We start from the raw sequence: 136,134 nt of genomic DNA on the forward strand, positions 1-136,134 counted from the left end.
TACTTTTGATTTTTAAAGATTTTTTTTTTAATTTATTTATTAGAGAGAGAGAGAGTGAGAGAGAGAGCGCAAGAGGGGGAAGGGTTAGAGGGAGAAGCAGGCTTCCCGCGGAGCAGGGAGCCCGATGCGGGGCTCGATCCCAGGACCGTGGGACCATGACCTGAGCCGAAGGCAGACGCTTAACCACTGAGCCACCCAGGCGCCCCACGATTTTTAAATATATCTCAATTTTTTTTTGAGATATTTACCTCCTTGACTGAGGTGTTTGGGTTTTTTGGGGTTTTTTTTGCCCTTTTGTGAACTTTGTGTCCAACGTGAGTGCCTCGCTCTCTTGACCCAGGTTCCAGCTCTACAGAAAAGGACTGAGCAGGTGAGCTCAGTGGGTCCACAATGTTGGGCCTCTGATGCTGAAGTCAGTCATTACTCCTAGATCTAACCTTCAGTGGGTGGAGAGGGAGGGGACCTTTGTCCTTACGTTTAAAAATCGAATAATCGGGGGTGCCTGTGTGGCTCAGTAGGTCAAAATTGACAAAAATTGGGTGCCTGGGTGGCTCAGTTGGTTAAGCAACTGCCTTCGGCTCAGGTCATGATCCTGGGGTCCTGGGATCCAGTCCCCAGGATCCTACTCAGCAGGGAATCTGCTTCTTCCTCTGCCTGCAGCTTCCCCCTTGCTTGTGCTCTCTCGCTCTCTCCCCTCTGTCAGATAAATAACTAAATAAAATCTTAAAAATTAAAAAAAATAAAAATTGAGGAATCAGTTAGGCACAATTGTCAATTTTTGTCAATTTTTGTTTTATTTTTTTAATTTTTAATTTTATTTATTATTTAATTTTAATTAATTAATTTATTTGACAGAGAGAGGCACAGCGCCCCTATAAGCTTAACCAACTGAGCCACCCAGGCACCCAATTTTTGTCAATTTTGGTAACATCTGTATAGGGATAGAATTCACATATGATACAATTCACCCATTTAATGTGTACAGTTCAGGGGTGCCTGGGTAGCTCAGTCGTTAAGCGTCTGCCTTTGGCTCAGGTCAAAGGGTCCCAGGGTCCTGGGATTGAGCCCCGCATCAGGCTCTCTGCTCCGCGGAAAGCCTACTTCTCCCTCTCCCATTCCCCCTGCTTGTGTTCCCTCTCTCGCTGTGTCTCTCTCTGTCAAATAAATAAATAAAATCTTAAAAAAAAAAAGTGTACAGCTCAATGGTTTTTATTTAATTTTTTAAGATTTTTAACATTTATTTGACAGAGAAAGAAAGAGCACAGCAGGGGGAGCAGCAGGTAGAGGGAGAAGTAGGCTCCTCGATAAGCAGGGAGCCCGATGCAGGGCTTGATCCCAGGACCCTGAGATCATGACCTGAGCTGAAGGCAGACGCCTCACTGACTGAGCCACCCAGGCATCCCTATTTTAGAACATTTTAATCATCCCAAGAAGAAACCCCATAGGCATTAGCAGTCACTCCCCCGACAAGCCCCTGGCACCCACTAATTCACCTGCGTCCATGGATTTGCTTATTCTGAACATTTCATGTGAGTGGGTCATGCAGGATTCGTCCCTTTGTGTCTGCTTTCCTTCACTGAGGGTGATGTTTTCAAGATTCCCCCACATGCTGGCGCTTCACCCCTGCTTACAGCTGAATAATATTCCAATGTGATGGGCCACGTTAGTTTTCTGCCCGTCAAGCCGCGAACGTTTGGTTTGTTTCCACTTCTCGACAATGTAAGTAACACTGCTTGGAACATGCGTGCGCAGGCTTGTATGTGGACATATGCTTTCATTTGCTGCACGAAATGGTAACTCAGCGTTTAACCTCCGGAGCAGTTGCCCTCCTGTTTTCCAGGGCGGCTGCCCATGGCGTGCTCCCACCGGCCTGGGCGTGAGGGTCCTAACTGTTCCATACGCGCACGCACATTCCTGTCTGTTTGAAGACAGCTGTTGGACCAGGTGAGAAGGACCGTCTCACTGTGGTTTGGGCTTGCATTTCCCCGATGACTCAGGACGTTGAGACGACGATAATTATGGAACACCTACTATGCGCCAGGCCCTTTCCTGGGAAAACACACTTGATCTTGGCCCCAGCAGCGCTCCTGAGCCCTGGAAGGAGGCCGATGACGGCCAAGGGAAACAGAATAAGGGCGAGATCGTGCTCACGGAGTGAGGGCTCTGCGGAGAGTTGGAACCAGTGCGGTCTTCACAGGGACTGAAGCGGTTGGGGAAGGCATCTTCACAAGGTGACACTTTCCCTGAGCCCCCCAACACTGAAATGTCCCCTGTGGGGAGAGCATTCTGTGCGGACAGGGCAGCCTGTGCAGAGGTCCTGAGGCAGCCTCTGGCGCTGCATGTTCCAAACAGGCACGAGATCCTGCAGGTTGAAGTTTGGTGAACACAGGGGCTCATGGAGTTGAAGCTGAGAGAGCCAGAGAGTGTTGCCACTTTGCAAAACCATTTAGCAGTTTCTTTTCTTCTTCCTTCCTTCCTTCCTTCCTTCCTTCCTTCCTTCCTTCCTTCTTTCCTTCTTTCTTTCTTTCAGATTTCTTTGAGAGAGAGAAAGCTCATGCAAGCAGGGGTAAGGGCAGAGGGAGAAGCAAGAGAGAATCCTAAGCAGACTCCCTGCTGAGCGCAGAGCCTGACATGGGGCTCTATCCCAGGACCCCAAGACCATGGCCTGAGCTGAAACCAAGATTTGGTCACTCAACAGATGGAGCCACCCACATGCCCCTGGCAGCTTCCGTTAAAGCTAAACCCATGTATATTCTATGACCATCCCAATCAACTCCTGAATAGATAGGCACCTGTTACGGACTGAATAGTGCCCCCCAAACTTAAACCCTAAACCCCTAACTGCCAAGAGCTCAGAATGTGGCTATATTTAAACACAGGGTCTTTAAAGGCTTAAGTTCAAATGAGGTCACAAGGGTGTCCCTGATCCAGTGAGACCGGTGTCCTCATAAGAAGAAGAGATCAGGACGCAGTCAGAGGGACGACCCTGTGTGGGAAGACAGCGTGGACACACCGAGGAGAGCCCTCCCAGGAGGAACCGGCTGACACCCTGATCTCGGACCTCCCGCCTCTAGGAGAGAATAAATGTCTGTTGTTTACGGCTCCCCGCCCCCTGTCCATGTCACCGTGTAACGGCAGTCCCAGCAAACTGATACGGTGCCCAATAAAATGAGTGCATATGTCCAGTAAAAGACTTGCATGGATGTTTGTACTTTACTCACAATAGCCCCCAAATGGAAACAACCCAAGGGTCCATCTGCAAGGGAATGGGCCAAGTATTCATGCTATGTTTGCACCACGGAATACTATGCAGAGGTGAGACGGTGCGTGCACCTGCTACACACAGCCCCCAGCGGGGTCTCACTGCGTGGTGTGGAGCCGAGGAGCACATTGTACGACTCCATCGATGGAAGGTACAAAATCCGGTGAAGCAAATTCATGGTGATGGAAGTCAACCTGTGGTACCCTCGGGGGGGGCGGGCAGGGTCAGGGCAGGAAGGACCCTCCGGGGCCAGGGCGGGGAGTGGAGGACATGGGGAACAGTGCTCGGGCACCTCTATGTACGCACAGACATATGGACGTGTGGATATATAAGCAAGTTTTTATTTATTTTTATTTTTTATTTTTATTTTTTTAAAATATTTTTTATTTATTTATTTGACAGAGAGAGACACAGCAAGAGAGGGAACACAAGCAGGGGGAGGGGGAGAGGGAGAAGCTGGCTCTCCGCAGAACAGGGAGCCCGATGCGGGACTCGATCCCGGGACTCCAGGATCAGGACCTGAGCCGAAGGCAGTCGCCCAACCAACTGAGCCACCCAGGCGCCCTAAAAGGGTTTTATTTTTGAAGAGAACCCTATCCCTACTCCCTGGCCCCACACACGCACAGCCTTCCCCGTGATCAAATCTGTCACCGGCTGTTTGTCACGAGGACAAACCGACACTGACATGCCTTTATCACTGGAAGTCCACAGTTGACATTAGGGCTCAGTCTTGGTGTTGTCCATTCTATGGCTTTGGCCAAATGTGTGCAGACACATACCCACCATCACAGTGTCATAGAGTTATTTGCTGCCCTGAAATTCCTCTGTGCTCCACCTGTTCACCCTCCCCGCTCCAACCCTGGCAACCACCACAGATGTTCATCTGTCTCCTTAGCTTCCCCTGTATGTGTACACCTTATCGAGCTGTGCAATTAAAATTTACACACACTACAGGGCGCCTGGGTGGCTCAGTTGGTTAAGCGACTGCCTTCGGCTCAGGTCATGATCCTGGAGTCCCAGGATCGAGTCCCGCATCGGGCTCCCTGCTCAGCAGGGAGTCTGCTTCTCCCTCTGACCCTCCTCCCTCTCATGCTCTCTGTCTCTCATTCTCTCTTTCGCAAATAAATAAAAATCTTTAAAAAAAAAAATTTACGCACACTACAGTAGGTTATATTTTCACTTTTTAAATATTATTTCTGGGTGCGTTTGCGAGGACGTTTCTGGATGAGATTATGATGGGAACTGGTTAGCCCGAGTGAAGCGGGGGCACCTCATCTCATGAGGTGTAGGAGTCATCTCACCCATCGTGGGCCTGAACTTTAAAGAACGGGAAGGAAGGGAGAATTTGTGCCTTCTGCCTGAGCCCTCGAGCTGGGCCCTCGGACTGGGACTCCAGCTTGCAGATGGCGGATTATGGGACTTCTCAGCCTCCGTAAGTGCAAGGGCCAATTCCTCCTTAGAAATCTGTCTGTATATCCGTTCTCATATTCTTAGATATCCTATGGTTCTGTTTCTCTGGGGAACCCTGACTAACACAAGCTCCCAGGTGCTCCTCCTGGCACCCTCTTTTCTGCTTCGAAGCCCCACTCCTGCGGTGGGACAGGAGGGGCAGGAGAGCAGGTGGGGGCAGGTTGGCTAGGGGTGAGGGGTCTGCCTGAGTAGAAAGGAGAGGGCTGGGTCCCCAGGAAGGGCTTCCTGGGTGAAAGTCCCGAGCCTCCTGCCGCTGGCCCCCTCCAGTGCAGCCCTCCCTGCCCGCCCCACCCCCAGTCTGCTGGGCCAGTGGTGCTATTTTAAGATGCCCCCCACTTCCTTCCTCACCCTGTCAGGAGCCCACTTCCTGACTGGGTCTCACTCTCTCCTCTTAGGGTGGGGTAAAGACAGACTTGCAAGTTGGGGTGTTTCTCCACCAACCCCAGGGTCCCAGACGCTGAACTTGGGTTTCCCGGTCCATTCTGCAAACCAGGAGGGGCCATATAATTTGTAGATCCCCTTGTTCAAAAATTATTAGGAATTTCAAGACAACAGCCACAGAGCAATAACCCATGGGAGGGGCTCTTCGGAGCTTGAGGCTCTGGGTGACTGCACAGGTCTCAGCCCCTCGAAGTTAGTGCTGCCCTGAGCCCTGGGGCTGTCCCCATACCTCATGGTTTCATAAACTTGTATTTATCTATTTTATTGTAGTAAAATACACGTAACATAAAATTTACTGTTTAGTCATTTCTTTTTTTTTTTTTTTTGAAGATTTTATTTATTTATTTGACAGAGACACAGCCAGAGAGGGAACACAAGCAGGGGGAATGGGAGAGGGAGAAGCAGGCTTCCCGCTGAGCAGGGAGCCCAATGCAGGGCTCGATCCCAGGACCCTGGATCATGACCTGAGCCGAAGGCAGACGCTTAACGACTGAGCCACCCAGGCGCCCCTGTTTAGTTATTTCTAAGTGCACAGCTCAGCGGCATAAAGCACGCTCACACCGTCCTGCGACCACCCCCACCCTCCGTCTCCAGAACGTTCCATCTCCCCACACAGAGACTCTGTCCCCGTGAAGCACGGACTCCCCACCCCCTGCCCCAGCCCTGGCTCCCACCCTCTCCTCTGTCTGTGTGGACGGGACTCCTCTGGGGACCTCCTGGGAGTGGGGTCCTGCGGGATGTGTCCTTCCGGGTCTGGCTCCTCTCGCTGAGCACAGTGTCCTTGGGGTCCCTCCAGGTCGTGGCAGGGGTCAGGGTCGTTCCTTTTGTAGCAGGTGTAGGTGCACCTGTTCGAGTCCCTCTCGCTCTCGGGCAGACACCAAGAAGCAGAAACATTAATTTCTAACAGTCAGTCTTCTTTAAGCTATTTGGTTTTATGTCGGCCTCTGCCTGATCATAACAGTGAAGCACTGAAGCCAAGCAAGCCCCAAATAAACTCAGAAGACACATCCAAGGGTGAAGAACAGAAAACAGTCACCAGCAAACTCATCTCACTGTGCCACTGCCCATCCTCACTGTGGGGTGTTTTTCTCACAGGGGGGCCTATGGGTGCTTCGTTCCCCGGACGCAGCAGTAGACCATCTCATTAGAATCCTCTGCTTCCAGGAATCGTCCCTGCGGGTCCCTGCCCTTGAGTGTGCGATGTCCCATATGCCAGTTTGGTTCTGGCCACAGCCAGAAATAACATATGTGTCCATCAAGAGGGCATGGAGTATATAAGCGGGGGGCCGGCTTGGGGGTTGCAGGAGAGGATTGCAGCTGGACCCGGGCAGAAGTGACCACCTGCACAGTGTTTGTTAAAAGCTACTATGTGTGTTTAGAGTTTTTAAAAGGCGGGGAAATCTCTTGCATCTGCTCTCAGGTGCACACAGGTGCGTGGGTTTCTCAGCATAGAAACAGGAGCAGCTGGGAATAGTGGCTGCCTTGGGTTGGGATCATCCTCTTCCTGGGGAACGGGACTGGGAGCAGGACAGTTTATGCACTTTCAGACCCTTTGAATTTTGAACCACGAAAGTATATTTCCTATGAAAACATAAAAGTAAAATATTAAAAACAAACAAACAGGGGCGCCTGGCCGGCTCGGTCGGGAGAGCATGCTACTCTTGATCTTGGGGTCATGAGTTTGAGCCCCACGTTGGGTATAGAGATTACTTAAAAAAAAAAAAAAGTCTTAAAAAAAAACCAAACAAGCAAACAAACTAAAACCAAACCCAAAGGCCTTTGTCCTGGTCTCTGTACCACAGGGCTGCAGTTTTGTTTGTTTGTTTTTTGCCGAGTCGACCAGTCTCTATTCGGTTTCCTGTTGCTGCACTCTGAGGATGTTTTTCCGTTTTTCACAATTAGAGACAACACAGGGACAGACAGCTACGGACAGAACCTCATTCCATATTGCTTGCTTAGATCCTTAGAAGGAGAATTATTTTCCCACCCCTCCCTCCCTCCTTTCTCTCCTTCCATCAACATTTATTGAGCCCCTACTGAATGTTAAGCCCTGACCTAGAAACACTGGAAACACAACAGGGAATGAGACAGATGCAGGTGCCTTTCCTCTTGGAGCTCACAGGCTAGGCTGATGCTTCTAGAACTTTCTGGATGATGGACACATTTTCCATCTGTATCATCTAGGAGCTACCAGCCCCCATGTGACTCTTGAACACTTGAAATGGTCCCTTGAGACTGGAGACCTGAATTCTAAATTTTACTTTTAATCAATTCATTTGAATTTAAGTAGCCATGTGCAGCTTCCAGAGTGGACAGCATGTGGCTAGAATTCACAGCTCCAGGGTGGGAGCATTTTTAAGACCCTAGATTCCTGTGGCCTATTATCTTCCACATAGGCTGAGTGTCTCAGGTCAGGAGAGAGGGAGAAGCACAGGGCCAGGACTGCCTGAGGCCACGAAGCTGCCATCCACCGTCACAAAGGCTGTCCTATGGTTTGGGGAATCATCCTCATGCCATGTGTCAGGCATCCATCCATTTGTCAGGCATCATGGGGGACAGTTGGGGACATGGTGGATGAAAGCCTGGGCCACTGCCCCAAGGAGTTCATGGAATATGGGGAAGACAGATGATAAACAAGGAAACAACCCAATATGATGATTGGAGATGGAAGTCCTATGATGGCAATAAAGAGGGTGATGGCACAGGGGTGCCTGTGGTGGGGACTCTGGCTGGGGGTGGTCCAGAGGCAGGGGCTCTCTGAAGAGGTGATGTTTGAGCAGGGGCCTGAAGATGAGGAGGTACTGGCCCTGGGGCTATCTGGGGACAGGGCACTGCAGGCAGGAGGCGTGGCTGGTGCAAAGGCTCTGAGGTAGGAACAAGCTTGGGAAGGCCAGCATGGCTGCGGCGGAGGGAGCAAGGGGAGAAGGGTAGGAAAAGTGGGCTAACGGCTGGACCATCCAGGACCTTTGGGAAGGGAGGAAAAGGCAAGTGACTGTCCTGAAACATGGGGAGCCTTACAGCAGCGCTTTTATCTTCGCAGAGTTTTTTTCTGGTCAGTGGAGGGAGCTCGGTAAGGCTGGGCCAACTGCATGTGGATGGGGATCGAGCCTCATCCCCACCTCCAGGGCCTACCCCTCTTTCTCTGATACCTGCTTGTGTTGTCCTAAGGGGTAAAGTGGTGTAGCCCAGACGGAGAGGGGCTGGAGAGGAAGGAGGGCCAGGGAAGGAGGCTGTGGACAGGCCTCTTCCTGTTCAAAGAAGTCATGAGGAAATCAAGGAAATTGGCAGGAGTCTGGCATGGTTGTGACCTTTGGAGCTCAGAAGCACTTCAGCTGACACTGGGAGCCTTGAGGGAGGCAGGTGGGTAGGGGGGCAGAGTCCCCCTGGACAGCCTCCTGGCACGCAGCTCGGGGAGGTGGCCAGAGGAAACCTCAGGAAACCACCCCTGGGCAGTCTCCACTCCTGAACCCAGGTCCTCTCCAGGCCTCTGTCAGGAGGACTGGGGCCCTGGGGGAGGGCTGGCTGGGAGGCTTATCTCTGTAAACAAAACTGAAGATTAGAGTCCCTCGGGGAGGAGTGCGGGCTGGGGCTGCAGGCAAGGGGTGGAAAAGGCGCGCAGGCTGGGGGAAATTCGAGGCAGGGTGGGGGCCTGGTCTGCTCTGTCCCTGTCACCTCTTCCGCAGGCCTGTCCTGACCACTGTCTCAACAGAGGTTCATCAACGAACTCCTGCCACACTCCCTTTCTGCGGCCAGCCCTCATCCTTATCTGTCTCTTGTTCCTTCCTCGTGTAATATTCTGCTCCCTCCTTTCAGTGTGAGCGGAGCCTGGACTAGGGTGAGGAGTGTGAGGCACTCCCCAAAGGCACAAAATTTAAGGGACACCAAAAGCTCAGCTGCAAAGATTCATAGGATTTTATTTTATTTTAATTAATTTATTTGACAGAGAGAGACACAGCAAGAGAGGGAACACAAGCAGGGGGAGTGGGAGAGGGAGAAGCAGGCTTCCTGCTGAGCAGGGAGCCCGATGCGGGGCTCGATCCCAGGACCCTGGGATCATGACCCGAGCCGAAGGCAGACGCTCAACGACTGAGCCACCCAGGCGCCCCGATTCATAGTATTTTAATGCGATATTTAAAAAGCCGAAATTAATGCAAAATAATCCATGATGAACAAAATATCAAGATTTTGGGAAAGGTAGGATCCGACCGTGCACTTGCATGACCTTGCCTCCCTCTCCTCACCCGTTCCAACAAAATTTCCTTTCTTTTTTGATAGTGCATTAACATTTTTATCCCGATGACTGAGTTTTATGGCGCCTCTGTAAATTTTGCTTCCAAAGCGAGTGCCTCACTCGCCTCCCGCTAGCTCTGGCCCTGGAACGAGTGAAAGAACGAATGAATGGCTGTATCTCTGCGCAAAACCAGGGCTGCAATCCGGAGCCCGGCCCGCGCGCCCCGCCACGCCCGCCCACAGTAGCAGGCCTCGCCCACCCCAGGCGTGTCCCGCCCACCCGGGCCATGCCCCGCCCCACCAGCGAGTCAGCTCCTCCCTTAAGCCCGGCTCCGCCAACCACAACCCGGACACGCCCACCCCGCGCGTGACCCCGCCCCCCGATCCCCGGACGCACGGAGCGCCGGCGCCAGTCCGCAGCCCCTGGGCCCCCGCGCGCGTCTCTCGTCACTTCCGGGGCGGTGGCGGGATCGAGGCTCATTTCCGCCCGTGGGGGTGCGGCGGCGGCGGCGGCGGCGGCGGCGGCGGCGCAGGAGGCCGGGCCGGGGCGCCGAGGGACCAACGGACGCACGGGCGGGCGGCCGGGAGCCATGGAGCGCGGCCCCGGGGTAGGGGGGCGCGGGCCGCGGCGGTGAGTGCCGAGCAGGGGCGAGCGCGGCGGCGCGGGGCGACCTCAGTGGCGCCCGCGGCCGTTTGGGGAGCTGGGCCTGCCCGCGAGGCCGGGACAGCCAGGTGGGACGCCCCCGAGACCCCTCACTCCTGGGGAGGCCGCGGTCGCGGGCCAGCGTTCCGACCCCGGCGGAGCCCTGTCCCCGGTCCTTTGAGTTCTCCGACGAAGGGTGGGCGCCCACCCTCCGGGTGACGCGCTCCCCCCACCCCGGGCGAGCGCCGTCCGAGTCGTGGACTGCCCACGCCCCCAGCCGCCGACCACCCCCCGCCCGGCCCGACACCCGGGCCCGCCGCAGCATCCCATGGCGGAGCCCTGCTTCCCAAACGTCTCCCGGACGCCTCTGCCTCTTGGCAGGCATCTCCCGGCCGCCTGGGACACCTGGGTGGGCTCCCCGGTCTCCGCTCCCGTTGGATCTCCAGGTTGCAGCCCGGGAACACACCGCAGCCCCTAACCCGTGGTGCCTGTCCTCGGCCCAGGGCTCCTCCAGGACGAGTCCAGACTCTGCAGCAGGGCTCACGGGCGCGGCCTGGCCCAACCCTGGCGCCCTCTGGGACCCCTCTGGTCACCTCTTCCTCCCCTTGTCCACTCAAGTGGAGACCTGCAGTTCCTGGGACTCGCCGTCGCTTCGGGTTTTGCTCTGCCCTGTTCCCTGTGACCCGGCCACTTTGCACCTTCTTCCAGGCAGCTTTCCCACCCCGACTGGCTGGGTGAGGTGCCGTGGCCATCGTTCCTATTTAGGTCATCCTAGATATTGCAGTTGCTTGGTTCCTTGTTGGTCCTCAGAACACCAGCAGCCCTCACTGGGCCTGGTGGGGGGGGGGGGCCGGTGGCAGAGTGCCCAGTGCGCACTTGTGGACGGAACTGCTGGGGCACTGGGTGCCAGGGGTTTGTGTCCACTGAGTGAAGCAGTGGGTGTGCACTGCCCGGTCGGAGGCCCCGCTCTCAGGGCTCACTCACTGACGCTCATAAATGGCACGAGGGAGGTCCAGGTATGTGTGGCCCAAGAAAAGACTGCCCTCCTTCCCTGTCCAGCCTGGCAGACTCTGTAGCTTCCCCCATTTGTCTTTACCTCTTGTCATTTGCTCATTCGTTTTGCCAGTGTTTACTGAGCAAGAGCAGAGAGCTGTCCTGCCCTCATGGAGTTTCTCTTTGATTGTCCTGGGGGGTGGGGAGTGGGGGTTGGGGGGGTTGGTTAAACATGTAAATACAAGCTGTGGTGAGTGCTGTGGAGACAGACCTGGAACTATGAGAGCATGGGGCGTCTTGACCTGGTTTGGAAGGCCTCTCCAAGGGCGCTGGAGGGGAGATCCAGAGGGTGGACAGGATAAGGGGCAAGGGCCATATAGTGAGATTGGGGGAGGGGGTCCCTGGCAGGGCAACGGCATGGACTTTGGCTTGTCTGGGGAGATCGACGGGAGTGGGGTACACGGTGAGTGAGGCTGCAGAGGTTGGCCCTTGAGAGGCTGTGGCGGGGGTTCAATTTCTAGCCTGAAAATAGCGGGAGGCCAGGGGCATCCAGAAGAAAGATGGTGTGCTTGGGTTTGTGCTGGGAGAGGAGTGTGGCTGCCGGGCAGAGTGGTGTGGGGTGGGCAGCAAGCAACCAGGCAGTGCAGTGGCCCAGGTGAAAGGTGGCCAGCATGTGGACCAGGTGTTGGTTGGAGGAAGACCTATCAGACCCCAGTGGAGGGAGGAGTCAAGGATGACATCCGTGTTTCTGGCTTGGGCAGTGGGGCTTGTCCACCTGGGTGTGCCCCTTCATTTCTCAGTTGCCGGGGGGCTCCTACCTGCCCACCTGGCTCTCAGCTAGGCCTTCCTCTTGAAACCGATATTCACCGGATGTGCAAACGCCAGCCCCTCTCTGCCTCCCCAGCACCAGTGGGGAGGTGTGGATCTGGATCTCTGAGAATATGTCGAAGGGGAGGGCATCCTGTGCTCTGTAGAGTGTCCATCGGCATCCCTGGCTTCCACCCATTCAGTGCCGGGAGCATCCTTCCCCGTTCGTCACAACCCAAAATGTTCCCCCGTGTTGGCCAGTGTCCTGGGGGGCAAACCTCCTGCATCTGAGAATGAGAATAATAGTTAATACTTGCGCGTGCAGTGCGCATCCCGCCGGGGAGTTCTGCAAGTTCAGGGACACCGTGGCTTTCACAGCTCCTGCCCCCTCCCCGCTGTGTGCCCCAAATCTGGGCAGAGGCAGGCTGTGGCTCTCTCCAGCACTTGGTGGCAGATCACAGGTCCGCAGGGGGCAGGTGTGTCCCTGGCCCAGTGGTCTGCGAATGCCCTGGCCCTAAAACTGCACGTGCTGGGGTGCTCTGCTGCTACGAGCGAGCTGTGAAGGTCCCCCTCGTCCCGGTCTGTAAGGAAGGGCCTACTGCGTGGTTAGGTCTTTCTCAAACCTTTGGATTCCTTTCAGTGTTGGCAGCGCCGTGTGGCATTGAGTTGCTTTAGTGATTTAGCTGCAGTCTGTGTGACGTGTACTGTATGTGTCTCTGAGTCGTGTTCCGCCACCCTGCCCCGTCCACCGCCTAGTTCTCTCATTTACTCCCCCTGGGAGGTGAGAGGTGTCTCCACTGGGAAGTGAGGAGACAGGCCCAGGAAGGGAGTGAGCCTTGCCCGAGGCCACAGAGCCCTAAGTTGGTAGAGCTGAAGCAGGAACTCCTTCAGGCTCCAGGGCCCCCTCCCCCCAGCCTGGCCCCAGCACAGGGGAGAGCCATTGTCCCAGCTCAGCCTCTAGATGTATCCTGCTTTTGTTACCAGAGCCTTTGTTTGTTGTATGTCCCCTGCCTCTGGACAGTGCAGTCCTGCCCCGCAAGGCCTGGCCCCCTGGAGCATGCTCCCAGGTCTCTCCGGGCAGCAGTCTGTCCTTCCCTTGGCTGCTTTGTGTCACTTGGGGGTGGCCAATGACTCCTTGGATAGCACGGAGATGGGCTGGGGGGAGAGTCTGGGCCAGCTGTGTGGACAGAGGCGTAGGGAGGGTAACAGGGTATATGTGAGCCCAGAGCAGGGGCTGTGTGGGGGGACAGCTGGGGTGAGCCAGGGTTCTGATCGCCCAGCACAGCCTGCAGGCCAAGGCTGGGCTGACAGGTGGAGGCTTACATGGCAAGAGTCGGTGACTGCACTCTGAGGAAGGGTATAGCACATGCTGGTCTGGTCAGCTTTGGGTCCCACAAGGTCCCTTGGGAGGTACCTGAACCCTGCGGATGACGAGCTGGGCCCACAGGTCCATGGGATGGGGGGTGGAGCAGTTTGGGCAGAAGAGGGTGGACTGGGCTGTGCGGAAGGCCAAGAAGCTTGGTATGGATGAGATTGGGTCACCTGCCTCCTAGCGGAACCCCGAGGGAACCCCACCTCTCTCTTTTCCCCTGCAGGGCTGCCCTCTGCACGACATGGAGACGCAAGTCTGCGAGGCTCCCGAGGGCTCGGCTTGGACCACGATGGGGCTGGGCCGCGGCCTCCTAAGGGGGCTCTTGTCTGGGGCGGTGGCTGGGGGTTGCCCTCCCCCCTGCCCGCGTCTCAGAGCACCCCCACCCCTCCCCTGCCACGCGAGGCCCACCCTGGGGCCCGGTGCCCGCCATGAACGGCCTGTCAGTGAGCGAGCTCTGCTGCCTTTTCTGCTGCCCGCCCTGCCCCGGCCGCATCGCTGCCAAGCTCGCCTTCCTGCCGCCAGAGCCTACCTACTCGCTGGTGCCCGAGCCCGAGCCAGGGCCTGGCGGAGCCGGGGCCGCCCCTTCGGGGACTCTGCGGGCCTCTGCCGGCACCCCTGGGCGCTGGAAGCTCCACCTGATGGAGCGTGCGGATTTCCAGTATGGCCAGCGCGAGCTGGACACCATTGAGGTCTTCCTGACCAAGAGCAGCCGGGGCAACCGCATCTCCTGCATGTACGTGCGCTGTGTGCCCAGCGCCAGGTGAGTCTTCTGGATGGAACCGGGATGGGGCCCAGACACCACGTGGAGGGGTGGAAGGACCGAGTAAGGGAGACCTGGGAGGCTCCTGGTGCAGGATGGCTCCGTCCTTGGGCCTCTTGTTTCCTGCCAGAGGTCTCCCCGGAGGGCCAGCACCCAGGTGGGAGTGCAGGTGCCCTGGGGACTCACCTTGCCAAAGGGGTGGCAGATCACACCCACCAAGAGCAGGCCTCGTTCCACCCAAGGCCACGTGGGACTGCCCTGGGCCCTAAATGCCGGGTGTCCTTCTGGCTGCAGTCCCGTCCTGCAGATAAGTGCCCCGAGGCGCGGGGAGGCGGTTCTGAGGGGCCATGTCACACCTGCTTGATGAGGGGCTGCCTGCTTCAGGGTCTCGGTGCTCACCTGCCCAGGGAAGGGCGCCTGGGTGCTTGGTGCTCAGTGAGGCCTTGGCGTTCACTTTGGGGCCAGGGCACCCGAGGCCTGGCAGGTGGCTCAGGCCAAGTCTGACTCCTCCTTACCAGGGTGTCCTTGGGGCCTGAAGTTCAGCTCTTCCCTGAGTACCGCAGTGGGAAAGAGGTGGGGCCTTCCAGGTGTTTCTGCCTTTAGAACAGGTGGGGTTTTTACTCCAGGTCTGAGTTCAAAGGGCAAGTGTTTACCTTTTAGCCAGGCTGGGGCCCAGGGGTGCTGGAGGAAGAAGATTGTAGGAGTCCATTGGCCAGGATCCAGCCTGTCGGTGTGGCCTGGGGCAGGTCTTGATCTGCCAGCAGCCTTGCAGGGCAGAAATGAGTGCTGGGGTCATGTTCTTTGGGAGTGGGAAGAGGTGCTGTGAGCAGGGGGCTTTATTCATTTGTGGGGGCAAGGGTGGGTGCCACTGCCTCCTTCTCCGGAAGGTTCCAAGCTGCGGGCATATGTGCGTGCCATCCTTGGGCTGTCAGAGTCCCTCTAAAAGGAGCGATTCCAGAGGAGAGACAGCCGCTGCCCAGGGGGAATACCCGTGGCGGTCACTGTGCTTGCTCAGCCCGCACTGTGAGTCCACCCTGTTTCGAGACTGTGACCGATGGTCCCAGCGGTCCCCTTTCCCAGAGGGGACGTCGGAGGCTCTGCTGGCTGTCCCCTGCCCAAGACCACACAGCCAGGAGGAGCTGGGCTCTTGGTGGCAGAGGCGGCCTGTCTCCCTCAGGACTCTGGTCCGTGGTGGTTGTGGGGCCCTCTGACCTGTCCTCCCCCACCCCCACCCCGCCGTAGGTACACGGTTCTCTTCTCCCACGGCAACGCAGTGGACCTGGGCCAGATGAGCAGCTTCTACGTCGGCCTGGGCTCGCGCATCAACTGCAACATCTTCTCCTACGACTACTCGGGCTACGGCGCCAGCTCGGGCAAGCCCTCCGAGAAGAACCTGTATGCCGACATCGACGCTGCCTGGCAGGCGCTGCGCACCCGGTGAGCCCCCGGCCTGATGTTGGGGTGCGGGTGACTGCCCCGGGCTCAGGCCAGTCTCCCCGGGTCCTGGCCGGTGGCCTGCAGGGGAGGGAGCCCTCCGCGGCCACACTGGGTGGCCCCTCGGTGTGACAGGCAGGCTTGGTGTGCCGGGACGGGGGGTGGGCACTCTTCTGCTCCCGGGAACCCCTTGCCTGGCAGGGGTGTGGATGGGCTGGGGCTGTCCCTGGGGCAGTGGAAGCTCCGCCTGTACTGGGTGGATGGAGGACGCAGGCCTAGGAGCTGGCTGTGTGAGAAGACGGAGATCCTGCAGCGAGGGAGCATTTGATTAGCAGGGTAGAGTGGGGCTGCTTTGTTCTCAGGGCTGGCCTATGAGGCATGAGCGTCCATGGACTGTGGTCTCCTCTTGGGGGTGGGGCTCCTCTGGGCCTGGAAGGTTCTGGAAGGTTCTGGAGGGTTCTATCAGGCAGCTCGGTGTCTAGCACAGCCCTGGGGGCCGGTGGGAGGCTAACAAGCAGAGGCTAGGTCCTCCCTGGGTGTGGGCCCCCAGCACATACCTGTGTGCTTGACTCAGGGCCACCGAGATCTGGGCCACGCCTCCCTTCCTGGACCCCCACAATGCTGCTCATCCAGCTCCTGGGCAGCCCCCTTCCCACCCTACCGCTTGCTCACTGAAGCACATTTGCTTGGTGTCTGAGAATCCAAAGAATCCTCTGGAAGGAGGCCACCCTGACTGACTCTGACCCTCCTAGAGGTGGTGCCCTGCTTCCTGCCTTCTCGGGGCTGCCCCATCTCAGCCCTACGTGGCCGACCCGCCCCACCCGTTCCTATAGGGACCAAAGTCAGCTTGCCCTGGGGAGGTGGGGACCCTGGTTGCCGAAGTGATGCATCAGGCAGTCCGGGCTGCAGGCCCCAGGAGTGGGGTCCCCTGGCACCACCCTGGCACTGGGGACCCATCCTGGGCGGTGCGGTGCAGGTACGTGCTGCCCTTGGCTTTCTCAGCCCTTCCTGCTGTCCCTGCTGGCTGGGGGGTGGCTGGCAGATCACACCCTGCTCTGGGGTGAGGGCTCTGAGCTCTGTCCATTCCACCATCTGTCCTGCTCCCAGCACTGTCTTCCAGAGACCCGATCCCTCAGGGAAAGAGTCAGTGGGAGGGCAGGAGGCTTGGACCCAAGTGGTGACCAGGGGCTGGGGAGGTCTGGGGAAGAATTGTTGCTCCATCTGGCACCTGTCCTGTTTTTCCAGTTGGAGATGTCCAAGGGTTAGGGCTGGACTGGTGCTTGGCGCAGTGGTGGCCGCTGGCTGAGGAGTGGCGGCCAGGGTGGTAGGCGTGAGGCCAGGCAGCTGTGACCTGGAGTGCTGCCAGGACAGAGACAGGTGTGGATGGCCCCTGGGTAGACAGGGAGGTGGAGTCTTGCTGCCTGGGTAGGTTGCACAGATGAGATGCAGAGGGGTATCCCCTTGGTATATCAGGATCCAGGCTTGTGGGAGGAGAATCATGGAGGCCTTTCACCCGGGGAGGGTGGCTAGTGGGTCCCCATGCAGATGGGAATGGGCACTTGGAGGCTGTGGAACTGGCTTGGGGCTGGGTCAGCTGTGCTAGGGGTAGGGTGTGGTGCTAGAGGAGTCGTGGGGGGGGCGGGTGGCAGGGTGGGGGGAAGGGCTGGGGCCTGGACGTGGGAGGTGGTGCCCACCTCCACGCAGGAGCCGCCATTCCCACTCACCTGTGTTGTGCTAAGCACCTCACTGGGCATGCTAGACACCGAGGGGCTGCAAACTGGCTGATAAAATCAGGGGACACAGCTACCATGATTTCTCATGGCCGAGAGGATGGGTGATGCCGGGAGGAAGACAGGTTCCCTGCCTGTGCTCCCAGGACTGGGTGTGTCCCTGGCCAAGTGTGTGGGGGGGATAGGGGCTTGGTCGGGGGGGAGCAGGAGAGGCCTCAGGACTGCCCTGCCCCCCAGAAGCCCAAGCATGGCCTTGGGGCCCTCACCAGGGGCACTCCATACCTGTGATCCAAGTTGATACTGTTGCTGAAACAGGGTTAGGGCCAGGCCCCTGCACATCTGCCCAGGCCCTGCCTCCTCACTGAGCAGACCTGTTCATTGTTGGGGGACCGGGGTGGTGAGTAGGGGGGACTCTCCATTGCCTGGAGGCTGCGCAGGGAGAGTGGGGCCTGCCCCAGGAGGGCAGGGGTAGCAGGGGTGTGTGCTGCTTGCCACGGCTGCGGCTGACCCTGCCCCACCGCCAGGTACGGCATCAGCCCGGACAGCATCATCCTGTACGGGCAGAGCATCGGCACGGTGCCCACCGTGGACCTGGCCTCGCGCTACGAGTGCGCTGCCGTGGTGCTGCACTCCCCGCTCACCTCGGGCATGCGCGTTGCCTTCCCTGACACCAAGAAGACCTACTGCTTCGATGCGTTCCCCAAGTGAGAGAGGGACGGATGGGGGTGGCCGTGGCGGGAGGCCGGGGGTGGGCTTCTGCGGGGCGCTGCGCTGCTCCCAGCCTTGACGTGCCCTGCCCTACAGCATCGAGAAGGTGTCCAAGATCACGTCACCGGTGCTCATCATCCACGGCACGGAGGACGAGGTGATCGACTTCTCCCACGGGCTGGCGCTCTATGAGCGCTGCCCCAAGGCCGTGGAGCCGCTGTGGGTGGAGGGCGCCGGGCACAACGACATCGAGCTGTACAGCCAGTACTTGGAGCGCCTGCGCCGCTTCATCTCCCAGGAGCTGCCCAGCCAGCGCGCCTAGCCTGGCCCCGAGCGTGCGGGGACTTCAGCAATAAGGCGGTGCCTGGCCCTTGCCCCCGCCTCGGGCCGGGGGCTGCATGTGAACCCCCCACCCCGGCACCCCAGTGCTCCAAGGCAGCTGGAGGGTAGGGGGCCGGGCCGGGGCCGTGGACGATGTACAGGCTCAGAGCTACGCTCTCCTTTCCTTTTGGAAGCAAAAAGAAGGAAAAACGTGAAAACAAATTAAAGATTTAAAATTTTAGGGTTCCTCTCCCTTTGGTGGTTCATGCATGCTCTCTCAGGGCCCAGTGAGTTGGACAAGGGGGCGGGGCTTCGCCCCCAAACTCCCAGGACGTTTTGGCACGAATGCAGGGGTCAGGTCGCTGTCCCTGCGGAAGAGAGGGTGGGTTTGGGTCCCATCCGGAGTCCCACCCCTTGAGGCTACTGGTTGGGTGGTGATGGAGGGGTAGGCAGCGTTTGAACCCAGGACCCTTGCCGGCTTGGTCCCATGTGCCTCCTGGGAGGGCGGTGTGCTCCGTCTGCTCTGGGGCCGGGGCCCCTTCCGCTCCCATGTGGTAGATAAGGACGCAAGGTCTGGGCGGTGCAGTGCGGTCGCTGGGCTGCCTTAGCTGTCCTGCCTGTCCTCACCCCCGTCCCTTGCACAGAGAGCCAAGGGAGCCCGCCCTGGCCCTGGCCCTGACCGGTCCAAAGGCCCAGCAGGGTCTCCCCAGGAAAGGGGGCTGGGACTGGGTACAGGGAGCACTCCCGCCTTGGGGCCATCGGAGCGTGTCCTCCCGGGGTGCCATTGAAGGCAAGGCTGAGCCAGGGTCTCCCTGGACCTCACCACCAGCCCCTGGAGTGTCCTCTGTGCCCCCCCCAGAGCGAGAAGGGCCTCGGAGACGAGTGGCCTGTCGTCCGTGGCGACTTAGCCCGTGTTGCTGCAGCAGGCGGTGGGGAGGCCAAGACCCAGAGCTACTTCCACCGCCTGGTCCGGGGCTTCCTGGGTCCCGCGGCCCCTTTAAGAGAGGGCGGTGCTTCGTTCTGGGGGCGGGGACGACACGGAGGGGGCGCGGTCTGGGCGGAAGCGGAAGTGGCGGGTTCCGCGCGCGAAGGCGGCCGCGGCGGCCGCGGCGGCGGCGGCGGCGGCCGACCGGACCCGGGAGGAGGCGGTAAGTGGCCGCAGCTCGGGCCGCGGCAGCCCGCCCGGCGCCCGCGTCTTCCTTGCGCGCCTCGACCTCCCCGCCCGCAGGGCCCGGGCCCAGCGCAGACGTCGGTGTCGGCGTGGACAGCGAGCGGGGCTTCGCTCCGCGGGGCTTTCCGTTGCTCGCGGCTGAACTCCGGACCGGTGCGCAGGGACTTGGAATGCTCGCGAGGCACCTAACCGCCGCCGTCGCGGTGACGGGGGTGGGGGCCCGCCCGCCGCACCGCGCGAGGACGCCCCTCCCTCGAGGCTTGCTGTCCGGACTAAGCCCGCCCCTGGGCCTGGGGGTCCCGGCCGGTCCTTCTCTAACCCAGGGAAGTGCCCTGGTCTGGGGATGGGCAGTGGAGCCTGCTGCTGGTGCCTCGTCCCCCCGAGCCCCACGTGCCCCTCTTGCTGGGAGTCAGGGGCCTTTTTGATACTAAGGGACGCGAAGAAGCAAAACTGAGTACACGCGAGATGTGTACTCAGTAGAGTAGAGAAAGTCTACGGGCCTAGCTCTCGTCTGCCCTCCCCACCACAGGGCCTTTGCACAGGCTGGTCGTGGTGGCTGACAGGCCCTTCCTACATCCTGGCCTTGTGCAGATGACCCCAGCATGGCTACTGTTTCTCAACGGGTCTGTTGCTACAGTGTTTCTTCCCCAAAGCACACCCCACCCTCCCCCTGCTGCCCTTGTCACAGGGCATGTTCTTTTGACCCCGTCAGGGCCAGAGCTCCACAAATGCAGTAAGTTGAAAACAACTTGTTTAGAATTGGAACAAAAATGTTTTCAGATACACAGAGTAAAAAATTTGGAGTCCGGAAGGGTGTTGGGGGAAGACTTGGCATCCTTCCCACCCCTGACCTCCAAGGCCTGGCTCCCCTCTCCTGGGGCAGTTTCTCCTGTGTCAACAAAGAAAATCTATGCATATACATCTGATGTGTTTACACAAAACTTCGCTCCCTTTACCTGGGATCCTTTCAGTCAACATAGCTTGGAGAGTGCTCTCCGCATTCTGACATAGAGATCTGGGTCATTCATTTTAATTGCTGCGCCATATTGTATTAGTACCATATTTATTGTTTCCTGTTGGTAGAAATTTAGGTTCTTTCTAGTCTTTTTGTAACAAGCAATACTAGATTGATTATCCTTGTACAAATGTCTTTGTATCCAAGTAGGACTATTTCTGTAGGCTAAATTCTTTAGTGCAGGAGTGATGATAGGTCAAAGGGCTTTTCATAGGTCTCTAAATGTGTGCCTGATCTCTTTAACAGGTCATACCAAATTGCCTCCCACCAAGGAAGGAAGGAGAGGCCTAGTGTCCTCCACCCCTGATGCCTGATTTTGCAGATCTGGTAGGGGTAAAATAGTATTTCATTGTAGCTTACTTGTGTTTCCTAGAAGTGAAATGAAACATATCAATAGTTTTGTCAGATTTATTTTTATGTTGATTATTTTTACCACTCATATAATCATTTCAAAATGGGAAAGTCTGTATTTATTATAAACATGTACATATTTAAAAGCCATTTGTATTTCATATTCTTTCTTTTAAATTATTTTTTTAAATTTTTTATTTATTTTTGAGAGGGAGAGAATGACAGAGAGAGAGAATGAGAGGGGGGAGGGTCAGAGGGAGAAGCAGACTCCCCGCCGAGCAGGGAGCCTGATGTGGGACTCGATCCCCGGACTCCAGGATCATGACCTTAGCCTAAGGCAGTCACTTAACCAACTGAGCCACCCAGGCGCCCCTGTATTTCATATTCTTCAACCATTTTCCATTGGGTTGTTGGTGTTATTGTTTGCTAGGAGCACTTTATGTATTAAGGAAATTAGCCCATTTCCTGTTAAAATCGTTTTTCCCCCAATCTATAATTTGTTTTTGACCTAGGACTGTGTTTTTTTTCCCTTCGATTTCTAAAAAATTCATTATTATTTCTGCTAAGCATTTAAAATCATTATTAGTCATTATTAGTTTTTTTCATTTATGGCTTCTGCATTTTGTGTCATGCTCAGAAATATTTTCTTTACTCCAAGATTATAAAGCATTTGATGTGTTTTTCTGGAAATGTAATGGTTTCTTTTTTACATATATATTTAAACTTTTGGTCTAATTTTGGAAAGTGCTTCTGGGAAGGAGTGTGGTGAGAACCCAAACTGCTTTTCCAAATAGGTTACCCCGACTCCATTTCCCGCGGAAGCCACTCTTGCCCCTACTGACTGGGCTGTCTTTATCACACGCTGGGCTCTTGAGTGTGTGGGTCTGTTTTCAGACTCTGCATTGTCCCAGCTCACTCGGACTCCATTGTCTTCTTTGCTGAATGTGCCAAGACCCCGTCTCCCCTCGTTAAAGTCGGGAAAATTGTCCCCCTAGAATCCACAGCTGAGGACCCGAACATATTGCGTGTCATAGTAGTTCTGCATGACACGCTATGACAGGAAGGATTCTGAAAGCTTCACTGTGTGTCCCCCTCCCCTTCCCTTGGATAGTCACAGCGCCAGGGGTCACCTGTGTTGAGACTGAGTGCTGGTTGTTCAGTAGCGCCTGCCCATTGCACGTAAGGGATAAACTGAGGCAGGCCGTTGTTCACCGTGGGCTCCTCAGGCCGGCCTGACCCGCGGGCTCTGTGCCTGGGGGATCACCTCTTTCTGGGTGGAGTGCCCCTGAAGGGCTCACCGTCAGCCTCTGGGGTGGGGGTCAGACCATGCACAGCAGTGATGGGGGGAAGCCAGTGGTACATTCCAGGATGCGCCCCCCCCTTCCTTTCTGCTTGGTATGGCCCATGGGCCAGGCTGCCTGGGAGAAGGGCCAACTTTCGGTTCTCCATTTTGTGGATTTTCCACAACACATGTGTTCGCACCCGGCAGCAGCATTCTCCTGCTGCTCAGCAGACCCCCGAGCATGTGCACCCTGGGCAGGGCGCCCCCCGGCTCCCCGTGACACCTGACCTGGCACAGCTTAGGCCCCCGGGTCCCATGGTCCGGGCGTGCCCGGTACCCAGAGAGCCCCCGGGACACAGCCGGGCACGGGCGCCTCTCTGGGGGTCAGGCCTGGGACCTGGTGTGGATGCTGCTCACCCCGGGGCCGTGAATCCCAGACTGGACTTCACGTGGGGTCCCCAGCACCCGAGGGCCAGGCCGTCCACCCTCCTCTCCTTCCCTCTGGGGACCCTGCTTCCCCGCATCGTCCCCAATAGACTGAGCTGGTGGGACCCACTCTGCTGCCTCTGTCCATCTCTGCCTGAACTGCAGGGCCCCCGAGATTCCCGAGGAGGCCGGGGGTTCTGTTCCCTCCACCACAGTGGCTGTGGCTATGAGAGGAGCTTTGCCCGGCAGGGCCCAGATGTGAGATGGGGCCTCTGGCGGGTGCCGCCCCTGAGGACCCCGAGCACCCTGACCTAAGGTGTGGGCGCTCCCACAGGGCAGGTTCACGGTCGGGGTGCGGGGCCGGCCTGGGAGCTGTGGAACTGCATTGGAGGGAGTGCCAACCCAGCATCAGGGTCCCCTTCCATTTCAGAGCTCCTGTCTCAAGCCCAGTCAGTCTTTATGACAACCCTGGGTCACCAGGTTGCTGTCCCCACTGTCTCCACTTACAAGGGAAATGGCTCAGGCCAATTTGCTCCCAGAGAAGTCCTGGGACCCCCGTGGGGCTTATGCCCTGGGCTCCCATGGTGCTCAGATAGCCTCTGGACATGGGTGCGCCCCTGCCGGACAGTGAGCTCCGTGGTGCTGGACCCCAGCGCCTGGCACCAGGCCACCCACAGACCAGAGCCACCTGTGTGTCCGGAGCTGGTGCTGGTGAGACCTGGGGCGTCAGGGCCTGGCTGCTGTCACTCGGCTCTGGGGCCGAGCCAGGGTTCTCCCTGTGGAGACCACAGAGCCCAGTGGAGCACCTCTTGACCCTGTGTGAGAGAAGGGTCTGGAAGAAGTTCCTCTCCCTCAGCAGGTCGAGTGGAGACCAGGGGACCGGGGGCCTGCCGGAGGCTCTGTGGCCTGGTCCTCCCACGGCCACGGCCTCCTAACTCAGTAAGGCCCGGTGGGGTTCCTTCTTTTTTCCCATTAGAAACAACGCAACAGTATACAGACATGCTAGATTCCCTAGGGGTATTTTTGGGGTTCCTTTTTAGGAGTGGAATTGGTGGGTCAAAGGCACCACATTTACAGTTTGACAAGCAAGGGAGGGTAAAACTCCATGGTGCCTCCAAAATGAGCTGCTAATATCTTAATGCAGCTCTCATTATAAACAGGACTCCTGTGTTCACTCTCCATGTCTATTTTAAACATTTATATTTATTTTATTTTTAAGTAGGCTCCACACTGGGTGTGGAACCCAACACTGAGCTTGACCTCATGACCCTGAGATCCAGTCCTGAGCTGAGATCAAGAGTCAGATGCTTAGGGGCGCCTGGGTGGCTCAGTCGGTTAAGCGACTGCCTTCGGCTCAGGTCATGATCCTGGAGTCCCGGGATCGAGTCCCGCATCGGGCTCCCTGCTGGGCAGGGAGTCTGCTTCTCCCTCTGACCCTCCTCCCTCTCATGTTGCTTTCTCTCTCTCATTCTCTCTTTCTCAAATAAATAAATAAAATCTTTAAAAAAAAAAAAGAGTCAGATGCTTAGGCGCCCTTCTTCGTATTTGTTTTAAAATTTTCATCTTGAGGGCGCCTGGCTGGCTCAATTGGTGGAGAGTGTGATTCTTGATCTCGGGGTTGTGAGTTTGAGCCCCCGTTGGGCATAGAGAGGACTTAAAAAATATTAAAATTTTCATCTTGGAGTACTTTGGCAGCATGGAGTCCCATGTACCCTTCACCCGGTGCCCCTCGTGGATAGCTCGTCAGAAGCAAGAAATTCACTTGTGCACATTTGCATTAACTGCACTCCAGACCTTAGTCCAGTCTCCCGGGCTCCTCCACTAAGGTCCTTCTCTGTCCCAGCACTTGTGTAACCATGTTGTCTCACTCTCTCAAAATCTAGGACACTTCTTCGGTTGTTCCTTGTGTTTCATGACCTTGACAATTTGGGGGACTGCTCAGGTATTCTGTAAGATGGGCTGAGGTCAGACAAGGGTTATGGGTTTTGGGGAAGAACACAGAGTTGAGAGAAAGTAGAGAGTTGAGTCTTCCTGTCATCTCCCATCAAGGGTCCCTGACGCTACCCAGACATCACCCTGAAGTTGACCTTGATCTTGACCAACGGCTAAGGCGGGGTCTGCCAGGCCTCCCCACACTCAGGTCATTGCCCTCCCCTTCCCTGCTCTGTTCTTTGGAAGTGAGTCCCTGAGTCCAGCCTACACTTGGGGGGGAGGGGTTTATTTAGAAAATAATTTTTCAGGGCGCCTGGGTGGCTCAGTTGGTTAAGTGACTGCCTTCGGCTCAGGTCATGATCCTGGAGTCCCGGGATCGAGCCCCGCACTGGGCTCCCTGCTCGGCAGGAAGCCTGCTTCTCCCTCTGACCCTCCCCCCTCTCATGTGCTCTCTGTCTCTCTCATTCTCTCTGTCTCAAATAAATAAATAAAATCTTTAAAAAAATAATAACAATTTTTCATATAGAAAAGCATAAAAAAGAAAGGACGCATGGCCTGTAATGAGACTGCTTGGTACCTGCTGACATTTAAAAAGAAGAACAGAGCGGGGCCCCTGGGGGGCTCAGTTGGTTAAGCCTCCTACTGGATCTCCGCCCAGGTCTTGATTTCAGGGTCCTGAGTTCAAGCCCCACATTGGGTTCCATGCTGGGTGTAGAACCTACTTAAAAAAATTTTTAAAAATAAATAAAAAGAATAAAAGTAATAAATAACGCATGGGTTTCAAAAAAAAAGTCGAATGGTATAGAAAGTATTATTAAAACTATTAAAACCAAATGTAAAGTCTTTACTGTCTTAAAAAAGAAGCTAGGGCCATCCCTGCATGTCTATACACACGTACATATGTTCACGTATGTTCACGTACACACACACACACTCACACACTGCAGCCTTGGTTCTGAGCCTGTCCTGTCTGGGGCACCTTCCCTGTGGGCACAGGGGCCTGGGGCATCTCTGCTCACCTGTGGCCCCCAGGCCTGCCTCCCCTCTATAGCCAGTGACTGCCCCCTGCCCCGCTCTGGGCTTGCAGCCGGGTGAGTGCCCTCCTGACCCCGTGAGTGCCACCAGAGCAGGGTAGAGACAGGAAGAAGGGAGGGACCGGCTGCCACAAGTGCTCGGGCCACCTCAGTATTTCCCCCAAACTCTCTGCTGTCTCAGCTTTGCCCACTTTTCCAGCCTCTGCCAGCGTTGATTTCCTCATCTGTGAAATGGGGGTGACAACTCAAAGGGTCATAGAACAGAGTAACAAAACAAGGCAGAGGTGAGCGTGGGGCGGGGAGCAGCGGGTGCTGGGGCTTGTACACACGCGGGCTGCTCAGGGTGTGAGCACGCACGTCCCGTGGGTAGAACACAGGCCCCCATACAGGGACTCCTGCCTGCAGACCGGCCAGCATGGCCCACAGATGCAGTCCACAGGCCCGAGATCCTGATAATCGCTGGGAGGCATGTCTTGTCCGGAGCCATGCAGCCTGCTGGGGCCACCAGGATGGCAGCCCTGACCCGTCTACGCACACCCTCTGCCCATAGGAAGAAGGCGCATCCTTAGCCATCACCCCATGTCCCTGTAGCAGCCCTGAGTGCAGCCCCCTGCCGCGCCTGCTGGAGGCCCCAGATGGGGCTGCCTGTGGGGCGCTTCTCCCCACCCCCTTCCTCCACCCGGCAGGCCTGTGCCCACCCACCCAGCCATGCCCTTTCCTGACTCCCAGCTGCCCTGCCCTAGATCTTGAGCCCCTTGAGGGCACATTGTTGGGGGGATCGCTCTGGGCACAATAAACATCCCTGGAAGCAACAAATGGGTCCTGGCCTCTTTCTTGTCCTGCTGCTTGCCTCCGTGCCTGGTGTAAGCTCGGGGTGGGGGGGCCCAAGGTGCTGCTTGCCTTGTCTGAACTTGGGAGAGCCTCTTCTGTGGCCTGGGCACCACCTATGGGCAGCGGGGCGCCTAAGGCCCCTGAGGGCTGCTGGGGAACTGGGGACTCGCCCAGGCGGCTCACCTCCGAGACCTTCAAGGGCACAGGGCACAGGGGGCCCAGCCCGGCAGGAATGGTGACTGCAGTGCCCGCCAAGTGCCCACTTGGATGGTCCACGGCCTGGAAAAAGGGACTGGTCTGTCAAAGGGGCGGGACTTTGTCTGGGCAGCCTTTAGTCAACACTGTGTCTCTAGCTCTTCCCTGTACAGCCACGTGCAGGGTGGGGGCGGGGGGCCCAGACGGGAGCAGACAGGGCAGGAGGCTTGCGGGTCGGCTAGCGGCCAGCGAGGCGGCAGAATGGAGAGTCGAGGATGGGGCCGATGGGGCCGGGGTCCCGGCCGCTGTCCACACGCAGGCCGGAGCAGCTGTGCTCCCAGGAGGCCGCTCTGGCCATCGCTCGGCCCCCCCAGCCAGCCTAGGAAGGGGCGGGGCCGTGGTTGCCGCGGAGAGGGCCACCCTGTTGTCCCACTTCCGCGTGACCCCGGCCTCGGACTTCTGGCTTGGCTGACCCCGGCCATCTGCGCCCTCCCCATTGAGCTACCTGGCCCGGACGTCCTCAGGGTTCCCACAGGCCCCACTGTTCCCAATCCGAGTCCCAAGGATCCCTGCCCAGCGGCGGGGAGCGATGTTCCCAACCCCGTGTATTGGCTGGGCCGGAACGCTCTGCCTCGCCCAGCCCTTTGCAACCCCGTCCGGCTCCTCTTCCCGACCCCCAGACCCCGCTCCTCTCCAGCGGACACCGGCCCTCCCCACCCCTCGTGGGGTGCGCGCAAGTGACTCCCGAGGGGGGCGCAGGAAGAGAAACGAACGCAGGTTCGCCGGACCCGGCTGGGCGGGGCGCCCCACTCCTCCCGTGCCAGCCGCGGGGCTCCGGGAAAGGCGAGGGGACTCCCGTAGAAGGGGCGAAGGCGCGAAGGGGAGCGCGCTCCAGCAGGGCCCAGGTCAGGGTAAAGGAGAGGGGGAAGGGTCGCGCACGTGGCCGGGGGGCGGGGCTGGCCGCTTCCGCACCCCCACCCGGCCACGTGGGGAGCGAAGCCCTCCCCCATCGAGAACGGGGGCGCGCCCGGGGCCAGGGTGGAAGCGTCCGGGGAAGGGGCGGGCTCCCGCCGGCCGCGCGCCCTGGCGTGGGGTGGGCGCGCCCGCGAGGGGGCGGGGCGCGCGCCGAGAGGGGAGGGCTGCGCCGGGAGGGGGTGGGGCCGTCCTGTGAGGGAGGGAGGGGCGTGCCGAGATGGGGAGGGGCGCTCCCGGGAGGGAGGATCATACCGGGGAAGGGCGGAGCTTGCCGGCGTGGGGAGGGGGTACTCCGAGAAGGGCAAGGGGGTGCGCGCCGCAGGGACCGGCGCTGGGGTCTCCGGCTAGGGGCCCCGCGTGGGCACGGCGCGCTTCGAGACGCAGGCGGGGACGCGCTCCAGGGCCGGAGTGGGCGCGCCGGGGGCGGCTCCTCCGGCCCAGACCCCGCCCCCGGCGGCCGCGCGCGGCTGGCAAGGCGGCGGAGGGCGCGCCGGGCGGGGGGCGTGGCTGCGCGCCCCGAGGGGGCGTCCTCCGGGCGGGGCGGGCCGCGGCCGCCCCCGCGGGCTCCGGTGCGTCAGGGCGCGTCAGGCGGGGCGGGGCGGGGCGGGGCGGGCCGAGCGCGGGCGGCGGCGGCGGCGGCGCGCGCCGGCCTCCTCCTCCTCCTCCGCCTCCCGCACTCCAGCAGCCGCCGCCGGCCGGACGGGCACCGCTCCCGCCGCCTCCTTTCAGCCCGCTCGGCCCACGCCGCGCGCCCTTGCCCGGCATGTCGGCGGCCGTGGCGTGCGTGGATTACTTCGCTGCCGACGTGCTCATGGCCATCTCCTCGGGCGCCGTGGTGCACCGCGGGCGGCCGGGCCCCGAGGGCGCGGGCCCCGCCGCCGGCTTGGAGGTGCGCGCGCCGCGCCGCGAGGCCGCTCCGCCCGGGCCCCCGGGCCCGCCACCTACGCCCCCCGCCGCCTCCGGCCCGGGCCCCGCCGCCGCCGCCGCCGCCGCCGCCGCGCCCCACCTGCTGGCCGCCAGCATCCTGGCCGACCTGCGCAGCGGGCCCGGCGCCGCCCCGGGGGGCGCCTCGCCTGCCTCCTCCTCCTCGGCCACCTCGTCCCCGTCCTCTGGCCGCGCCCCCGGCGCCGCGCCCGCCGCCGCCAAGAGCCACCGCTGTCCCTTCCCAGGCTGCGCCAAGGCGTACTACAAGTCCTCACACCTCAAGTCGCACCTGCGGACACACACAGGTGAGCCCCGTCCTCCTGGCCCGCGCGCGGGTCTCCTGCGCCCCTTCCCCCTCCGGGACCCCAAAACTGCGTGGCGCGTGGGGGGCGGGGAGGGGGGCGCGCCCGGGCCGCCGCCGCGCCGGCCGGGAGGGCGGGGCCTCGGTGGGTGGGGCGCGCGCAGGGGGCGTGGCGGCCACGCGGTCGGGCGGCGCGCGGTTGGCGGGCGAGACGGTGGTGGCTGCGGGCGCTCGCCGGGCGCGCGGCGCGACGGGGTCCGTGGGCGGAATCGGGGCTCCCGGGCCGCCCCCTCCCCCCTCGGCTTCGTTTCCCTTTTATTTCCTGTCGCGTTCGTGTGTGGGGAGTGGATGCCGTGGTTGGAGCACGCAGCTCTGAGATGGTTCTGTCTTCCCTTTTCCTGCCTCAGTTTCCCTATCTGTAGAGAGGGAGGAGGAGCCGCGTCGCCGCCTCCGGGGTGGCAGCGACGATTCACCCCAGAGGGCAGCAGAGCGCCTGGCGCGGGGGCCGGGGTGGGAGGCGCCCCACACGGTTTTTTTTTCCGTATGAGTTTTAATAAGGCGGAGGGCGGGGCTGAGAGTGCGGGTCGAGGCCTGAGTCTGGATGCGGGAGTGGGGGGCGGGTTTGAGAGGGGCCCCTCGAGGGAGTCAGGTCTCCTCACCGCGTTAGGGGGCAGGGTTGGGGGGAGGTCAGTGACACTTGTCATCTCTCAGTGCCCAGCTGGGGGTGAGGGGATGGCTAGGGGAATCAGGCGGGGGCACAGTCATCACCCTTAAACTGTCACCTCCTCCGTCGCCCCCCTCGGGGTACCGCCCCCAGAATGCTCTCCAAGCTGGGAGTTTGGGTTGGGGGTCAGGGGAAGGTGGGTCTTGCTGGCTGGCCTGGGCTTGAGTACTGAGGGTGGTCTTCCCTTGGGGAAGGGCAGAGGAGCGGGGGAGGGGGGCATCTGGGTACAGGCAGTGAGGATGCACTTGGATTCCGGCTCTGCCACTTTCTAGCCCGTGACCTATGCTGGGGTTCAGTGTTTCGTCTGTGGAAAGGGCGTGAGGAGTTCTGCCTTCTGAGGGTCACTGGGGGGGTCACGTGCAGCCGTGGCGCTGTGGACACACTCCTGTTGTGGAGAGAGTGTGAGAAAGCAGGCTGGCCCTAGTGGTGTGGTGGGGATCCCATGTGGGCAGCCCCAGGCACCCTCCTCCCTGCTCTTCGCGCTCTCCGTCTCCTGCGCAGTCCCCATCCCTGTCCACGGGGACCTAGAGGCTCTGCCCCACTTGTGAGCACAAGACAGGATACGCAGCCAGGGCCGACTTGGGGTGGGGTCTGCATTTCCTCTTGGGGCCACTGTCCTTCCCTTCCCTGAGCAGCCACTAGTTTTGTTACCCACATATGAAGGCAGTGAGGTCTGCGGGTCTGTGGGCAGGACGTCTGGGGTCCATGAAGATGGAGAGGCGCCTCTCTGGGGACCAGAGGGGAGATTCCGCTCTGGGTGTGGAGCTGGGGTCTGAGCAGGTCCCTGGCTCATTCTAAGTGAGTTTGCCTGTCTGAACAGCAGGGGTGCTGTAGTGGAGAGATTGTCCAGAGAGGGACCCCGTTTCTCCCACTCTCGTGCTCCTACACCTGTCCTGTCACCAGCCCTAGGTCACTGTTGGATGGTGAGGCCCCAAGGGCCTTTTGGACCCCCCCCAGTGTACTGATTTGGTTTTTCTTCTTTTCTGGGTCAGTTGAAGGGGGCAGCCAGGCCACCTCCCGCCACAGGTCCCAAGAGACACGTCTCCAGGGCATCCTGGAGTCCTCTGGAGCCCCGATATGCCCCCAAGCAGTGGTGGCCGCCTCTCTAGGCCGGCAAGGGGCGGGGGGCACAGCAGGATGTCAGTATTGCCGTCCACCTTTTAAATGAGAAATTAGGTTCACAAGGCCCAGCTAGGGTCGGGGGAGTGTCCCAGTGAAGGGTGCGAGTAGTGGGTGGGGTCGGGCAGGGTGCCATCCCTGATGGATCCCTAGCTCCAGTGGGAGCTGTGACTCTGGGTGTCCTGTCTCAAAACCCTCCTTATAATATGGCCTGGGAACCCAGAGGGCACAGCTCCTGGACGGACCGATGGCTCCTGAGATTGGAAATCCCTCACTTAGGCACCCTTGGTGTTCTGTCTCCCGAGGGTTTCGGACACCTGTGTGCTTGAGACTGCTTGTTCAGTGTGTCTCCGCGCCCCCCCGCCCCCCGCTACCCCCCCACCCCCCCGGACCACAAAGCCGAGCTTAGTGGCTGTGCAGAGGCCTTTAGCTTTCCTGGCTCCTAGTAGAGGGCGATGCCGCTGTTAGGCCTGGCTTGGGGGTGGGGAAGCCAGGCTTGCCCCGGCTGTCCCAACCAAGGCTAGCTTGGTGTTGCCCTTTGCCAGGGATGGGCCTGGGGACAAATGTGATGAGGAATAGTAATTACAAGTCAGCTGGGCCATCCCCAGAGGGCCTTTGGGAGAGAATCCGGCCTTCCCCTGCTTTGCCTGAGGATCAGTCTTCCTCCCTGTAAAGAGAATCCCAATCCCAGCCTAGCTCCATTTTACAGAGAAGCAGACTGAGGCACGGAGCAGGATCCTGGCCAGAGTTGAGTGTGGTACCCCCATCATCCCTGCTCCGCTTGGCATAGGGGGTGGTGAGGCTGGGAGGGCCACCCAGCTGCAGGGGCAGGGCTGTCCCGTGGTCCCCTGGGTCTGGCCTACAGCCCCAGCATGGAGCTTTCCCGTGTGGGGTGGGGAAGGACTTTGGAAGCTTCAGGAGAAGTTGACGCCGTTGCTATGGATACGGAGAGTGAGAGGAGAGATGGGGCGGGGGCGGGAGGAGAGACTGGCTGTCTACTCCTTGCTCTCCCAGCCTCCATATCCGGACTGTTCCCCTGCCCCAGAGTCCCTGGTGCCGAGCAGGCGGTGAGCTGTGCCCCTGCTGGGGTCTCGGCTCCTTCCTGGCAAGAGGGAGCTCAGATCCAGAAGTGGAGTTTCTAGGCCCTTCCCCAGGGCACCGCGGATACCATTCTCTGGGGGTGTCCTGGGCACCGTGGGGGTTTCAGCAGCATCCCTGGTTGCACCCACTCAATGCCAGAAACATCCCCAGTTGTGACAGTGACATGTGTCCCCTGGGGGAGTTGCAGGATCACCCCCAGGTGAGAACTCCAGTTTTACTCTAAAATCCTGTCTCCTTAAGTTTGAGGAATATTAGGGGCACCTGGGTGGCTCGGTCGTTGGGCGTCTGCCTTTGGCTTGGGTCAGGGTCCCGGGGTCCTGGGATCGAGCCCCGCATCCGGCTCCCTGCTCGGCGGGAAGCCTGCTTCTCCCTCTGCCACTCCCCCTGCTTGTGTTCCCTCTCTCGCTGTGTCTCTCTATGTGAAATAAATAAATAAAATCTTTACAAAAATAAAATAAGGGGCACCTGGGTGGCTCGGTCGTTGAGCTTCTGCCTTCGGCTCAGGTCGTGATCCCAGGGTCCTGGGATCGAGCTCCGCATCGGGCTCCCTGCTCGGCGGGAAGCCTGCTTCTCCCTCTCCCACTCCCCCCGCTCGTGTTCCTTCTCTCGCTGTGTCTCTCACTGTCAAATAAATATCTTAAAAAAAAAAAAAAGTTTGAGGAATATTAGGTGAGCATCTAGCGTGTGCAGGGTACTGTGGGGACATCCCAGTCCCTGTGCTCTGACACCCTGGACCCTTGGGAGGGGGGTGACAGCAGCAGTGATGGAGGAGGAGGTCTCTCAGCTGACACCATGGGGTCCTGTGGGGCAGGAAGGGGTGTGTCCCAGGAGAGGGGACCGCACCCTGGCTGCAGGGGATGGGGACAAGGGACCTGGGGTGTGAGTTTTGAGGATGAGGTGGAGGTGTGAGGTGGGGGTCAGGGCAGGTGAAGGGTTCCATTTAATCCCAAGGGCAGGGTGGAGAGTGGGCAGGAAGGCAGGCCCGGCTTTGCAGAGGAAAATCCGTTTATGGAGCAGGGATTAGGGTCCCGCGAGAGGGGTTGAGGAGGGCAGGCTGCCCGCATGGGAGCGAGAGGGGTGGGCCAGCCCACAGACTGGGTGCAAGTGAGAAGCCCCGGGACACGGAGAGTAGGAGGTGGCTAGGGTGAACCCTAGTTTTTCTGAGTAGCCCAAGGGGGCAGGGTGGGGGTGGTGGTATTCTTGGCTGAAGAGGCCCCCAGGGGAGAGGCACATGGGGAAACTGAGGCCCAGAGGGGAAGTAGCCACCACCCTCCCAGGGCCGAGAGGACAGCAGAGCTTCCCCCCCTTCCCCAGGCAGAGCCGTGAGCTCCTCTGAGGATGGGGGTGGGGGGTGTCAGGAGACTGGTGGCTTATGGGGGGGCAGGGTAGGGCAATGCCAAGCCTGAGGGGGGGCGGGAGTGGCCAGTGAGCTCCACCTGGCTCCCCCCTCCCACAGGGGGGAGAGCTGCTGGAACTGGCTTCAGGTGCTGGTGCTGTGACCAGGCAGTGGGGGAGGTCCCCCAACATTGTGGGGGGTGATAACCACCCCCCACCCAGGCTCCCTGATAAAGGTGGCCCAGATGGCCCGGGAGCTGGCAGATGATACCAGCACAAGGAGCCGGCCTCCCTCGGAGGGAGGGCGGGGAGTGGGGGCCGCCCTGACTTTAACCCTCGCCCAGTGCTCTTCCAGAACAGCAGGTCTCCCGATGACACGTGCTGTGGGGAGGGGGGGCTGTGAGAGTGGTTACCCCTCACCCCCAGGCACGAAGAGCCCCCGGGCCAAACGGGCCAGTCTGGGTGGGAAGCTAGCCACCTCAGTGTGGGTCTTCAGGGAGGAAGGAGGGATGAGGGGCCGCGGGGGGCCGGCCTTTTAAATAAACGGTAGTGATACCACCTCCCTGGGCGGGTGGGGGGGGCGGTGGACAAGATGACGAACACACCATCAGCTGCTGCTGCAGCCCGCAGCCTGAGCCTGACTCTCTGGACCTGTGGTCTCCCCGCAGAGTATGCAGTGTGCACGGCATGCTGGGCCTGTGCCGGCAGCTTGACGGTCAGGTGAGGGGGCAGATCTCACACCTAGGAGATGCTAAGCACAAGGATAGAGAAGCCGAGAAAGGGGACGGTGGAGTGCACCAGTTGGGTAAGGAGAAGCCAATATTATGGGTGACGGTATACAGGGAAGGGGCAGAGTGACGTGTGGAGAGATTCCAGGCAGCGGGAACATGGTGGGTAAGGATTAGTGAGTGGGGCTGCAGAGAAGTCGAGGGAGGGTGAGGGGTCAAGGTAAACTCTTTCAGCTTTGATCTTGGGTCAGGGAATAGCTCTGGGAGGTTGTAGGGCAGAGCACAGACTGGGTGGCTCAGCCACAAGCTGATGGGCTACTGCACTAGTCCAGGCAAGAGCTGGGTCTGGAAATATTTTGAAGGGGTTAGGGATGGGATTTGCTGCCAGGTACCAAGCAGGCCAAGATGAGGGATGGAGATGGCCAGGAGATGCCTGTCTAAGCTCTGGTGGCAACAACAGAGCAGTTGAAAGGGGAAACCTGCAGGAGGAGTGGGGGATGTGGGGGTGGGTAGGTGGTAAGCCTTGGGTTTGGGGGGGGCAGGGCCCAGGGGGGTATTTAAAATCACAGCACGGGGCCGCCTGGCTGGCTCAGTCAATGGAGCATGTGACTCTTGATCTCAGGGTTGTGAGTTCGAGCCCCACAATGGGTGTGGAGATTACTTCAAAACTAAGAAAGAAAATCACAGACTAGTGGAGCTTCCCATAGGCAGCAGACTTTGTAAAGCCATCAGAGTAGCCAGCTGGAGGTGGACCCCATGCCCTGCTTTCCAGACCTCACCTTCAACTTCTCCCCTTTTCTGCTGCACCTTCACAACTGTTCTTTGGGTTATTTTTTTTTTTTTAAGATTCTATTTATTTATTTGACAGAGAGAGACAGTGAGAGGGAACACAAGCAGGGGAAGCGGGAGAGGGAGAAGCAGGCTTCCCGCGGAGCAGGGAGCCCGATGCGGGGCTCGATCCCAGGACTCTGGGACCATGACCTGAGCGGAAGGCAGACGCTCAACGACTGAGCCACCCAGGCGCCCCATTTGGCTTCTTTCTGGACTTGTCGGGGCATCTCCGGGAAGCCCCTGACCCTCCCTGCCATCGGCTGCAGCCCCAGCCTTCCCTAGCTCTCCAGGAATTCTCCCTCACCTGGGCCCCTCCCCCCTGCCTCTACCCAGTGGGTGGGCATTTGTGCAAGGGTCAGCTGCCGGACACACCTCTGTCCCTACCCCAGGGATGACTCAGGAGGTCATGGTGAAGGTTAGTTGTCAGAGCCCCGGGGTTTGGCCCCTGTCCCATGAAGTCCAGGCAGGCCAAGCTGTCTTGGCCCAGGAACCACCTTCACATTACCCTCTATCAGGTCTCCAGGACCTCTTGGCCTCCATTTTTCTGAGCCAACATGACACTGTGGTGACTCCAACTGTCCCCAGGTCACCCCAGCCCGGCCCAAGTCAAAAGGTCATGTCCACCGGCTCCCCGCCCACCACATCTTCCCCCACCCGGGTTCCAGTCCGTTCTGGAGCAGCGGCCCCTGCGGCCTCCTAAGCGCCCCCCACCCTGGCTAGTGGACCGTGGGAGGCTGACAGGGCCTGCTATCTTGCCGGCATTCGCCCATCATTGTGGGGGCGGGAAGCCTGCGCACCCGAGTCCCCGCCACCCACGTGTGCACGTGAGCTCCCCAGCAACTGGGTGTGGGGCGGGGCTGGCCGGCCTGCAGCCGGCAAGTCGACCCCAACCCCCGCCGCCCCCGCCCTCGCGGGAGCGGGACCACGTGAGCGAGGCCGGCTGGGCTGTGGATGTCCCTGCCGCCACCGAGCTACGAGCTACGTGCGGCAGCTGTGTTCCCGGCGGCAGCACGCGCCCTGCCCCAGTGCGCGCTGGCACCGCTGTTGCAACCTGCTTATTGCAAAGTGGAACTGCGGGGAGGAGGGGAGGCTGGGAGGCGGGTACCAGTCCCGCCACCGCCCGAAATGGGGAAGTGAGCCAACTGCGGGGCGCGCCAGCAGCGGGATGGCCCCCCCTTCCCTTCTGCTTTTCCCCGCCTGCGCCCTGCAAGATGGCGACAGGACTGCATGCCCCTCGGAGGGGCATCGCTCCCCCAGGCACCGGGTCTGGCCTAGAGCCAGCAGCCCCGCCCCCCAAACCGGACTCCCTTCCCCCAGACTGCAACCCTGGGGGCCTGTCACCTCCAAGCACTCCACCGCCCGGGTGGGGCGGGGGTCCTTTCCCAGGCTGTTTTGAGCTCCGTGGTTCTGTAGAGGATGTCTCTGCTGAGATCCCTCCCCCTGCCTTTGGGATTGTTCAGGGAAGGGTGCAGCCCCAGAGATTTGCGGTCTGCGAAGTCTTGGGTACAGATGTGTAACCCCCCCTCCCCCCGGGGTAGGTGACTCCGGCACACCTGGATTCACAGCCTTCTGGGGCATGCCCGCCTGCAGCTGTGAGAAACCCACAAGAAATCTTCATGGGGGGGGCTTGCTGGACCCACCTCCTCCTTTGGTTTTGGGGGTGGCCGGCAAGAAGGGATGGGGGAGGGGAGGTTTTAGTCTAGCTCTCTCCTGGGCCACGGGTGATGGCAGGAGCCCCCTCTGCCTCTTCTGACTCCTACCTCCTCCCAGCCCTTCACCCCAGGACAGTCCCTTAGCTTTCAGAGCAGAGATGTTCCTGGCTCCCCCCACAGCCACACGCCTGTCCCGTGGTCCTTCCTGCCGGCTCCTGGTTACCTCTCCTCTGCACTGGGCCACCATCGGTCCTGTTTGGGGGGCCTTTCTCAGACCCCAGGCCATGCACCCCTCTTCTGGGTGTGTTCCCTGACACAGGGTCAGCCTGAATCACCACAGTGCCCAGCCTGGGCCCGGTGTGTAACCCAGGAGGTGACCACCCTGACCCCGCCGTGGCTGCCCCCGAGGCCAGCCCTCTCCCTTTGTACCTGGAGCTCCATCCAGTGCCACAAAGGGTGTCACAGGGGTGTGGGCGCCACGGCTCACGTGCCCACATTCTATCCACACCCCCACCACACACGCACCCTCCAGAACTCTGGACGAAACAAGGGCTGGGAGTCCAGGGTCCCAGGTACCCGGCGCAGGGCGCAGGGGTGCAAGCTCCGGGATCCTCACGGCCCCTTGGCGTGCGGGGATCCACGGTGGACCCAGCCTAAAGGTGGGGCCCTCGGCGCTCCCGGGAGATGCTGACCATGCTCGCTGGGGGTCGGACTAAACCGTTCTGGGGCCGACACCCCAGACCGGAGGGGTGGGTGCGGACGGGCGCTTGGGGCTGGCGGCGGCTGGTCGGGGCAGGATGGGCGAGGCCAGCCTGGGAGGTGGGAGGGGTCTGCGGAGGAAGTTGCCGGGTGGCGGCCCGCCCCTCCCCTCCCCTCCCCTCCCCTCCCCGTCCGTTCCGCGGGGGCGGGGTGAGGCCGGTGGCCACGACCTCCAAGCCCTCTCCTTCCCGGCGGCGCTGTGACCTGCGGGGGGGCCGTCTCTGCCAGGGCCTCGTGCCCTTCCCCACCCTCTGCCGGGCTGTGGGGTTGCAGGTGGCCCTGGGGGACCCTTCACATGTCCCTCTACCTCTAGAGGGGCCACAAGGGTAGGTGGGTGGACCGGGCATGGGAATCTGCCCAGACACCACCCCAACACAACAACGACTTTGCGCCCCGGGTGGTCATTTTCAAAAGGTGAGGGTTACTGGGGTCGCGAGCACCTGGGAGCCTCTGGTATGTCCCCCCCCCCCAGCGGAGGTGGGGACAGGACCCATTTGCATAGGGAGAAGCCCCTGCAAAGCCCAGCATGCCTTGGGAGCGGGCGCGCGCGTGCGCGTGCATGCGTGTGTGTGCGGGCGCGCGCGCGTGTGTTCTGTACACCAGGAGCTCTGTCTCCGAGGCTGTGCCGTGGGAGTGGGGGCGGGCCTGGTAGAGCTCAGCCTCTGCGGGTTCTACTTTTAACCCATGGAAACTGCTCCTGGAATTACTACAAGTTCCTAGGAAATAAAGGGCAGGAGCGTTCATTAGGGGTGTCGTGAAATGAGTGGGGGTTTTCTTTGCACATTTACACGTTTTAAATTCACACCCAGAATCCCGCCTCTAGAACCAGGTGGGCGGGTGGGGAGGCAAATGACCAGGATCCTGTGGGCGTCCCCCAGCGCTGACTGTCCTCTGTCCCCTCTGCCCAGGCGAACGCCCCTTTGCCTGCGACTGGCCGGGCTGCGACAAGAAGTTCGCGCGCTCCGACGAGCTGGCCCGCCACCACCGGACGCACACCGGCGAGAAGCGCTTTCCCTGCCCGCTCTGCTCCAAGCGCTTCACCCGGAGCGACCATCTGACCAAGCACGCGCGCCGCCACCCCGGCTTCCGCCCGGAACTGCTCCGGCGCCCGGGCGCCCGCAGCACCTCGCCCAGCGACTCGCTGCCCTGCAGTCTGGCGGGCAGCCCCGCGCCCAGCCCCGCGCCCAGCCCGGCCCCCTCTGGCCTGTAGGGCCCTGGTCCAGCCCACCCTGCCGCACCCCTGCTGGGCCTGGGCATGGAGCACCAGCAAAACGCCTGCTGTCCGCCGCCAGGGGCGGGCCACGGACGACAGCCAGCGTCCCCGACACTGGACCGGGGGTGGCCCTTGGGAGGGGTGGCTGGGGCCCGCGTCTGTAAATAGCCATGTTGGATAACTCTCCTCCCATGTGTTAAACAGGAACCCCAGGTGGGCGGCCAGCAGGCGCTCCCCTACCCCCATGGCCACCTCCCTGCTTTGGAGAGGGTGGATCTGGGGGGAGCGGCCCAGGAAAGGGGCACCTAACCAGTGCTCAGACTCTGCCCCCCCCAGCCCCCCTCTCCAGGTTGGGATGATGTGTGCAAAGAGCCATAGATGAACCATGGGTTACCCCGGCACCCCCCCCACCCTGCCCGGGGCCCCTCACCCCACTGAAAGCCATTGGAGATGTTCAGGGAACTGGGGTGCGGTCCCAGCCGCCCCCATCCGGGTACTCAATCTCAGGTGTCCACAGGTTCTGCCCTGCCACCCAGCTCCCCAGCAGTGGGGGCAGGGTGGAAAGGGGGGAGGCAGGGAGGCGGGAAGGCAGTAGGGTCCAGGTTTTGCTCCTAAGACTGGGATAGGGAGGGAGAGAAACGGGTTCTTCCAAAGAACATTTTGACTCACATGGAGGGGAGGTGGGTAACAGGCTGCAGCTGGGGCAAAGGCCTCCTTATTTATTTTCCTCTGTCTCTGCTGGTGGGAAGGAGGGGGGCAGTGAGCTGCCCCTCTCTGGGTGGGTGTGTGAGTGTGTGAGTGAGGACTGCTCCTGTCAGTCGAGTCCCCAACTTTGGCCTTCCACAGCATCGTGTGACAATCAGTCAATCCCTCCTGTTTGGGACCATGACAGCCATCGAGCATAAGGCACCCCTTCCCTGCAGGTGGAGGTGTGGCGGCCGGCTCCATCCTGCCACCAGCCCTTCTTCCCGGCAGGTACCCCTGGTCACATGGCCCCTGGACCAGAGGTTGGGGTCCTGCTTGCGAGGGCAGGAAGCATGAGGGCTGACGCCTGCACCCCATGGGATAGCTCGTTTTTTTGGACCGGGTAGAATATTTTTTCAGGCACCAATCCCTTTCTTGACCTGGGCCCCATGGGTGGTCCGTTGTCCTCAGGGGGTGTGGGTGTTGGGGGGAAGGTCTGCGTGATCTGAACTTAGCGTAGGGAGGGGTAGGTGCTGTGTGCTCTCCTGGCGTATTCCCGCTGTGGCTTTGGTTGGGTTTCATTTTGGACAGGGACTGAGGACCCCCGCCCTAGAATGGGAGCGGACCCAGGCTCCCTGTCCCAAGACCCTGAAAGGATCCGTGTCCCACTGTTGGCTGCAGGAGGTTTGTGACACCTATGTGTGTTCCAGAACCTTCCTGTCTCCCCATCGGGGTCTGGGGTTTTGGATGGTGTTGTTGTGGACCAGACCCGGCCTGGCAGGATCCAGGGATGGGTCCTGGGGGTCCTGGGGAGGAGGCCAGGGAAGCCCTTTTGGAGCTGGACTGGGAAGGGTATTCTCGCTCAGTCTCTGGGCGGATCCTTGCCGGGCTGGTCCATCTGTACCCTAAACCCTCCTTTCCAGCAGTGTTGGTGAAATGCCTTAGTCTGTGGGGGCAGGCTGGGGTCCCATTTTCCCCTGTGTCTTTATGGACGTCCTCTTGATTGTCCCATCCCTGGCTGGTGCCTCTCCACAGGAGGTGGACTGTGGGTCTGAGGCCCCAGGAAGCTGAGGACTCCTCCCTGGCCCCTCCCCAGTGTCCAGGGGCCTGGAGAGACCTGTGCCCCTCCTCCCCCAAGGAGCTCGAGGTCATTGGGACCTGGTTCCAGCCACTTAGCTGGATGGGGTAAGGGGGGAGGGCCCCGAGGGACTTGTGCTTTCAGGGGGCGCCCCCACTTCCCCCTGTCCTGCCTGGCCTCTTCCTTGTATTTAATTAAACAAGCCCTTTTTTAAACCCGACTCAGGTGCCTGTGTGGTTTTTCCCACCTCTGGCCTCCAGCCGGCCCGCCGAGTGCCTGGGTCCCACTCAACAGTGTAGCCCCCAGGTCGCCAGCCTCCTGCTGGGGGCCCTGAAAAGACCCCACTAGCTGGGACACGAGACAAGGCTCCCTCAGCCCTAGGGCCTGGGGAGGGGGCGGCCGCCCCGCGTCACCCACGCCTCGCGCCGCTGCGCCCCCTCCTTCCCGCTCCGTTACCCGGCAACGGAGGCGCGGTGACACGGCGCGCGGGGGCGTCCGGCGCCCGCCGCCTTCCGGCTCCGGGAGCTGGGGGTGGCCGTGCCCCGGGGCTGCTGGTGGGCGTGGCAGCGCTCGTCCCCAGAGGGTCCCCGGACCCCGCTGTCTCCGCGCCGCGCCGGGCTCGCGTGCCCAGCGGGCCTGCTCACGTATCGCACGCCTGCCGTCTGCCAGCTCCCGATTGGAGGGCACTGGGCGGGGGAGCCCCTTCGGGAGGAGGGCTCAACGGCCCGGGAGCATTGAGAAGTTGGTGAGGGTCTTGAACCCCTTTCCTAGGAAATAGATGCCCAGATTCCCGCGGCCTCCAGAGCCCCGAAGGCGGGTGTGGCTCCGGCGGGGGCGCACAGACCCTCCCCAGGGGCTTCCCCGATGCCGCCCCGGGGAAGGCGAAGGCCCCGCCCTCTGGTGGCCGCCCCTGGCACTGCACCGCCGGCTCCCGCCGAGCCCGCCCCGGGGTCCTGCCCCTGCGGCCGCGCAGGTCGCCCACAAGCTGGGCAGGGGGCCCTCGACCTTACTCGAGGACGGCCTCCCTGTTGCATCCCCCTAACCCCTGCTTCACTTTGTCCCCTTTCTACTGGCTTCTGCCGCGCAGGCTCACAGACATTGCTCCTTGGACCCCCGTCCCGCTGTCCCCCTCTGGCTCCAGCTGGCTTTTCTGCCCCTTTGGGCAGAGTCCCTGGAATTCGGGGTCCACGCACGCAGCCCCTCCCGCCTGTCTCTCTTGGACACCATCCCACGTGCTCTGAACTGCTCGAGATGTCCCCTCCTGCCTTGGGGACGCTCCCTGGTCGTGAGGCCTCGGGGACCCCTGACCCTCCCGGATCATTCGCACCCCGGGCTCAGGGCCTCCTCTCGCTTTGCTCCTTGTACGCTCACGTCCCCTTATGTGCCGACGACGCTCCCTGGTCGGACCTCCACTCGGACCCTCGATGTGCCCACTCCCCCCGCCAGGCTGCCCAGTCCCACCTCCCCTTCAGGCATCGGCACCTCCATCTTTCCAGGTGGCAGGCCAAAATCCTTGGGGTCACCCTTGACCTTCACTCTGTCTCTACCCACGTCCATTCCATCCGGAAATCTCCCTGGAGTTCTATCTTCAAAGCACATCCCAAATCGGCCCACTTCCACCCTGTCCTGTGTCTCCACTTAGTCTACCCCATCATCGCCCACCTGGACCGGGGCAGCCCCCTCCACCATGGCCTCCCGGTCGCCCTACAGTCCGTCCCCCTCGGTGGCCACCAGAGGGCGCCAGTGAGCACAGAATCAGGTCCCGCCCCCCTCTGCTCACAGCCCTCTGGGGCTCCCACCTCCCTGGGGGAAAAGCCCAAGTCCTCACCAATGTCCCCAAGGCCCTGCACGACCTGCCCCCGTCCCCTCCCTGCTCTCAACTCCTCCCTTTCTCCCCCTTGCCCACTCTGCTCCAGCCACGCGGACCTCCTCTCTGTTCCTCCAACATGCCTGCCCAGTGCTGCCCCAGGGCCTTTGCACAGACTGTGCCCTCTGCCTGGAATGCCCTTCCCCCTCTACTTTCTTCAGAACTGCTCAAATCCCAGCTTCCTCAGAGGACTACATGGACCACCTCTTCTCTCAGCCTCATACCCTGTTCTACTCCCCCCCCACCCCAGCACTTAGATCATGCTATCTCGGGGCACCTTTGGCTCGGGTCATGATCCCGGACTCCCGGGATCGAGTCCCGCATTGGGCTCCCTGCTCAGCGGGGAGTCTGCTCCTCCCTCTGACCCTCCTCCCTCTTGTGTTCTCTCTCTCACTCTCTCTCTCCAATAAATAAATAAAATCTTTTTAAAAAATCATGCTATCTCATTTCCTTATTTCCTATTATCTGTCTGTCTCCCCCACCGGGAGCACCACCCCCACCAGGGTGGGGGTCTTTCCCCCGTTCAGCAGTGTTTCTAGCCGTGTGTCTGGCGCATAACAGGCACTTGGTGAATATTTGCTAAATGCATGCCCAAGGCCAGTGAGCCTGGATAGAGACTAGGTGGGCTTCACCTCACACACTTTGTCAGGTCAATGCAGGGGACTGCCTTTCTGTTCTTGGTGATGACAGGTGTTGAGGGACCCCTGCATGAGGGGCCCGGTCCGGTGGCTGAGGTGGGGAGAGCAGTAGGCTGGGAGGGGGTCCCGCGTGTGCTCACAGGGGTCCGTGGCAATCACCAGCTGGTGGACCGAGGGTGGCCTACTGTTCACACAGAGCCTGGGATTTGCAGGTTTTTGGTGACATCCCCCCACGTTTTAAACATGGGCAACAGACAAATTTACATCATTTGAAAAACTCCTACTAAAAAAAAAAAAACCCTGGTGCTCAAACACACACACCGAAAACAAACACATGTGTGTCCACAGCCACACAGTCCACGATGCCCAGATGCCCTTCGACAGAGGGCCGGACACACAAAACGGACACACACGGGCATGGCACTCGACCGCAACCAGGAGCGAGGACCCCGAGCCCACGACGCTCAGGGAGGGAACCAGACACAGAAGGCCACGTGGGGTGTGCGTCCACGTGGGTGACACGTCCAGAACGGGCTCATCCACGGACGGGAAGGGGGCTCGTGGGGGCGGGGGGCTGGGGAGGGGATGGCTAGTGGGGATGGGGCTTCTTTCTGGCTTCAGAATATTCTGCAGTTACATAGAGGTGATGGTTGCACAGAATAGTGAATGTACAGAATGCCCCTGAATTTTCACTTCTAAAATGATTAATTATGGGGGCGCCTGACTGGTTCAGTCAGTGGAGCATGTGACTCTTGATCTCAGAGAAATGAGTTCAAGTCCCACCTGGGGTGTAGAGATTACTTAAAAATAAAATCTTAAATAAAATAAAATGATTAGTTTTGTTAATGTAAATTTCCCCTAAATAAAAAAGGAAAAATCCACTTCATGGAATAAAACAGAGGGGAGATGGGCGCCTGGGTGGCTCGGTCTTTAAGCGTCTACCTTCGGCTCAGGTCATGGTCCCAGAGTCCTGGGATCGAGCCCCGCATCGGGCTCCCTGCTCGGCGGGAAGCCTGCTTCTCCCTCTCCCACTCCCCCTGCTTGTGTTCCCTCTCTCACTGTCTCTCCCTGTTAAAAAATAAATAAAAAATCTTAAAAAAAACAAAAACAAAACAAAACGGAGGGGAGAATCTGCCCAGGACGCCCTGTGGGAGCTGCCTCCCGTCTGTCTCTGCTGCATTTCTCATTTTCATCACTGAAGTCTTACCCCAGGTGGCACGCATTAAATGCAGTTTTCTGCCCCCCTTAGAATGGAGGGCAGATTCATTCCTTCACATTGACCCATTTTACAGATATGTGTTGTAGATTCTGTGTCCAGCTGGGTCCTGACCCTGAGATCCCCGGGTTGATGAGGGTGGAATGCAGGCAGGTGTGAATAAAATCCCTACATTGTTGGGAGAATGGGAAGGTTTGTGAGGCTGCCATGGTGGGAAATCCCCAGGGAGAGACGTGACTGTCAAGCGGAGAAACCCACCTGCATCCTTCACTGCTTCCAACCCTCCATGGCTCCCCATCGCCCTCCTGGTTTGGACAACAAGGACCCTCACACATTCACAGCCTCCAGTTGTCTCCTGCCTGGATGCCTGCTCAAGAAAGAGTCGCATGCAGGGGCACCTGGGTGGCTCAGTCGGTGAAGCGTCTGTCTCAGGCTCAGGTCATGATCCCAGGGTCCTCAGATGGAGCCCTGTGTCCGGCTCCTTGCTCAGAGGGGAGCCTGCTTCTCCCTCTCCCTCTGCCCCTCCCGCTGCTCGTGCTCTCTCTCTCTCTAACAAATAAATAAAATCTTAAAAAAGAGAGAGAGAAAGAGTCCCATGCCTAGAAACCCGCCTGCAATATTGTATGCACCCTTGTTAACACTTACTGCATTTCAAACCAGGGACTCTCAGGGTTTCAAACCCTGAGTGCACTCAACTCAGGGTCACAGAGGCAAGGGATCTCTGCCCTCAGGACCCACTGGCTAGCCAGGAGACAGACTTTGGACAAAAACTGAGATTGTGTCCTCTGGAGAGTCATCTCTGACCCTCCCCATCCCACCTGCCTTCCATTGCTGTACTTCTTAGTTAATTAATTTGTAATTGTGGTAAAAATACATAACATAAAATGTTCCATTTTTAACTCTTTCTAAGCACACAGCTCAGCGGCATGAAGCACACTCGCCCTGTTGTGCGACCACCCCCACCCTCCGTCTCCAGAACATTCCATCTCCCCACATGGAGACTGTGTCTCCACAAAGCACGGACTCCCCACCCCCTGCCCCAGCCCCAGCTCTCTGTCTCTGTGGACGGGACTCCTCTGGGGACCTCCTGGGAGTGGGGTCTGCGGGATGTGTCCCTCTGGGTCTGGCTCCTCTCACTGAGCCCAGTGTCCTCGGGGTCCCTCCACGTCGTGGCAGGTGTCGGGGCCCCTTCCTTTCTTCTTCAGGCTGAATAATGACGTTCCATTACATGGATATACCACATTCTGTGTATCTACTCATCCGTTGCTAGATATGGGCTGTTCCCACCTCTTGGCCACCGTGAATCCTGCTGCTGTGAACAGGGGTGTGCAAACATCTCTTCAGGACCCTGCTTCCCGTTCTTTTGGATATACACCCAGAAGTGGGATTGCTGGGTCATAAGGTAGGTTACTCTGAACTTTTTGAGGAACTGCCATACAGTTTTCCAGAGTGGCTGCACCATTTTAAAAAATTTTTTATTGTTATATTAATCCCCATACATTACATCATTAGTTTTTGATGTAGTGTTCCATGATTCATTGTTTGTGCATAACACCCAGTGCTCCATGCAGAATGTGCCCTCCTTAATACCCATCACCAGGCTAACCCATCCTCCCACCCCCCTCCCCTCTAGAACCCTCAGTTTGTTTCTCAGAGTCCATCGTCTCTCATGGTTCATCTCCCCCTCCGATTTCCCCCCTTCATTCTTCCCCTCCTGCTATCTTCTTTTTTTTTTTCTTAACATATATTGCATTATTTGTTTCAGAGGTACAGATCTCTGATTCAACAGTTTTGCACAATTCACAGCACTCACCATAGCACATACCCGCCCCAGTGTCTATCACCCAGCCACCCCATCCCTCCCACCCCACCCCCCACTCCAGCAACCCTCAGTTTGTTTCCTGAGATTAAGAATTCCTCATATCAGTGAGGTCATATGATACATGTCTTTCTCTGATTGACTTACTTCGCTTAGCGTAACACCCTCCAGTTCCATCCACATCGTTGCAAATGGCAAGATCTCATTCCTTTTGATGGCTGCATAATATTCCATTGTATATATATACCACATCTTCTTTATCCATTCATCTGTCGATGGACATCTTGGCTCTTTCCATAGTTTGGCTATTGTGGACTTTGCTGCTATAAACATCGGGGTGCACGTACCCCTTCGGATCCCTACTTTTGTATCTTTGGGGTAAATACCCAGTAGAGGCTGCACCATTTTGTAATCCCACCAACGTGCAATGGGTCAGTCTTACAATCTTTTTATTTTTTAAAAGATTTTATTTATTTATTTGACAGAGAGAGAGACAGCGAGAGAGGGAACACAAGCAGGGGGAGTGGCAGAGGGAGAAGCAGGCTTCCCGCCGAGCAGGGAGCCCGATGCGGGGCTCGATCCCAGAACCCCGGGATCACGACCTGAGCCGAAGGCAGATGCCCAACGACTGAGCCACCCAGGCGCCCCAATTTTTTTTTTTTTAAGTAAACTGCATGCCCAAAGCTCGAACTCACTACCCCGCGATCAAGAGCCGCAGGTTCTACGACTGAGCCAGCCAGACGCCCATTCTCCCAATTTTTCGTTAAGATGTTGGCCTCCCCCGCCCCGGCTGTTGAGCCTCCCCTCGCCCCACCCCACCGACCCTCATTTGTCTGGTTCTACGCAGGTTCATCCAGGGCAGGTCCCGGCAGACAGCAGGCGCTCAGTTCGGTGGGAACCCGCGGGCGCACGGGGACTGCCGCGCGTCTGGGCATCACACTGCCCACAAGCGCGCTTCGACAGCCAAGCGCACCGCGGGGCAGGGGCGAGGTACCGGGAGGGCGCGCCCGCAAGACTCGTCTCGTCCAGCAGGGGGCACCTCAGGGCCACATGCTACTAAAACGCCGATTCAAAGCAAGCGAACGACCGCGGGGTCCTGGGGGATTTTTTTTCTGGTCAGGCGCGCGGCGGACAGCCCCGGCGCCGTCGGGGCCTCGGGCTCGGGATGGCTCCGCTGCCGCCTCGGAGGGCCGGGCGGCGGCGCCGGCGAAGCTCCCGGAGGCTGCCGGCCGGGCCGCCCGCGCCCTCCAGCCTCCTCCCGCGGCCGCCTGCCCCGGCCCTTGCGCCCGCGGCGCGCCCCGGTCCCTCGAGCGCCGGCGTTTCTGGTCCGGCGCGCCGCGGCCAGCCGCTCCCGAGGTCCCTTGCGGCGGCGCCCGGGGGCCTGCGGGGGCCTCGGGGCAAGATGGCGGCGGCGGGGTCCGTGCGGCGCGGGCGGCGGCGACCGCGGCGCCAGTGAGCGGCCCGGGGGCCCGGGCGGCTCCGGGCCGGGGTCCCGCTTCGGGACGGACCATGCTACGCTCCACCGGCTTCTTCCGGGCCATCGACTGCCCCTACTGGGCGGGGGCGCCGGGGGGGCCCTGCCGGCGGCCCTACTGCCACTTCCGGCACCGCGGGGCGCGGGGCCCCGGCGCCCCTGGCGGCGGCGGCGGCGGAGCGGCGGCCCCCGCAGCAGGTAAGGCCCGAGCAGGGCCCGCGCCCCGGCCCCGGCCCGGCGCCCCCGCGGGGCTCCCCCGGCGCCCGGTTCTCGGCCCACCGGCGTGTCGTCCCCCCAGCCGGGCCCGGGGCCGCCGGGCCTCCGGTTCCGGGAGCCTGCGCTGCCAGCGCCGAGGGCCGTGCCGGCCGAGGGCTGAGCGCCGCCGACGCCGGTCGGCAGGCCCCGAGCCCCGCGCTGCGGCGAGCCGTTCCCGCCGCGCCGCCAGCCCCAGTGCCTGTGGCGGGTCCGGTGGTGCGCGCGCTCCTTGCCCCGCCGCGTCTCGGGAGGCGGCCCCTGCTCTCTGCAGGGGCGCAGTCGGGAGGGTGTCAGGAGCACCTCCCGTGTGTCGGACGCGGCTGGACGGGAGGAAGCCCAACCCGAGTGCCTGGGCCGGGAGGGGGACCAGGCTTCCAGGGGAGCAGCTCCGCTCAGCGGGGGGCCGCACGTCGTGTGCTCGTGGTGATTGTCCTTGTCACGGGGAGTTCGGCGGAAGCTGGGGGGAATCAGGCAGGCTTCTTGTAGGAGGCGTGGGATTGGAGCTGAGGTTTGTTTTTTTTTTAAGATTTTATTTATTTATTCATGAGAGACCCAGAGAGAGAGGCAGAGGGCGAAGCAGGCTCCCAAGGAGCAGGGAGCCGGATGCGGGGCTCGATCCCAGGACCCTGGGATCGTGACCTGAGCCGAAGGCAGACGCTTAACCATCTGAGCCACCCAGGCGTCCCAGGACTTTTTTTTTTTTTTTTAAAGATTTTATTTATTTGAGAGAGAGACACAGCGAGAGAGGGAACACAAGCAGGGGGAGTGGAGGAGGGAGAAGCAGGCCTCCTGCTGAGCAGGGAGCCCGACGCGGGGCTGGATCCCAGGACCCTGGGATCATGACCTGAGCCGGAGGCAGACGCTTAACGGCTGAGCCACCCAGGTGACCCCCCCTTTTTAAAAGATTTTATTCATTTATTTGACAGAGCGAGAGATAGCAAGAGCAGGAACACAAGCAGGGGGAGTGGGAGAGGGAGAAGCAGGCCTCCTGCTGAGCAGGGAGCCCGATGCGGGGCTCGATCCCAGGACCCCGGGATCATGACCTGAGCCGAAGGCAGACGCTTAACCGTCTGAGCCACCCAGGCGCCCGGAGCTGAGATTTTAAGAACGGGGGAAAGAAGGACGTCACAGGGAAAGGCTCGGAGGGAGGACTCAGGGGTGTCATTCCTTCTGAGGGAAACTCAGGCTCCCACTGGTGACCTCCGTCCTTCAGGACTGGCTCCCCCTTTCCATCAGACCCAGACTTCCTCATTTGGTCTCAGTGTCGAATTTCCTCTGTGTCTTTCCCCATAAAAAATGATCGTTTCAGAACCTCCTTCAAAAGAGGAGTGTGCTGGCTGGAGTTAAATAATAGGCCTGTTTTTCCATTTTGTCAGGAAAAGAACAGTAGAGTTTTCTAATTTCTCACATGAATTTGCTTACCTCTCTGGCACCTGCAGCTGTCTACAGCCAGCCAGATGCAAGCATTCATTGTCTGGTTGCACACCTGTGCTGGGCACGGGGCGTTGAGAGCTGCGTGAGCTTCGGGTGTGGCCGCCAGGAACCTGCTGTGGAGGAGAAAACACACGTGTGCCCGCTGGTACCTTAGCCTCAGGTCATGCTCCTCCCAGCTCCAGTGGGGGCCACGGAGGGGGGGGCACATGGGAGTCGGCGCCCAGCTCTCCTGCTGAAGCGCAGCGTCTTGACTCCGTTTATTTATCTCTCGGTACTGTGTGCAGTGCTTTGCAAGGAGCCCCGATTTCTGGGTTCCTCACGGTTAGTACAGGGAGGGCAGGACCGCACCCTTATGCCACTGACGTTGTGACTTGGCCCCAAGTCCACATGTTGCCTTTCAGCCTTCTGAACTCTGGGGTGTTGATTTCTCGCCTCATGCGTTCTTCCCTCGGTAAGTCACTTTTTACATTTCTTTCTGCCTCACAGATGGCCAGTTAGTTTCCCAAAGGATCATTTTTGGGAACCTGTTTGGTGATGTAGTTCTGTCTGCCCTGCTTGCCGTGGAAAAAATGCAACTGCCTACCCCTTTTCCCAGTAGGTCTGCATTTTCCTTTTGCAGGAAAGGAAAGGAAGGGGGGAGGCCTGCTTTGGGGTGGAACACTGCTTCCCCTGCAGAGGGGCAGGGTCAGATCCCAGCTCAGCCTCTTTCTTGCTGTGGAGCCTCTCTGACTCTCTGTTTCCTTTTCTGTGTCATGCTTATGGGGTTGCTGCCCTCTGAGGAGGCCAGGGGAGAGTGTGTGCCTCGTCCTTTCCCTCCCTTTCAGCTTCCTCTGCTCCAGATTTTGACAAGCCCTGTTTCCTTTCGGCTGGAAGAGGCTGCAGCAGTCCAGACGTGCACGGCCCAAGCAGAGGTGCTCTGGCAAGGGTGGGCTAGGCCAGGTTTGCTTGGACTCATTTTTAAGCAACAAAGTTGCCAAGGTGCTGGGTGGGAGCCTCCTGCAGGTGGGCTGTGGGGTCCCTGTGAGGCCCAGCACCTCTGGTCTTGGGCCAGTGAGCACCTGAGCCTTTCAGCAGTCTGAGGCCCGTGAGGGGGCTGGGCCGGGGATCCTGTAGCTTCCAGCCCTGCAGATCCAGCCCCACGCCCAGCCCATGTGGGCTTTAGGACTCCCACTTCCAGACTCGGGTGTGGTATTGCCCAGTTGTGGCAGCACATGCTCGGGCAGGCTCTCTAGGACTCTCAATGGTAGGGATGATTGTCCCCATTTTACAGATGAGCAAACTGAGGCCCAGAGATGGGGAGCCACTCTCCTGTGTGCGCACAGCCGGTAAGTGGGGGATGGGATTGAGTCTGGGCAGCCAGGCCCTTGCCGCACTCCCCACCGTCCTCCAGTGCCCGCTTCCCAGCACCTGTGTGTCCCCCCCGCACACCAGGGCACCCACTGTGTGTCAGGCTCAGCGCTGTGCCTTGGGGATGGCAGGGAACAGAGAGACCTGGGAAGGACGGAATTGCAGGACTTGAGCGCTGAGACCTGAGGACAGGCTGGAGGGGAGGAGTGGTCATGGCTGTGTGGTGGGGGCAGCCCTCCCCTGGGCCTCCCATGAGGCCCTTGAGGGCCCTTTATGGTCTGGAGAGCAAGCCCTGCCTCTCGGGGAACGGAGGCAGAGAAATAAGCACTTCCCCGCAGGCGGTGCGATTTATTTCCCCTGTGAGCTGCCTCGGAGCCGGAGGGCCACAGCCGCAGGAACAGGCAGCCCCCGGGGGGATGACTGTACCGAGCAGGCCCGTGGCCATGCTGCCTCTCAGCTGCTCCCTCTTTGGGCAGGGTGCCATCGGGTTTCATTTGGGGGCGACTTCCCACCATCCCGTGATGGTATTTTCCGAGATGGAATGGAAGTGTGGTCTCCTGCATCCAGCACTTTCTCATTGAAGTGAATGCTGGGGAGATTTCTCTCCCCTGATACTGAGAAAGAGTGGATTCTGAGAAAAGGTCAGCAGAAAGCAGCATTGCCTTTCGTGTCTGGAGGCCTGGCCAGGGTATGCAAGGAGCCTGGAGTGCCTTTGCTAGCTGGGGGGCAGTGGGGCCTGCAGTCTGGCCCGCTGGGGCCTCCTGCTTAGTCTGGGCGGCGCGGGGGGTGGTGGTGGGGGAGCTCTGAAGCTGGTTGGAGGAATAGTAGAAACTGGACATTGGGGCCCGTTGGGGCCAGTCATGCTCTGGGTGGGGAGCATCGTGGGCGCTGTAAGGCACTGAGCGCGTCCACCTGCTCCGTGCCGGGAGCACCCCCAGTCGTGACACCTCCTACCCTGGTTGTGACAACAGATGTCCCTAGACATCGCCTGGTGTCTCTTGGTCATAGGCTGTTTCTTGCAGAGGCCACTTTCTTTTTAAGCGTCCCTCCTGCCCCTCCCAAGATGCCGCAGCCCCCAGAGACCCAGCCTTGCAGGCCTCCCAGAGGAGACGCCTTCAGCCCCGCTGGTGGTGGTTCTATTGTCTTGTTGCTCTTGGTTTTCTGTCAGGATGGGATTAGAGGCGAGGTGCTGGGGTTTTCAAAGCACCAAATTCACCACTTACACCAGGCTGCGTCACCGTTGTGGTTTTGGGCAGGATCCCAGCTGGTGAAGCCCACATGTTGCCTCTGTTCAAAGCACCTTTCTTCACGACTCAGAGTAACAAAAACATTGGACAATACTGAAAAGTCAGAGGAAACGTGTTTTGGAAGTTGCCCCGAGTCCTGCATCTACCTGCATGCTGGGCTCCCTCCCGGCCTCCCACAGAAGAGGCTTTGTGGCTTTTGTACGTCGTCAAGATCCCGCCGCACTGATTAAGTTGGACTCTGTTTTCTGAGGCGAGAGGCCATCCTGGGACTGTGCCCCCGGCTTCCTGTACCTGGCAGCCCCTCCGGATGACCTGAGACCCTTAAAAAATCCTGCCTTCTTGCCCTGATCTAGGCTTGAGCCACACACGAATAGCTGCGGAGGGTATCTGAAAGTGTTTTTGCTCCGCATTAGCAGAGCAGTGGGTCTCTCCCTGAGGTCCTGCCCCAGGGGTTGCTGAGCAGTGTCTGGGGAAGCTTGTGGTTGTCAATTCAGGGGTGCTCCTGGTGCCTAGTGGGTGGGGGCCAGGGATGCTGTTCAGCCCCCCACAGTGCCCAGAGTGCCCGTTCCCCTACATACACAGATTCATCCAGCCCTGAACGTCCGTGGTGCCAAGTGAGATTGGGGAACCTGATCGGCGCCCAGCCCCTGGACAGGGTTGGTGGGGACAGCCAAGCCAGCTGAGGGGAGCTCGGGGCCTGTGCGTGGTGCTTGAGCATGCCCCCACCCGAGTTCTCCAGGGGCTCCAGAGGAGAGGTGCAAGCGTCGTGGCTGGCTTTCAGCCCTCGCAGGGGGAGTGCAGCCCCAAATGAAGGCATTCTGGCTTCACTTTCTGTTGTGCAGAGAGCCTATCCTGGGGGGTGGCCTGGCCTCCACCTGGTCAGCATTACCGCCTGTGCCTCAGTTAGCCCTTCTGTGAAATGGGTAATGACTTGGGCCCTCAGTGGACAGCGTCATGGGAACATTCTTTCCTGCTTCATTGTCCCCTCCCGCTCCCTCTGCACTCAGGGTCCCATTTACAGAGCCATGCTTGGTGCTGCCGAGGTGGGCGTGCAGGATTCTTTCAGCTCTGCATGCCTGTGCGGTGGGGAGGCCGGTTGGTGTGATCTGATTCACAACCAAGAACTGGATGCTAAGAAGGAACAGAGCCGGAGGAGGCGCTCAGGTCACTGGAGCTGGGAACCATCCGGGCGGATTGCAGGGGGTTGTGGAAGGGTCTCCTGGCTGCCTGCTCTTCTCCTCCATGATAAGCTGCATCCTCCAGAGTTTGTGCCGTGGTTGGCCGGTGCCTTTTGAGGAAGCAGGCATGCGTGCTTGTCATTTGAGGGCCTTTGGTCTGTCGGCTTCCCCTAAGTATTGAGGTCTTCTGGAAATGGCCATGCGGAGGGCCTGGCCACGGCAGGCTGCGTGGGGGCAGGCAGGAGTGGAAGCCGAGGAGCACCTCTGGGGGAACTGCCCTCGCGCTCGTGGCTTTCGTTTGCTAATGGAAAACAGGGTGGGAAGCTGCTTAGGGTGCCCAGGACTTGGGTGCTCTGAGGGTGGGGCTTGGCTGTTTCACAAGCCGTGGTCTTGGCCTGGACCCGTGTTTACACGCAGGTACCCCTGGGCCTTGGTGTCTTCTGGATGTGTCTGAATTCAGCATGTACCTGTGGGCTGGCGCAGGGTGGGGGAGGCGCTCTGGAAGCTGAGGATGGGTGTCCCCAAGCACAGAAATGGGCTGGGGTCCAGGAGAGAGAGCAGTTGGCCCTGGGGTTGCAGAGACATCAGGCAAGTGTCCCCATGCGAGTGGTTCCTGAGCTGGGCTTTGAAGGATGAATAGAAGTTTGCCTGGTGGCTGGAAGCAGGGGTAGGGGTGGGGGGATGATAATCCAGGATTGGGGCTGGGAGACAGGGCAGTGGAAGGCCTGGAATGTTCTCTTGTGTGGTTTGGAGGGACTGGGGGTAGGGGGGAAGGGAGGTTGCTCCCCAGCATCGCTGCCACCCACAGCGGCTCCAGCAGGGGTCACTGTTGTCACGCTGACTCGTGATGGTCCTTCTGGAGGCTCCTGTAGTCTGGCCAGTCCACCCCAGACGCGGCGATGGAGGGCTGTGCTCAGAGCCGGTTGGCTTTCCTGTGTGGCTGCTGGGGGCTGTCTGTGTGTGTCTGGGGGAGTGGGTGCGCTCGAGGCACAGGGGGCCTGTGGCCCTCGGCCAGTATTTCTTTCATTCACTCACTCCACGCACCGTTGCAGACGTTTGTGCCGGCCAGCTCACTTGTGGCCGGGGTGTAGAGGGGAGCCAGGCGGTCAGCATGTTGAGCTGCTGGACAGCAGGGGACAGGAGGGGCAAGGCCCAGGAGGTGACAGGGAGGGCTCATCTGAGGGGTACTGGGACTGCATGCACTCCAGGCGCATCCTGGTCATGCTTGTCCCTGTGTGTCCTAGAGGCCAGATCTGTCCCCTCCCAGTTGATGGGCACACATCACAGTTGTTTGTCCTGAGAGATCTGTGTCCCCTTCTCCAGTAAAGTGGCCTGGAGAGCCCTCAAAGGGCAGGAATGTGGGTACTATTCCAGGAGACGGACCTGAAAGCCCGGGGGCCCCCTCCTCCCCATGCACCCATGCCGCAGCATTTTGCTGGGTATCTAGGGAAGAGAATAGGCCTGTCCGAGCAGCTCAGTGCAACTGGTTCTGCAGGGAGGATCTTGGAGGGCTGCCTGGAGGAGTCGCTGAGACAGAGGCCATCAGGCTCTGGGCAGGAAGCTGGTCTCAAGTATGAAGAGGGGTGGGGGCTGGCCCACCTGGAAAGCCTGCCCTCGTCACGCCTCCGCAGCATCTACCTTTGGGGTCAAGTAATAAAAGCCACTGATGCTCACGTGTGACCTTGTTATGTGGGCTCTTTCTTGGGGGTCACAGCTGGCTCCCCCATCTTGGCTCCACGGTCCAGAAATGGCCGTGAGAGGTGTGGCTTTCCTTCTCCCCACCCCCCGCTTTACTCTGAGGATGCTTCGGTGTTCCTAGGCCTCCGGCCGCCCAGAGGACCTCCTAGGAACCTCCGTTCTGGAGGAAGGTGACCTCCAGGATACCCACTGGTCACCGTGTTTGGGGAGTTGGAAGTGTACCAGGGCCAGAGTGAGAGAACTCTTGAAATTTTCTGTGTTGAGACTATGAAAGCGATGTGGTGCCCCTGACGGGTGATGAGGGCAGCAGAAAGCAGACCCCTCCAGCTGCCCCAGGGGAGGCCCACTGCAGCCTGACCCCAGCCTGATCCCTCCGCTGCTCTTCTCTGTATTTCTGAGTGCTCTTTGTGTTTTTATCTTGTTCTGGAGCTTCCCTCCAGGAAGTAGTTTTGCGGCATAGCTGAGTTCTCCTCATCTTTACGAGGGCCAGCAGGCTCAGCGTTGGGCTGACTCGTCCCGGTCCTCCTGGGACCAGGCCTCGGGTGGGGCAGCTCAGTAGCGGTGTGGCCAGTGATGCCCAGAGAGAGCCCAGTTAGGTGGTGGTCCCAGGGCTGGCTAGGGCCCTCTTTTCTTTCCTCTCCCCTGGAGCCCTTGCACTTGCTTCTGGGGTGGGGGCTTTAGAGCTGAGGGGAGAGGGCAGCGAGGGGCTGTCCAGGGCTCGGAGCTTTGAGCCAGTGTGTGGAGCTGTCCAGCAGCATCAGTCTGCCCTGGGGGTGGAGGTGGACCTGGACCCCAGGCCCTGCTCCCCCCCCCCCCGGCACAGCCCAGCCTCCTTCCTCATCAGGCACATAGCAGGTGTCCCCCCCCCCCATGCACTCTTGAGCACCTGCTCCTATCGGCTGTTGCTCTTCTCTTCCTAGGTGTCTGGGGTGCCCCAGGCAGCCCCAGGACTCTCCCCTCTGCTCCAGAACAAGTGAATGGCCAGGTACTTTCACCCTGGGCTTCAGGCTCCTGCCCCATCCAGTGGGCATTTGGATGTCCCTGAGTGGGGCGTGAGGGCATCCTACCCTGGGGGTAGGAATAGAGACTCTGGGCCTGCAGGGGAGTAGTGATGGCCAGCCCTTCTGGGGACCTGGGGGGCTGTTGTGCCCCCCCGTTGGGGGGTGGCCAGAAGAGCCGAAAGGGAGGGGTGGGTGCTCAGACCTTCTGAGCCCCAGTTGGCTCTGCCCCGCATTTCAGCCAAGCCAGGGCTGGTGGAGAGCTGGTGTGCTTTCTACCACCGTGATCGTACCCCGGGGCATTCTCCCCTTCTCCTTGCACAGCCTCTGCGCCGTACGCAGCTCCCGGAGCCCAGGTGGGTTTAGTCCCTCCGCTGACCAGCCCTGCTGTCCTGCTTCTCTCCAGGGCTGTGGGGCTGTCTCCCCGCCTTGTCCTGCTGCCCCCACGCAGGGTCAGGAGGCCCTGGCTGCCCATGGGGTTGGAGGAGAATTCTGCTGAGGTCTTACCAGAGCCGAAGCCACGGTGGGACCACTGTGCAGCTGTGCTTATCGTCCTCGGACCTTGGGCAGCGCAGGAGGAGGGCGGGGGCGACAGCCAGCGCCTTGGCAGAGGAGGTCGGTCAGCAGCGCCAGGACTCCTTTCCGGGTCAGGGGGGACCCAGGCCCTGCGGTCAGCCCTCTCACCGGCTGCGTGAAGCTTAGGGAGCAGCCTGGCCGGCCAGGGCTCGGCCTCCTTATCTGTGGAATGGGCAGACTCGGGGCAGGACGATTGTGAGGGAAGGCCTGAGTGCCTCCTGGGGTTCATGGTGGGGCTGGAGGACCTCCCCAGTGGGGCCTCCGTGCTTGGCTGTCTTGTTAATTCCACATGCCTTTGTGGGAGGGTGCGTGGCATTTTCTGGAGCCGGGGTGCGGTGGGAGCAGGGGCACAGAGGCACAGATGGGGCCCAGGATAGGGTGTTTCCCGGCAGAGGGGAGGTTGGGAGGGATTGGAGGCGGCTGCCCAGGACTCAGGAAGCAGCGCCGCCCTGTCTGTGGCCCACTCAGCCCCTTGTGGTCTCCACAGTGACCCTTCCCCGGCTCCGGATGGGTTTTTGCACTCAGGGACCCATGGCCCCGCACAGTGGGGGTTCGGCCTTTCCTTGTGGGGTCGGGGAAGCAGACCTGGTATCCACCGTGCTGGAAGCCTGTCCCAGAAGTGGGCCATCAGAAAGAGTGGCAGGACGCCAGAGCCAGGGGAGGGCAGCTCTCTCCTTCAGCAGGGCAGGTCCTGGTGGGTGTGCGGCCTTCGTGGGCACAGAACCAAGGCTCAAACGCCTGAGGGGAAGGCTGGGCCTAGGTGGGCTGGCGGTAGGGTGTGGGTATGGGAAGGGGTATTTGGTGACGTTTTCCTTTTCCAAAAAACAGCCTAATTAGTCTTGTTTACCGAATGCGTGCTTACCAGGTGCAAACCCCCGAGGGAACTGCCCCTTGGCTTCCATCCAAATGGAATTCCTTGATAATTAGAAGGTGCCTTCCAGGGTGCCCCATGGTCCTTCCTGAGCTCTCTGGGTGCCACCTACCCAGAGCCTTCTGATGTGCTCCCACGGGCCGGTGGGCAGCGTCCCTGGGGCACCCTGCCACTTGTAAAACATTTTCTTGGGGAGCTTCTCAGTTCCAATAGGCCCAGTGAGGTCCTGGCCCTCCGAAGCAGGGTAGGGCAGGGGCTAGGTGCCAGGAAGGTCCCCCCTAGAAGCCTCAGGTAACCTTGGCTGGGGCTCAGCGGGCCTCTGTCTGCAGGGACCAAACTCTGGGCCCTGTGTGCTCACTTTTAAGCCACAAGGTTGTAACAGAGTTCCTGGCAGCTATGCTGGAAGCTTCCAGACCTGTCTGGAGCCCCTCAGGCTGCTGACCGTGTCGCATGGTACCATGGGGGACCTGAGGCCTCAGGGGCAGGGGTTGGCCTTGACCTTCTTAGGCCCACTGAGGGCGGTTTCTTCGGCTTTGTGGCTGGGGAGGCAGCCTCCAGCGGGGGCTGAAAACGCTCCACGTGGGCAGAGCTTCGGGGATGCTCATATCAAGGGGCCGGGTGCTTGGACTGGGCTCAGCCAGGAGCTGCAGCCCCTTCAGGGTCTGAGCTGCTGGGACCCCTTCCCATCTGAGAGGCCAGGCTACTTGAGGCTAGTGGGGGTGGAGCGGTGGGGCTGCCCTTAGGATGCCGCTACAGGCCCTGGGGTGGGAAAAAGACAGCCTTCCTCCTCGCGCCTCTGCCTCAGATCCTCCCACTCCCCCCGAGTTAACAAGGCAGCCTTCGGGCCTCTGCAGGCCCTCCTCTCTCCCTCCCTTGGGGTCTCCACCTAAGCACAGATTGACTTTGGGGAAAACCCTCCCTTTCAAAACGTGAGGTGGCCTGAGGTCCAAACTCTGACCTCATTACTTTGAAGCAGGGCTGAGGGGCTCCTTCCTGGCTGGTGTGCACATTGTTGTACGTATGTATGTTTATACATATGTATGTACGTACTTATTTATTATTAGAGCGCGCGCACCAGCATGAGCAGGGGGGAGGGGCAGAGAGGCAGAGGGAGAAGCAGACTCCCCGCTGAGCAGGGAGCCCGATGCGGGGCTCGATCCCAGGACCCTAAGATCATGACCTGAGCTGAAGGCAGATGCTTAACTGACTGAGCCACCCAGGTGCCCCCAGATGTGCATATTGTTAGTAGCCCTTCTCCCTGGTGAGGGGTAGGGAAAGATCCCCATCTGTTCATCCCCAACCAGCCTCTGGGGGAGGGGTATTCCCATGAGGGGGGCTGGGCTGGATGTCCCCTTGAGATCAGCCAGTCAAGCCCCTCAGTGGACATGCCTGGTAAGTGCCCCCCCCAGCTTGTGGCCTGTCTGGGCCTCTCTCTCCTGGCAGCCAGGACTTCTGAGGCATTGGCTCCTCTCTGTTTACTCAGGCGGAGTTGAGCTGGAGGGGGTCTCCCATTGGTGCCTTCGGACTGGTTGTGGGTCAGGGTGGGCAGGGAGGGTGGCCCTCCACCTCTGACCAGGGGTGGATGTGCGTTCTGTCCCCGGGCTCCCCACCCCATATCCGGGAGTTTTCAGCTGTGAGAGGGGGCACGAACTGACCGCCCCCCCCCAGGGCCCCAGCTCGGTGGTGGTGGGTGTTGGACTTTGCCTCCCTGGCTCGGACCCACAGTCCTGGCGCTCCTTGGTGGTCTGAAGCATCACTTCTTCTAAATACAATCAAAACCTAGATTCCAGGTTAAATGCCAGACAACACACCCACAATGATCCCTTCCTTCCCTCGGGCCCCAGGCAGAGGCCCAACCACCAGGCCCTGCAAAGCCTCCTGTCCTGAAGGCTGGTGGCCAGCCACGATTTTCTTTACCCTGTGCTCTCGCTCCGCAATGTTGCTGGGAGTGTCCTGGGGCTACAGAAACGCGTCACCGCAGCCTGGGTGCCTTAAGACAACAGTCTCCTCATCTGACAGTTCTGGAGGACAGAGGTCCACAGAATATGTCCCCCTGGGCTAACGCTGGGTGTGGGCAGGGCTGGCTCCTTCTGGAGGTTCCAGGGGAGACGCAGCTGTTACTCTGCCAACTGCAGGGCAGGAGATCTAGCCAGGTTCTCTTTCAGGACTCTCTAGAATCATCTCTGATAGGACTTCTAAAGAATTGTTATTTGAATATAGTTGACACACAATGTTATATTAGTTTCAGGCATACAACTTAGTGATTTGAAAAGTTCATACGTGGGCGCCTGGGTGGCTCAGTCAGCATCTTCCTTCGGCTCAGGTAATGATCCCAGGGTCCTGGGATCAAGTCGTGCATCGGGCTCCCGGCTCAGCGGGGAGTCTGCTTCTCCCTCTCCGTCTGCCTCCTTCCTCTGCCTCCTCCTCCTTCTGCCGCTCCCCCTGCTTGTGCGCGTGCTCATGCTGTCAAATAAATGAAATTGTGAAAAAAAAAAAAAAGTTTATACATTAGGTTTTTTTTTTTTTTTAAACAGATTTTAAAATTTCAGATAGGAGAGTGCCTGGGTAGCTTGGTTGGTTAAGCGTCTGCCTTCAGCTCAGGTCATGATCCTGGAGTCTAGGGATCGAGTCCCATGTCGGGCTCCCTGCTCGGTGGGAAGCCTGCTCCTTCCTCTGCCCATCACCTCGCTTGTGCTTTCACTCTCTCTCAGATAAATAAAGTCTTTAAAATAAAATTTCAGACAGGATTTCTCATGATGAGGTCTTTAAATTCTGGAATATTTGAACGTAGTATATTTGCATATGGTATGTTATTCCTTTCTTGGAACATTGGGCTTTGTTTGTTCATGTTTTATTTAGCTTCTGTCCTTCTGTCTGTACGTGAGAGTCTCCTAGGAGTTTTGTGCAGACAGTGGTTTCTTTGGTTGTGCGGGGCTCAGAGCACAGGCCCTGGAACGCGGTACCTAACCGGAATTATCTATCCCACAGCCGCTGGTGGGATCATGATCTGGTGGAGGTGGGGACTCTTCAGGTCAACGTAAACATTACAAGGTCAGGACAGCAGGCCGGCTCCATAGGAAGAGCGTGCGCCTCCTGATCTCAGAGTCGTGAGTTCAAGCTCCGTGTCTGGTGTAGAGGTTACTAAGAAAACAATAATAAACTTTTAAACAACAACAACATTAAGAGGACGTAGGCTTTGCTGTCCACCCCATTTGGTGTTAGAATGAGATTTGAACATACAATACTTCTCCTTTTTTTTTAATTTTTTTAATTTTTTATTTTTATTTTTTTTAAATTTTATTTATTTGCAAGAGAGAATGAGATACAGAGAGCACGAGAGGGGGGAGGGTCAGAGGGAGAAGCAGACTCCCTGCTGAGCAGGGAGCCCAATGCGGGACTCGATCCCGGGACTCCAGGATCATGACCCGAGCCAAAGGCAGTCACTTAACCAACTGAGCCACCCAGGTGCCCAATACTTCTCCTTTTTTATACCGTGGGACCGTGGCGTGGGGAGCCTTCTGCCTCACCTGTTCCTTGAGAGCATTGTGGGGCTACCTAGCGGTGGGCGTCCGTGTTCCGGCATGTGCACAGCCCCGTGGACTTCACTGTAGGGAGTCCTACAGGGGACACCTCAGGGGTGGCCCTCTGCTCCCCGCTTACCCAGGCCCTGACCCTGGGGAGCCCTGCACATTCCTGCCCCGCCCAGGGCCGCGTCTGTGCCCTGCCCGGCTGGCAGGCCCTCCGTGCACACCGTCCCAGCTCCGGCCTACAGGAAGTAGCCTGCTGTGGCTTCGCTGTGGGCTGGGCCCACGGACTCCCATTCTCGCCCTCGCTCCCGGGCTGCACTTGTCCAGGCTGTCAAGTCTCCATCCGCTCCGTTGTGCCGGTTGGACGACCCGTGCTGGGAGGTCTGGGGACCAAGTGGCCGTGCCTTGGGGGCCCGGTTCTGCTTCCTCACTGCGCCTGTCAGTCGATGCAGGATAGGTCCTGCATGGGGAGTGGGGCACGCGCCGGAAACCTCGACCTGCTGGCAGATCGTCCCTGGGGCTTTGCCGGAGGCCCGGCCCCCAGTTGGTTCTGGTTCTCTGCTGGTCCGACGCCTCTTCCCCTGCTGGCCTTGGGGGTGAGGCCCAGACTGAGGCAGTGGCCAGTGCTGGCTCGTCCGCCTGTGCCTAAATGGGCCCACTCACTGCTCTTTTCTCCCACTTCCCGTTTCAGGGCTTGGTTATGATCCGTACAACCCTGAGCTGCCCAAGCCGCCTGTGCAGAGGGAGAATGGAGCCCTGGTCAGAGGGGATGAGCCCCGCTCGGACATCCTGGAGCTGGAGCTGGTCAATCAGGCCATTGAGGCCGTGCGCTCGGAGGTGGAGCTCGAGCAGCGGCGGTACCAGGAGCTCCTGGAGACGGCCCGAGAGCACAGCTCCGCCGAGGCCCCCGCCGTGGCGCCCCGAGGCCCTGCCGCTTGCCCTGCCGCTGGCCTGGACGAGGACGCCTTTCCACTGTCCTTCGATTACAACCCTGGTGGCCGCCCTGGCCTCCTAAGCCCTGATGCCAGCTACCAGCCCACTCCTCTGGCCGCCGCCGCCGAGGCAGGCAGCAAGTACTCGCTGGCCTCTCTGGATCGGGCGCAGGGCCATGGCGGAGGGGGTGGCAGCACCCTGGAGTACGTCCCCAAGGCTGTGAGCCAGCCCCAGCGATACGGCCGCCCCGTCCCCAGCAGCAAGTACGTGTTGGACGACTCCAAGCCGTCCACGGACCTGGAGTACGACCCACTGTCCAACTTCTCCGCCCGGCTGCTCAGCAGGGCCAGTTCCAAGGACGACAGGGCCCCCAAGAGGCCCAGGGGCTCCCGGGGTAGTGAACCCTACACGCCCGCCCTCAAGAAGCCCTGCGACCCCTTTGCTGGCTGCGACGCCAGGTTCTCAGACTCGGATGATGATGCCGCCGCAGCTCCGCCTGACGTGCCCGTCACCACCAGCCCTCCGAGATCCCAGGCGGGCCCCGAGAGCAAGGCCCCCGGGCAGCCAGGCTCCAGGGAGAGCCAGGACGCTGAGGAGGGCGGCCTGCGGGAGACCAAGGAGATGGCAGTGCAGTATGACGTGGAGGACCTTGGGCAGTCCCCCAAGGGTCCCGGGGGGACACTCGTGGCCAAGCCCAGCTCCCCGGCCAGGGCCTCCCGGGAGCCCGGTGACTCCAAGCAGGGAAGACCCAAGAAGAAGAAAAGTGGGGCACTGCCTGCCCCCGGCCACAAGGACGGCGTCCGGAAGAAGGACAGGGGCAAAGACGGAGAGCGTGGGAGGCCAGCCGGGAAGCCCTGTGCAGACAGGAGGGGCCCACAGGCTGGCAGCCCCCGGCAGAGGGCCGAGCAGCCCGAAGGGACCAAGAAAAAGCCATCTTCGGCCACCCCGGTGGCCAGCTCAGGGAAAAGCCGGCCCGACCGCGGGGGTGTCCACCAGCTGCCAAACAGGCCCGGCGGGAAGACCGCGTCGGGGAAACTGGCCGAGCGGAAGGCCCGCTCGCTGGACGAGGGTCCCTCCCGGGACGCCCCCAAGCTGCAGAAGCGGGCCCTGAGCCACGCAGACCTCTTCGGGGACGAGAGCGAGGATGAAGGCCCGGGGCCCGCGGCGCCCCCCGCCGCCCCGCCCCACCTCAGCTCCACCTCGGACTCCGACTCGGACTCGGACAGCAGCCTGGGCTACTCAGCGGCTCAGGGGCCGCGCAAGCGCCTCAAGGCCCCCCCGCCTGCCCGGCCTGCCCCCGCCTCCCCCTCCCCCTCCTCATGCTCCTCTTCCTCCTCTTCCTCTTCCTCCTCCGGGGTGGGCGGGAGCGTGGACTACGCCGCTCTGGAGAAGGAGGTCGACTTTGACTCCGACCCCATGGAGGAGTGTCTGCGCATCTTCAACGAGTCCACCAGCGTGAAGACGGAGGACAGGGGCCGGCTGGCCCGGCAGGTGAGCCGCCTCCACAGGGCCTGTGGCTGCAGCGGGGGTGCTCCCGTCCTTCCTCGGTCAGGAGCCCTTGGGGGCTGCCTGCGGACCCCCCCGCCCCCCAGCTTGCCTTGTCCACAAAGAGGAGGCTTAAGGCCCACCCGGCAGGCTCCCGGGCGGTGTCCTGAGATCCACAGAGACCAGGCAGAGTTGTGCAGTGCATTGCCCACCTCTCCCTCCGCCCCCTGTCTCCTCCCTCTCTCCTCCGTCCCCCCCCAAACCCGGGCTACCCCAGCCTTTCTGGGTCGGCCAGCCAGTGTTCTCAAGTCGGCCACCAGAGGGAGCTTGCTTTTCCACAAAGCTCAGAAAACTGCCGCTTCTGGGAGGGCCGCAAGGTCCCTCCCGGGCTGCCCTGTCCTTTACTGCCCTGCTCTGTTCGCAGACCTTGCAGGTGGTGCGGGTCAGATTTCTCCACCTGGTTCCTGTGTTTCTGAGCCGCCCCGCGTGAGCGGGCGAGGGAGGGGGCCAGGAGGCAGTGGTCTGGGCGGGAGGCCACTTTGGCTCAGGCCCCTGTCGCACTTGGGGCTGGGGTGTGTCTGCAGGAGATGTGCTGGGGAGCCTGTTTCCTCACCTGTGAGTGGGCGGGGGTTGGAGGTGAGGGCCCCACATCGTGTCTCAAGACCTGGGAGCCCCTCCCTCGAGTGCGTCTCTGCCTTCCCACCTCACCCTGTCTCAGGTCTGGGAGCCCGCTGCATTGGTGTGGGAGGTGAGGCCCGAGAGAGGGAGCCTCGCTGAGGGACGGATGTGTGTTTCAGCCCCCCAAGGAAGAGAAAATCGAAGACAAGGGGCATTCGGGTTTGACCACTCTGTTCCCTGGGCAGAAGAGGAGAATTTCTCATCTCTCCAAGCAAGGCAAGGAGGTAAGAGTCTGCTTCTGGGTCCTGGGTAGAAGCTGGTAGGAGAGAGGCCCCTGTCTGCGAAACCAGATCCCCGTGTTCCCCGGCCGACGAGTTCCTGTGTCCTGGCACAGAAGTGCCTGGAGCCCGCCTCCGGTCTTCAGGCTGTGCTCCGTTCTGGGGGGAGTCGGGCACAGCGCAGGAAGGGCGACGTGAGGGGCGGCTCCAGAGCGGCCGTCCTCCAGCAGGGTCACACAGCGCAGTCTGGCGCTGGCTGGGAGATGTGCTGTGTGACCCCAGAGAGGTGGCCCAGCCCTTCCGAGCTGGTTTCCACCGTGAAGACGGGGAAAGTGGTTGGTGGCTGAGGCAGCCAGCGTAGGAGAAGATCGGGGCAGAGGGTGGGGCTCCCGGCCAAGCACCTGGGAGCTCTGGTTGATTCAGTCACTGGAGCTCTCCCCTGGTGAAGCTGGAGGCTAGAGAGGATTGAATCAAGCGGGATTGGATTGGTGTGCTAATCCAATCAGGGGGCCCAGGGATTCCCACCCACGTAGTGGGTGTGCCTCTTATCAGGGCCAAAGGCACGGCCTGGGCCTTCTGAAGGCAGAAGCCGAGAGAGCAGGGCCACGGAGGTGCTCCGCTCCGGGACGGTGAGGCAACATGAGCTTGAGGCCCAACATGTTGAGCTCCTTGGTTCCCGCCTGGGTATCCAAGAGCTCAGAAGGCCCCAGGGCAGCTGGACGTGCCCAGGCCCTGGAGCCCTGGCCTTCCTGCCCATGGCTGTACTGTCAGTTTTTTGCCCCACGTGGCCTGCTCTGGGTGCCCCCAACCTACAGCCACACCCTGGAATTTGTCATCACCCAGGCAGAGCCTGTGAGGAGAAGCCCAGCTCCCCCGGCCCGGCCTCTCACCGCCCAGGAGGTATGCTATCGGCGGGCCCAGCAGGCCCAGAGGGACTCTGCTACCTGGCTCCAGGCTACCCAGCAGCTGGCTGAGAAGCCCTCTTCCATCCATATCTCAGCCCCTGGCGAGAGGAGGAGGATCGCCCACGTTCCCAACCCCCGTCTGGCTGCCGGTAAGTCCCAGGGCACAGGGGTCGGGCGTGATAGGAGGGGCCCAGGGCCAGGCTCCACTTCTGCCAGCGATGGTGGCCTTGGACAGGGCCCAGCCGGGGCCTCAGCATGCTTGTCTGTGAGATGGGGATCAGGGTCTCTCCGACCGGTAGCAGGCGGGCCTGGTGCAGTGCCCAGCGGCTCTGGGCCTTTCCTGGCTTTGGTGCTGGTACTGGGCTCCTGGCTGTGGAGAGGCGGAGGGGTGTCTTCTCCTATCTCTTGTCTATCAGACCCAGAGCCTCCCTCTGAGGCCCTGACCCAGAGGTCTCCCTGTGACTCTCCCTCTGTCCCTGCCCCTGGTCTTTGTGTCCTTGCCTCCCCCGGGCTCCTGGGGTATTGGAGGCGGGTGGCCCGGTGGGGGCCGGTCTGAGTGTGGGCACCAGGCCCTAGACAGCGATGCCAGGAACAAGGAGCTGGCTGCAGGGTTGTGTGTGGGGTGGGGCCCCTGGCTCCTGCCCAGGTGTGGCTGGAGGCGCTCAGCTGACCTCGGGGGCTCGGGGCAGTCTTGCCCCCTCCTCCTGCTCTGAGGGGCACGCTCCACACTGCGGAAGCCAGGTCACGCTTCTGGGGTCCGACAGGCAGGACACTCGGTGGGTGTCTCTGGGTCAGCAGTGTCTGGAGCAGAGGAAATGGGAGGGGGGGCTCAGGAGGGCTTGTTCAGATGCAGTCAGCCTCTCTGGGGGAGGCCCCTGCCCTCTGACCAGCTCCCAGGGGACTCCCTTGCTGCTATTCCAATACCCCCTTGATTAACCGGGGCCTGAGGGGCAGCCCCATGAGGTAGTCCTGCAAATGCAGGCGCCCGTAGCCACCGCTGCTTTTCCCTGGTGCCGGAAACCTTCTTCAGCATAAGCTGTTTCATTCTGATCCTTCCCCACCCTGGAACCCCCCGGTTAGAACCCGATGGTGAGGGGTGTTGGCTGAGGTTCTTGAGCAGCGGGAAGGGCGAGGACCCTGAACCGCGTGGGGCCCGGGACGTGGCTCTCTCACAAACCCACAGCTTCTGCCCGTGGCCGAGTCGCACGGGTCGGTCCTGGCACACGGCCCTCACCATACACGCTGGGGGTGGCGTCAGCCCGCGGGGAGTCCGGCATTTGTAGGCACTGGGGCCACCTCCCTGAGCGGCCGTGGGACCCACCTGAGGTCTCAGGAGTCCCGTCCGATGCTCCGGGCTGGCTTTCCTTTCCACGTGTGCCCAGGTGCTGCCTGAGAAGTCTGTCTAAACGAACCTAAGAGCTGTCTTTCCATCCCTGAGAAGCGCACGTTTTCTGCCCCATCAGCAGAGGCTGGCCCTGGTGTCCGATGGGCCACAGCCAGCTCGTGGTGCCAGCGTCCTTCCCAGGAGGCCGGGGACCCGGGCCCTCTGCTCTCCTCATCTGCTCCCGTTCTCTTGTCACGGCCGGGCCCGGGAGCAGGGCTGGTCTGAGGCCCCGCGCACGTGCTCACCCAGCCCGCCTCCCCTAGCCCCCGCTGCCTGCCTGGAGCCCTCGGAAACGGCCCCACAGGCGGGTGCCCTCCTCCCTGGGGGGTGGGGGGGGGCGGGAGACTGTTTGGTTTGTGACCTCATCAAAGGGAGAGGCAGAACACAGGCCGCGGCGGGCAGGCCGGCTGGTCACAGTGACCGGGCCGGGGACGTCCTGTACCCTCTGGTCCTCAGCCCAGGAGCCAGGGCCTTTCCTCCCTCGTACGTCAATGCCTCGGAGTCGGGGGCCGGAACATGTGGCAAAGCCTCCCCACGTGCCCTGCCACTCGCCGGACCACCCCGGCGGCGACGTTGCCTGAGCCGGCCTCCAAAGCCCGTTTGTGTTTCCCCCTTCTCGATGGACTTGCCCGAAAGCAGATAGAACCTAATGCCATTCCGCAGCCCGTGTCCCACAGCCCGGCCCTTCCCCCGGTGCTCCGAGATGCACGTCCTGCTGGCGCTGAATGACCGCGGCTGCTTGGTGCTCTGCACCTCGGTGATGGGCGTGCTCTGCTCCCGCACTCACGGACCCTGTGCCCCGCCAGCCCCCACAGGTGCCAAGAGGGCCCTCGCCGCCAGCAGCAGCCAGCCTCCCAATGGCCCCGAGCCGGGCAGCCAGCCCCTGAAGGCGCGTACGTTGTCGGGCATGGCGTCCAAGACCACCACCACCGTCACCCCCAAGCGCGTTGCCCACAGCCCATCTTTACAGGTGAATGTCCTGCTCCCCACAGGAGCCTCCCCTGCCCACTCCCTCAGCTCCCCCATCGCTCGGGGCAGCTGCGGTTCAGAGACATTGAGCGGGGGGGCACAGGTGCCTTCCTCCTCTCCACCTGCCCTCAGTTTTTCCTCTGTCCACACTGCTAGGGTGGTCTGTTGGTGCTGATGAGCCAGCGGCCACCCTCCTGGTCACCGGAGCCCAGAGTTCCCAGCAGGGTCCACTGTGTGTGTGATGCCCTGTGGGTTTGAGAAATGGCGTCAGAGGCCCAGGCTGGGACGTGCCACCTCCAATGGGTCTGTCTTCCCTAGAGTTTAAAGAAGCCCGTTATCCCCAAAGAGTTTGGGGGCAAAGTCCCCACGGTCATCCGCCAGCGATATCTGAACCTGTTCATTGAGGAGTGTCTCAAGTTCTGCTCTTCAAACCAGGAAGCCATAGAGAAGGTGTGTGACCCTGGCAGGTGGCCGCTGACCGCAGGCTGTCCGGGTCCTAGGCTGAGGGGCTGCTCCTGGGCCCCAAGCCCAGGACCCCAGGCCTGAGCAGCACGTCTGTCCCCAGGCGCTGAACGAGGAGAAGGTGGCCTACGACCGCAGCCCCAGCAAGAACATCTACTTGAATGTCGCCGTGAACACTCTCAAGAAGCTGCGGGGCCTGGTCCCCAGCTCCACGCCCGGTCTCAACAGTAAATTGGGCGGGGGGAGGGGGTGGCCGGGGAGTTCACGTCTGGAAGAGTCAGCTTTGTGCCTTGAGCGCAGGACCCCGGGCTCCCCAGGCGAGGGAGCGGGGGCGTGGGGCCCTGGCCGGCTGGCTCTTTGCCGCTCGGAGCATGGGGACTGTCGGACAGAAGGCCGCGGGAAACGCTGTGGTGGGGCCGGCGGCTGGTCGGCAGGTGTCTGCGGACGATGATGCCGGCCCCACGGCCTCACCACCGCCTCTTCTCGCTAGTAACCGCCCTCCTTAGCTGGCTGGCTCTCTCGAGCTGCGGGGCCCTGCTCATGGGACGGCCTCGTCAGAGGCGAAGCTCCCCGGGCCTGCTCCGCACGCTCAGCTCCGGGAGGACGTTTCTTTCCTGCCCCCGAATGCACATTAATCCGTCAGTGCGCACACCTCCGCAGTCTCCTGCTCCCGCCTCCGCCCCCACAGCTCCTGCGGGCAGCGTCCACGGAGCCCCCGAAGGCCCTTAGGTCGTCCCCGTCCCTTAGGACCACCACCTGCAGCTGCTTCCGGAAGAGTTAAGGTGGGGGCAGGGTGGCTGCCCCCAGGTCACAGGCGGTCAGGCCTCTCCTGACTGGGTGCTGAGGAGCCGGCCAGGGGACAGGCCACCACGGAGGGCAGGGGTGCACCTGGGAGTCTGAGCGTACTGTACCCTCCCCCCACTTCCAGAAACCGGCGGCCGGAGGGTTGTGTCCCATGAGATGGTGCTGGGAGGCAAGTTGGCCACCAAGACCAGCTTCTCGCTCAGCCGCCCGAGCAGCCCCCGGGTGGAGGATCTGAAAGGTGAGCCCGGTCCCTCGAGCGGTCCAGCCGGGCCACTCGGGGGCTCAGCGGTGGCTCCTGTGGCAGCATTCCCACCCCACCCCCGCCAGGCCTGCCCCCCCTGCTCGCCTGCTCGGCCCTCCCCGGCCTTGCTGTGGGATGACCGCCTGTCCCGGTTGTCCCCAGGGGTCGCCCTGTATGGCCGCCTCAAGGAGTACTTGCTCACCGAGGACCAGCTCAAAGAGAATGGCTACCCCTTCCCGCACCCCGAGCGGCCGGGGGGCGCCGTCATCTTCACGGCTGAGGAGAAGAAGCCCAAGGACGGTGAGTGGGCTTGAGCACCCATGCTTGGGGGGCGCTCGCGGAGGGCCGTCTGGGTGGGGGGGTGCGAAGTGAGCAAGAGACAGACGCAGGGGGCTCGGGGCCTGATGCCTTGGCTGTCCGCTGCCTCACAGCGTCCTGCAGAATCTGCTGCCGCTGTGGCGCCGAGTACCTCGTGTCCCCGTCGGGCCGCTGCGTGCGGGAGGAGGAGTGCTGCTACCACTGGGGGCGGCTCCGCCGGAACCGGGGTGAGCCCCCCGCGCCCCCAAGGAGGGAGGCTGGAAGCGCCCGCCTCACGGGGCCCGCCCTCCTCTGCTGGGAAGCCTCTGCCCGGGCCGTCGGGTGCCAGCGTTGTGCGTGCGAGGCCTGGGGCGGGTCGCCTGGGGGCCCCCGGCCCTGACCGCCACCTCCCTTCCAGTGGCTGGCGGCTGGGAGACTCAGTACACGTGCTGCTCGGCCGCCATCGGCTCCACTGGCTGCCAGGTCGCCAAGGTAGGTCTCTGGGCCCTGCTCGGCGCTTCCCCGCCTGGCCAGAGAGGAGGCGCGGCTAGGCCAGAGCCCTGACCCCCCTTCCCTGTCCTTTCATCCGTGTGCCTCTGGTGGCGGCCTTGGAAAAGGGGGCTTTCCTGAGACCCACGCCGGGCTCACCGGCCTTCCTGTCTTGCCTGCAGCAACACGTGCAGGACGGCCGGAAGGAAAACCTCGAAGGCTTTGTGAAGACTTTCGATAAAGAACTTGCGGAAGACGCTCACCCAGGGATCTTCGCCCTCGACTGTGAAATGGTGAGTTGCGTGCCGCACGTGCTCGTGGCGGCCGGGCACCCACACCTGCAGCTTGGAGCCAGCGTGGGTCTCAGGATAGAGCAGGTGAGGGGAAGAGCCGCGGGCAGCGGCGGGTGCCGGCCTCTCTCTGGCTCGGGCTGTGAGAGCGGGCTTTTCCGCCACCGCCAAGCGAAGCTCTGGCTTCGGCCCTCGGCTCGCCCCAGGCGCGCTGACGACACGGCTGCGTTTACTCGGGACTGGCGTGCGCACCGGGGGGCTGCTGGGGCTTAGCGAGGGCACCCCGGGTTCACGCCTGCTCCGGCTCCCAGAGGAGCCCCTGGGAGCTCCCCCGGAGCTCGGGGTGGGGCGGGCGCGTTGTCACATGAGCCCTCCCGGCCGCACAGTCCTACACCACATATGGCCTGGAGCTGACGCGCGTCACGGTGGTGGACACGGACATGCAGGTGGTTTACGACACCTTCGTCAAGCCAGACAACGAGATCGTTGACTACAACACCAGGTGTGGCCCCGACCCCCCGCTCCCCGCCCGGCTCCGGGCTCGGGAACCCCAGACCCCTCTCTAGCTACCCTCAGGCCCCGACTCTGCCCACCGCAGGTTTTCAGGGGTGACCGAGGCTGACCTCGCCAACACGAGCATCTCGCTCCGGGACGTCCAGGCCGTCCTGCTGAGCATGTTCAGCGCCGACACCGTCCTCATCGGACACAGCCTGGAGAGCGACCTGCTGGCCTTGAAGGTACCGCCCGCCCCGGGCTCCGCCTGCTGGGGGTCCTGGGCCCGGGGCCCTCAGCTGGGTGGGGGGAGGGGCAGGAGTTGGGTGGTCCGACCCCGGGCACCTGGGCCCCTGTGGTCTCTGCCCAGCCGCCCGCCCACAGGTCATCCACAGCACCGTGGTGGACACGTCCGTGCTCTTCCCGCACCGCCTGGGCCTCCCCTACAAGCGCTCCCTGCGGAACCTCATGGCTGACTACCTCAGACAGATCATCCAGGACAATGGTGAGCCGGCGGGCGGCGGGGCGGCGGGGCCGGGCCTGGGGGGCGCGCCCACCCTGACGCACTCCCCTCCCGCTGTGCAGTGGACGGGCACAGCTCCAGCGAGGACGCCAGCGCCTGTATGCACCTGGTGATCTGGAAGATCCGAGAAGACGCCAAGACCAAGCGGTGACCGCTGCCGCCTGCCCGCCTTCCCCGCAGCCCCGGCCCGGCCTCTACCCCAGGCCTCTTCCAAAACAGTGCAATAAATCTCGAGAGCTAACCCTGTCCACGTCGCCAAGACATGGAAACAGAGAGAGCGGGACGAGCCGGCGGCACGAGAGCCCCACGCCGAGACCACCTGGAGCCCTGCCCCCCACCCGGCCCCTTGCGCCGCCCCCGCCTTCTGTCCTCTGGAGACCGCTGCTGACTCCCGGTGGAGGCCGGGACAGACCCCCCCCCGGCCCCCCCGTGGGCCCTGCTGCGTCCCTGGCAGCCAGACCTCCTGCCCCTCCTCCTGCCGGGCAGGCTTTTCGTGGGTGTGTTTGAGACAGGGGTTTTTTTTATTTTGTATTGTTATTTTTATTATTTGTAATTTAAACCTGACGACTCGCACAGTTGTCTTTTCCCGCCCGGAGAAGCAAGACCCTGGTGCTGCCTTCCCTGTTGGGGGCGGGGGAGGGGGAGAAGTTGGGGGGCCGGGAGCCGACAAGCTGTCCCCTTGGCAGCCACCAGGACCGAGAGTCCAGCCTGGCCTGGGCCAGATGGGTGGGAACTGGCCTCCCCAAACCCACCTGGACTCCGTGACCTCTGGGAACCAAGCCAGCCCCCCTGCCCCCCCCAGGGCCTCGCCTTCCGGACCCCTCCAGGGCCCATCAGCCTCTGGACCCTGTCTTCCTGCCAGAGCCCCACCCTCCCCAGGGGCTGTGTGTAAAGGCCTGCAGCCTCCCCAGGGCCCTGAGCCCCTCTCCCCCAACCCGAGGCAGGGACGGAATAAATGTTTGTATGGATTTTAGCTTGCGTGGCGTCTGGTGGTGTTCTTGGTGCCAGGTGAGCCCCACGGTCAGCACCTGTGCCCCTAACTGGGGAAACAGCACACCCTTGTTCATCTTCCTGAGAGCCGTCCCCGGTGCCCGAGCCGTCCCCGGGCCTGCCAGCCTGGCCTGGGGATGCAGACCTGGAGCCCTGGGGGTGCTGTGATGGTGGAGGCAGCAACCATGTCCTGTGAGTGGGGTCCACCTTGCTGGCCTGGGGGGTGGGGGGCTGGGTGTGGAGGGTCCCGGTGGGACCGGAGAGCCACTGTGCCTTGCGTGTCTGAGAAGCTTCCGTGGAAAGGGAAGGGTGGCCGCTCACCGCCGTGTGCCTGTTTGCTGCTCCCAGGACATGCTCGTGTGCACAACGCCCAGCGATGGAATTGGCGGCTTTGTGAATTACGGTGCCTCTTGGGGTGGACGGGCCGGGGCTGCTCGGGTCTCCACCTTTAGTTCATTTATAATGGGAAGTGAAGCCAGAAGTAACCTCGTGGAGGGGCAGGTACCCGAGTGCCCTAGGTCTGGAGGCAGGAACACAGGTGCTGGAGGGAGGGCTGCCTGGAGGAGGCCCCCTGCTTCTCTGTCAAGCTTCTGCTGCAGGCCCAGAGAGCAGGGTCCCAGGCTGAGGACACAGCAGCCTCTGCCCCCAAGGTGTCCTGGGCCATCGCTGCCAAGGACTGGTTGCCTCTGGATCCGGGGGGGCCCTCCAGGGGGAGTGTTGACCCAGCCACTGTTGTGTCCCCCTGACGTTCTTGTGACCGTTTGACTTTCTCCCACCTCTTGTGTAAATAAGTAGTTGTTTCCTAAATAAATGGCATGGCCGGTTTCTGTGTTTTTGTTTTTGTTTGGAGAGGGGGCAGCGGGAGAGAGAGAATCTCAAGCAGGCTCCACGCCTGGCGTGGAGCCCGACGCAGCGCTTGGATCCCAGGACCCTGAAGTCAAGACCTGAGCTGAAATCCAGAGTTGGACCCTTCACTGACTGAGCCACCCAGGTGCCCCCTGTTTCTGTGCTTCTGGTGGTGTCTGCCTCCCCAGAGCATACTGAGCCCCCAGGGAGACCGGGAGGAGGAGTGCAAGCTTTCAGCTGGCCAAAGATGCTGACTCTTGGAGGCTGCAGGGCCTTTGCAAATCCCAGGGAGGGAATGGGGTTCGCGGACCCAGCAAAGTCTCTCCTAAAGACTATTAGAACAATTTGTGCCAGCGCCCCCCCCCCCCCCCGCCACCACCACCACCACCCCAGGGTCTTTCCCATTAACCACGGGGACGGGGCTGGGTGTTTGTTGAGTGAATGAATAAATGGGAGGTTTACCTGCTCTCCCCTCCCCAGGCCAAGGAGGGTGTGCAGACCAGGCTTCCGAGGAACAAGGAGTCGGGGGGTTGCCGCCCTGATGGTGGAGGTCACATCCTCTGTGCTGTCCTCACCACACCATCACCCACTCATTCATTCACCCAACATTTGCTCACAGGTGTTGCTGTGAAGGGCTCCAGGCCCCAGGCAGAGACGGGAGGCTGGGGCATGGAATCAGGTGCAGGTCCCAGGTCTGTTGGATCAGGAATGCGCCAGAGGGAGGGATCCCAGGACTAAGAGGGAAGGGTGGTGAGGGTGGGAAAGTGCAGAAAAGGCGGGAAAGTACCAACTACCTTCCTAATTTCCACACTTCAGACGGTTTCTAAAAGTGAAAATAGGAAAGACAGCGCTCAATCATCTCTTCTGCCCTCCCGAGTTTGCCCCTTCCCTTGAACCCCACTCAGGGAGGCCCTAGAGTCAGCAGCCCCTCCCGCCCTGGCTCAAGTTGCCCACCTCTGGGGCCTGGCGATGACCCTGCCTTATGGCTGTCTCCCACGCCTGTCACCTTCAGGAAGGCCCCTGGAGCCCTGGCCGCCCGCTGGGTGAGCACACACGGGCCAGAACCTCGTGGGCTTCCTGTAACGTCCTCCCCAGCCCTGGCCCAAAACTACACCTGTAGGAAGGTGCTCATTAAACAGGTACAGGATGAGTGAGGGACAACCCAGGCACACAGCTTAGACCTGTGATCGCCTGTGCGGCTTTCCTGTGTTCCTAGCCCCACTCTGGCCCCCCCCCCCCCCCCCCCCCCCCCGTCCAACCATGGCCAGGTCCAATCCACCCTACCGAGACCCTGCGCCTAAATTACAGGCCCATTAGTACTCTGCGCCTGCTGTGCAAGGCCCCGCCCACTGGCCCTCCCCAGCCTACCCCTACCTTGACACCCCTCAACTCCTTGCAAAGCCCCAACCCTGGATCTGGGCCCGCCCCTCCTCTGGCTGGCACCACTGCAGAGACCGCCCCAGGTTCCACCTGGCCCTCTCCGTGAGGCTCCGCCCCGCCTCGCCCGCCCCTCGGGGCCCGCCCACTTGCAGAACCCCGTCCCCAGGCGGCCCCCGCCCCGGCCAGGCTTACAAAGCCGCCCCGCCCCCTCCGGTACCATCATTTACATAGCCCGCCCCCAGGGCTGCCTCCGGCCCCTCGGGCCCGCCCAGCTGTAGGAGGCCCCGCCCCCAGGGCGGCCCGAGCCCCGCCCAGTTTTAGAAGGGCCCGCCCCCTCCCGCGCCACGCCCCGCCTCCCGGGGCGGCCCGGGCCCCGCCCAGTTTTAGAAGGGCCCGCCCCCTCCCGCGCCGCGCCCGTGCCGCCCGTTTCAGGCCGGTTGGCACCGGGCTAACAGCTGCGCCACGTCCGCCGCCCCGGCCACCCGCGGACCGCCCGGCCCGGCCCGGCCCGCGCAGGTGAGCGGCGGCGCTCCCGCTGCTGTGTGTCCCCGGGCGCCCGCGCACCCTCTCTGGCCTCCGCCCAGCCTGAGGGTGTGAGGTCGCGGCGGCCGCGGCGGGCGTCGCTGGAGGTTCGCGCGGGGCGGAGTCCAGTGGGGGAGCCGCAGCGCCCGGGGTCTTGTGGACCCAGGCCTCCCGTCCAGGGGGGCTCCGGCGTCTGGCCACCGCCGCTGCCGGATGCTCGAGGCTGCTGATGAGCTGGACGTGGGGAGGCAGGGGGAGCCAGCACTGGGGGAGGGGGCGTCTTCTGCCCCCACACGAACTTGGAGTGGATTCTGCCCTCCGGCCCCATCCGCCCCCCGCTGGGTCTCCCCGGCCTCTGGGTCCCGCTTGGCTAAGCCTCGCTCACCCCGGGCCTCACTTTTCCTCATTTGGTGAATGGGCACTGGCCCAGCTCGGGCTCCCGGGAGCAACGGAACCGGCTCTGAGCCAGGTCCTCCCCCTCGGGGCCTGGGGACGCTGTTGACTCAGAGGCCAGCCCTGAAAGTTTGACTTCAGCAGGCAGCCCCGACAGGGAGAGAAGCAGAGGAGAGAGGGGGGATCAGACCTGGGATGGGGGACGCTCCAGGTAGAGGGGGAGCCCAGAGGAGGCACCTGAACGAGCGTGGATGGTCTGAGAAGTATGAGCTGAAACCGGAAGGGTGAGGAGGCACCGGCCAGGCTTTGGGCAAAGCTACTCGCGGTGGAAGAAACAGCCGTTCAGGGGCTCCGGGAGGCGGGGAGCTGCTGCGTGCTTGGGGGGGTGGAGGGTCACATGGGGAACTGCTGAGGGTCCCCTGGTTAGACTCAAGTTCCTGGCATGGGAGGGCAACAGTCAAGCACGAGCTGGATGGTGGGAGCGTTCCAGGCTCGTAGAAGGCGCGGTGTCTGCCCCCATCTTCCCCATCGCGGTCAGCTGCCCCAAGACCACGCCCAGACCTCTCTGAAGAGCTTGACCCTCATATACACCCTTCCAGATCTAACATATAACCGTGGGGCCCCACTTAGTCAGTCAACAAACACTGATGGAGCACCTAAGTGGGCTGAGCATGTGTGTGGTTCTGGGGATTGGGGCAGGAGGGGGCGCAGGACAACCAGGGAAGGGGTGGGTGTGGGCATACCGGGAGAGGTGATGGGGTGGGGAGCAGTGGCCAGAGAGGGAACCCTTCCTCCTAGGGGTTGGGCTCTAATGCGGGAAGACGAGGCAGGTTGCTAGCTTGGGGGCTGTGGGATGTGAGGCCGTTGTAGGTTTGGGGGTTAGCCTGGGCCCCACTGGGCCTGAGGACACCCGGAGAAGGACACAGCCAGTGGCTGGTGGTCGTGGGAGGTGACAGTTTAGAGGGCCCACTCTCAGACCGTGAGTCCCCAGGAGCGCAGAGGATGGGACGATGGTCCAGCAAGGGCTGGGCCCCTGGTGTGACTTTGGGCCCTCTCCCCACAGCCCCACCAGCATGGGCAGTCTCTCCTACCGAGAGGACCTCGAGGAGGAGAAGAACACAGGTGCGTGTCCTGAGTCTGGGCGAGGGGGCGAAGGGGCATCACAAAGTGTAGTGGCTGAGGTGGGGGGACTGAGGAGGCTCCCCCAAACCCACACACAGGCCCAGTGTAGGGCTCTTGTTGGGTTATAAATAGTCCCAAACCTGATGACTGAATGCCGGATTGGGATTCAGGGCCTGCAGCCCATCACCTTGGAGCCCATCACTGGGCCTCAGTTTACCTCCTCTGTAGACTGAATGGGTGTAAATGGGTCTCCCAGAGCCTGTTCTTGTAGCCTAGGTGGTGGCCCAGGGTGGCCCAGCCTGGGGATTGGCCCAGGCCAGGGCCCACTGCTCGGATTCCCTCTGGCTCCTGGCAAGCTTCCTGGGGGCTCGGGGGGGGGAGGCGGGGCTGCAGGGGCCATCCTGTTTGTTTACCGGCTCCCTGGCCATGCGCTGAGTGTCCCCACCCTGCCCACTGAGTGTCCCCAGTGCTGGGTCCCCTGGGGGCCCATTAGCCCTCCGCTGGGGTGTCGTTAGCCTGTGTTTGTCCGCGGCCCTGCACGATGCCCTGCTCACTCTGGCTTCAGCATTCACCTGGGAGGTAAAAGCCAACAGCAGGGCCCACAACAGCCAGTTCAAGAAGAAGAGCTTCCTGTGCTGGCAGAGGCAGAAGTATAAGGTGGGCAGCCCCGGTCTCACGGCGCCGGCCTCCCCCACAGCACCCCGCACCCCCACGTTAACCCTGAGGGCTGGAGCCTCGCACTGTGACGAGTTCCTGAGAACCCTTGAAAGTGCAGTACGTCCATGGGGCTGGACCCCAAACCCCTTGCATGTGTCTCACTCTAGGGAATACAGGGGCCGTGGCTCTGCCCCGTGGGTCTTCGCACCCAGTGGGGCTCAGAAATGCCAGCTTAAGGCTTGGCATTCAGCAGGCACTCAGTGAACTCGGGCTCAAGACCTTGCATTCAGCAGGTGTTCAGCCAATGCTGGTGGCAGCCAGAGGGCAGGCAGGGTAGGTGGGGGGGCCCCTGGCCTGGGCTGCAATGCCGTGCCGGCTTTCATTCCAGAGCAATGTCATCTACACTGCCAAGTACAACGTCTTCTCCTTCTTGCCCTTGAACCTGTGTGGGCAGTTCTGCCGCATCTCCAACCTCTACTTCCTTTTTATCATCATTCTCCAGGTGTGGCAGGGTGGGGGCAGCCCCAGGGGTCAGCCCCCCGCTCACGTTGCCTTCTCCAGGGGCCCTCCCTGACATCCCTTGCCCCAGGGTTCTGTAGACCCAGGGCAGTTTAACTGTGCTCTTGTCTGGGTGCTTAGTGGGTCAATGTCTGGCTCCCACACTCATCGCTGGGGCCCTGCTGCCTAGGGCGGGGCCTGGCACAGAGGGGTGCTCAATGTATGTTGAATGATGAAGGTGCATGCACGGCTCATTCAGGTCCAAGGAGCTGACCCCAGAGGGCAAGGAGGAAGCAGGGGTCAAGAGCATGTTCTCAGAACCTGCCGGGCCACTTCCCACTGCCTGGGTGGTCTGGGCATGGGCACCTCCCTCTCTCAGCAGGGCGGGGGGGGGGGCAGTTTCCAGAGCACCCTGACCCTCACCCAGCATCTCATTCTGTTCTGAATAAAGATCCAATAAAAACTTATTGAGCACCTACTGCATGCGGGTCCTATGCTAGGCATCGGGGACCTGGCAGTGACCTTGACACCTGTTTTCAGGTGGCTTGGGGACTGGTGAGGTGACATCACACCACGTGGTGGGCACCAGTGATGGGGACAAGGACTCCCCACCCAGGCTGGTCTATGGGCCACTGGAGGAGCTGATGGGGAGGAGCAGGGTTACTGGGAGGGGAACAGTGAGCGTGAAGGCCCCGAGGAGGGAACAGCTTGGGCTGAGAGGGCTTCCTGGAGGAGGTGACATGGGAGCTGGGCATGGAGGGGAGGAGGAGTGTGCTGGGGAGAAGTTCTGGAGAAGGACCAGTCCTGAGGTTTGGCCCTGGGCTGAGGTGGTCAGCAGGTGGACCCAGGAAGCCAGGTTGGAAGGCTGGGGGTGCTTGGTGGGAGGGCAGGGGGAGGCGGTCAGGGTGGTGCCTGGGGGACGGACTGGCATGACCCACCCGCCACGTCAGGGTTTCCCCGAGATCTCCACGCTGCCCTGGTTCAGTCTCTTTGCCCCGCTCATGGGCCTCCTCATCATCCGGGCCACCCGAGACCTGGTGGATGACATCGTAAGTGTGGTTGGGGGTGTGTGGCGTGGGGGCGGGTGTGGGGGGAGGGCACTCACACGGGTGGAAGCAGAATCTGCCTCCTGCTGCTGACGCCGCGCGCTCTGGACAGACGCCCGTGTGGACGGCTTGCTCTGCACCTGAGCCCTTACCTGGGGGGCCTGGGGGCCTGGCTGGGGGTGGGGCCGTCCCTCTGACCCGCCCCCCCCGCCCCCCGTCAGCCCAGGGGCGACACAGAAGTGACAGGATCGTCAACAACAGGCCGTGCCAGATCCTGGTGGGGAAGAGGTGAGGCCCGTGACCCCGAGGGCGGTGGCGGGGGAGGGGGGTGCGACAGGGAGGAGTACCTGGTTGAGTCCCATGGGACCCGGCCTGCCCTTCCTAAATGGCTACTGTCTATCAAGCCTGGGATGGGCCCTGCGGTGGGGGCGGAGGCTGAGGGTCTAAAGGGGTGAGGGGGGAGGGCCTGGAAGGGACCAGGTAGTGGGGGGTCAGTGAAGGCCGGCCCTCTGGCAGGACTGGGGGCGGGCAGCTGCCGGTGGGAAGCCCTGCTCTTTGAGCTGGGGGTGGCCAAGGCTGGGCGTGGAGGGGCCCCCTCTCACACCCGCCACCGCCCCCACCACCGCAGCTTCCTGTGGAAGAAATGGGCGAACCTGCGAGTGGGAGACCTGGTGTGTCTGCACAGAGACAACATCGTCCCGGTGAGTGGGTGGGCTCCAGGGGGAGGGCGGCTCCCTGCTCCGTTGCCTCTTGCCCCCTGACAGTGCTGTTTCCTCGTGACCCCCTCCCCACCCCAGGCCGACCTGCTCTTGCTGGCCAGCACGGAGCCCAGCAGTCTGTGCTACGTGGAGACCGCAGACATTGATGGGTGAGCAGGGGCTCATCACTAGGGGTTTGGGGCTCTGGGTGCAAGAGCCAATTCTGGTCATTCGCCCCATGAACACTCGTGGGGCGCCTGCAAGCCGGCAGGGCCAGTAAGATTAGCCCCGAGCAAGGGACCCCCCTTCACGCCGACCTTCCTGGAGGCCCTGGTGTGCTCCGCGTGCGGCCACGCTGAACGCGGGAAGTGAGGCAAGGCCCTGCCCTCTGGGCCTCAGCCTCCTGGTTGGCAGGTGGTACACAGTAGGTGCTTAGCTCCCCATCTCATCACCAGGGAGACCAACTTGAAGTTCAGGCAGGCCCCGCTGGTCACCCACCTCGAGCTGACCAATATAAGGAACATGGCTTCCTTCCAAGGTGAGAGGCAGCAGACCCGTTTGCCCCTCCTGGGCCTCCATCTGCCCCTCTGTGCAGTGGGTGCAAAATTTCCCCACCTTGTTGGGCTTGGGGGACGGTTATGGGGTGTCTAGGGGGCGTTGGGGGCCAGGACGGCCTTTAAGAGGTGGGCTTGCCCTGGGCCTGTTTCTCGTCCTCTCAAACGACGTAAGCGCTGGGCCGTTCCCTGTTGTCAACAGTACGAAGGGCAGCATTTTATCGGGCATTACGTCTCACTTGTAACGCACGGCCGCTGAAAGCCAAACACGTTTGGCTGTTTAATCGAAAAGGCAGTCTGTGGACGTGGGCTCACGACCTACGTGCGGTGGCAAAGCCCACGGGACAGGGAGTCCTTGACGTTTCTTATTTTCTGCCTGGAAAGCAAGACATTCCGTAGCTGTGGACACAGTTGGTGTTCGTCGTGCCCCAGCCAGGGGATGCTTGATTTTTTTCCTGGCTTGTGGCAAAGGCACATCACTCCAGTGGGTCCTGGAGCAGAATCTGTGTCCTGGGCTGGTTGCCTGTCTGTCACGATATCCAGGGACAAGGCTGGCTTGTGTGGAGGGTGGCTGCACCAGTCCGGACACCTCCCTCTAGGCCCCCACCTGCCCCGGCTGCCCCAGGCAGGGCTCCTGCAAGGCGTGGCCCATCTTTCAGAGGAGGAGCCTGGGTTGGAGAGGTGACGGCAGGAGCGGGCTTGCCCCTTGGCTCCCCTGCCCCCCCGCCAGGCCTGCCATTTCTACACTGAGGACAAACCCAGGCTCTCGGAGCTGGAGCAGGCCTGTGGCCCCCCGGCTTGCTCCCTCCCAGGGCCCCAGCCCACAACTCATTGTCATTTTGACCCTGCCCCGGGCCAGCCTGTGACTCCGAGTGTAGTTTCTCAAACAGAAGTGGGGCTGGAGATACTCACTCACTGCAGGTGGTGGCAGAAGAGTGCCCTGCATTTGTCCCCTGTGGTGGCAGGGTGCTGGATGTAGGTGTCCTTTCCTTCTTCCCCTCCTCAAAGGTTTCCTGAGCACCTACTGTATGCCAGGGGCGGGGCTGGGCTCTGGGGCCTCAGTGTGACTGAGACGAGGCTGGCGCCTTCTCCTACGGAGCTCACAGACATCAGTGACACCAGGCCCAGTGATGTGCCGGGGTCATACCCATGAGCAGGGGGCTCCGCGGGGAGGGCTTGTCTGAGGAGCCGTGAGGCCAGTGGGGCAAGTGTGGGCCGGTGCAGGCCCCGTGATGGTGGCCCCCTGCTTGGGTGGCTCCCTGACCGCCCCCTGGCCCACAGGCAAGGTGGTGTGCGAGGAGCCCAACAGCCGGATGCACCACTTTGTGGGGTGCTTGGAGTGGGGCGGCAGGAAGCACCCCCTGGACAGCGGCAACGTGCTTCTGCGCGGCTGCAGGGTCCGGAACACGGACACCTGCTACGGGATGGTCATCTATGCTGGTACGGCCACTGGGGTGTGCGGGGGGCGGTGGGGGCTCCGCAGTCATGGGCAGGAGGTCCCCGGCCAGGCCCGGCAGAGCCAGCAAGCACCCTCATTGCGGCTGGAGAAGGGAGTGTCGTGTGCAGGGTGCTGGATGTAGGTGGACGGACGTGGGGGCGGCTGGAGGGGGAGGGGGGGCGAGCAGATGGACGGGCGCAGGGGTGAGTGGACGCAAACCCTGCAGGTTTCGACACCAAGATAATGAAGAACTGTGGCAAGATCCATCTGAAGAGAACCAAGATAGACCATCTGATAAACAGGCTGGTGATGCTGGTGAGGGGCCCCTGCCCTGGGCGCCCGGGGAGGGGGCAGGAGGGGGAGGGGACGCCCCCGCTGTGCAGGCTGCACAGCCTGATCCCAGGACAGGCCTGTGGGCCAGAGTCTTCCTGTGAGGCAACAGTCAAGTAGGAATGTCCTTAGGAAGTAAATGTTGATCTGGATGTTCTCCAGATGTGCAGGAGGCAATGAAATGCTTGCCTCCCTTCCACTGACAGTTAATGGTCCTTAACTTTTGGCTTAATTAACTTTATCTCCTTTGAAGTTATCGTAATAATAATTTAATAGCAGCCACAAGGCCTCATGAGAGCCACCTGCAGGCCCCCCTGGCCCCCAGCCCCCTCTGCTGGGCCCGTGGACAGGGCTGGCTGGGGAGGGGGCCATCCTCACGGCCCTGCTGGTGGGTCCCCGGCGTGTTCGTGTGCCGCCCGGGGCTCCCTACCTGCGCCTGCTCCACCGCCACCCTCCCTCCCCGCAGATCTTCGTGTCCCTGGTGCTGATCTCCCTGGCACTGAGCTTCGGCTTCTGGTTCAAGGTGAAGGAGTTCAAGGCCAAGCACCACTACGTGCCCTCCAAGGACCTGCACAGCGTGGCCACCGAGACCTTCCTCATCTTCTGGGGCTTCCTCATCCTGCTGAGCGTCATGGTGCCCATGGCCATGTTCATCATGTGAGTCAGGCCGCCCACCCCCGCCCTTCTGTCAGAGTGGGGGGATCGGGCGTGACCGGCGTGCGTTGCAGGGTCGAATTCATCTACCTGGGGAACAGCATGTTCATCAACTGGGATGTGCACATGTATTCTGCGCCGCGGGACGAGCCCGCCAAGGCACGCAGCACTAGCCTCAACGACCAGCTGGGCCAGGTGGAGTACATCTTCTCAGACAAGACCGGCACCCTCACCCAGAACGTCATGACCTTCAAGAAATGCTGCATCGGGGGTGTCATCTACGGTGGGTCCCCTGCCCCCTGCAGCGCCCAGGAGTCTGCCCTGCCTCCGGGCCGGCGTCCGCTGTCCTCACACCTGCCCCACGGCGGGACAGGACTCTTCTTCGGGTTTTCACAAACAAACCTTCCGCGTGGACACTCACCAGCATTTCCAGGTGTCACGAGAGAAGTCTTTCTCGGTTTCCTCCCAGTCGTTTGGAAACCGGAAAGCCACTGTCAGCTCAGAGACCACGAACAGTGGTGGGCGGGGCCTCATCCGTCCTTGTCGTAAACTAGGGCACGTGGAGACCAGGAGGTGAGAGAGGGCCCGCCCGGGTGGTCTGGGGGAGACAGGAACGGGCCCATGCCCTCCTGGAAACTCCACCCCACCCTCAGCCCAGGCCCGAGGGGCGATAGGGAGCAGCGGGGTCTGTGGCGAACAGCATCTACCCCCAGCCGGGTCTTCTGATGTTTCTAGAAGGGCTGAGGACCCAGGTTTTTATGTGGAACCACCAATTTTTCCAAAGTAGGCAGCGAAGTCCAAGTTGTAAGAAGAGAACCTTGAAGAGATCAAACACAGTACACGCTCCGTGAGGCTGCGTTCTGCCCTTGGCTGTCCCTGGGACCCCCAGGAGCTGTGGCTGCCTCTTGGCCTCCTTTGCGGAAGGCAGAGCTGAGGCGGGGGGTCCTTGGTTGCTTGGGGTGTCGGGTCCAGAGCCCCAGGCCCAGCTTGTCCGCTGTATCCAGTGGCCCCAGGAAGCCTGACAGTGGGGATCGGGGGCTGTGGGATCCCCGTGGGTCCAGGAGAGCTGAGGCCTGATGGGAGGGGGTCTTTCCCCAGGCCCGGATGAAGAGGAGGAGACCCCACGTAAGGTGAGCCCTTGGCACCCTGCAGTGCTGGACGGTGGGGGGCAGGGGCGATCAGGGACGCGCCCACAACCCACCTGCCCCTCACCCCACCACACAGGAGAACCCCTACCTCTGGAACAAATTTGCCGATGGGAAGTTTCTTTACCGAAATGCGAAGCTCATGTGCGCTGTTCGGGACAATGAGGACAAGATGGTGCGGGAGTTTTGGCGCCTGCTGGCCATCTGCCACACCGTGATGGTGCAGGAGAAGGACAGTGAGTGCGGCCACCCTCTCCCCGCCTGGGAGGGTGCTCAGGCCCCGGGGCCCCTGACATGCTCCCCTGGCCTTAGAGATTGCCCAGCCCCATCACCAGGGCTCCTCTCACTGTCCCAAGCCCTGCCTCTTCTGGATCTCGGGGTGTCCAGGCCTGTGACTCGAGATCTGTTCTTGCTGGGAGGGAGAGGCCCTTCAGACCGGGGCCCAAGCACCCCCCTTCTTTTACGGGGCTGAGAGGTCATACCAGCCCAGGAGACCACCGTCCCATAAACGTCTGCTGACTGTCCACTGGGCCCATTTCCTCCCCTGTGCTCTGGAGACGGACGTGGGACCTGCCATAGATGAGTGGCGGGTCCTGATGGAGGGCAAGCTCCAGGGAAGGCGCCCTCCCACCCCGTGGTTCCCTCTCTGACCAGACCAGCTGGTGTACCAGGCCGCATCCCCCGATGAGGAGGCGCTGGTCACGGCAGCCCGGAATTTCGGCTACGTGTTCCTGGCGCGCACACAGGACAGCATCACGGTGATGGAGCTGGGGGAGGAACGGGTGTACCAGGTCCTGGCCATGATGGACTTCAACAGCATACGCAAGCGCATGTCAGTGCTGGGTAAGTGTCCGTGCAGGGGAGAGTGTGGTGGGCCGGCAGGGTAGAGCATGTGGGCAGCCAGGCCTCTCCCTCTGCAGTCCGCAACCCCGAGGGCTCCATCTACCTCTACACCAAGGGCGCTGACGTGGTCATCTTTGAACGCTTGTGCAAGAAAGGCATGAAAGAGTGGACCACAGAGGAGGCCTTGGCTGTGAGTCCCTGTGGGAGGAGAGGCTGTGGGGGGCAGGGGGCAGGAGGTGAGGGCACAGGGACAGGGAGAGGGGGAAGAGGAGGAGAGTGCGCAGAGAAAGGGCACGCACCAAGGCTGGCCGTGTACAGTTGTCCAGGTTGTGCACTGCACAACCCCCCGTGTCTGCGCACGTGTGCACACACACACCAACACACACGGCTGGGAAGGAGCTGAACTCTAAGCTGTATCTGTCCAGAGGGGACATCTTTTTCTAAGTCACACAAGGACACCCTGTGGTTGGACTTTGGCCCTGGACACTGCCCCCCTTCTCCTAGCCAGGCCTGGGTTTTAAGACATGCTCAGCCCTCCTTGCCTCAAGTCTTTTGCTCCATGGGTGGCGCCCAAACTCCTCCACCCAGCTGTTGAGGCTCTATCTGTCTGTCTCCTACTGGTCTCTCTAGCCTGGTATCTCCTTGCCCCCAGGGGATTTCCCAGGACCCCAATTTCTGGCTTGCAATTTGCCCCATGCTCAGATGATGCCTCAAGACCTTTGCACATATAACCCCTCTGCTTGGAATGCCTTCCTCCACTCTGTCACTCAGGATCTTCTAGTCCTCAAGCCTCAGATGCAAGATGACCTCCAAGGAGATTTTCCTGCCCCAGCCATAACATAGGGCTGTCATGTCATGTCCGGCGTCCTCTCTCTGGCCCAGCCCTGACCCTATAGGGCTTCCTAAGGGCTTTGCTAGGTCTCCAGCATCACCTAGCCCAGGGGCCAATGGGGGTGTTTATGGAAAGAAAGTCCTGCGTCCCTCCACTTGGAGCTTCCCATAGTGCCCTGCTCTGCTGGGAGTGGGGGGTGGTGTGGAACTCTGCTGGAGGAGGGAGTTGGGGGGCCGGCCTCTGATCTGTGACTCTGAGCTGGGGAAATGCATACAGAATAATGACACGGAGCCCAGGAGCTCGGCAAGATGGCTTGGCTCAACTGCCTTGTAGAACAAATAGGTAAACTGAGGCACAAGAGCAGCGAAGGCCTGTCTGGTTCTTCGGATGTGCAAGGAACCCCTGTTGTGCCCAAGCCCGGCCTTTCAGACCCACCTCCAGTCAAGAACAAAAGCGAGACCTGGGGCTGCCCACTGGGGCAGAAAACCTGGGGCAGGGTGGGGGGTGGGTAGGCAGAAAGTAAGGAGCCATGAGGAGTACCTTCCTTGGGGTGTCCCAGAGGTGAGCGGGTGTTCTCCTGGGGGGCCTGGAGACGGAGTCCCACATGATCCTTCCTGTTCCCGCCCCATCCCCAAGAGGCCCCTCGAGAAGTGAGGCAGAGTGTGGGGTCCAGACATTCCTAAGTCGAGGGACCAGAGGGAGGGTCCGGGGCTGCAGGGGCCCTGACTGGGGAAGGGAGGGTCTTTGGAACAGCTAGAAGTTGCCATGCGAAGCCAAGGGAGGTGTTCCTGGCAGGAGGAAGGGCAGGGGCAGAGGTGTGGAGGCCAGACAGAGCCGAGCATGGGCGGGGGGGGGGGGGCCTAGGCGGTGGTCGGGGGTCAAGGTTTGGGGGACCCAAGCAGGGAGAAGGGCTGGAGGAGTGTCAGGGAGGCAGGGTGTTTGGTGACAGGGTGGTGCCAGGGCCCACCCGGCCCCTTGCCGCCAGTCCTTTGCTGAGCAGACCCTGCGGACCCTGTGCCTGGCCTATAAGGAGGTGGACGAGGATGTGTATCAGGAGTGGTGTCAGCGGCACCAGGAGGCCGGCATCCTGCTGCAGAACCGGGCCCACGCCCTGCACCAGGTGTACGAGGAGATGGAGCAGGGCCTCCAGGTGTGCAGAGCCTGGAGGGCCGGGGCCCCGGCACCCCCCCCGCCAGGGAGCCGAGTCCCCACTCAGTCTGCCTCCTGCCCCCTGCACCCCCCCCGCCAGGGAGCCGAGTCCCCACTCAGTCTGCCTCCTGCCCCCTGCACCCCCCCCCCCCGCCAGGGAGCCGAGTCCCCACTCAGTCTGCCTCCTGCCCCCTGCACCCCCCCCCGCCAGGGAGCCGAGTCCCCACTCAGTCTGCCTCCTGCTCCCTGCACCCCCCCGCCAGGGAGCCGAGTCCCCACTCAGTCTGCCTCCTGCCCCCTGCACCCCCCCCTGCCAGGGAGCCGAGTCCCCACTCAGTCTGCCTCCTGCCCCCTGCACCCCACCCCCCAGCTGCTGGGAGTCACGGCCATTGAGGACAGACTCCAGGACGGCGTCTGCGACACGATCAAGTGTCTCAAGCAGGGGAGTATCAAAGTGTGGGTACTCACAGGGGATAAGCAAGGTGGGTCCCAGGGCGGCCACGCCCAGCGCAGAGAGAAGGGGGATGGGTGGGAGAGAGCTCCTCACCTGCCTGTTGTGCCACCAACAGCCTGTCCCACGTGCCCGGGCTCGGCATTGCCCTCCACCTTGTCCCGGGAGGGGAGAAATGGGAACCATTCAAAATGCAGGGGTCTCCCCGCCCCCCGACACCTCCTTGGGGTGGGTTGGCACTGTGCTGAGCACTTCCTGAGCGTTTGGCCCTTGTTACGCCTGTGTGATAGATGGGCCAAGCAGGGCTCTGAGAACTCTGGGGCGCATGCTGGAGGTTGCCCAGGGACTTGGGTCCTGCGAGCCCCGAATCTCCTCCTTTCCCCTGCGGGTTCTTTGGGGCCCCCTGGCCGTGTGTGCCAGCAGGGCTGCGTTAGGACTTACGTGCGCACCAGGCGTATACACACAAAATACTTAAAATGACATTTGCAGCTGACAAATATCCAAGCTGAATTATCTTTTTTCTTTTCTTTTTTTTCTTCCGATTTTAAAAGAAATTAAGTCATTTTTGTGGGTTCTCAGAAGTGCGCATGGGGCCTAGGCATGCCATGTCCAATGACCCCTTGGCCGTGGCCACCAGACGCCCTTCCTCCAAGAGCCTCGCTGGCCAGAGGACCAAAGTGGGGGCCCTTTTGCTCAGAGCTGCCGCCAAAAAAATCAGGGCTGGCTGTCATTGGCTGGTCCGAGTCACGTGCCTTATTCTGACCCAATCCTCATGGCCAGGGGGCGGGGCATGCTGATGTGATTGTGGGGGCCTGGGTCTACCCCGCAGGGTGGGTGTGGCCCCCGCGGGGGGCGGGACTGCCGCTGTGTTGAACCGGGCTGGTTTGCAGAGACAGCGGTGAACATCGGTTTTGCGTGCCACCTGCTCTCGGAGAGCATGCTCATTCTGGAGGAGAAGGAGATAGTGTAAGGGGGGAGGGGCGGGACGGGGGAGGGGGTCGGGGGAGGGGAGGGGCGGGGGTTGCACCCATGCTCATTCTGGAGAAGGAGATCGTGTAAGGGGGGGGAGGGGCGGGGGGCGGGCGTCGCACCCGTGGCCCAAGAGTGGCTCCCGGGGTCTGCAGAGGGCCCTTAGTCTCTGCCTGGCTGGACTCCCACGGGGGTGGGGGGGCCAGGTCCAGCCGGGAAGGGGGTGGAGGGAAGCCTGTGCTCGCCGGCGCAGCTGAGCCCCCGCTGGGCCCCCACAGTCGCATCCTGGAAGCCTACTGGGAGACCAGCAACAACGTGCGGGGTGGCGAGGGCCGTCGGAAGAAGCGGTTCCTGCCACAGGTCAAGATGGCCATGGTCATTAGCGGAGAGTTCCTGGTCAGTGTCCGCTCAGGGCCGCCGGCAGAGCCCCTGGTACTGGGGAGGGGGCTGGGAGGAGCAGCAGAGAGATGGTTCTCGGCGGGGCCAGAGCAAGGGAGGGTCGCGGTCAAGTCCAGCCTGGCGCTGGGACGCGAGGCCCGGGAGGAGGGGCCGGCTGGGGCGCTCCCGGAGCGGAGGCGTGCACACAGAGTGATGCGCCCCCTGCCCCCGGTGGCCAGGACCAGCTGCTGCTGTCCCTGCGCAAGGAGCCCCGAGCGCTGGTCCACAAGGTGAACAGGGACGCGGACGAGTCCTGGCAGGAGCCCGACGAGCAGAGGACGGACTTCCTGCGGGCGCGGCGCATATCCCTGCTGTGGCGGACCCTCGGCATCCAGCTGAGGAGCACGGGCTTGGCGCCCCAGGTCACCGACTCCAACACCAGCGAGAGCCCCGACGTGCGGCGGGAGCGGGCCTTCGTGGAGCTGGCCTCCCAGTGCCAAGCGGTCATCTGCTGCCGGGTGACGCCCAAGCAGAAGGCCTTGATCGTGGCGCTGGTCAAGAAATACCAGCGCGTGGTGACCCTGGCCATCGGGGACGGCGCCAACGACGTCAACATGATCAAGAGTGGGTGGTAGGCAGCAGGCGAGGGGCGGGGCAGCTGGCTGGGGGCGCCCCGGGCTGACAGGCTGCGTGTCCCCCGCAGCTGCGGACATCGGCGTGGGGCTGGCGGGTCAGGAGGGCACGCAGGCGGTGCAGAACAGCGACTACGTGCTGGCCCAGTTCTGCTTCCTGAAGCGGCTGCTACTGGTGCACGGGCGCTGGGCCTACATGCGCGTCTGCAAGTTCCTGCGGTACTTCATCTACAAGACGGTGGCCTGCATGATGGTCCAGATCTGGTTCGCCTTCTACAGCGGCTTCTCCGCCCAGGTGTGCTTTCCATAACCTCCGCCGCGCGGCGGCCACTCCCTTCTCAGGGATATTTGGCAAACTGGAGCTCTGAAGTGAGGGCAGGGCAGATGCGCCGATGTCCATCCTTCTAGCGGGCAAGAGGGGAGAGCTAGGAGCCCAGAGAAGGGAAGAGGGTGGGGGCTGGGTCCCTGACTCAGGGACTCTAGGCAGTATCATGGCGAAGATGAGAGGTGCTCTCTTGAGCTTTAGAAGGGTCCCAGGCACTGATTTTTCCCTGCGGAAGGAAATCGTCTGCGAAGAGCCAGCTGTGAGAGGGAGTGAGCTCCCTGTCACTGAAACCCAGGGGTTTGAGGGGGAGCTTTACAGAGGCACCCTAGATAAATATATATTGTTTGTTCAGTTTACTTTTTATTTATAGATATTTTTCAGATGTTTCTGTAAGTGGAATTGTTTTCTTAATTTGCTTTGGGGATTGTTCCTTGCTGGTGTATAGAAACACGAGTGAGTTTTTGATTTCCGGTCTGTGCCCTGTAACTTTGCTGAATCTGTTTATTGGCTCTAGTAGCTTTCTTGTGGATCCTTTTGGGATTTTTCTGCATATAGAATTATGTCCTCTGCAAATAGAGATAGGTTTACTTCTTCCTTTTCTATTTGAATAGCATTTATTTCTTTTTCTTTCCTAATTGCTCTGGCTAGGACTTCCAGTGCAATGTTGAATAACAGTGTTGAAAGCAGGCTTCCTGTTTTGTTCTGGATCTTCGCAGGACAGCGTTTAGGTGTTTTGTTTTGTTTCCCACCCCCCACATTTGTTAACTGGAAGAACTGTTGCTTCTCCTCTATTTATTTATTCAGTATTTACTTCTATCGGTGTAGACTCATGGGTATTTATTTTACTGTATACTTTTTGCTCAGATTGTCCCTGATTTGTCCCTTTGACATGTGCCTGCCCTTCTCTGAGTACACCCCCACTTTCTGGTGCTGTAGGAGGCTCCACGCTCGTTTTGTATTTCCCCTGCTGCAGCTCTGGAATCAGCCATTCCTGTAAGGAGTCCTGGCTCTTGGTAGTTAGACACCAAGCTCTAAGTGCTAGGTGTGCTTGCAGGGACTGGGATGCTGGCGGATCCCTCTCTCAGTTGACAAGAGCTGCAAAGTGTACACGTATTGACCCTGTAGAGACACACACTGTATCTGTCTTATCCGAATCTGTCCAGCCTCGTCTCTATGTTTGTGTATATTAAAAACTATGAGTTCACAGCAGTCCAGCTGATTCCAGTCCCACGGGACAAGGCTCAGCTTAGCCTTTTCCATGTACTCATTTGTGAGTCTTTTCTCCAACAGTGAGAAACTTCATTCTTGTAAAATTTCTTATTTTTAACTTTTTTTTGTTCAATACCAGAATGCACATAAGGTGGTTTTCAGAGCTGATGCTCATGTTCTGTTAACTGGGTTGGATTCATCATCAGGAGAGCTACTTGTCCATGAGGGCTCTTCCACATAGTGATCCCCCTGAACCTAAAATGACCCAAACCCCCCACATCCTCTAGCCATTTTCCCTCCTGTATTTCTACATCGAAGCCATCCCATTAAAACAAGGACTCAGAGGTGCAGTTTTGCAATAATTGGACCCCGCTTTTCCTCTCTGCCTTTTATCTTCCAGCCTTCATCAAGCCTCATGTAGCCCAACCCTGGTTTAGCGCCAACCTTCATTATAACTTGACCTCCCAGCTCACCTGGAAGCCTCCCCAGGGGTCCAGCTAGTTTGGGCGGGTCTCCTTGGGTAAAGACTTGTTTCTCTCTCTGGCCACTGGCCGGCTGAAGGCTGACCGTGTCCCCCCTCCGTCTCCTCCCCACCAGCCTCTGTATGAAGGCTGGTTCCTGGCCCTCTTCAACCTGTTCTACAGCACACTCCCTGTTCTCTACATTGGTCTCTTTGAGCAGGTGAGCAGATCCAGGCCCTGTCTCCTCCTTCCCTGGAGATGCTCCCATGTCTGCCCTGCAGTTCCCCCCGGGGGGCCTGGCACGGGGGTGGGGCTGTCCCCAACTCCCCACCTGGTTCCAAGAGCCTGCCACTGCCCCCCATGCCCCACCCCCAGGACGTGAGTGCCGAGCGGAGCCTGGAGCTGCCTGAGCTGTATATCGCAGGCCAGAAGGACGAGCTCTTTAACTACTGGGTCTTTCTCCAGGCCCTCGCCCACGGCACAGTCACCTCCCTGGTCAACTTCTTCGTGACCCTATGGGTCAGCCACGACTTGGCCGGGCCTGTCAGCTTCAGCGATTATCAGTCTTTCGCTGTGGTTGTGGCCATGTCAAGCCTGCTGTCCATCACCATGGAGGTAGGCAGGGCCGCCAGCCTGTCGCACCCCAGGGGGGCCTTGGACACGAGCCACTGAGGTGTCCCCGCTCAGTGACCCTGCCACGGGGCCTTAGGTGGCCTTTGTGGACCCTGGAGACTCAGCCCCCACCCACTCCCATGGAGCCCTGCCCCGGGGTTCCTGGCACCACACTGGCCTAATCCTCCCTCCCCTCTTCAGGTCATACTCATCATCAGGTACTGGACGGTCCTGTCCGTGCTGGCCATTTTCCTCAGTCTCTGCTTCTACGTGGTTGCAACTTGGGCCAGCCAGAGTTTCTGGCTCTTCCAAATCTCACCCAAGAACTTCCCATTTCTGTGTGAGCCCCCAGCAGGGAGCGGGGTGGCGGGCCCCGGAGAGGGGTGTATCCACACCCGAGTGCCCGCGGTGCCCCCTCCGAGCCTCTGTGTTCTCAGCTGTGCAGGGGTGCCATGCAGGGGGGTTGGAGCCTTCTGGGCATCTGCACAAAGGTGTCCTGGGGGCAGAGGGAGAGGTGGGAGGTCGGGTGTCAGGAGGAGGGGTCACCCAGCAGGCTCTGGGGAGGCTCCACCTGGGGCCGGGCTGTGACCCTGACCCGTCACTAGATGCTGACCGTAACGTGCTGTCACACCCCTCCATCCTGCTGGTCGTCCTGCTGAATGTGTCACTAAATACCCTGCCCACACTGGCCCTGCGTGTCATTTGCCAAGCCCTCAAGAAGGCAGGCCCCAAGGTGAGGGGGCTGGGGTCCCCATCGCACACTCCTGGGACCCCCTCAGCCAGAGCCTGCGCAGGGAGCAGAAACTCCAAGACACAGGCCTGGGGGGGGGGAGGAATGGAGACCCCGGCACACACCCAGTGCCCTCAGGGGGACCAAATAACAGGCCCCAGGATCCACCCCCAGATGTTCGGGGCTTGGGGGTCCAGATGACAGAGCAATTTGGGAATGGTTTAGGGAAGCGAAGGGACTTAGAAGCACCCCAAGTGTCCATTGAAGGATGAACCGGTAAACACAGTGCGGTCCATCCCCACGCGGGAACACGCTCCAGCCTCAGGAAGGAAGGGACCCCGGCACCTGCCACGACGTGGAGGGACCTTGGGGATACCGGGCTCAGCGAGAGGAGCCAGACCCAGAAGGACACATCCTGCAGGACCCCACTCCCAGGACGTCCCCAGAGGAGTCCCGTCCACACAGACAGAGAGGAGAGGGTGGGAGCCGGGGCTGGGGCAGGGGGTGGGGAGTCCGTGCTTCACGGGGACAGAGTCTCCGTGTGGGGAGATGGAACGTTCTGGAGACGGAGGGTGGGGGTGCTCGCAGGACAGGGTGAGTGTGCTTCATGACGCTGAGCTGTGCACTTAGAGATGATTAATATGGTACATTTTGTGTTATGCGTATTCTACTACAATGAAAAAACCCAAATCTAGAAGGGAGGGTTGCAGCTGGGATGGGCCCTAGAATTGACTGGAATAATGGACCAAGACATGGCCAGAAACCTGCCACCTTCTGCCCCGCCCCCGGACACATGGCTGTCCAGGTGCGCCTGGCCGGGCTTTGCCACCAGAGGGCACCCAAGGCCCCTGGTGGCTGGTCGGGGTTAGGTCCCGGGGAAGGACTCATGGGTTGGTCCAAAATCAGTCTCAGAGAGGACTCTTAATTGGCTCAACTCCGGTAGGGAAGGGTCAGTCGGTGGTGGCCAAGTAGGGCTCTGAGTGGTGCCCGCTGGGGCAGGTGAGCCGAGAGCAGCCAGCGGGGCGCCGGGGGAGCCTGGTGACCTTGGCTCTCCTCTGCTCTGCAGCAGGAGGAGGAGGCCCCGAGCGAGGAGATGATCCCGGGGGAGCCCGGGCGTTACCTGCACCGGGGGTCGCGCGGCCGGCGCTCCAGCTATGCCTTCTCCCACCGCGAGGGCTACGCGGACCTCATCACTCAGGGCACCATTCTGCGGAAGGCGCCGGGGGTCAGCAGCGACATGCTGGCTGACCAAACAATCCCGTCGGAAGAAGAGCTGTCCCCGGGCATGCAGGAGTCGTTCCGGTTCTCCAGGAAGCGGTCCCTGCTGGGGAAGAAGAGGCACCAGCACCAGGGCAAGGCGGCCTCGGGGGAGACGTCGCCGGTCTGCGCGGTGAGCTCGACGGCCACGGCGGGCAGGCCGTGCTCCTCCGTCCAACGCCCGGCTGCCCCCGAGAACTGGCCGTCCGGGTCCCTCCGGGAGCCGCTGCCTTCGGGGAGCGCGGCGCAGCCCTGGGGCCAGCCGTCGGGGCAGAGCCAGCCGGCGCCGCCGGAGGACAAGCGGGCGGCGTGGAGGGCCGCGCTCCGTTCCTGGAGGAGCCGGCCCTGCGGCCGGCAGAAGTGGCAGCAGCCGCCCGGGGAGGGCACGGCGCCGCCGCGCAGCCAGGCGCTCCCGGCCGTGGGGCCGCCCGCACCCCCCGCCCCGGGAGCGTCCTCGGCGGACGCGCCCTCCCGCCCGGGGAGGAGGCTGTGGTCCCTGTAGCGGCCGCCGGTGCCCCGGGGCCGTGCACCTGCTCGCACGGGGCGCCCCCGGAAGACGAGGCTCGGCGTCCTCTTCTTTGGCGAATAAACCAGGGTCCGCCTTCCGCCCGGGCTCCTCGAGGCTCCTTCTTTCCCAAACTAGGGCTGCCCTCGCTTTAGAAACCCACACACTGACCTCTAGTGACCGGGCGGGGGATTTGCAGGAAGAGCCCCCGGCCCGGCCCCCAGCCCTTCTCCAGCCCGCGCCGGCTCCCGGGGTCTCCCGGGGGCCCTCCCGGGGCACGAGGTCAGGTCCAGCCCTGGGCCCTGCAGCCTCGTCCCCAACCACGCTGCCCGGTGGCTTCGCCTCAAAGGAGCCACCTTCCGCTCCAGGCGACTCCCCTCGCCTCCCGGCGCCCCATTCCTGCCCCCCTGCCCCGCCCCCCTTCCGCCAGCACACAAGTCCAGGTGAATGAGTAGAAAATAATTTATTGGAGAAAAACAAAACAAATCCAGCACAGCAATGGTTAACAATGACGATTTTTTTTTTTTTTTTAACTTTTAAGCCTGTCACCTGAGGGTGGGAAGGCGAGGGCTTCTGTGCCCTCTAGCATTTGGGAGGGGTGTCTCCCCAGAAAGCAGCCCTAGTGTTTAGTCTTGGTTAAACACTCAGGGCCACACGGTGACGTGGCCCTCCCTCATCCCTGGCTGCAGAGAATCCCCCCAAAGACCAGCCCTTGGGGGGCATGCCAGGGCCACAGCAGGGAGCCCAGGGGTCTGGGGGGGCTGGTGCGGCTCACACTGCTTTGGTTCCAGAAGTGGAATGGCCCAAATCCCAGGCAGTGCTGGGCTGGATGGGGGGGGGGAGGTCCTGGAACATGCCTCCCCCCTCCCCTCCCCCCACCCGCCCTCCAGTCTGGGTCCTCCTTCCTTAAGGGTGAGGGGCTCCTTCTACTACCCCAACCCCCCCCTTCCTGGGGCCAGTCTTGGAAGCTCCCACTAGTGGGAGCTCAGCAGAAGTGCAGTCAGAGGTGGGGATACTGCCCCAGAGCCCCCTTTCATGGATAGTTTTGGGGAGCTCTCTGTTCTCTAGGGTCCTGACATGGGCTGGGAGGGAGGGCTCCACAGATGTGCACCCCCCCCCCACATCCCAGGCCAAAGGGTAACTCACATCCAGCCCAGGGCCAGGGAGGCTGAGGGTATGGGTGGAGCCTGGCTGAGTGCCTGCCTGGGGATGGGGGTGTCTCAGGAGGACCCTTGGGATCTCGGGAAGTTGGGGTACACCCTGGCCCCCACCACCCTGGGCGACAAGACTCGAATTGGCTGATTGTCTCTCTCCTCTGAACAAGACACTTGGGAATTCATGCTCGTGTGAAACCAGCTGGGTGGGGGTGGAGGGTCCGAGGTGGCAGCGACACCCACTTGCACCCAAGAACCAGGAGCAGGAGGCCCAGGATCCCCCACCCGGTTGGCACAGGCAGGTGGTGTGTGGGCACCGGGGGGTCTGGGTGCGGAGTCTGGGTCTGGGTCTGGGTGCGGAGGCCCTGCGGCCTCCTCCACCTTCCTGGCAGCCGGAGGCCTCATCCCCCTCCCGCCGCCGGACACAGATCCTTAGAAAGCGGGGGAAGGAACACAGAGCAGGGAGAAGGAGCACCGACGGAACTCAGGCATGAAACACAACCATGCGACACGGAACCCCGGGGCTCTGACCCGGCCTGTCCCACCCCACCCCCCACCCCACCCACCTAGTACATTAGTCATGCATCAAATCAAATTCCATTGTCTTTTTTTTTTTTGATTTTTCTTACTTTTTTTTCTTAAATTACATTTGAACACAGAACACATAGAATAATAAATACTCTTATAAGACATGACTCCAAAAAACGAGGAACAGAACACGCCAGAGAACAGAAAGGTACATTCTCTCTCTCTTCCTGTCTTTCCTAAAGGACTCGTTTGAGTAAGAAATCTGTAAACGCCGGTCCCGCGCTCCCCACCTCTCGCCCCCGCTGCCGTGCCCTTGGCCTCTGACCACCCGGTGTCACTGCCCTGACATTCAATATGTCTCCCACGGAACTCTTCAAAGAAATGACATACCATCATCTGCAAAATTATAATTTAACGGTATAAAGCTTCAAGTCACGTATTCCAAAAACTAGCTAAGGATTTTTTTTTATCACATAAACTATACATTAAATATTTTGAGGTATTTCAGAGAAAATTGTCAAAGGCTCGAAGGAGCGCTGTGCTGGAGGTGTCATTCCCTGCGTGGAGAATGGTCTTTGGTATGTGACAACCAGCTGGGTGTCAGGGAGAGCGGGGTGGGGCCGGGGGGGGCGCTGGGGGGCACTGGGGGGGCCTGGGGGTCAGGGCCCCTGGAAGGGCTGGACTGGAGCTGGTGTGTGTGTGTGTGAGTGTTTGAAAGGGACCCCGGAATCCAGGGATGCCTCTGTGACCCGGGCTGGTCGTGCTTGACCCGATCTGGTCGCAGGTCACCATAGCTAGAAAGTTCCACAACCAGAACGGTCCCAAGCCAATTCCTAACTATCCATCAGGGGACAGAACAGAGACCTCTGGTCTCTGATCCTTGGACCTTAAATGCTGGGAAGAGCAAGTGACTTACCCAGCACGGGGTGTCCCAGAAGCCCTGTCCCCTGCAAGCAGGCACCCTGTCCAATGGGACCACGTGACAGTGAGAGGTGGAAGGAAGGGGTCTGGCCACCCAGACTCCAGCGCCCAGGACCACCCCAGAAAGGACAGCAGGGCGTGTGTGTGGGGGTGGGGGGGGTTGGTTGCTGAGCGGGAACAGGAACTCTTAGGATTCTGCCCCAACACCCAAAGGTTCTAGAAGCATCACTCAGATTGGTTGCTTAAAAAGCTGGGAGAATAGCGAGTCGATAAGGACAAGAGAACATTTCACACACATCTTTGGTTCCAGAAAAAGGCACTCATCGACCTCAGTATCCTCTCTCCCTCCCTCTCCTTCACTTCTCCCTCTCTCTCTCCCTGTCTCTCTCTTCCTCTCTCCCTCTCTCTCTCACTCTCTCTGTCCCTCCCACCCCTCCCTCCTCTCTCTCTCTCTTCTCCCTCCTTCCCTCTCTCTCTCTGTCTCTCTCTCTCTGTCTCTCTCTCTCTGTCGTTGCTGAGGAGCAGGGCACACCTGGAGGGCAGGGCCGGGCAGGCCCTGGGCCACACCTGGTCCCAGGCGAGGGAATTCCAGCATCCAGCACAGGTCCTTGGGGGGAATCTTTGGTATCAGGCGTGATTTATCCAATCACAGACAAGAACGTTTGAGTGAGGTAGCCTTTACCTGGGGGAGGGGGAGGGGCATTTCACTAGAAATGTCTTTTGCATTCTCAAGGAGGGAGGGGGTGACTACCTCCCTGGGAGGCAGTGGATGGGCGGGGTTTGGGGGGGTGAGTTTCCTTCTAGCCTCCAGATCTTGAACCGTGGGGGGGGGGGGTTTCTCAGGATCCAGCTGCCGGCCAGCCTTGGAGGTCACCTTGGAGGTCACCAGGAAGGGAAGAGAGACGAGCAGGGGGGTGTGGGGGGTGCTCATCTTCATTTCTGACCCTTCCTACTCCCTCGTCAATTTTTTTGGCAAAAAATGGAGCAAGCATATTCCACCTTCTTCAGCATCTTCTTTATCCCTTTGGAGAGAGAGTTGCAAGCACAGGCTCGCCCCCTGCCTCCCCTTCAGGCCCAGCGCGGCAGCCCTGAGCGCTGGGAGGTGGTGGGTGAGTTCCAGAAGGTTCCACGCAGGTGGCCACGCCATGGCCCCAGCACGCAGGGATTCCGGGTGGGCTCCCACGCTCTCTCTGTGCTGGTTTCTCCTCGTGGAATCTGGATGGTTTTTTGGGTTTGTTTTTTCTGTTTCCCGGGGTCTGTCTCTCCCTGTGTGTCATCAAGGTGCCTAAAGGTAAAGTGAACTGACAGGGGGCGCCGGGAAGGAGGCGTCTGGAATGTACCCGCATGTTCGAGCTTGCCGCCCCCTCCAGTCTGGGGCGGGCTGGGGGAGGCTGCCCGCCTGGGGGCGCCGGCCGGCTCCGCTGCGACCCCTCCCCAGACGTTAAGGCAGGCGATTCTTGGCACAAGGAACCCTGGTGGCCGGGGGGCAGCTGGGTTCTCGGCTGTGGGGCGGTTCTGCCGGCGGAGGGGGCTGGTCTTGGTGCGGGTGGGGCGCTGCAAGGACCCCCAGCCCGACGGGGGTTTTTGGCGACTTTGGAAGAGGGGGACCGCTGGGGAGGAGGGCTCCTCCGGCCTCCCTCCGTGGGGGCGGGGGCTGGCGAAGGAGGGGTTATTCTCAAAATTCCTTCTAATACCCGGTTTATATTTCTAGTATGTGCTTCTTGACCCGCTTTCGGGGACGACGCGGGAGCCCTGCTTTTGCCCGAGGCCCTCTGGGCGTCCTGAACGGAGGGAGGCGGGGAGCCCCTTCTGCCACCCCCTCCCCTCTGGGGGGCGGAGGGCTCCCTTTGGCCTGGAGGGGACGGGGTGGGGAGGAGGGGCCCTTCTTGTGCACTGGGCTGGGGGGGACGGGCTGCACCCCGCCAGCGCCCCCCCCCGGGGCGGGACCGGGCCGGCGGGGCGGGGCGGGGCGGGGGGGCGCGAGGGCTCAGGCCTTGGAGAAGGTGGCGGCGGCGCCGGCGGGGCCCGCGGGGGCGGCGCCCGGCTCCTCGGCCCAGCGGTTCATGCAGCGGCGCCGCGCGTTCATGAAGAAGTTGCTGACGGTGTTGAGCTCCAGGCCGAGCTGCTGCGAGATGGTGACCTGCATCTCCTTGGACGGCCGCTTGTTCTCCTTGAAGATGGCGATGAGCGTGCGCCGCTGCAGGTCGGTGAACACCAGGCGCTGCTTCTTGGGCTGAAGCGCGCGCTCCTTCTGCTGCTCCTGCTCCTTGCGCTTGCACGCTGCGGGCCGCCCGGCGCGCGGGAAGGGAGACAAAGCGGGGACACGGCGTGAGCGCGGCTCCACGCGCCCGGCTCGCCCTCCTCGCCGCCCCCGGGGCCCCGACCCCGCGCCGCCGCGTCTCGCGGCCGCCGGGCCGCGGCGGGACATCGCGTGCGAGCGCTGCGGCTCAGTTAGACGGCGTGGGCGAAGCCGTGAATTACCAGGTCCCTGCGGTGTGTCCCCGACCCCGGTAGCCACCCCCCCACCCCAATGACGGGAGTACCAGCCTGTGCCCCCTTTCCCGGGCTGTCGGTCAGGCCTGCCCAGCTTAGGGACCCTGTGTCGTGAGGCTGACATGACGTAGCCCTGACTCGGGGACCCAGGCCTCCCACCCGCACCTCCACCCCAGGAGGCTGAGGCCCAGACCTGGCCTCCCTCAAGTGCCCAGGGGATCCTCTGGAGCTGGGAGGATCTAAGGAGGAGTGGGGGGATGCAGCACCGACCCCCGCCCCACCCTCCGCTGGGAGCAGAGAGAAGGCTGCAGGAGGCCGCCCCATCGCGCCCCACCCCCACCCCGGCTGGCGGATGCTTGCAAAGGGGAGTGGGCAGCACCTCCGGGCAGCTGAGCAGGACCCCAGGCTGCTCCGCGGGCCCCAGCTCCAAAGTGGACCCCTCTCCTCAATGCGGTGGAGCCAGGGGGTGGAAAAGATGAACTTCACCAGCCTGCACTGGCTCCTTCCCTCCAGGGGCTCTATCAGAGTCTCAGTTTCTCCACCAGGTATTAGTCAGGGGCTGCAGGAGGTGAAGAGCCTGCCTCCCCACCAACTCCTCACCCCAGCTAGTCTGTCACCACCCTCTGCTATACTAGCAGAACCCTGCACCCAGCCTGGTGACCCACTGAGACCACACACCAAACTGGCTTTGTTTGGGTTCCGGAAGAGTCTGAACCAGCTGGCATGCCAGATCAATGTCCACACACACCTGTAAAAATAGATTACTGTTCCCTGTGCTGTGGCTCATTTCTCAGTGACAACGGGTTCTCCCAGGAGAACTGACACCCCACTTCACTCCCTGTCTCCCCCTGACCTGAAACACACAGCACTTCCAATGGGCTCTTTCAGGTTTTATGATTAAATAAGGGTAATGTTTGGAGATTACTGGACGGTTTAGAAAAGCCTCTAAGGGGAGAGAGAGAGAGAGAGGAGTGAGGGGGAGAGAGGGAGGGAGAGAGAGAAAGGGGGAATAGGGAGGAAGGGGGAGAGAAGGGAGAGGGAGAGAGAGAAGAGAGAGGGAGAATGAGAAAGGGGGAGGGGAGGGAATAGAGAGAGAGAGGGAGAGAGAGATAGGAGACAAATGAGAAAAAACATAGGAGGAGAGGGGGAGGACGCTCTTGGGAGAACCAAGTAACGGGCAAAGCAGGCAAAGCTATAATGAATACTCTTGGAGGGGTGAGAGAAAAGTGCTGTATCCATGAAACAAGAACAGGATGCTGTTCAATAAAAAGGACAATGAAAAGGGAAGACAGTACTCTTGAATTAAATATATAATCGCTGGAATAAATCAATGTAAGGACTGGAACACAGTGTTAAGCAAGTATCCCCAGAAATAGGACAAGGCAGATGCCAAGATGGGAAATGAGAGAAAGGTGACAATAAAGTGTGGATTGGGCAAGCTGCCATCTGATTCAGAGGCAATCGAAAACTAGAGGAAGAGATTACCAAATAAATAATGAAAAAAAAAATCCATGTTTGAAGGACATGAGAGTCCGCTTAAAAGAGCCCATGAAGTGCTCAGCTCAATGGGTGAAAAAAGATACTCCCTGAGGCTCATCCTTGTGAGATTCCTGAGACCCAGAATAAAGAGAATAAAGTAAAAGCTCCCAGAAAGGAAAACCAGACATCTGGGAGGGACTAAGGGTCAGAGTGGCTTTGGCTTCTCAAAAACTAGGAGATGGTGAACCAATGCCTTCAAAATTCTGAGGGAAATTCTATTCAGCTAGAATTGTATACCCAGCCAAACACCAAGCAGGAGAGTGGAATAAAGACAAAGTCAGACAAGTCAAAGTCTCCAAAAGTTGACTTCTGTGCACTCTTTCTCAGAAAACTTTTGGAGGATGTGTTTCACCAAAATGAGGAGGTAAATTAAAAAAGTAAAATGTGGGATTCAGGAAGTGTGACTTTCCTACCGGAAAAGGAGAGGATCCTCCAGATGATGGAGAGGGCAGAGCCTAGAAGACCGTGGAACAGAGGCACTCAGGACATGGAGGGCAGCCCCATCTAGCACCAAGGGAAGTGGAAAGGTGACATGACCTAATATGTGTGGAAAATCCTATTGAGTTGGTTTGCATTTTGTTGGGGAGTGTGGGAAGAACTTGTGATAGGCAACTACTAACTCCTGGAAAAACAAACAGTTGTACAAGAAAGAAAAATGAAATCCTAGTACTCTATGTGGCTCAGATGTGGACAGTATTCACTGAAAGCATAATAATGTAATGCTGAATATTGATTTAAGCAAAAGACTGTATTCATAACTATACTGAGAAGCTGACAGTGGAAAAGGGTGTGGTATGGATATGGAAAGATGGTGAGGCAAAAGGAGACAGATGAACAGTGCACCAGGCAGCTTTTTGTGTACAGAAGAGGGAAGCAAAAACATAAGCTCATATTTTGTCTGCATTAAGAAACGTTGGAAAGGAGTGAGAGGACCGGTCCTGACCTCCCATCTCCTTGGAACTTGGCCACTCTGTTCAAGGGTCAAGGGTCAAGGGAGGGATGGAGTCCCCCATTCTTTCAAAGAGAAAGCTGAGTCTCCAGCATCCAGTCCAGGGTAAGAGTCAGACTCAGCCCCAGGCCTTTAAATTTCAAAAGAGGCCCTCCTTGCCCACCAGTTGTAATCTTCAATTCATTAATTGATTCACTTGTTCCTTCATTCACTTAGTTTACTCACAAATACATCACACATTTACAGTAGGGACAAAGATACAAATGATCCTCAGAAAGCTCATAAGAGGGACACCTGGCTGGCTCAGTCAGTAGAGCATGCAACTCTCCATCTCAGGATCCTGAATTCAAGACCCACACCGGGCGTAAACCTTACTTAAAAAAAAAAAAAGAAAAGAAAACGAAGAGAGCTCACAAGAGCTTTACATGTCAAGGGGCTTACATGTCTCTTATCTTTTAATCCTTACGATAATTTCATAAGGCAGGGATTGTTCTCCTTACTTACTCTGAGAAGGTAAGCCACTTGCCCAAGGTTGCCCAGCAAGTCCCAGCATGGGCAGGACAGGAGCCACGGTGGACTGGCCCTGGCCCAGAATGGGAGGGAGGTAAGACATGGTTCGCCTCTCTCCCCTACTTCCCCCTTCTCCAATCAAGTGCCTAATGGGGGCCCCAGAGGCAGGGGCTGGGGGAGGGGCCAGGCCAAGCAGAGTCATGAAAAAACTTCGTGTTTTGTCGATCACAGCAAAAAGAGGCTCCCCTCTCCCCCCTTCCCAGTGTTCAATCTAATTACAGCTCCTCACAGCCCCAATCGATCTGGGCTCCAGTCAGAGCTGTTTACCAGGAGCAGCTTTTGTCCTGGCTTCCATCCCCCACAGCCCCCCAGAGCCCAGCCTGGGGGCTCAGAGGTGTGAGTGCCAGTCAGGAGAGGCAGCCCAAATGCCCCCCATCAGCAAACCTGTCACCATCGCCACCTTCCCCTCATCAGCATCCTGTCTGGTGCCCGAGATCACTCCCACCAGCCCACCACTGCAGTCCTTGTGTCACCTGGGCACCCCAAGAGGAGGACAGGCGGTGGGTATGAGCCCCTTTGCAGAAGTGAAAGCCCAGATTGGGAGAGAAGGGCTGACCCAGAGCCCGGCTGGGGAGAGTGCCTGGAGGAGAAGGCTGGACTTACCCACAGTGCCAACCACCAGCCTCCTACTGCGACGCCACTGCTATGGCCACTTCTTCCACGAGGATCTCCACTGGGGACCGCCACTGTGGCTTCCACTCCATCATCTCCTCCACCGTCACCTCCCCCACCGCCTCCGCCACCACCTGCACCAATTCTACCATCACACCTCCACCACCATCACCTTCCCCATTGCCTCCACCGCCACCTGCACCAGTTCAACCATCATCGCCTCCTCCACCATCACCTTCTCCACCAGCAACCCTTCCACCTCCATCACCTCTTCCACCTCCTCACTGCACCACCCACCACCTGCACCAATTCTACCATCACACTTCCACCACCATCGCCTCCTTCACCATCGCCTCCTCCACCACCTGCACCAATTCTACCATCACACCTCTTCACCATCGCCTCCTCCACCGTCACCTCCCCCACAGCCTCCCCCACCCTGCACCAATTTATCATCACACCTTCTTCACCATCGCCTCCTCCACCATCACCTCCCCCACCGCTTCCCTCATCACCTGCACCAATTCTACTATCACACTTCCACCACCATCGCCTCCTCCACCATCACCTCCTCCACCACCTGCACCAATTCTACCACCATCGCCTCCTCCCCCATCACCTCCCCCACCGCCTCCCCCACCACCTGCACCAATTCTACCATCACACCTCCTTCACCATCGCCTCTTCCACTGGCATCCCTTCCACCTCCATCGCCTCCTCCCCCATCACCTCCTGCACCGCCTCTGCCACCACCTGCACGAATTCTACCATCACACCTCCTTCATCATCGCCTCCTCCACCATCGCCTTCCCCATCACCTCCTCCACCAACTGCACCAATTCTACCATCATCGCCTCCTCCCCCATCACCTCCCCCACCGCCTCCCCCACCACCTGCGCCAATTCTACCATCATCTCCCCCTCCACCATCACCTCTCCCACCACCTCTACATCCCTTTCGCCAACATCTCCCATCACCTCCTCCCCCATAGCCTCCTCCCCATTACCTCCCCAATCACCTCTTCTCCCATCACCTCCCCCATTGCCTCCTCCTCCATCACCTTCACCACCATCACCTCCACCTGCATCGCTTCCTCTACTATCACTTCCACCTCCATCGCCTCCTCCACCACCTGCACCAATTCTACCAACACGGCCTCCTCCACCATCACCATCACTTCTGCCCCATCAACTCCTCCACCTCCACCTCTGTCATCTCCACCTCCACCACCGGCACCACCACCTCTTTCAACAGCATCACCTCCATTACCTGTGCATCCATTACCACACTGACACCACCTCTGTCCTCTCACCTCCTCTACCTGCAGCCCCACCACGATGACCTCCACTGCAATCACCTCCACATCACTTTTGTTTTTATGGCCATCCCTGCATCCCACCTCCTGTTTGCTTCACCTGCACCAGCACCTCCTCCAATATCCTCGTCTACACTGCGGAGCCCCATCACAGGGGCCACCTTATATATGCCCAGCATAGGAGGACTCGACCCTGAGTCCCTCACCAGAGGCTCCCAGCCTGTGGTTGGGGGGCAGGGAGTGGCCCCAGACACAGATCCTCACCAACAACCATGGTTGCCATGGTAGCTGGGAAGGAACCAGCTGGCTACCAGACATGCTCCGGCACCCTGGGCAAGTCAGCCGCCCCCACCCCCCAGGGCCTCAGGGTCCTCATTTGCAAAATAGGGACACTCTGCTTCCTTCACACATTCTTCATTGCACATCAGCTCCCCCTCCCCCACCCCCACCCTGTCACCTCTCTGCTCTCATCTCCTCTGCCTCCCTTTTCTTTATTTTTGCATAGCATTACAATGATTCACCCACTCTATCCAGGGGCCCCCTCAAGTGTGGGTTTGGGTCCTCCCTCCATGCTTCCAGGGACTGAGAAGCTGATATTAAGAACCACTGATTCTGAGATGCTCTGATCTTAGAAAAACTGGTGTCCCTACCCATCCCACCTCTCTCAGTCTCTTTGGAGTCCAGGGATGAAGACGATCTAGTGCTGGGTCCTGGGTGGTCCCAGAGGCCCTGGAAAAAGATCACAGGTGGTCCAGAAGAGACTGAGAGCCCACTCCCAAGTCTGAACCCCTCATGGGTAACCAGCAAATAAGCCAAGAAGGGCCCTGTCCAGCCGGTCAACCCCAGCCCAGGGCAGGGCTCCAGGTAGGAGGGGCTGAGGCTCTGCTGGTCCATATCTAGGTGGGATCAAAAGTGAACTGGGGGGACCCTCAAGTTCCAGATGAAAACCCTTTCATTTCAGACCCCCTGGAACTTGCCTACATAACACCTCTCTTCTACCTGCTTCTTACCTTTCTAGAAAGTTCTGGGGTCAACAAATCACCCCCTCTCACTGGTGCCCCTCCATGGGCCAAGAGGATGGTCAAACCCTGCTGAATTATTGCATGGTGTATGCCCTCTGTGCCTCTGTTTCTTCAAATGGAAAACTGTCTTAATCGTGGTCTCTGCCTTGCCCAGCTATGGGAAGGGATTTAACCAGAAAAGTCTTGAATATCATGGTGGGGCTGAGATGAGGTTCTGAGTCCCATCTAGGAGTCACGTGGCCATAAAGTCCCCCCCCCCCCACCTCAGGTCTGGCCTCAAGCCTCTGCATCTCTCCCAAGATCTTCTGGGAGAGGGCAGAGATGGAGAAATTGAGGTAAGGGGTAGGGAGTTGGCTGCCCCAGCCCGGGGAATCCTACACATCTCTCAAGGCCCAGGAGCAGGGACCCTTCCCCCAGGAAAGCCTTCTCTTCACCCCAGAAGAATGGGGTCAAGCCTGAGCTGGAGTTCCCTCTGTTGCCCTACACAAAGTAGGTCCACAGGAGACAGCCTGCTGGGTGTGTTTGTGCAGTGACGACACTCCTGTGTGGGTGGTGGGCCAGTCAGGGGAGTGGGACCCCCGGAGCACCCTCAGCAGCCTGCACCCATCTGAAGTCAGGGAGGGAGCAGCTGCAGCCTCACATTCAGTCACCCCTCAGTGGGTGGGAGAGAATCAGGGCTGCGTGGGGGGGAGCGGGGTCGCACCTGTTCACCCCCAACATCTTCTGATAGCTACGCTATTCCTTCTCTCTCTTACTCTCCTTCCTCCTCCTCCCCTGCTCCCCCCCTTCCCTCTCCCCCTCCTCCCTCTCTCCCTCCTCCCATCCCCTCCCCCTCCTCCCTCTCTCCCTGCTCCCCCTCCTCCCCTTCCCTCTCCTCCTCCCATCCACTCCTCCTCCTCTCCTTCCTTCCCCTCTCCCTCCTCCTATCCCCTCTCCTTCCTGTCCCTTTCCCTTCTCCTGCTCCTCCCCTTCCCTGCTCCTCCTCCTCCTCTCCTCCCCCTCCTCCCATCCACTCCTCCTCTTCAACTTCCTCCCATCCCTTCCCCCTCCTGTCTCCCTTCTCCCCCTCCTCCCCTTCCCTGCTCCCCCTCCTCCTCTGCCCTCCCCCTCCTCCCATCTCCTCCCCTGCCCTCCCCCTCCTCCCATCTCCTCCCCCTCCACTCTCTCTCCCTCCTCCCCCTCCTCCCATCCCTTCCCTCTCCTGTCCCTCTCCCTTCTCCCCCTCCTCCCCTTCCCTGCTCCCCCTCCTCCCTTCCCCTCTCCCTCCTCCCTCTCTCCCTCCTCCCCTTCCCTTTCCTCCTCCCATCCCCTCCTCCAGAGGTCCACTGTGGTCTGGGCCATGTAACCAGACAGCAGTGGGTGATTGGTGGGGAGGACTGCCCTGCTGTGCCTGTCCTGGGCCATCCCTGGACTCCAGTGGGCTGACCAGGCAGGCATCTGTCTGTCCCCCCAGTCCTATTGGGAGTGTCCATATGGGGGCTACCACAAATGCCTGGCACGGTGGAGGGCTATGTGTGGTTGCGGCACTGTGCATGGGCTCTTGGCACGTGTAGTGGGCTTTGCTGCAGTTGGGGGGCGTCCATACATAAACCACAGGGGTGCGTAACCGGGACACCCTGTGACCCTAGCAAGAGTCGTCCACTCGACGGGCTGGAATGTGGGCAGTGGCATGGTATGTGGAGGGGTGCTGGAGGGGAGAGCCCAGAGGGTGTGGCTGGGTCACCAGGTGGTGGAGGAAGACCCAGGGGCCAGCAGACATCTGCATGACAGGTGAATATTAGGCGGAAGCAGCGTGAAAAACTGGAGGTGTGATGTGCCGAGCCTGGGTGGCAGCAGATGTGTGTGGCACCCCCAGGGCAGCTCAGTGTCTGAGTGGGTGGGAGGCAGCCCAGGGACCATCTAGACCCTCAGGATGGCTCCTGTCTACCTACCTGCTCCCGGGCTGCCCACCCACGCCTTCACCGGTCCCCGTCCGTGGAGACACGGGGCCTTGGCTTCATGGGCTCAGGGGCCTTGAACACACACTCTGGGCACACTGGTTTCCTGGTTTATCAGGCAAACACAGCGACCCCGTGATCCTGATCCTGATGTCCCTGTCTGTCAGCGGGAGGGAGAGGTCCTGTTGTGCAGGGGGCATGAGGATCTGAATGAGTGCCGCAGCGGGACCCTGGACCCATTCCTTTCTTCCTCACTTGCTTCATACATTTATCTAGCACCTACTGGGTGCCAGGTGCTGGGGACAGCTGGGAGCAGGACAACCTCCCTTCACACAGCCACAGTCTGATGCCTAAGACATGTCACTCCAGTAATCCCACGGATAAGTGGAAAGCCAGGGCTGACTTGGTTCCAAAACAGGGCGCTGGCTGCCTGGCTCAGAGCAGGGAGGGGTGGAGGTGGCATATGAGTGGGGGCTGTGAGGGGGGAGATGTGAGCCCAGCTGGGTTCTAGGAGGCCTCCAGGTGGGGACAGAGCTAGGTATGCAGGTGGGCCTGGGCACCTAGCCCGGGTCTTAGATGGGAGGGGGTGTCTAGTGGTCTAATGAGGCCCTGAGGACAAGAAGAATGAGCCAGACCGGCAGCAGGAGGGCTGGGTTTGACAGGGAAAGACAAGAGCTGGACTCTGGTGCCAGAATTCAGCAATGGGGGCACCTGTCCCTCAGTCTGTGCCGTGCCCAGGGCGACAACTAGGCCGCTCTGTGTGCCCTCTCCCCTGCACCCCTGCACCCCTGCACCGAGCGCCTGTCCACCTGGCCACAGGATGGGGGGTGTGGGAGCAGGAGCGGGAGTGGCTGTCCCCTCCCCTCCGGCCACCTCCTGTGCTCAGCTTAGGCTTCCAGGAGCAGACAATTCAATACGGAGCCTGGTCTCCGGCTGGGATGATGACCGGTTTCCTTGGCGACGCGTCCGGCCCCAGCCACCAGCTGCCCAGACCGAGATGTGGGGAACACTGATGCCCCCACCCTGATGGCTTGTCCCCACTGGACTGAGCTGCCCCGAGCCTCCCCTGTGGCCTCCCCAGTCCAGAGATGGTGGATGACTTGCCCAAGGTCACACAGCGAGTCACTAAAAGGGGCCTGGAGTCCATACACTGACCCTCTTTATCTATACCCTGCACCCCTGGGGGAGCCTGAAACGGGTTCCTATGATGGCGCTCAGAGTCATCTCCAAGGAGCCAGGTGCAGAGCCAGGCCCCTGCCCTCAGGCAAGGACCCTCAGCGGCCTCAGCAGCCCCTCCTCATCTGTCTTCACGGCCTGTCCCCTGTCCACTCGCTGCCCCTTCCTCTTCTTCCCCTCCCCCAGTTGCCCTGGCACCTCGCTCCTCCAGCCAGCGCCTGGCCTTCGGGGGAGGCCTCACCTCCTCCTCTCTCTACTGCTCCCCCAGATGGGCTTTTAATGGCCACGTTTTCAAATTAGTTCTGAGCCTTCCAAAGACTTATCAGGGAAATGTGTGTTTCCTCAGGGATTTGGGGCGCCCCTCCGGGGCTCCATCTGGAAGTTGCAGTGCCTGGGGCTGGGGAACTGGGGTATCTAGGGGCAGCTCACACTTAGACTGTGAGCCCTGGAGACTCCCCCCCCCATTCAGACACCCTCCCACAGGGGCAAACTGAGTCGGTGCCCAATACATCCGTCCCCAACCTGCACACAGCGTTTATTTTTAAAAACCTATTAAGAAATCACAGTGGCCAGCAGTTGGAAATGGATTTGAAAAAGATGACCGGAAAGGAACCAGTGATAAGAAAAAAGAACAGAGAGGCCAACCCAGAAAGGGGGGCGTGACCCAGCACTTTAGTGATTAGGCAACTAATCAACACAGCAACTCACAGAACACGGTGCCCCGCGCCCGGTGTGGCCAGGTGGGGAGAAGGGCCCACCGCGGCGAACCGTCTGGAACAGCCTGACTGTCCTCTGGCTAGGAGGTGGCCAGCAAAAGAGGGAAATGGCCCACGAGAATAGGACGTAGCCCGCAAAAATGATCCTGGAGGCACTCTCCTTCCTGATGTGGAATGTTCTGGGTGTCATGGAGAAGGAAGCAAAACAGAACCGACTTTCCACCACATTGTTTTAAACAGAGGAAAAGGAAAATAGAAGAATGAGCGCTAGTAGCTGCCGGGTTAGGAGCAGCCTCTCTGTAGAAGGACAAATAGAAACTGGGTTGCAGGAAGGAGGGTCATGGAGGACACAGTCTTGTTCCACATAAATTTGGAACCAGGCGAATGTGTCCACCACTGAAAATAATAATACAGCGTTGTTTAAGGAGGCGGGCGGAGGGAGAGAGCAGCGGCTTTGTCGTGGCTCCGACGGCTTCTGGAGCCTGTTTCTTTATCCAATTCCTGCGCTCCCACTGGGCTGGGGATTCTAGTCTCCATTTGGGGAAACAGAGGGACGCAGGGGCAAGCGACGAGTCCACGGTCACAGGCCTCAGACGTCATCCTCCCACCCCACCCCAGGCTTTCCCTGGGCGCTCCCGCCCCGTTCCCGGGGAGTCCGCGCTCCGTGGTCCGCGCTCCCCGCGCTGCGCCCACGACGCCCGCAGCGCACCACGCGGCGCTCCCCGGCCGCCGCCGCCCTAGCGTGTGTGTCGTACAGGGGTCTGGGGTCTCCTCACGTCCCGCCAGGCTGCGGACGGCGAGCGCACGGCTGGCTCCTTTCGGGTTTAGGGGATCCGCACGCCCGCAGAGGACAGAGGTGCGGAATGCGGCACATCTCGGCGGCTGGCCTCCCCGGCAATGCGGGGCGGCGTTCGCCTGGCGGGGGAAATTGAGGCACTGACGTCTCCCCCAACACCCGCGCGCGGGTGCGCTTGACTTTTGGAGAAGGGCGGACCCCTGCTGTCCCCGCATTCACCCTCCCCCATTACTGTAGTTGGATGCGACCCTTTCTCAACCCCCAAGCACTAGAGAGTAGAGTTGGTCAGTAACTGTCCAGATGCGCGAGAGACAGGCGTTCCAGCAAGCCCAGCTGAGGGCGCATGGATGACCCACCCAGTCGCCAGCACAGGTCTCGGGAGAGAGAAGGGGATTCCTCCCGCGGGCCCGCCCGGCATGCCGCCTTGAGTACGCCAGATCCAGATCTGAGCAAGAAGACGGATGGGGTTCCTGAGCCAGAGTCTGCGCCCCCGTTTGTCCTAGTGCAAATGTGTGCGTCCACACGTGCCTCCCGAGAACATCTCCACTTGCGTCCCCGTGCTCACCTGCGTGCGACCCTTGCACGTCCCTTCTGCAGTCTGCGCCCCTCATGCGTGCATCTCCTTGTCCCTGTTTCCATCTGCTGCGGATCTATGACTTGTTGGGTCTAAAGGACCCCCCTCCCCACATCTACCCAGGAGGCAAGAGTCCACAGGAAGAACGGTTTGGTTCCTAAGCGCACCGACCCCTACACCTACTTGGCAGGGGGGAAACTGAGGTCGCAGGCGCCCCGCACTACCCAAGGTCCCGTGGGTCTCCCGGACAGCCCCTGGCTCCTGGCCTAGCCTCTCCCCTCCCCCACTAGCGCTGCCTTCCTTATTGATCAAGGGCCATATTTAATTAAAAACTTGATTCAAACCAGCTTGAGCTCCCCTGGTTAAGCTGGGCTTGCTGCTACATACAAAGGCGCAGGCCAGCCGCAGGGGCCCAGCATCCCTCCTTACAGCTACTCTGGGGCTTCCCCACCTCCTGTCCTTTGTCCTTAAGTGCCCACCAGCCAGAAGTTTGGGCATCTGCAGGCTGTGGGCAGGGAGTTTCCTCTACATCTTAGGGTCTATGGGGGGCTATGTGGCAGGATGCTAAGCGGAGGTGTGATGAGCTCCAAAGTGACCGTAAGAAGCCCCTTCTTACGATGCCCTGGAGAGGGCACCAGGAATCGGAGTGGAACCCAGAGCCCAGTGAGGAGGAGAAGGAGAGGGAGGCAGCACCAGAGGTGGGTCACTCAGACTAGAGTGGTGATGGCTGATAGAGAAGCAGCACAGGCATGGGAGAGACGGTAGGGAGACGAGTGCCCAGTTCTGAGATGTTAGGCCAAGGGGGACTTCGGAATAAAGGAGTGGAAAACCAGCTTCAGCCCCTCACTGTGCAGACCCATTTATGTGCTTAACTGTGATGTGGGGGTGACTGTCCCTGTCTCGCAGACGGGAAGGGGTTATTGGGCTTGGGGCTCAGGGAGGGCTGGAAATGCAATGCTGAGCTCAGGATTACCTGAGGGCCAGCTTCAGTAAGGGGGTGGTTGGCCAGGAAAAGCAGAGGCAGGGATGTTGGTGGCTCTGAGTTGGATGGGAGGAAGCTGGGACCTGGTCCCCACACGGCCTCCCTGGGGGGCTCACGTGGGCCCATGTTCCTGTCACCCTCAGAGGAGCCCAGCCCCCACTGTTCACCTGCCTGAGGGTCATCCAAGCTGCTTCTAAACTGGAACTTGCCGTAACCTTGAGAGACATCCTCCTGTCCTTGGCCTCAGTCCCCTGAAGCCTCTTCCAGCCTTTGTCCCCGATGGACCACCTGCCTGGCATGTCCCCCTATTTGCAGGAGGTGGAAACCTGGGCAGCTCAAGCCCTGCTGAAACCCTCCAGACTCAGCCGAGCAGGGGCTGCAGTGCCCTGTTTGCTGCTGGGGAAGCTGAGTCTGTTCTCCCTCCTGCTGGAACTGGCTCCGTCTCACACCGTGTGTGGGGGGCTTTGGCAATTGCTTTCGTTTCTCTTGGCCTCAGCTTGCTGGTCTGTAAAGTGGGCACAAGAATCACATCCAGCTTCAGTGGTCATTCCAGATGATTCCATCTCTCATTCCTGGTGGCTAAGCCAAGGAGACGGGGGAGGGCTTCCAGCACCCCAGACAGCCCCCTCCCCATCTCAGAGTCTGCCCCTCCCCTCTGCCTCCCTGTCTGCATGGCAGGAGCACAGAATCACTGAACCTGGTCAGGGTCCTGGGTCTGTCCCATCCAGGTCTTGTGGCTTGGAAGGAGGGCCTGGTTTGGGGAGGGGCGACCCAGGGTCGCCCTGGGCATGTTGCAGAGCCCACAGGGCTGTGGCTCACACAATTCCAGACCTGGTCTCCCTCACCCCATGCATCTCTGTGGGAGCCTGTGGTGTGTCCTCGCCGCCCAGACCCCTCCCAGACTCCCTGTCCACTCTCTGTGCATCTCCCAGATCCCGGGCTGCTGTGGGGCCCCCTGAAGATGAGGAGAAGTGCGTGTGGGGAGTGGTTAAGCAAGGTGGCCAGAGGGTGCAGGGTCTGTGAATGCACACGGAGGGTCTCCATAGGGAGCGGTTGATAAGAAAACCTCCACAAGCCCCTACTAGGTGGCATCTTATTCGGTCCATTTCTCAGATGAGGAAACTGAGTCTCAGACGCTCACCCCTCACCCCACCAGTCAGTGAAGGAGCCCAGGTGAGGCCCAGGTTGTCAAGTCCCCTGCTGGGATGTCTTGGGGGGATCTGTAAGATGTGAGGGCCCCTGGCCGCTCAAGGTGAAGTTTTTACAGAGCTGCAGGGGTCTTTGGGTGGGTGCTTACAGAAACCACACGGCCAGCCCTCTCAGTGGGACTTGGCTGGACCTCATGGGCTGGGTCCCTTCATGCTCAGATACCCCCGCCCCCCCCCCCAGTCTGGGAGGGTGGCTACAGAATGGGGGCAGAGGCTGGGGGCAGGCAGTGCCTGCCTCACCCTGGGTGGAAGAGCTGGTTTGCCTTTTCCTGTCCTCTACTGTCCCCTCCAGACCCCAGCCTGGCTGCATGCATCTTGGTTGCAGAAATGGTCCCCTCCTTGCCTCAGTTTCCCCATGCTGGTTTCCACCACCCCTCAGGGTTTTCGGCACGCGACTCACCAGTGAGGCAAGTAGGAGGACAATTGCCTCCATCTGATATTTATTATATATATTTTTCTGATCAGTTACAAAAAATACTTTTCCTCCAGAGTTGCAATTTAAACAATATTTGAAGACGGCCAAAGCTATCGACCAGCGGCAGTGATGAATTAGAGACGGTAATTCGAATTCATCGACCACCCCGCCCCAGCCGAGAGTCCCCCCACCCCTCCCCCAGTCCCCGTCCCAGAATTCCTGTTTGAGCTAGAGCCAGAGAGGCTTCCAGGGGGAGGCAGCTAGCAAGCCTCACACTCCCAGGACCTTGGAATGGGGTGGGAAGCTGATGCCCCCAGTGGCAGTGGGGTTAGGGGGCTGCAGGATGGGCCTTGCCCAGGCTAGCGGGTCCCAGAATCTCAGAATGTTAGACCCAGAACCTGGCTCCCACCCACCCCCATTTTACAGATGGGTAAACTGAGGCACGGAGAGCAGACAGGCACCGGGCAGTGGGGTGGACCCTGAGGTCCACCTTGCCAGATTTCTCAGGCACTTCAGAGAAACAAAGACACCATCCCTTTCCCCCTGGGCCCCAGATGTGGGAAGGAGAGAGGTGGGGAGCTGGGGAGGTGGGTGGGGAGAGACCCAGGCTCGGGGGACCCCACTCAGCTGCCCTCTGGGACTCTTGGCTCTTCTTTTCAGTGCCTTCCCTTCTGTCTCTGTCTCTTTCCCTGTCTCTCTTTGTCTTTCTGTGTTTCTGCTTTGGTTTCTCTTTCTGTCCCCATCTTTGTTTCTGTTTCTCTGTCTCCGGTTTTGTCTTTTCCTTTCTCTCTGTTTTTGTCACTCTGTCTCTCCCTACCTATCTCTGCCTCTCCGTGTCCATCTCTCTGCGTGTGTCCTCCTGTCTCCTGGCCCCAGCGCCCGCGGTCACCCGGGTGGTCCCGCCGGGAGAAGCCAGCGGGGAGGCCAGAGGCAGGCGAGCGCGGGCGGGACTGGGGCGCAGCGCCTGTCGAGGGGTGAGCAAGGGCGGGAAGGTGAGTCCTGCCGCGGGGGCTGGGGGGGCGGGGAGCGGCGACCGGGGGCCCCTGGGGGCGCTCCAGGCGGCGCGCGCGGGGCGCAACGTTTGGGAGGGGGACGCGCCCCGTTGCCTGCTCCTAACCGCCGCGATTTGCCGCCACTTAACCGCTTTTCATTTGCGCAGCGACCGGAACTAAAGGCCTCTGAGCCGGCAGGCGCCTAATTAGCCCTCGCGCTCGGCCGGCCGGCCACCTCTGACTCCCACGCCGAGCCCCGTGGTGTAGACGTGGCCCGGAGCGCCCGCGAGTTGCGGGGGGCGCCCAGGGCCGGGCGCGCGGAGCAGGCAGGTCGGTGGGGTCACCATGTGGGCCGCGGCCCGGAGGACCAGAGGACAGGCGGCCGGTCCCCGAGGCGTTATCCCCAGCACCCCAGCGCCCTGCCCGAGGCCCGACCCCTGCGCTCACCCCTCCTTGTCCCCCTGTGCTCCTGAGACGGCCGCGGTTCGGACGATCATTTTCCAAAAGGGGAAATCGAGGCGCACGGAGGTGAGACTGCTCGCCAGAGCCACAGAGGCCGGGGAGGCCCTGCTGGGACGCAAACGAGGTCTTAGTTTCCCCTCTTGCAGTTCTACCGGCAGCGGGAAGCGATGCCCCAAGTGCTCGAGCCGCAGGCCCCGCCCCGGCTCCCAGGACTCCTCGCCTGCGGTCTGTCGTTCCAGGCGCCCTGGCCGACCTTTGGGGGGGGACCCTGAAATGTGCGGCTGAATACGTGAATGGGCCCTTTAGTTCCTTAAGGCAACGGTGAGAAAAATGGAAAGTGATGTGTGTTCTTTCGGGTGCGCCCAAGTCGGACACCATGTCCCCTGAAATACATGCGCTGGGGAGGAGGCAGAAGGTGGATGCTATGGTCCAGTTGTCCACGTGTTACGCCACGTGTCGGTCGCCACTTCGTGTCTGACACCTTGGAGCGAGGGCCGTGGCCAGAGTGTAGGGGGTGTGCTTTTCGGCGCTACCTGATGTCACCTACATCGCACAGAACCGGCTGTGGCTGCATGTTGGCATGACTGAGGGGCCCTGTGAGCACACCCATGTCACTGTGTGTGGGATGGGGAGCAGGACGGAACAGGTTTTGCCCTCACACGAGACCTGTCTAGGTTCCTAACACCATTTCTAGCATGTCACCTGCCACATAAGAAGGAAAATTTATTTTCCCGTTCCCTAAAGTGGAGAATCTAAGAAGCCTATAAGAGGCTCAGCTGGTGGCCTCACTCTGCAGAAGCGGGAAACTGAGGCCATGTGTGAGTGCAGACTCCCCCACCCCCCCTCCTCACCCCCCCAGTTGTCCGGTATGCCTGGGGGAGACCCCTCTCCATCCTTCAACGAAGCCCTTTCTCCCCAGCTCCCCCCCCCCCCGCCCCGGGTGGACTCCAGGCTCAAATCCTTCCCTGCCTCCGTGCTCCAGGGGCGCCTAGTTTGAGAGCCAGCCACTCCAGCTCCACTTGCCCCTGTGTGCAGAGAAGCGATCGATCCAGCGACGGAGCCGGTGACGGAGCCGGCTATTGTCCCCACGGCTGGGGCAGCCGCAGCCCCCTCCCCCTGCGGCCAGGGAAAGACACCCCCCTCCTGGTCAGGCCCATCGTGGGACAGTGGCAGGGGCTCTCCTGCACCTCCAGACACCCAGGAGAAGGGGGCCTGCCCAGGCCCCCTCGCTGGGGGCAGGTGCGGACCCAGCTGTTGTCAGCTGGGATGGGGGGGAGGGAGCATGGTCCCCAGGGGGCCGGGGGCTGAGAGTCAGCCAGAGAGAGAGAGACGGAGAGAGCTACGGGGAGTAGGAGAAAGAATGAGGAGCAGGAGCAGAACCAGAGCAAGCGAAAAATAGACACCAGTCTGTCCCGACAGAGGTAGAAATGAGGGAAACACAAAACGGAAAAGCCAGGCCGCCAGGAGTGCGCGTACCCGAGCCAGAAGCAACCGTGCAGGGCGGGCGGCCGGCCAGGGTGTGAAGGCCTCCGGGCCGCGCGGGCGAGGGTCCCCCGGGCCGCCCCTCCCCCGCCCGTTCTCGGGTGACCTTTGCCAGCGGCCGGAGGGGGGGAGGGGGCTATTGATCGCTGAGGCCGAGCTACAAAGAAGCGCGCGCTGGGGCCGAGGGCTGAGCGCGGACCCGGCCCTGGCCGCCTCGGCGCGGGCGCCCGGTGCACGGTCCCGGCTCTCTGCCCAGAGCGGGGAGCGCAGCCGGGGGCTTTTCGGGAGGAGAGGAGTGGCTCCCGGAGCGGACAACAGCGGCGCGTTTGGGGCACAGCACCGCCCCCCGTCCCCCCAACACACACACAATGAGCGACCTTGCAGGTTGCTTCGGGGATCCTCCCCACAGTGTGAAAGGAACCAGGGACCCCTCCCCGTTCCCGGAGGGGCCGGGCGGGCTGCTAAGGGTGGGGTGGGGGGGAAGGCGGCACAACCCCTTTCTCCCTTTCGGCCAAAGTACAGACGGGCAGGGGCACAGATCACACTCCAGCCTCCTGCCAGGGAGTCGTGAGCCAGCCGGCGGGGCTGGGGTGCCCCGCGGCCGCCCTGCTTGGTGCTGGGGAGCCCCGATCCGGAGCCCCGGGGTCCGGCGAGCGCCGCGCTCCTACCTGCTAGGCGCAGCGCCGACATGCGCTGGAACTCGGGTTCCTGCAGCCACTTCCACATCCTGCGGAAGGTCTCCCGGCCCGACTTGAGCTTGCTCCACGGCTTGGGGTTGCGCAGCAGGTCGGAGAGCGTGCCCTGGGAGCGGCACAGGATGCGCTGCGCGAAAATGGCCTGCGGGATGCTGTAGCGCTTCAGCTCGGCCGTGATGCGCTGCGCCACCTCCTTGGTGTTGATCTCCTCGGCCGCCGCGCCCGCGCCGGGGCCGCCGCCGCCGCCCGCGTGGGACCCGTGCGCCCCGGCGGCCGCCAGCCCGCCCAGCGGCGCCAGCAGCCCCGCGGTGGCCCCGCCGCCAGCCCCGCCGCCGCCGCCGCCGCCGCCGCCTCCGGGCAGCCCGCGAGCCAGCGCGTCCTCGGCGCGCCCCAGCAGCGCGGCGTGCGGTTCGAAGGCGGCGGGCGGCAGCAGCTTGTCCCCGGCCAGGTGGCCCGGCGCGCCGTAGGCGGCCAGCGGCGGCGGCGGCGGCGGCGGGGGCTGCGGGGCGCCGTGCAGCGCCGGCGGCAGCGCGTTCGGCAGAGGCGACAGCGGCGACCCCATGGCGGGCAGCTCCTTGCCGTAGGGCCCGTAGAGGTGGCCCACGGAGGCGAGCGCCGCGCGCTCGTCGCGCATGAGGGTGAAGCTGCCGCTCACGCTGGCCGCCAGGCGCTGCGGCGGGGGCGGCGGGGGCGGCGCGGCCGCCGGGTGCGCGTGGGCGTGGGGGTGGCCGCCGTGCGCCCCGGCCACGGCCGCGGCCGCCGCGTGCTGGTGGAACTTGTCGGCCACGGCCGCGAGAGGCGGCAGGTGCTGCAGGGGCGTGAGCGTCGTGTAGGTGCCGCCCAGGCCGGGCGCCTCACAGGCCATGCCCATGGCCGGGTGCAGCGGGCCGGCCAGCTCCCCGCGGAAGTCGGCGCCGCCGCCCGCGCCGCCCGCGCCGCCCGCACCCCCGGCGCCCCCGCCGCCGCCGCCGCCGCCGCCGCCGTCCAGCAGGCTCGCCATGCCGGCCACCAGGCCCGGGCGCCCGGGCGCCACCAGGCCGCGGTGCTGCGCCGCCGCCGAGCGCGCGTGGCCCGGGCTCAGCAGCTCGCCCGCCTGCGCGTGGGCCACGCCGTGCAGGCCCCCCAGGCTCTCCAGGCTCAGCTCCATGCTCGGCCGCCCGCCCGCCGCGCGCGCTCCTCGGCGCCGGCCCGGCGCGCTCAAGGCCGCCGCATGGCCCCCGCCCGCTCCCCGGTGGCTGCGCGCGAAGCTGCCCGGCTGCGCGGCGCACCGCCCGGCCCGGCTGCGAGCGCGGCCGCCAGGATGTGGCGGGGGAGCGGCCGCCGGCGCCCGGGCCCGGGCCTGACGTCAGCACCCCCGCCCACCCGCTCCCCGGCCGCCGCCTCCCGCCGCCTCGCTCTCCGCCCGCTCCGGCCCCCTCGAGCGCCAGGCCGGCCGGACTGGGCCAGCTTCGGCCTTCTGGGGTCCCCCGCCTCGGCGCCCGCCCGCCCGCGCCCCGCCCCCCTCCCCGGGGGCCCAGCCGGGAGCGGGCTCAACGGGCGGGCTTCCGAGGGTATACTCCGCCGCCGCGGTGGGGCTGGGGCCCTCATCTCTGCCTCTCTCCTTCTGTGTCTCTCCCCAGAGGGCCACGAAGGTTCCTTTCCCGCCTGACGCCCCCCAGCGCATCTCCAGGGAGTGCGGAGGAATGTGGCTGGGTGGGAGCCTGCCATCTACCTGTTCCCCCCCTCCACTGGCGCGCACCTGGACCCCAGGAGGCAGGTCCCTCTGCAAGCTCAGCTTCCCCTATCTGAGCACTCCACACGGAGTCACAGCCGCCTTCCCATCTCTCTGGGGGGTGTGGTGCTGAAAAGCCAGGTCCGCCTCGGGCTGGGTCATGGCCTGTTTGCCCCAAATGTCTGGATCTGCTTCCAGGGGTGGGCTCCTGGGCCTCAGTTTCCCTAGCTGTACAGTGGAGCACCTGTCCTCAGGGGTGCCAAAGGTACCTCCCACTTCCACCTGCTTCTAGTTTCCTCTATCCCCAGCGTGGGAGCAGCTTGGGGGTGACCCTTAAAGAACCCCCATCCTCTTCCAGAGATGGCGGGCAGAGGACATGTGCTCTCTGCTCCCTAAGAAACCCCTGCCTCAAACGCCAGGGTTTCTCTTTTGGGTGGGGAAGTGAAGGTGCTCCTTTTCCTCACCACTTGGAGACGGTTGAGGCCCAGGGACCCCTGGGAACTGGGGGAAACAGGGAGCCTCCCACACTCAGAGAGACATCCCCTTCTATGATCCCTCCAGTGGGGTAAGATGCACCCCTGTGACCAGGCCAGACCCCAAAGGGTGCCCCTGTCGCGAGGCCAGAGTGGGGGAGGGAATCCCCAAATCAACCCCACCCCTTCCTCCTTCCCCAGATCATCGGCCCCACAGGGTAACCTTTGGGGGGAAAACTAGCGAGGCCTCTGCCGAAGCGCCCCCCCAGTCACCCCCATCTCAGCAGGACGACCTGGGGTGTAAGCTGCCAGGGGAGAGAAGACCCTAGCAGGGAGCCATCCCCCCTGCTCCAGGCAAACTGCTGGCCACCCCTCCCCCCACCTTCAACACCACCCTCCTCCCCTGTGGATGTGGACCTGCTACTGAGCTTGGCCCCTGCGCAGAGCCCTTTCTGTGTCTGTTTTCCCTTCCACGATGCGGAGGACAGTGCTTTCCTGCCTGCCCTAGCTTTGAGCCAGACGCACAACTGGGCTGACCACCATAGTGGGAGAAGGAGGGGTGCTGTCTTTAAGCACAAGGGAGCTGGGATGACCAGGAACCCCAGCTTGGAGGGATCAGACAGTGGAACGGCCTGATCCAAGTCCTGGGGCCGGATGGGGTTAAAGGGGACCCCGGTCAGTGTTTTGTGCTTAGGACTCAGCATTTAGTAGCCACCTACTGTTTACCAGGCACACACTCTCTCCTCACCCAGCCCTGAGGGGGAGTCAAGCCACCATTTTCCAAGTGCCTTGGGCCCAAGGTGGAGAGTGCCATGGCTTGTTGCCCTTGGTTCCTAGGAACTGTGTGAGTGCTAACACTCCCCCAGGTCCAGGTCCATGGGCTTTTTCCATTCCGGGGTTTCTATGTAATTCCAGGTTATATATTATCACACCCATCTTCCAGGTGGGAAGACAGAGAGGGGAGAGGGGCAGGTCCAGACAACTGAATATCCCCCTCTCCCATGCAGATGGAGCCTAGGAGGTGGGTTTGACAGTGCTGAGCCCCAGCCGGAGCCCCCCAGTCCTACCCTCCAACAATCACAGGTAATTAAAAATAATCGTGGGATCTAAAAATCAATCAGCCTCCATAAAATGATCACATCCCAGGCCCAAGAAGTGCAGATCAGGCGGGCGGAGGACTCAGGGTGGGAAAACAAAGGTGGAAGGAAGTACCCCCAAATGTCCACCCAGGGGTATGCCATGGGGTTCCCGATCATGCAGCCTTTTGCTTCCTTCTTTATATATTTTCTCTGGCTCGATTATCACTTCATTTTTATAACAAGCATGTGTGGCTTTTCTAACGAAGAAAGCGTCCATTTTGAAAGAAAAGACTCCAGCCAGTGGCTTGGAGACTGAGGCCCCTCCGCTCTGCGGCCTCCGGACACCCCGAGCGCCTGGACTCGGCAGGGGCAGGGCCGTCGGCCCAGGCAAGCAGCCCCTGCCTCCTTCACGCTGGCCTGGACTTGGACTCCCTCAGGGAACAGGGATCTCGCTCCCCACAGAATCTGTGCTCCTATGGGGAGATTGAACAAAAATTTGCGGGCATCCGGGGAGGAGTCCCCCTGGATGGAGGGAGGGAGGCCCCCTGGAACCCCTGAACCGGCTTCCCCCACCAGCGGCCTTTTAGTAATTAGTAAAATAGAATTGAGCCGGCTACGGGGCAGGCGGGTGGCTCAGGCCCTGATCGATCTTGGGTCATTAGGCAAATTGCGGGCGGGGGAGGGGTGGGCTGGATGGGGGCAGGGAGACCCCCATCCCCGCTCCACCGGGACCTTGGCCACGTCGCGGAAGCTCTCCGGCTTCAGTATCCCCCCGCAGAAAAATTGGAGATCGACCCTGAGACCCCGCGTCTGCGCGCGCTGGGCTGCCCCCCGGCCGATGCCCACCCTCTCTGTGCTCAGCTCGGACCTCTTCCCCACTCGGGGAGCCCAGCAGTCCCTGCGACTTCAACTACACCACCCTCCCACGCTCGAAACTCTCCTGTAATCAAGTGTCGTCCATCTCCTCTCCCCTGGTTCTGGCTCCGCATCGCAGCTAAAAATAGGAGGGGAATATACCCAAGGTTGTCCCTTCCCGGGCCTCCCCTAGGTCCCTCCACGGTCCGAGGCTGATTTTGTGATTCGGTGTGTCCCCACGGAAATGGAAGTCGCCGGCATTGCGCACCCCTGTTTTTATTAGAGCAAGGTTTTAATAAATAGTGGCGATGAATAACCCCCCTCCAGCCCCGCCCGAGCCTGACATCCGCTCCGGCCCCCAGTTCCAGCCCCCCAAACCTGCGGACGCCCCCAAATCCTGGCCGGCGCGCGCCTGGTAGGCCCGTATCCTCCCGCCAGACTTTGGCGCCTTCGTTCGGGCGGGGTCAGAGGACTTTATTTAGATTTTGGGGGGAGGGTGACAGGCTCTTCAGGCCTGCCGGGGATCCTGGCGGGGCTGCGCGCGCGGCGCGCAGAGGTTCCACTTTCGGACACTGGGCGCGGGGACATTCCGAGGGCCGGACCTGGGGCGCCACGACGTTGGGGCTTCGCCCCTGGCGGGCCTGGACGTCCCGAGCTTCCCGCTCGCGGTCGGCGGCGCCCGGGGGCGCTGGCCCGCGGGGTGGATGCTCCCGCGGGCGTGTCAGCGACAGCTGCGCTCGATCGATCCCCGCGTCCGCCCGGGCTCCGTTGCCCCCGCCGCAGCGCGCGGCTCCATCGAAGCCTCGTCGCTCCCGGGCCGCGCCGCCCGCCGCGCTCTCGGCAAACACGACTCTTACTTGCGCGGGGGCACCGGGGCTGGGCATTCGCGGGGCGCGGGTGTGTGTGTGTGTACCTGGGGCCCGGGGTCCTCGTCCCCTCCGGCGGCCGGGGGTTACAAAGACACAGAGGAGAGAATTTCCCCCGCCCCACCACCACCACCATACTCTGGGGTGGGCGGTCGAGGCCGGGCCGGGGAGGAGCCGCCGGGCTCCCGGACCGCCGTCTCCGCCTCAGTTTCCCCATCTGGAGAGTGACCCGCAGGGGCTGAGGGATCCCAGGGCGCCCAAGGTCTGCTCGCTCCTCTCCCTCCTCCTCCGCCTGCTTTCGCTTCCTCTGCGCGCCGCCAGCGGGGCGCAGGTCCGGAGCCGGGCCGGGGGCCAAGCCTGGGACTACCCGGTTGTAAAAAGGGTGAGGGCCAGTTGGAGGCTTAGCCAGAGGGGGCCGGGGACACGAATGCGCCCCCCTACGTCAGGCCCCGACCCCTCTTCTCTCGGCTTTGTCGAGATCACCCCTCCTCCTTCATGAGCTAGTGAGGAGACTACGAGTCTGCCCAGCAGTGAGCAGTCGGGGAAACTGAGGCCAGGCCCGCAGGACGCGGGTTGCTGTCTTCTGGAGGATGGGGTCGGGGGCGAGGCGGGCTGGGGAGCTGGAGGACGCCCCACCGCCAGGCTCCGCTGACCGCTTGGGGCCCGGGCGCTGCCGGCGGAGGACTTCCCCGGCGCAACGAAACCCGCGTCAGGCGCGCGGCTCCGGAGGGGCCCAAGAGCCACCCCCGCCGCCAAGCTCCGGCCTTCGGCGGCTGAGCGGGACCCCCGCCCCATCGCAGCCCCGAGCGCCCTCTGGTCCTTCCCGGAAGGGAGGTTCCTTCAACAATTAAAAATGTAAATATATATCTTTAATCCACAATGCTCTCTGCCTTGCAGAAAGGGGCTTGCGGATCCCGGAGCCGGGTTCGCGCGGGGCCTGGCGGGTGGGTTTGCGGAGGCTCTGGGCTGGGGGCCCCGGGCCGGGCTGCATCCGGACGGCCCTCGGGGCGCTTTCAGGAGCCGCCTTGGCCCAGAGCCGCAGCAGGCTGGCTTCGACACCCGGAGCGTGCGGCCACAGACACCCACCCTCCGCAAGGGTCGCCACACGCAGGCCGGGAGGACAGGCCTGGGAGAGCGCCCACCTTCCAGACGCGGAGACGGAGGACCCAGTCGGGAGTGAGGACGATGCCCCTCCTGCTCGGGGAGGGTCGGGGGGGGGGGGGGCTCTGCCCCAGGTAACCCGGGACGGCATCCGGCTGCAGAGCCTCGCCCTGACCTGGCGCCCCATTAATTTGCCATTTATCTGAACACATGGCAGGCTTTCCGCTTGGCCAGGAAGTAGGGGGAGGCAGAGACTCAGCACCACCATCCCCAAGGGCTGGCGGCCCCCCACCCCCTTGCTGCCTCCCTGGGTGTGGGGCCGGGCCCTCTCGGAGGGACACTGGGAAGTTGAGACTGGGGCCCGGGGTGCTCACCCACCAGGCAGAACCTACAAGTCCAAGCTGGAGGCAGGGAGCTGGGCCACTCGCTGGATTTGAACAAATCTCTTAGTTCAGCCCCCACCCCAGAGCTGAGGTCTCTCCTCACCCTCCCCGTGTAGCTCCTGGGCTTGGGGAGGGGGACAGACTACAGAGTCGTCCTTCCTTCTGAGTAAGGACTGGGGCGAGGGCAACAGCCTTCCCAGCAGAGGACCTTGATGCTGAGTTTTGTGGGATGTGTAGGAGTTCCATCAGGTAGGTGAGTCAAGGTCTGAAAGACCCCTTAGGATCTGGGGCAGAAGGGGCTGGGGCTGGGGCTGGGAGGTTGGCCTTACCAGTCCCCAGGTTCCTCACAGGCCTTCATTAAGGAAATATTTGTTGAATGAGTCAATGAGATAAAGCGGGGAGCAGAGTGGGGGATGGTGTCAGAGCCAAGCCTTAAATGTCAGCTGGGGAGGCCAGGCAGGAGGGGGCCAGGCAGCCTTGAGAACAACTCCTTCCAGACTCAGTCTGCACAAATGGAGCTCACGATAGATGAGGGCGGGGATAGAATGAACCCGACCCCATATCAGTGGGTGTGGGGGAGGCAGAGCTATTTACTCCTGAGCCTGGTAGGTTCCTCCTGCTGAGGGGAGGAGACTGTTCTCCCTTCAACCCAGAGCTACCTCACTCCTTCCTGCCCAGGAGGTGAGGGGGGCGGTCCCAGATTTCCCCAGGGGAGTAATGCACCCAGCAGAGCCCCAGGTCAACTGCCTGCCCCCTCCCCATTGTGCCTTCTGCAAGCTGGGGGAGGTGGGACTCTGAGGCAGCCACTCTAATTATACCCATTTTCCAGAGGAGGAAACAGGTGCAGGGAGTTTCTAGGATCTGCCCGAGGCCCCCAGCCAGGAACCAGTCCCAGGTCTGCAGGACTGGCTGGCCTGGCTCTGAGCCCTAACGGGCTGTCCCAGCTGACCTTATGCATTGCAGCATGGGTTTCAGCTACACAGAACATTCCTCTGACGGGGTCCTTTGGACAATCCCAAGGAACCCATGCCCCCCCACATTTGTGGGAGGCAATGGGAAGAGACCAGAAGAGAGAGCCCGCCCACACTTGCAGGGGTCCCCTCCTCCAGTGCTGGGCTGCTCACAGCCTGGATGAAGGTGGGGGGGGGGTCCTGCGGCGCTCCTGGAGCCTCCCATGCCACCCACCAGCCAGTGAAACAGGAAAGGGACCCAGGGAGGGAAGGGTGAACCGGGCTTCTCCTGGAAAAGTCATGGCCACCCCCACCACGAACGCTGGGGCCTGACCCTTGGGGGAGCCCCAGGTGGCAGAGAAGCAGAGCCCTGAGGTCTGGAGGGGCCGAGGGCGGCCTCAGTTTCTCCCGCTGGTAAGGAAGAGGAGTCTTGATGCTCCTCTTGTCCACCTCCCTGGCCCCTCCCCTCCCCCACTCTCTCTTCCTCTCTGGCCTCCTCCCTCCTCCTCCCTCCCCCTCCCTCCCTCCCCTCCGCTGCTAACAGCTGTAACTGTGGGTTAGCCCACCTCCCTAACGAGCACCCAGGCCCCTCGGAGCAGTCCCCACGGCTTCCATCTGTAATTGCCTCCATAATAAATCCTGCACTTTGGCTGGTAGGAACTGGGGGCTTCCCTCTCTCTCTCCCCCTCACTTTTAAAAAACACAAACACAACACTACATTTCTCTTATTATTGAACTCCCTGTGCATCAGAGGCAAGAAGACAGGCCCCTCTCAGCAGCCTCTCCTGGGACTTGGCAGAGAGCAGAACTTCCTCCAGCCCCTACCTCCCCTCACCCCTGCCTGGAGGGGAGAGACGGTGGGGGGGAGTAAGGCACCAGAGTGAGAAATTGGGGACATCCTTCTGGCATAGGCCCATCAGAAGGGCCCCCTGATCGGAGGGGTCACAGTACCTGCAGGGACAGGAGGGGTTGGGAAGGGCTGAGGGTCATCTGGTTGACCCCTTGCTTGTTTTCCAGGTGAGAAAACCTCCCAGAGCAGGTGTCTCTCAGCTGCCTGGGAAAATCAAAGACCTTCAGATCCCAGATGCAGAAAAAAAGGTGGGGTGCAGGTGGATGTGCATTGGCAGAGGCCCCCGCTAAGTGGTGCTGTAGGTGTTTCAACCCCCAAAGGGTGGCTTCCTCCACTCGCCCATTTCCTGCGTGGGGAGACTGAGTCCCACCTTGGCTGTTTTTAGGGCACCTGACCCCTAACCTCTGGGGTGCTATCCTCCTGTGGGTGCCTTGTTGCCCAGGGATGAAGGGGAACATCGCCGAGGGCCTTTTTGCTGCCACAGGCTTCGCGCCTGCATGATCAAGGGCAAGTTGTGGGTTCCCAGTGCAGTGCCCCCTTGCACACATCATGGACCCTTCCAGGGGCTCAGTTTGCTTAGCTGTGAAATGGACATAAACCACACACATGGGGTGCCTGGGTGGCTCAGTTGGTTAAGCGACTGCCTTCGGCTCAGGTCATGATCCTGGAGTCCCGGGATCGAGTCCCACATTGGGCTCCCTGCTCAGCGGGGGGTCTCCTTCTCCCTCTGACCCTCATCCCTCTCATGCTCCCTGTCTCTCATTCTCTCTCTCAAATAAATAAATAAAATCTTTAAACCCCCCCCCCACACACACACGGTGCAAACTTGAGTGCAAGTGGGAGAGACTCAGAAAATGCTTGTGACCGGTGCAGCCACCGAGCTGTGTCCTTGCCCCAGACGGAGTGAGCGAAACCAGGTGGGCAGTGAGGGCAGGGGACCCAAAGGACCAGGGCCAGAGCCTGGGATTTCAGCGGGGCCTGGGAGGGGGGAGGGGAAGAGGGTATGGTGGGGGGGGCAGGTGGGGGGGCTCCTCCCTGTCCCTCCAGGCTGTGCAGCTTCAGGCCACTGCCCATGGGGACCCTCGGAGCGGGTCAGTACGTGCCCCCACCACACGGGAGGTTCTGGCAGGCAGCACGAGGGCCCACAGCGGCCTTGGGTTAAGCAGCCTTGGCTTCATGGGTTTGCTCTGGGGTCCCTGGTTTGCTTCTGTGCACACCCCCCCATCTTCTGACTCCTCTCAGTGGGGTGGAAGTGAGGGGGCTGTGAGGGAGAGTGAATGGGGGCAAGCCAGGCAGAGACAAGCATCCCGGGCGTTGCTGCATCCCTGGGCATCATCAGAGAATCTGTCCACCTCAGTCTAGCACCCCCCTCACCAGCCTGGCCGGTGGGCAAAGCCAGGGCGATCATTCGCATTTTACGCGTTAGCTCTCTGGCTTCCTTGACAATTACAGAAGTGGGGTGTGGACTCGGGCCCCGCTGACGGACGCTGAGTGATGCACCCGCTGTGTTGTACCTCAGTTTCTCCATCCAGAACTGGGGATTTCACGTTGAACTCTTGTGAACTGACACAAGTTAGGGGCATGGACAAGGCCCTGGTGCGTGGTATGTGCTCACCCACATTAACCATCCTTCTAATGCAAACTCGGGGCTGGGTTTGGAAGGGTGGGCTTGGCCAGAAAGAGGCAGCTCAGGAAAGAGGATGGCTCAGATGAGGATGGCTCAGATGGGGGGTTTGGGGAGTCTGAGGACAACACCTCAAGAGGGCCCTGTGCTGATCCCACCCTGTCCTGTAAGACCTCCTCTGCTCCCAGCACCGCGGGCTCCCCTCCCGGGGGCCTGTTGTTTCTCTCTCCACCCTGGGAGTCCCTGGAGAAGGCACAAAGAGGGTTCGGGGTGCCCTGGTGTCCGGCAGGGGCCTGTGCCCCGGAAGTCCGCTCTATTGTACCTGGAGGGTTGGGTCAGGGCCTGTCCAGTTCAGGATGACAGCTAAACATGCAGCATAAGAAAGCACACGCCATGGCCCCCACCTTCCCCCGGGGGGCTCAGGAGGGCTGCTGGGCCAAGCTGGGCCCTGGTTCAATGGCTGGAGGGGTCCCGGGCCAGCCTGGGGTGTGGATTTCACGCAGCTTGGGCGACTGAGTTTCCCTGAAGCAACATTACTGTCCTGGCCGCAGATCGATGTGTGGGTGGACGCACGTTTGTGGATGATTATTTATGCCGAGGGCAGCCCCACATCCCAGCTCTGGGTTCAGGATCAGGGGAGGAGGAGGTCGCTGCCGTGCGGTCTTCTGCTGGTTGATGCAACCTGCTCAGAGGTCGCTTTGTCTCTGTGTGTGTTTTAATTGAAGGTGTGCGATGCCCTGAGCCCAAGCTCTCAAAAGCTGATCGTCTGGAACTGAGCCCAGCTTCTGTCCTGATTCTCTATCTTTTTCTTTGCTGGGTTCTTGGGCCAGTTCTCACAACTGCTCTGGGCAGTGTCTCCCTGTCTGCACCAGGGAGGTACAGTGCTCAAATGCTGGCCTTCTCGGTCTGCTTGGGGTCCAGAAGGTTGAGGCAGAGGGGTTGCAGAGAGGCAGGGCAGCCCGAGAAACAAATGAGAAGTGAAGTGGAGAGAAGCTGTAGCTGGAAGGCAAGTTAGTCCACTAAACCTGCATCAGGTGGTGCTAAACCCTTGCCACAGCTGGGCCACAGTGTTGGCTCTGAGCTCCCCTGCAGGGAATGCAAAAAGAGAAACACTTGCAAATATGTACATATCTATGGCCATTCATACTTTTGTAGCCATCAGAAGGCATGGCCATGGCCCTGGGTGGTGAGTAGGATGCAAGCTGCCATGTTATTAGGGGTCTGGAGGGAACCACATGTTGGGAGTCGGCTGACGTGTTCCCGTGACTGCGAGCACCCTGCTCCCAGACAACAGCCGGAAAGAAAACGGGGGACGTCAATCCTACAACCACAGGACTTGAATTCTGCCAACGACAATGTGAGCTTGGAAAAGGACCTGGAAATCTAGGAAGGATTTCAGCTGGCCTGGCACCTCGACTGTTGCCTGTGGACAGAGCAGGGGACCCAGTTAAGCCACGCCCAGACCACCGACGCCCAGAAACTGAAACATAATAGAAGTGTGTCGCTTGAAGCTGGGAGACTTGCGTGTTTATTACTTAGCAGTAACTAATGAATACATGGCGACATGCTCTTGCTTGCTGCATTTTGATCGGCCACCGGCTCAGTGAAGGTCTCCTGCTCCTTAATAAATCACACAGATATTCATTGGCACTTACATTTACCGAGCACCTACTGTGTGCCAGGCTCTGCACCAAGCTTTTGACCTGGGTCTTCTTGGCTCATCCTTTCTCCAGTTGCAGGAAGCTGGGATGCTTATCATGCTCATTTTCCAGATGGACAGACTGAGGTCTGGAGGTTTGAGTGAGCCTTCCCAGAGCACACCGAGAGTAAGTGGGGGCTGGGGGTCTTCTGGCTCCAGTGCCCCCGCTGCCCACCCCTGGAGGTTTGGCTCATGTCTGCATCTCAGCAAGCTATTGGCTGGCTTCCCCTGGTGCAGTAGTTCTCAGACTGAGAGCCCCACCTGCTGAATTAGTGCCCCTACATGTGGGGTATCTCCAGACATGGGGGACTGGCTGTCTGGCCTTTAGTGAGCCTTCCAGGGGATCCTGCTGCGTACTTACATTTGAGAACCACTGAGAGAGCAGATTCTACTATTTCATGCCTCAGGACATTTGCACAGGCTGCTCCCTCCAGAGGAATGCTGAGCTCCTCACTGTCCCTCTTTGCAGAGACCACTCTTTCTGGTCCTCCAGGTCCCATTTGCTGTCACCACCTCAGGGAAGCCCTCTGGCTCCCATACTCAGTCAGCCCCTCACTGTTTTATGATCTCACACTTCTGTGTCTCTCCTACAAGGGTCTTGTTACGATTTGTGGTGATATATATTTTTTTCCTGGAGTGTTTTGCTTAGCACCCTTCTCTTACACCAGGCTGAACTCCAAGGGGGCAGGGGTTCAGGTCTGCCCAAGCGGTGGTTGCAGCCCCAACACCCAGCACCCAGCCTGGTATGAAGTAGGTGCATAGTCACTGGGTGATGTACAATGAGTGGATGGATGGATGGAGGGATGGACGGGTGGTGGGTGGGTGGATGGAGGGATGGAGGGATGGATGGATGGTGGGTGGGTGGGTGGATGGGTGAGTGGATGGATGGATGAACGGATGGACGGACAGATGGGTGGAAGGATGGATGGATGGATGGATGGATGGATGGATGGTGGGTGGGTGGTGGATGGGTGGGTGGTGGATGGATGCATGGATGGGAGGATGGATGGATGGATGGATGGGTGGGTGGTGGATGGATGGGTGGATGGGTGGGTGGGTTGATGGATGGACCTCCCTACCTTCCTGCCTCTCAAGTGCCATGAGAGAAAGGAAGGCAGATTTCAAACAACTTGAAATGTATCTCAGCCTGCAGCCGCCAGAAACACCAGCTCCCCTGGCAGGGCGCATCGACCCACGGTGGGGCGGCGAGTGTCTGGCTTTGTGGAGGCGGAGGTGGGGGGCTCGAGGAGGGAGGGGGCTGCGCCAACCCGCTCAGCAGCCATCCACCCCCCCCCCCGCAGACACTGGGGCAGCCAAGTGAGGGTCTGCCGATGGGGGCTGAGGCGGGGGTGGGGTGTGCGGCTTCTGCAGCAACCAGGATGGAAAAGCCCTCTCAACACACAAAAGCAGGAAAGGCACATTAAGCCCATTATCAATATTTTGCCTGGAAAAAATACAAAAAGCATTTTCTTCTCTGAAAAATTAATATCCTGGAAGGGGGAGAGGCTGGGTTTGATGTCTGGTGAATGGCGGGAGGGTGAGGCTTTGGTCTCCCCCCAATGAGTGCCTGGGTCCGTCTGTGCAACCCTCCCCCAGCCTACCCCCACCCACTCCTCGTCCTCGTCCTCGTGGCTGAGCCCCCAGCAGGTCTCCAGCTGCAAGCCTGACCCTCCATCCACCCCCATCCTCCCCTGGAGCGGGGAGCCCTCCCAGCTCTTCCCAAGTGGGCCACGTTCTTCCATCTCCCTGCGCGTGCTTCTGCTGTTCCCTTGTCCCTCTCCTTGCCCCAGGAATCTCTTACCCAACCTGCAGAGCCCAGCTCCAATGCCCCCTGCTCTGTACACCTTCCACTCCCCTCCCAGATAGAGACCTTGCTGCCCTTCCCCACCCCCAGCCCCAGCACCTTCACTCCTCTCCAGGGACCCCCTAGCCCGGGGGCTTCCTGAGAGTCTGGCCAGAGTTGGGCCTCTGGGACCGTGGCATCGCCCCACATAGTGGATCAGTATTTGTACAGTTGTGGGTGACAGTGCTCCCACCCCCCACCACCAGAGGCCTTCTCCCCTCCCCGCCTCCCCCTGCCCAGGAGGCCCTCAGGCCTGGAGAGAAGATGCTGGAATCTGGCCACATTCTTCTCCAGTCTCAGTTTCCCCTTGTACAACAAGGGGGTGGGATCCAATTTGAAATTTTAGAAATATTCATGTACTTGTTCATTCAGCCAACACTCACCCCGAGCCCCTTCTGTGTGCAGACTTTGCAGAGCTCTAGATGCTGAGGAAAATCGCGGCCCGTGGCAGGAACTCACAGTTTACAAACAGCGTTGACCTCTGCCGTCCCCATCCTCCCCACCTCCTGAGGACAAGGCATCGTTTTGACTTTAGTGAGGACTCTGAGGCCCAAGGAGGTCCCAGGAGGCCCCTACGGACCCTCCAGGAAGCAGTGGGGTCTATCTAGGGGACATCTAGTGGAGGGTCCTGTTGTGGATGTCCTGACTAATGGGGACCCCTCCAGAGCTCCGGAGATGGGCAGGGAGCTGTTCTTGGTGCTGAAGCCAGAATTGGAGGCTTTGGGCCTGGGGAGGGGCTTCCCTCTCAGCCTGGCCATTGGGGATCCCCCTCTTGCCATGGGGCTCAGACCCCATGGCCGCCATCCTTGGGCAGGCTGGACGGCCCGGTCCAGTCACTGGGCCTGTCTGCTGTCCAGGTCATCACAACTGCCTGCCGAGGGGCTCGCTCCCGCCCTGCATGCAGTCTCGTCCCTCCCCAGCCCTACGGCTTCTGTGCCCTCGCTCGATCCTGCCCGGCCCCTCGCATGGGCTCAGCCCTGGCCGCACAGGGCTGGGAGTCCCCGAGCCTATCTCTGCCCCACCCTCTGCTGGGTGAACGGACAGAGGAGGAATTCGGCATCTGGACTCTACTGTGCGACCCCATATGGACCCCAGTCCCTCTGTGTACTCTAGCCCCCCACCTCAAAGCATGAGATGATCAGGGCTGTAGGAATTGGAGCCTGGGCTCGAGTGATCTGGGAGGACTTCCTGGGGGAGATGGTCCCACCAGAACCTGGACAGGTAGCAAGTGATTCTCCTTCCACTTCCCCACCTCCCCCCACCCTTGAGCTGAGCTCGGAAGGCTGAGGAGGGGGCAGCGTCTCATCCAAATGGGGAGGAGAGAACAGAGCTCATTAGAGCAGGGGATCAGGCACGCAGCTTCAGCGGGGGTAGGGGAGGCACTGACAAGAGAGAATATTTTATCGAGGCGGCTGCGATCTCTCTTCCAAGGCCAGCGGCCCCTCAGATATTGAGTATCCCTGTCGATGCCGGTAGCTGTAAGTGGAGGAAAAAAAATCGCTTAATGGGCTGCTTGAGCCTCGCTCAGGTGGGTGGGTGCTGGGTGGCTGAGAAAAGAGGGTGGCGCTGGACCCTTAAAGGGGCCTCTTCTCCCCCTCCCCCAGGCTTGGGGGGCTTGGGGAGGGGGCTCCAGACGGCTGCTCCCAGGGCCTGCATTCCTGCTGCCCACCGTGGTGGAGTCTCTGCTTAGTTTCGTCCTTATTGCACCTACTGTGCGCACAGGGAGCAGGGCAGCTCACAGTCCAGGGGTAGCAGATCTTACAGCACCACCCAGAATCACAGGGCTGGGGGCGGGCTGGGGGCTGGACAGGTGGCCCGGGGGCTCCCCTCAGAAGGCAACCTTTGCCCTGAAAGCCACAGGTGGAGCAGGCGTCTGTGAAGACAAGTGGGAACAACATTCAGGCAGTAGGAACAGCATATGCAAAGGTCCTGCAGTTGGAGGAGCTTGGGGTTATGGGGCGCTGCATCACTGAGAGGGAGGGGCTGCCAGGACAGGGGTTGAATTACTATTATTTTCTTAGTGAAAATAAACACTGTTTTTGGATAAGCTGATGGTAATATCTAATATCATAGACGGGGAACTGAGTTGTAGATATGAGCTGCCCCCACCTCCTTCCCGCTCAAAGCTGTTGAGCTAGGAGGACAGAAGACAGGGGTCTCAGGGAATGAGAGAGTCTCCGATGAGATCATCTGAAGCGGAGACGGGGCGGGAGGGCCCGGGTTCCCCTGTTACTGCCAATGTCAGGAAAGCCCAGTCACAAAATAGGATCTTCACGGTTTTGTTACATCTTGTTTTTGAGCAAGTGATAGGCGCGCGGGGGACAAAATGTAAACCACCACAACAATTATACAGGGAAAAATAAGCCTCCCCCTGGGCCTCACCCTCCTGGGCCACCCTGTTCCCGGCTGCATGGCGACCTCTGCCCTGCGGTCCCCTCACACCCGGGAGAAGTGGGAGAGCACGGACCACTGTACCCATTCTCAGATGTCAGCATTCTCCACATACTTTTTGGCACTTGTTTCTTTTCTTTTTCTTTTTTTTTTAATAGACTCTCCCTTTGAGAATAGCTTTAGGGGAGCAGCATGGGGGATTCTCTCATACACCCCTCCCCACTTTCCTCCATCGCTAACCATGTGGTGCACTTGTTATAATTAATGAACCAATATTAATACATCATTATTAATGGTTATGGTGTGAATTGTGTCCCCCGCAGAACCTGCCAATGTGGCCTTATTTAGAAATAGGGGCTAGGGCGCCTGGGTGGCTCAGTTGGTTAAAAGACTGCCTTAGGCTCGGGTCATGATCCTGGAGTCCCGGGATCGAGTCCCGCATCGGGCTCCCTGCTCAGCGGGGAGTCTGCTTCTCCCTCTGACCCTCCCCCCTCTCATGCTCTCTCTCTCTATCTCATTCTCTCTCTCAGATAAATAAATAAAACCTTAAAAAAAAAAAAGAAATAGGGGCTTTGTATCTGAACAGGTTAAGATGAGGCCATTTGGGTGGGTCTTAATGTGACAGGACTGGTGTCCTTATAAGAAGGGAATGTTTGGACACAGACACACACCTGGGTAGAAGCCACGTGACCATACGGGCAGAGATGGGGTGACGCGTCCACAGACCGAGGAACACCAAAGTTGGCCAGCAAACCCCGGAAGCTGGGAGAGCCTGGGAGAGATTCTCCCCCACGGCCTCCAAAGAACCTGAGCCCTGACTTGGACTTCCGGCTCCAGAGCTGGGAGAGAATAGTTTTCTCTTGCTTAAGCCACTCCTTTGTTTCGGCAGCCACAGGATGCTTGCACATTAACTAGAGTCCAAACATTAAAGTTCTTGCTCTGCCATGTACTTTCTATGGGTCTTCATTGCATAAGATTGTGCGCTCACCATTAAAGTGTAACAGGGAGGGTTTTCCTGCCCTCAAAACCCTCTGTGCTCCACCCATTCCTCTCCTCACCAAACCCCTGGCCACCGCAGATCCTTCTGCCGTTTCCAGGACGTCCTAGACCCGGAACCACACCGTGTGCGGCCTTCTCAGCCCAGCTGCTCTCACCCAGGGATGTGCCGCTGAGGCTCCTCCGTGTCTCTGCCTGGCTCGATGGCTCATTTCTTTTCAGGGCTGGATAATATTCCCTTGTCCGGGTGCAGCCTGGTCTATGTGTCCATCTGTGTCCCGAAGGGACCTTGGCTGTCCGGGTTTGCACAACTATGAAGCTGCTCTAAACATCCGTGTGCAGGTTTTTGTGTGGACACGAGTTGCCAACTCCTTTGGGGCAGGTAGGCTTCTCACCAAGTAGACCTTTGGAATATTTAATGCTTTGCCTCTGTGCCGCGCCCTGCCTGCGACTTACCTACCCGGCATCCTGTTGTTGGCTCTTTAGGTTGTTTCCAGATTGTTGCTGGACCAGGGGATGCTGCAGAGAACAGACTCTTCTGTAAATCCTAGCACCCTTCTGTGCGTGTACCTGTGGGGTAAATTTCTGGTGGAACACATGGACCAGGGGAAGTCAGTTACCTTTTATTGAGCACCTACTGTGTGCTGGGCATAGTTATAAGGGGCTCGGGACCCAGCAGGGAAGGTGGTAGATAAAAAGTTCTTGTCCTCACCAAACTTGCATCTTGAATCTGCCCTTTTAATTTTGTTAGATGTTGGCACATTTGCCTCCCAGAAAGATCCACTTATATTGACCTAGTGACCAAAAGCGTATCATTGTAATTGTGAGTGTGCGTGTGTGTGTGTGTGTGTGTGAGAGAGAGAGAGAGACATGGGGCTGTGAGGGGGTCCCAGTGTCCCCTCTCCTCCTGGACTCATGGAGATGGAGGTAGGGGGCACCTGGCCCAGGTCCCTGGAGGGGCAGGAGAAGCCAATCAGCAAACATGTCAATCACTTGATCAGTCGAATTGGGTTAATAAAGCAGCCAGATGGGGAGATGACTTTGGAAATCCATGCGCCCAGCCGGGTCCAACGGGGACAGTGTTCCAGGGCAGCTGACCCCTGTCAGGGCGGGCGCGGGGATGGGCTAGGAGGCACACCCTGGGGTGGGGGGGCCTCCTGTCCAGGCCTCAGCTTCTCCATCTATCAAGGGGGCCTCCACACTGGTCATGGTGCCAGGGTACTGGGCGCGTGCGGCCTGGGCCAGTAGCCTCACGGCACAGGGACACCTGTCCGGTCATCCTGCCCTGGGCCCTGACGCGGCCCCCTGCCCTCAGAGAGTGCCAACGTTTACCGCACGAATGCATAAGTAGAACCGTGGAGTGTTCTCCCAGGCGAGGCACCTGGGGACCCGCGAAGGTGGCGCCCGAGGGAAGGTGAGCAGGTAAGCAGAGGGCAGGGACAGACCAGAGTCCCTGGGGTGGGGACAGCAGGAGAGCAGACAGACCCAGGCAGGGACAGAGCCGCTGCAGGAAGTGGGGAGCCGAGGCACACTCACACACACACCTGCACCCTCGCACCAACACGCACAACACCTGTGTTCCCACACACGCCCTCACACACATGTTCTCACATATCTGCACACGCATGCACGCAAATATCTACACAGGCATGTGCGTACGCACACTCACAAGTAACCCGTCACCACCCCCATGCACCTCATATGCACACACACTCAAAATACACACATTTGCACACAGCTTCTGCTTCCCTCCCCCTCTCACTCCCTCGCACAATGCACACACCCCCACTCGTGCCCATTTACACACGCACACAAGCCCCCCACTCACACTCATGCACGCACATGTACACAACCCCACACTCGTAATCTGCTCGCACAATCCTACACTAAAATGCACACGGAGTCACACCCCCACTCGGACACACTCACACACATCCGTTTAGAGCTGCCGTTGAGCCATTCCCACGTTCCAGACCCAAGCTGCCATTTTCAAAATAGCTCATCCTTTGATAAAATCCAGCTTTTTCATCTTGCACACGCATCGGCTAACCTCCGCCTCCCTCCTCCTCCCCACTCAATAACCAGGTTAAAATAAAAATTGAATTCCCGCATCTGCTTTCAAAAATAACCCCCACACAGCCCATCAGTCAATGCAGCCTTCCTCAGCTGTTAAGAATTAGAAATGCAAAGGCCTCGGAAGGGGGCTGGACACTCCTCAGGTGCAACGTTATGTGAAAAATAAAGTGGCATAAATGCAAAATGTTGGTGGAGGCGACATGAAGACTGCAGCTCCGTACGGTGTGTCTGCGGGTAGCACCAAGGCCAGGGACCCCCCCCCCCCCAGCAAAACGACCACAGCTGACTTTAGGTGGGCAAGGCTGTGGCCAACGGATTGGTCCTCTTCCAAAGTGGTAATAGCAACGCATTCAGAGTTTCCTCCTCTGTAAAACCACACTGACATGAGTGGTGTGTGTGTGTGGGGGGTTAATTGAGATCATTTAAACAAATCCCTCAACACTGAACTTGGCACAGCATGCATACCAAAACCGTTGTGCACGCTAAACTAGGGGAAAAAAAAAAAAAAACACAACCCCACAACAACCTACCTATTCACAGCAAGTAATTCAGTCTTGTTTTCCACCCCTGAAGAAAGAAGAAATGTGTTTTTGCCCCCACACAGGAAACCCTAGCATTTTTTTTAAAAGATTTTATTTATTTATTTGAGACAGAGAGGATAAGAGACAGAGAGCATGAGAGGGAGGAGGGTCAGAGGGAGAAGCAGACTCCCTGCCGAGCAGGGAGCACGATGCGGGACTCGATCCTGGGACTCGGTCCTGGGACTCGGTCCTGGGACTCGATCCTGGGACTCGATCCTGGGACTCCAGGATCATGACCTGAGCCGAAGGCAGTCGCTTAACCAACTGAGCCACCCAGGCACCCCAACCCTAGCATTTTATAAACAGCATCTTTATCTTTTTTTTTTTTTTAAGATTTTCTTTATTTATTTGACAGAGAGAGACACAGCGAGAGAGGGAACACAAGCAGGGGGAGTGGAAGAGGGAGAAGCAGGCTTCCCGCCGAGCCAGGAGCCAGACGTGGGGCTCGATCCCAGGACCCCGGGACCATGACCTGCGCGGAAGGCAGATGCTTAACGACTGAGCCACCCAGGCGCTCCAACAGCATCTTTATCTTTACAATAAGCTTTCCTTTGACCAAATTCACGCGTTCATTTTAATAAACCCGGCTACTTGCTGGGGGCTTTGGGATTTTGTTTCTTGACTACGCTGGAAGGTTGAGGGCACCCCGCCCCCCAATAACCAGTGTCTTTCTGGAGTCTGCTGCCTTGAGCCAGGGCCTCGGCCTCCCCGGACTTCTCTGACGGGAGCTGTTGCTCAGGCGCCAGGATCACACAGCATCCCGGCACTTCGATTGCAACATCGCATTTTACTTTAAACCGCCGTCCCTCCTTACAGGGCTGCGGCGGTGAGTGTGGGGGACCCGAGCAACTGGATCAATGGACACACGTGCTGGCTTTCTTGGGGGGTGGGGCGGGCCGCGGGGGGCGGGGGGCGGAATCCGAAGCCCCCGGGCCTCGCTTCTCGGGTACAGGTCCACCTCCAGCCCTTGGGTCCGGTGACTCGGGGCGAGCCCCGGGCCAGTCTGGCTTTTCCCAGCTCGGGCAGGGGCCAGGCGGCCCGGGGAGATGGCGGGGCAGCGCGGAAGCCACGGCCCCGGGCGGGCTGGGGGGCGCGGGGAGAGCCGGGCAGGGGTCCTCGCCACCGCCTCGCCCCCCGCCCCGGCCACGCCGCCGCCCCCACCGCGGGAAGCCGTGCGGCCCCGAGATAAGAAACGGGTCAATAAACTTTTTTCCGAGGCGGCCCGGGCTGCCCCACCCTCCCCGCCCCCCTTCCCGCCCGCAGCCCCCTCCGCGCGCCGGGAAAGGTCAGACGGGAGGCGGCATCGACCCGCGCCCGCAGCCAGGCCCCCGGCCACGCCGCGGCC

The 136,134-nt window shown here is 60.8% G+C and overlaps 5 protein-coding genes across 17 annotated transcripts; 4 read left to right on the top strand and 1 right to left on the bottom strand.

The window, feature by feature from the left end:
* The first annotated feature begins 9,875 nt into the window (after positions 1-9,875).
* On the top strand, positions 9,876-18,412 carry ABHD17A (abhydrolase domain containing 17A, depalmitoylase). The gene is made up of 5 exons (XM_045863437.3): positions 9,876-10,034; positions 13,442-13,978; positions 15,221-15,415; positions 17,667-17,846; positions 17,947-18,412. The coding sequence occupies exons 2-5, from the start codon at positions 13,647-13,649 to the stop codon at positions 18,170-18,172; spliced, it is 933 nt and encodes a 310-aa protein (XP_045719393.1). The 5' UTR covers positions 9,876-10,034; positions 13,442-13,646; the 3' UTR covers positions 18,173-18,412.
* Positions 18,413-28,005: 9,593 nt separating this feature from the next.
* On the top strand, positions 28,006-40,052 carry KLF16 (KLF transcription factor 16). Its single transcript, XM_045863438.3, has 2 exons — positions 28,006-28,612; positions 37,766-40,052. Exons 1-2 carry the CDS (start codon positions 28,147-28,149, stop codon positions 38,065-38,067), a joined length of 768 nt encoding a protein of 255 aa, XP_045719394.1. The 5' UTR covers positions 28,006-28,146; the 3' UTR covers positions 38,068-40,052.
* A 6,683-nt stretch (positions 40,053-46,735) lies between these two features.
* REXO1 (RNA exonuclease 1 homolog) lies at positions 46,736-71,120 on the top strand. 13 transcript variants are annotated; one of them, XM_064574139.1, is made up of 19 exons: positions 46,739-47,044; positions 49,022-49,129; positions 49,360-49,460; positions 49,806-49,860; positions 60,669-62,401; positions 63,193-63,297; positions 64,135-64,345; positions 66,387-66,550; positions 66,868-66,999; positions 67,115-67,238; positions 67,940-68,053; positions 68,219-68,356; positions 68,488-68,601; positions 68,772-68,845; positions 69,025-69,135; positions 69,519-69,634; positions 69,731-69,869; positions 70,009-70,129; positions 70,210-71,120. In XM_064574139.1, the coding sequence occupies exons 1-19, from the start codon at positions 46,882-46,884 to the stop codon at positions 70,296-70,298; spliced, it is 3,912 nt and encodes a 1,303-aa protein (XP_064430209.1). In that variant the 5' UTR covers positions 46,739-46,881; the 3' UTR covers positions 70,299-71,120. The 13 variants fall into 13 exon arrangements, 10 of the variants coding, with proteins under 10 accessions (XP_064430213.1, XP_064430194.1, XP_064430190.1 ...); XM_064574124.1 differs by having other exon boundaries at positions 46,738-47,044; positions 49,022-49,446; positions 69,995-70,129; XM_064574120.1 differs by having other exon boundaries at positions 46,738-47,044; positions 49,022-49,446.
* A 2,724-nt stretch (positions 71,121-73,844) lies between these two features.
* On the top strand, positions 73,845-92,863 carry ATP8B3 (ATPase phospholipid transporting 8B3). The gene is made up of 29 exons (XM_064593539.1): positions 73,845-74,562; positions 75,342-75,400; positions 75,966-76,057; positions 76,446-76,559; positions 77,506-77,604; positions 77,828-77,889; positions 78,230-78,302; positions 78,399-78,469; positions 78,755-78,837; positions 80,135-80,293; positions 80,518-80,606; positions 81,088-81,278; positions 81,350-81,820; positions 82,165-82,271; positions 82,374-82,405; positions 82,500-82,656; positions 83,075-83,263; positions 83,341-83,453; positions 85,081-85,245; positions 85,615-85,726; positions 86,586-86,661; positions 86,943-87,060; positions 87,282-87,666; positions 87,746-87,969; positions 89,806-89,889; positions 90,045-90,284; positions 90,483-90,621; positions 90,887-91,014; positions 92,078-92,863. The coding sequence occupies exons 1-29, from the start codon at positions 74,474-74,476 to the stop codon at positions 92,768-92,770; spliced, it is 4,614 nt and encodes a 1,537-aa protein (XP_064449609.1). The 5' UTR covers positions 73,845-74,473; the 3' UTR covers positions 92,771-92,863.
* Positions 92,864-97,363: 4,500 nt separating this feature from the next.
* ONECUT3 (one cut homeobox 3) lies at positions 97,364-116,458 on the bottom strand. The gene is made up of 2 exons (XM_045863911.1): positions 115,285-116,458; positions 97,364-97,656 (listed from the first exon to the last, which is right to left on the bottom strand). Exons 1-2 carry the CDS (start codon positions 116,456-116,458, stop codon positions 97,364-97,366), a joined length of 1,467 nt encoding a protein of 488 aa, XP_045719867.1.
* Positions 116,459-136,134: the final 19,676 nt, after the last annotated feature.

Source organism: Mirounga angustirostris, unplaced genomic scaffold, assembly GCF_029215605.1.
Source record: "Mirounga angustirostris isolate CCGP_5_RB_7025 unplaced genomic scaffold, mMirAng1.0.hap1 SCAF_1, whole genome shotgun sequence".
Classification (NCBI taxonomy): Eukaryota; Metazoa; Chordata; class Mammalia; order Carnivora; family Phocidae; genus Mirounga; species Mirounga angustirostris.

Bases quoted from the DNA above. Each gene is read 5' to 3' on its own strand.
- ABHD17A (XM_045863437.3), top strand. From the start codon at position 13,647: ATGAACGGCCTGTCAGTGAGCGAGCTCTGCTGCCTTTTCTGCTGCCCG. The intron at 13,979-15,220 runs GTGAGTCTTCTG...ACCCCGCCGTAG, and splicing joins CGCTGTGTGCCCAGCGCCAG to GTACACGGTTCTCTTCTCCC. The intron at 17,847-17,946 runs GTGAGAGAGGGA...CCTGCCCTACAG, and splicing joins TGCTTCGATGCGTTCCCCAA to CATCGAGAAGGTGTCCAAGA.
- KLF16 (XM_045863438.3), top strand. From the start codon at position 28,147: ATGTCGGCGGCCGTGGCGTGCGTGGATTACTTCGCTGCCGACGTGCTC. The intron at 28,613-37,765 runs GTGAGCCCCGTC...CCCTCTGCCCAG, and splicing joins GCACCTGCGGACACACACAG to GCGAACGCCCCTTTGCCTGC.
- REXO1 (XM_064574120.1), top strand. From the start codon at position 46,882: ATGCTACGCTCCACCGGCTTCTTCCGGGCCATCGACTGCCCCTACTGG. The intron at 64,346-66,386 runs GTAAGTCCCAGG...GTGCCCCGCCAG, and splicing joins CAACCCCCGTCTGGCTGCCG to CCCCCACAGGTGCCAAGAGG. The intron at 67,239-67,939 runs GTAAATTGGGCG...CCCCACTTCCAG, and splicing joins CTCCACGCCCGGTCTCAACA to AAACCGGCGGCCGGAGGGTT.
- ATP8B3 (XM_064593539.1), top strand. From the start codon at position 74,474: ATGGGGGACGCTCCAGGTAGAGGGGGAGCCCAGAGGAGGCACCTGAAC. The intron at 87,667-87,745 runs GTGGGTGGTAGG...TGTCCCCCGCAG, and splicing joins CGACGTCAACATGATCAAGA to CTGCGGACATCGGCGTGGGG. The intron at 90,285-90,482 runs GTAGGCAGGGCC...TCCCCTCTTCAG, and splicing joins TGCTGTCCATCACCATGGAG to GTCATACTCATCATCAGGTA.
- ONECUT3 (XM_045863911.1), bottom strand. From the start codon at position 116,458: ATGGAGCTGAGCCTGGAGAGCCTGGGGGGCCTGCACGGCGTGGCCCAC. The intron at 97,657-115,284 runs GTAGGAGCGCGG...GGCGGCCCGCAG, and splicing joins GTCGGCGCTGCGCCTAGCAG to CGTGCAAGCGCAAGGAGCAG.